The 144,179-nt window shown below is 41.3% G+C and overlaps 1 protein-coding gene and 1 pseudogene across 3 annotated transcripts; one reads left to right on the plus strand and one right to left on the minus strand.

Moving 5' to 3' along the window:
- The first annotated feature begins 11,367 nt into the window (after positions 1-11,367).
- ST6GAL2 (ST6 beta-galactoside alpha-2,6-sialyltransferase 2) lies at positions 11,368-113,016 on the plus strand. 3 transcript variants are annotated; one of them, XM_007534770.3, is made up of 7 exons: positions 11,368-11,758; positions 68,736-69,713; positions 84,657-84,754; positions 88,171-88,272; positions 92,385-92,559; positions 108,622-108,925; positions 110,919-113,016. In XM_007534770.3, the coding sequence occupies exons 2-6, from the start codon at positions 68,792-68,794 to the stop codon at positions 108,891-108,893; spliced, it is 1,569 nt and encodes a 522-aa protein (XP_007534832.1). In that variant the 5' UTR covers positions 11,368-11,758; positions 68,736-68,791; the 3' UTR covers positions 108,894-108,925; positions 110,919-113,016. The 3 variants fall into 3 exon arrangements, with proteins under 3 accessions (XP_007534832.1, XP_060043586.1, XP_060043587.1); XM_060187603.1 differs by lacking the exon at positions 88,171-88,272; XM_060187604.1 differs by lacking the exons at positions 108,622-108,925; positions 110,919-113,016 and adding an exon at positions 96,696-97,038.
- LOC103124081 (large ribosomal subunit protein eL36-like) lies at positions 25,034-25,741 on the minus strand (annotated as a pseudogene).
- Positions 113,017-144,179: the final 31,163 nt, after the last annotated feature.

Consider the following 144,179-nt stretch of genomic DNA (forward strand, 5'->3'; position numbering starts at 1 on the left):
AAGAAAAAAACGAGGTAGGAAAAAAGAAAAAGTTTGAAGAAATCAAAACCCGAAAGCACCTAGTAGCTGGTTTATGTTCTAGAAGGCAGATGCTAAGTGGTTTCAAGAACACCCACGTATAGCTTGCTGTCAATTTGCTGCAAACTTCTAGAAATGAAGGTCATGCCACCAATTTTAGATTATCATGGTTGGAGGAGGGGCTGTTTCTTTTTTTTTTTTTTACCCTAGAATATATTCAACAGTGATAGAAGTATTTTACTAGGTTTTTGTGAAGTCAAAATGCCATAGACCCATGTCTGGTGAATTAATATAATAGATGTTCTTAAAAACTGTTTTCTTTCAAATCCTCTCAAAAAAAGACTTCTGTGTAAGAAGATGTAACTAAAGTGAAAATAGCAGAAGAGCTACCTATAAGAGTGAGAAACCACAGTTTTTTCATACCCTTGAGATGATAGGTGCAGTGAGTAGAATTATATAATATAACTAAGCTGAGAGGACGCCAAACTAGATGATCCATCAGGAAAATTAAGGATACTGAGACATAAATCACAGTGATGGCAATTTTGTTTCCTGGACTGCACTGGGGAAGGGTTGCATTAGTAAACCATGTTTCTTTCAAACAGAAGTAATCGGACCCTTAAAATGTTGAAGAACATCTCTTTCCCACCACTTTTTTCTTTTTTAATCAATCATGGGACCAGAGAAGCAGGATTCAGCTGTAATGCATGTCTTATGATATTTTCTAAGAATGAGAGTTCATTATAATTTAAATGACAAGTGATTTGGGTTATTTCAAGGATGCATTATTTTATTTATTTACTTATTGCCATGACCAGGGACTCATCCCTCTAGTCTGAGTTTTTCCAATAGGAGAGAAATAGCAATAGAAAATGGGAAGACAGATCACCACAGTACTAAATCTTCCTCCAATGATGCAGAGATTGGTCTCAGATTTGGGTCATATGTCTGCCACATCAGACTGACAACTGAAGTGAGCTATTTTGTTGAACAAGTATACTACATTTTAAATTACTGCATTCACAGTATTATCCAAAACTTATTAGAATTCAGGAATTTCATGTAAGTTTTAGAAATCTATAACATACTTGTATAAATAAAACATTAAAACTTTTTTATTTGAAATATATTTCCATATAGCTTAAGCAAGCCTTGTTAATTTAATAAATTTATTTTTTCTATGAAAAGAAAACAATCTTTGGAAACTGTACAAAAGACTATTATAGGATCATAAATCATTATAATATTCAATATGTGCTTATTTAATTATGAAATAAACTATTTTGTAGAGGTTTGAGTGGTGATGCACTTGGTTAAGTACACACAGTATTAAGTGCAAGAACCCACACAAGGACAAAGGAAGCTTCAAAAGTAGTAAAGCAGGTTTACAGGTGTTTATCTTTCTCTCTTCCTCTCTATCTACCCCCTTTCAATTTCTCTCTTTCCTATCTAATAAAATGAGAAAAAAAATAGCCACCAAGAGCAGTGGATTTGTAGTGCCGGCACTGAGCCCCAGTAATGGCCCCAGAGGCAAAATAATAATAAAAAAAAATATTTTAAAGTCAGTAGAGAAGGTTATATAGCTTTGAACAAAGTATTGAGCCTAGTATTGAGAAGACTAGATATACCTAAATAATCTGAGACCTGTTAAAGGGAGGAATAGAAACTTCAGTGTGCCAGATGCTACCATGATGCCAACAGGACATCCCAGGGCAGATGACCCCACCAAACTGTTCTGGAGCCCCACCTCCCCAGAAACCTGCACCACTAGGGAAAGAGAGAGACAAGCTGGAAGTATAGATCGACCTGTCAATGCCCATGTTCATCGAGGAAGCAATTACAGAAGCCAGACCTTCCACCTTCTGCATCCCATAATGATTCCCAGAGGGATAAAGAATAGAAAAGCTATCAGGGGAGGGAATGAGATATGGGATTCCAGTAGTGGGAATTGTATGGAAGTATACCCCTCTTATTCTATAGTCTTTTATAGAAAAAAAAACTTAAAAAATAAAAAAAAACTTCAGTGTATAGAAACTCAGAGGACAAAACCTTAACCAAGAAGTAAAAACTAAGCTAACAAATATTGTAATACATACAATGTATAGTTTAAGGTTTTTTTTAATATTTTATTTATTTATTAATGAGAAAGATAGGAGGATAGAGAAAGAACCAGACATTACTCTGGCACATGTGCTGCCAGGAATCCAACTCAGGACCTTCTGCTTGAGAGTCCAAAGCTTTATCATTGTGCCACTTCACAGACCAATTAATTTTTTAATTTTTTGTTATTTATTTTAAAAAGGAGACACTAACAAAACCATAGGATAAGAGGGGTACAACTTCACACAGTTCCCACCACCAGACTTCCGTATCCCATCCCATCCCCTGATAGCTTTCCTATTCCTTATCCCTCTGGGAGTATGGACCCAAGGTCATGTGGAGTACAGAAGGTGGAAGGTCTGACTTCTGTAATTGCTTCCCTGCTTAACACAGGCATTGACTGGTCAATCCATACTCCCAGCATGCCTTTCTCTTTCCCCAGTAGGGTGGGGTTCTGCGGAAGTGGAAGTCCAGGACACATTGGTGGGGTTGTCTGTCCAGGGAAGTCTGGTCGGCATCATGCTGGCATCTGGAACCTGGTAGCTGAAAAGAGCTAACATACAAAGCCAAACAAATTGTTGAACAGTTACGGGCCTAAAGGCTGGAATAGTGCAGATGAAGTGTTAGGGGGTACTCACTGCAGACTATTGTGTACTTTTGCTTTCAAGTATATATTTTGCCCTAGTTTATGGATATGTGTGAACATATGCTCTATCTCTCGGGACCTGGTCTATATCTAGGTTTTGGGACTTTGTTAGGAGGTGAACCGCCTGGAATGGAACTAGAGAATACAATGAAAGGAAATGTCTCACCCGACTAATGAAGCTGAAGGGTTGTCATTCCACACCTGAAGTCTCCGAAGTCAAGCATGTTGAGGTGGTAATCTTTGCATTGACTAAGTTGTGATCAGCGGATGCAGTATTATTTGGTGTGAATTGAGAGAAGCATGCAGGAAAGTGCGTCCCACCCTAAGGTTCCAGGACTGGGGGAAATATAGGCTCTATAGTGGAAATGTGAGGTTCCTGCTGACTTAGGGTTCAAGAAGACAATACATAGTTATTGTTATAATCACATTATTTGGTAATTGGGTTAACTTTAAAAAAATCCCTTTGTTAGCATTTGCTGTATAGCACCCAACATCTTGTATATAGCTGTGCCATCCTTTGCTTCATTCTCCCTGCTTTTGAGAGAATCAACATATCAAAGACTCAGCCTATATATTAAAAAGATTTAGTCTGTGCTTTAAAAAGTTTGAGACATACAATCAATCTTTCCCCTCTCATATTAATTTAATAGTGATTTATATGACTACAAATTGATAGGAGTGTACATAAACACCATTCCCACCATCAAGAGAATTTTTTTTAATTGAAGCAATGTTGCATTAAAAATCTGTTGTTGGGAGTTGGGAGGTAACACAGCCGCTTAAGCATAACAAAAATAACTACAACAATAAAAGCAACAAGGGCAGCAAAAGGGAAAATAAATAAATAAAATTTAAAAAATAAAATAAAATAATAAAAGACTGTTGTTATCTCAGGGGCAAATTTCACACCTCCCTATAGTATGGAGGAGCCCATCTCAGCCAGCATCAATATGATGTTTTGCCCAAAAACAAGACATTTCCATGATCTCCTTTTCCATGATCTGCACCAGTGTTATTTCTGGGACTCAGTGTCTGCAGGGGGTTCAGTTCAGTACTGTTCCTGGTGTCCATTTTTACTTTCTTTTTAATAGAAAATGTGAGACAGAGAGATAGAGTAAGAGAAAGGGAGACAGAAAGAGGAGAGACTCCTGCACGAGTGTTCCACCATTTGTGACCTATCCCTCCTACCTCCAGCCCCTGCATGTAGAAACTGAGGATTTAAACCTGGGTCCTCATATATTAGGTAGTATGTGTATTCTACTGGATGCACCACCATTCATTGACCTCAATTTCAGCTATTATTAAAGACGAGTATAGCCGGTGGTGTTCATAAACCACACCTTACTTACACTTGGGTTGTTTCCACATCTGTAAACACCATTGTGTACATATATCTTTCTGAATTAGTGTGTTTGCATTCTTTGAATATATACCCAAAAGAGAAAATGCTGATCAAACTATATATTTCTCCCTCTCTCTCTCTCTCTCTCTCTCCCTCTCCCTCTCCCTCTCTCTCAGAAACAGGCATGCTGTTTTCCATAGAGGTTGCACCAGCTTACATTCCCAACAACAGTGTATCAGGGTTTCCTTCTTCCACATCCTCACCAACACTAGTCATTTCCTGTTTTATTGATGTGAGCTATTCTCACAGGTGTGAAATATCTCAATATTGTCTTGCTTTGCATTTCCTCGATAATAAGGTACGATGAATATTTTTTTATCTTCCTATTATCCATTTGTGTGTCATCTTTGATAAAGTGTCTGTTCATTTCTTCTCCCCATTTTTGAAGGGATCATTTTGTTGTCATTGTTGCTGAATTTAGTAAGCTTTTGTCTATTTTGAATATTACACCCTTACCCAATACATGTTGTGTGAACATTTTCTCACATTTGGTAGGATGTCTTTTAGTTTTGATATTAGTTTCCTTCCTGTGCAGAAGGTAATTAGTTTGATGTAATCCCATCTGTTCATTTTTGCTTTGCTTCTTTTCCTGTTGGAGTTAAGTCTCTGGATATATCTTTGAACATAGTATTATGAAAGAGCAGGGCTGATGACACAGTGGTAGAACACTGGACTTTCATTCAGGAGGCCTAAAAAGTCACAGGTTCAGTACTCTAAGATCACCATATGCCAGAGCTGAACAATGGTCTGGTTTCCCTTTTTGTCATATGAAAATAAATAAATATACCCTTTTTGAAAAAGATCATGGCATGGTTTGCATACTTCCCTTCAATGTATGTTATCATTTTGGGTCTTACCTCCAAGTCTTTATTTTATTTTATTTATTTATTTTCCCTTTTGTTGCCCTTGTTGTTTTTACTGTTGTAGTTATTATTGTTGTTATTGGTGTCACTGTAGTTGGATAGGACAGAGAGAAATAGAGAGAGGAGGGGAAGACAGAGAGGGGGAGAGAAAGATAGACACCTGCAGAACTGCTTCACCACTTGTGAAGCAACTCCCCTGCAGGTGGGGAGCCAGGGGCTTGAACCAGGATCCTTACACTGGTCCTTGTGCTTTGCGCCACGTGTGCTTAACCTGCAGTGCTACCGCCTCCTCCAAGTCTTTGATCCATTGTGAGTTAACTTTAATGCATGGTAAAAGACAGTCATCCAGTTTCATCTTTTTGGCATGTGCCTGTCCAGATTTCCCAACTCCATTTGTTAAAGAGATTCTTCTTTCTGGAAGCTGGGTGGTGGCACAGCTGATTGAGTGCACATGGTACAATACATAAGGACTGAGATTCGAGCCCCCAGTTCCCACCTGTAGGGGGAAAGCATCACAAGTGGTGAAGCTGGTCTACAGGTATCTCTCTATCTTTCTCCTCTCTATCTTTCCCTTCCTTCTCAATTTCTAATTTCTGAATGTCTCTATCCAATAAATAAGTGAAAATAACTGTAAGCCAGGTGGTAACACACCTGGTTGAGTGAACAAGTTAAAATGCGCAAGGACCTGAGTTCAAGTCCCCGGCCTCAATCTGTGGGGGTAAGCTTTACAAGTGGTGAAGCAGTCCTGCAGGTGTCTGTCTCTTTGTCTCTCTCCCTCTCTATCTCCCCTTCCTCTCAATTTCTGGCTATCTCTATTCAGTAAATGAATAAAAAGGTAATAAAATTTTTTAATGAATATAATTTAAATTTTCTATAATACATAATTTCGAAAGGATGTTCTGAGGAGAGCACAACTCTGATATTCCTAGTCAACAGGAAAAAAACACAAAAATCAACCTGAATATAATTGTGAGGAAACAAACGATCAGCCCAAATTGAGGGCACTGAGAAAAGTAGGCTGAAATATGCAATATATCCAGATTAAAGAAAACTCTGAGGGGTCGTCCTACATTAAGGAAGAAAGAGACAAAAAACAAACAAAAAACAACAAGAAAAAACCTAAACTTAATATAAGAGATGATTCAGAATAGGACCCTGGAGCCCCACTATCAGTATTACCACATTAGGTCACTTAGTGAAATCTGAATAGATTCCAAGGTGAAGGAATAACATGACCAATGTTTTCTTCATTGTGATTGTTGTATTCTGGTTATGTAATGCCCTTGATTGTACAAAAACAAAAGAAGTATTTGTGGGGAGAAAAAGCATCACTATACAAATTATTCTCTAGTATTTCAGGAAAATGCATTAATAGAAAATAAAAGAAAGATAAAGCAAATTCAGCCATGTGTTAATATTTGAGACATCTGGGGGGAATGTATTACTGATTCAGTTTTTCTGTATGCCTGAAACTATTTCAAAGTATTAGGTCAAAACTTTTAAGACTTTGTAAAGACATTTTTTTAATTTATTTAAAAAATATTTTTTAGTGAGAGGGAGATTTTTTTTTTACACCCTCAGAAGCTTTTTCTTTGCTCTGTCTGAAAAGTGATGGTTGTCCACTGGGCTTCCACTTATCCTGTGGGCATTGGACAGCCCAACTGACCAGCTTCCACAGTAGGGATGGAAGTGTTGCCTCTAGAAATGGTGACCACAACCCTAAAGCCACTGATGGCATTTCAGCCTCTTATTTTCCCTTTTTGAAAAGGTATATTATATGTAAAATGAAAAAAAAAGTTTTTTTTCTTCCTTCTGAAAAATATCAAAGGAATGATGAAAGGGAGGCTCCTGTGGATCTGTGGTACCAACCCTTATACACATTAAAAACCTTGAACAGTTTCTCTCTTAATAGTGATTCACAACATCTCCCAAAGCTAAATGAACTAAATTAAAAATGTACATAATCAGGTTAGCCAGGAAACCAATATTTCTTCTTGAAATAAATGGACTCTGAACAGGTGAATATCCAGAATTCTTTTTTTTTTACATGAACCACATATACGTTACTTTTCTATAGTTCTCCCTATGACTCTCCTGCTTTTTTTTTTTTCTCCCTGTAGCATTAATTTCATTCCCAAAGTGAACTATCACAGTGAATCAAAACCACAAGATGTTAGACTTGGAGGAAATCATTTAAAACCCTCTTATTCCCCCCCTGTAAATTCAACTATGTGTTCATTGTGAGAGCTGAATGGTCTAGCATAAGAGAAGGAAATACTTTCCATGAGCAGTAGAAGTGAAAAATCTCCCAGGTTCAGCAATGGTACCTTTAGAAAATATTTATTCCTCACCTGCTACCTAAATCCAAATACTTCTCTACTGGGAGACTCACCCAGCTCCATACCTTGACAGATGAACAGTGATACATCTCTGAGAATGGAACAGGTCTTCCCTGCAAAACAGTCCATTTGTCAACACTAGATGTGAAAAAGAAGAGGAGACAGTCTGACTTCACAAAGAGGAAAGGAAATACAAGCTACTGTGGACACATAAGTAATATCAAGTGGGTTTTCATGTTTTCTCTTGGCATGAAAGAAAATATTAAATTGTGAAGAATCCAGTTTTTTTTTTTTTGTAAATCTGTGAACTGATTAAAAACTTAAATAATCAGCTTTTATCCGGCGTGCGTCTAAGACAGTGAAGTTCAAGACTGTAGGAGTATGGTGTTTGCCATCACATTCTCCTGAAACAAGCAAGGGGGTAGCTTGATGTAAATCCTCTATCTGCCTGGTGTCTTTTGGAAGTCATTCTAGGCCCAGTTCATTCACATTCCCCAACCATACATAAGGAGAGCTCAATCTACTTAAAAGTCTACAACAAGGATTAGCATATTTGCCCTATGGTGATAATTTTTCTACACACAGGAAGCTAATTGTTATTTGGCCCTACTTATTCAACTTCTCATTAAAATCTTTTTCTTTTTTCAACTTCAATATCACTTTATTGAGGAATGTTCATCTACAGAGTTATTGTTGTCACCAGGACACATTACCCCCATCATGTAGATGTCAGTACTCACCCTCCACTAAGTCCTCATCCTCTTCCACCAGAGGGACTTAAGGTCACCAGCCTCCCTTCAGTACTGCTGCCTTCCTCCCTAAATCTGTTGTGATAGACTACAGATCATTCAGAATTCAGCCTGTATTGTGATTTGCTTTGTTTCTTAAATCTCATTTGTGAATGAGATCATCTGGCATTCATCTTTCTTGTCCTTATCCTTCTGGCTTATTTCATTCAATGTGACTGAATTTCACTAACATTCTTTTATCTTAGTGAAGAAATCAACATCTGCAGTATACATACTTGCTCAGCCACTCATCTGTTGTTGGACACCTGGGTTGCTTCCAGGTTTTGGCTATTACAAATTGGCTATTACAAATTGCTGCTAAGAACATATGTGTACATGGATCTTTTTGGATGGCTGTGTTGGGATATATATATATATATATATATATATATATATATATATATATATCCCAGGAGAGGAATTGCAGGATCATAGGGTAGGTCCATTTCTAGCCTTCTGAGAGTTCTCCAGACTGTTCTGCACAGGGGTTGGACCAATTTACATTCCCACCAGCAGTTCAGGAGGGTTCCTTTGACCCCACAACTTCTCCAGCATTTGCTGCTGTTACATTTCTGATGTATAACATTCTCACAGGAATGAAGTGATATCTCACTGTTGTCTTTATTTGCATATCTCTGACAATCAAAGACTTGGAGCATTTTTTCATGTGTTTCTCAGCCTTTGGGATCTCTTCTGTGGTGAATATTCTGCCCATGTCCTCCCATCATTTTTTGATGGGGTTATTTGTTTTCTTGTTGTTGAGTTTGGCAAGTTCTTTATATATTTTGGTTATTAGCCTCTTGTCTGATGTATGACATGTAAAGATCTCCCATTCTGTGAGGGGTGAGACATTTTTTTTTGACACTTGCTCTCTTGTTTCTTAGAACAAATCTTGAAGATAGATATGATTACCTCTCCTCTATAGAGGAGGGAAAAAAAGAATCAAAGTTTAGGACAAGATAAGGAGAGACACCTGCAGCACTGCTCCACTATTCCTGAAACTTCCCCAGTGGAGGTGGAGACTGGGGGCTTGAATCTGGTTCCTAGAGCAAAGTAAAAATGTGCATTCTACCTGGTGAGTCACCATTAATTCCCTCATGTCACTTTTTTTCTTCTTCTTTTGCCTCCAGGGTTATCCCTGGTGCTCTGTGCCTACACTATGAATCCACTGCTCCAACAGGCCATTTTCTCCATTTTGTTGCGGTGTTGTTAGTGTTATCGTTGCCATTGGATAGGACAGAGAGAAATCGAGAGAGGAGGGGAGAAAGACAAACACCTGTCACTTGTGAAGCAAAGAATCTACAGGTGGGGCGTGGGGGCTTGAACCAGGATCCTTGCTTGGATCCTTGAGTTTTCTACTATGTGTGCTTAACCCTCTGCACTACCGCCCAGCTCCCCTCATGTCACTTTTTAAAACTATTGGCCACACTTTATTTCATTTGTAGAAATCATTATTGTTATCTCTTTTTATTTGTTTACTTAATTTATTTGGCACATTATCCCTTCATCCAATTCAACAGAATTCCAGGAGTCTGAAACGTGAACATAATTGGGGAAATACTGAGTGAACATATTTCACCCCTAGCTTTTATTTAGTACAGACTTGTGCTCCATAGGATTTAGTCAAACCCCTATTTTTTTTTTAATTTCTGCAAATTTGAGAGGAAGAAAGATATTTTACTCATCTTTGTGTGTCTCCTGTAGGACCCAGAATCCAGTATATAGAAAGCACATAAATACTAAGTGCATTGGATATTCTGACAACTGGGCATTTTGCTTGTTTCTAAAGGGCTTCCATCAGTTCAATAGGCTTATATTCAAAATTTAAGACCATACATTTTGTGAGGCATTTGCGTCTTTAAAAATGTCAGATTCTGCAAGGCAAGGAACAGCAGACAACTTGGAGATGAGCAGTACAGGGCTGTTAATCATCCGTCTCAACCGTGTCCCACCTGGGGGAACCCCCTTTTCACCCATGGTTTTCCTGGTCCTCCAGAGAAGTATCCTATGGGGGACCTGGTTCTGCCCCCCCCCCCGTCACCCCCCCCTCCCGCTTCACCAGGGGAGCCACTTTTAAGTTCAGAATAGCCTGTTTGTAAACAAAGGGCGCCTAGATCTCTGACCTAGACCTGGGCGGCCGCCTGGGGACAGCTGCAGTGACACATGGACATTGCCCAGAGCGAAGACAGACACCGGACATTGGCTCCCAGCTGCGCGCGGTGGGTGGTTGGAGGGGAGGTTTACAGCTGCTCTGCCTGCAGCAGCCTCTCTGCTCTGGCAGGGTCCCCGGAACTCTGCGGTGCCTCGAGGGGCTGGGGGCAGGGACAGGCGAGGGTCTTCAGACACACCCCCCCCAGCCCACTTGGCATGTGGCCCTTCCTAAGTGAGACTGCCTGGCCCCCAGGTCGCAGGAGATGGAGGCTGGCGGCGCTGCCTGAAGGAACAAAGGGGCCCACGGCCCGGGGGTGTTGCGCCCCCAGGTGGCCCGGCCGCGGCGGAGGGCAGGGTAGCTGGAGAGTGAGTGAGGGGCTGGGGGACACGGAGACCGGTGTCCTGCTCCCCATCCACCACTGGACCCTCAGTGCCTGCCTGATGCTGGCCGCATGGAGCTGGGCGGGGTGGAGGGGGTGCAGGTGACCTGGGCGGGGACAGCGGGGATATAGACTGGGCCGGTGTGGGGGGGGGGGGGAGACGGAGCAGGTGACCTGGTCTTGGACAGCGGGGTTCAGGGAGGGGCCCGGGAGCAGGTGACCTGGGAGGAAGTGGAGGGTGCAGGTGTTCTCGGGGGCGGGTGACCTGGTCGGGGACAGTGGGGTTCAGGAGGGGCTGGGGGCAGGCAGCTCGGGGGCCCGGGAGTCCGGAGGCGGAGGAAAGCTCTCCTTTTTCGGCAGCTGTGCAGCCCGCGGTTCGGGTGTGCATTCACCATCTACAGGCAGCCCGGATCTCCGCCGCGTGGAGGCAGCGCGAGGTAACTGGGGGGCGCGGGGGCCTCGGGGACAAGCTGAACAACTTCGTAGAGCTGGGCGCAGGGCGAGCGGGGCCGGGAGGGGCAGGAGGGACGGGCGGGGCCGATGCCCAGGAGGCGGAGCGCGGGGCGGGGCACCGTGTCTGGGAGCCGCCCAGGCAGGGTTCTGGTCCGCGGAGCCTTGGCATCTCCTGTGCAGGCGCGGCCGCAGGCGCGCTGCCGGTAACAATGAGGCCGGCGGCGCGGGGTTGAGCGCGGGGCTGAGCCAGACCACGCCGCCTGCCCGCTGCCCGGAGCCCAGCAGCTCGCACCGGGGTGGTGAGCCCGCAGGCACCCACAGGCAGGCGCGTGTCGCCCCCATCTCCCAAGGTGGCCCCGAAAGGCTGCTGGGCGGTGATAGGGGCGGCCTCCAGCGGGGGCTCAGAGCAGCGCTCCGGGCCACCTCGGCTCCTTGCTCCCCGGGGCGCCTGTCTGCCCGCCGGGGCCCCTTTCCTGGGTGGGTGTGAGTGGGGATCTGCTCGCCCCGCCCGGCCCCGCACCCCAGCGTGGGGGTGAGTGTAGGGGCGCAACTGCAGCCTTGCAAGTGACCGCACTGCTCCTGCCCTAGACCCAGCCCTGCTGCGCTCGGAGAAGGCAGGTGAGCAAGGGCTTCTGGGCGCACAGTGCAACCCCTTTCCCAAGACTTGCCTGGAACCGAGCCGCTCTGCCTGGAGTTGGACTTCGGACTGGGACCCAGACCTGCTCTTGGAGGGGCTTGGGGGTGGTGATGTCTTGGGGGGGGGGGTGTTGCGAGAAGCAGGACATTCCAGAGAATGCGAGCAACAGAGGGCGTGCATGTTGGGCACAAGCACGCAGATTTGTGCCCCAGTGATTCAGGCACCAAGATCTTTCTTTTGCGCTTTGGAAATGAAACTGGTCTTGCCTGACCCCCACCCCCCATGCAAAGCTGCACTTCTTACATTGCTTTTTCCACATGGCTGGTTTTCCAGAGCTTTCGTGTACAAGGTTAGACTGGAGCTTCCGAGTCCTAGACCTAAGGTGTTAATTCGAAATGCGCTTGCAAGTGGGATGCTGAGGACAGGGAATCGAAAGGCAAAGAGTAGGGGCGGGGGAGAGGCAGCCCCCCTCCCCCTGCTTTGGGGTTGTTTTACTTTCTGCCAAGTGCAGAAGGGCTCCATGAAGCAATTCTTCTGAGCCTCCATCTCGCTGGGATTTGATGGGATGGGTTCCAGTGAAGTTGAACTCCTGGCTGGTTGCAAGGGATGCTCTTCCAAAGACAGCTAAAGAACACTGTTGTGAAAGGTTGTGCTTTCCAGGGATTTAAATGAGACTTAGCCTTCCAGGGCTCTGCTCCTCCTACCATATTTACTTTATCAGGCTGAACTTTCAAAGCTGTGTTATAACCAAAAAAGCCCTGTGGGAGAAAAATAAATCCTTTGCAGTGTGTGTGTGTGTGTGTGTGTGTGTGTGTGTGTGTGCTCGAGCCTTTTTTTTTTCCTGGTCGTGTTGAAAATTTGGCGACAGTCAGTCAGGCAGTAGTATTTGGTATCAATCTTTGTCTACCATGCAGTTGGCATTCTGTGTTTGATATCCACCGTGAAGAGGCTTCCTGGTCTTCCCGGGAGGGCTTGGGTGAGGGTATTGTTGATTACAATACATCTTGCTTTTGAAGTAATTTCTGCAATTGTAAAAATGCTTCCTAAGGGTTCCGTAGTATTACATTTTAAATTTGACCAACACATTTTGCCATTTTAAAAGTAAAATGTGTGCCTAATGAAGAGTTCCACGAAACTGAAATGTTGTCTTACCATTTTGCTTTTGCAAAGTTGGGCGGCAAAGATTTCTTTTAGAAGGAAAACAAAAACACTTGTGTGGCCTTGAACCTATCCTTACCTGGTTATTTTTCTGAAACTGACTACTGACGGATTTTTTTTTTTTTTTACAGTTTTAAAGGTTTGAATTTTAGACTAGTGGAATAGGAAAAAAAAATGTTGACTGGTCAAAGCCTAACATAATATATGACTTGTCTCTCTTGAATTTTATAGCGTGTTAAAGTAGAAGGCAAACAGTGGGATTCTTGATTCAGTTTTAATTGCAATTGATATTAATTGTATTATCACTTTTTTTTTTCCTTTTGGCTTAGTGCTTTGAAATTACTGTAGCTTGAGCCTAGGTTCTTAGTGGAATTCTATCAAAATTTATTTATTTATTTATTTATTTATTTATTTATTTATGATAGAGATGGAAGAGAGAGAGCCATACCATCACTCAGGCACATGGGATGTCTGAGGTGGAGCTTAGGATATCAGGCTGGTAAACGCAGCAGTTTAGCCACTGAGCTACCCACCACTTCTGAGCTTTACAATTCAGAGAAAAGATAACTTGGAGAGTTCAGAGCAGAGATCAGCATTTGGTGAGTGTATTCTGTGGCACACAGTGATGCAGGAACTAAAGAGAAAGAAATGTGGCTATTGAGACAGAAGGCTCAGATAACTTATTTGAAGATATGTGATTGGGTTTTTTTTAATGCCAAGGAGGGCAATTAAATCTGCTCAGCCACTGATGAGGATAATGAAGAGGGGAAGGATTTATTCTGTGGACTGAAGACAGGGCTCAGGAAAGACTGGTGGTCCAGCTGGTATTGGTTAAATAGTTAAGTGATTGTAAGTAAGTACTGAGAAGTACTGGAGGATGCTTGCTTTTGGAGAATTCCTTTTGAGATTCTGTTCTTTTTTTACATGATATAAGTCAAAGTTTCTGACCTACTGATAGATTAAATTTCTCTTCTACCGAGAATTGATTCCAGCATTTCTCTGTACTTACGTTTTCTCTAAAATGACTAACTCATTTCTAGGTCTCTGCACCTACTACTTCACTAAATAGGTGAAAAATGGTTTCATTCCGAACAAACTGAGACATAGATCCTTTGAAAAATGCTGAGCTGATCTACAGATTTGGTGCTTTGTTCCTGATACTTTGAATGAAGTAGTTTTACATGTGAAAAAAGGGCAGCCATTCTAATATGCATATTTTCTTTAAGTTGACTGCGTTTTTCCCCTTCTGGGATCTTCTGTTTATGATACTAACTTCAAATTGTTAAAGTGAAAAAGAAATGCTGGATTCAACTTGCTTAAATATCTATTTCAAAGGCCACAATCTCATGATATATGTACATACTTTTAAGTTTTGAGGTTTTAGCATCAAAGCTCTTCCTTAAAAAGAACTATGGAGTGAAAGTCACACTATGAGAGAAATAATTAGTTAGAATCAGATACTAATTTTGGAATCAGGAAAGAATAGGTGTATATAAGATCGTGATGTCTTATGATGTCTTAAATAGGTTGCTGTCAAGGCCAAGGACTAAATGCACCATAGGTGATCAGCAACTGTTACTAAATACACAACATACTTTCATTTTAGTATATTTGCTGGTTGTTGCTTTTTTTTTTTTTTGTAAGTCATCATGTCTTCTTTTGAGAAACTTGCTTGTGAACATTGTCAATCACAAGGCATAGATAGAAGTACGTTGAGACATGTTGGGTTTATTATATCCCTTAACATAGCCAATCCTCATCTGAAATTCCAAGGTCTTCCCCCAGAGGGGGAGAATTGATGACAAGTGGTTGCAATTCAACCTAGCTTGTGGGTAAAAAAAAAGAGGAACATGTGTTTAAAAAGCTGGGTAGTGTGAATCACTGCAGACAACCTTAGTTAGATCTAACACTAGTTTAGTGCTTTATCTATTACCTGGTTAAAAAAAAAAAAAAAACACTAGGTCCTAGCACTTTCCAGATAAGTGCCTTCCTGCAGACATTTGGCAGTCTGTGACACCAGATTCCTCCCGCTTTGGGGGAGAAATTGTTCTGTGTATGGAAATGACATTGCAGAAGACTTCCTATTTTCAGGAAGTCTGTTCTGTGCCCATTCTCATTTCTGAAGCTTTCTGTGAGAAAATTCTAATACAGGGCAGAAACTCATTGGTTTATGGGGTTGGGTTTGCAGTTTTTCATGGGATTGTGTCAGAAAGCAACCTAGCAGGAAAGGAAATGGGATTAAATCTGAACCTTCCCTGTGCTTTCTTTCCAGAATTATAAAATGAGGCATTAGATGAAATCTTATGTAAAATGTTATTTGATGCTAGGATTCCATGAAGTTGGTGAGTGGATAGCCTAGCATAATTAAAATGTCCTTCTCATGCTCAGAAGAGAAATCACTTTTACTTTATTTTATTATTTTTTGCCTCCAGGGTTATCACTGGGGCTCAGTGCTGGCACTACAAATCCACTGCTCCTGGTGGCCTTTTTCTTTTCCCATTTTACTGGGTAGGGCAGAGATAAATTGAGAAAGGGTTGGCAGATAGAGAGGAAGAGAGAAAGACAGACACCTGCAGACCTGTTCCACAGCATGTGGAAAGCCAAGGGCTCGAACCTGGATCCTTGTGCAAGTGCTAGGGCTTAGTACTACGTGCGCTTAACTGGGTGTGCCATCACCTGGCCCCAATAACTCACCTTTAGCTAGCCTGCTGGACATTGATTCAGACTCCATGTAGCCCCCAGAGAGAATGATAACTGAAAAAAATAACAACTGACTATGCACCAAATCTTGCAATTTGATTTGTAGATTCTCATAAGATACTTTTGCCACAACCCTGGGCTCTATTTTTCTATTTCTGTTTTCATTTTATAAGTGAGGAAACAGAGATGAAGTGCCATCTTCAAAAAAAACCCTCTAGTGATAAAGAGGCAGAGATAGGTTTTGAACCCAGGTGACCATGTCTTCAAGTTCATTCTTCTAGACTGAGATCAGCTCTGCAGAGTAACTGGAATGATTCCAGTTGTGCTGGGTTCAGGGAATACCCCAATGTGTGTCCTCGAAGCACAGCCAAAGGAAGTGTATAAATGGGTAACACTTGTAGACAGTAAATTCATTCACTAGAACCTGGAAACAGAAAGAGACCTAAGCTATAACTTAAATTTGGTTCCTGAAATACTGACTATCCAGGCCATCAGAACAAGAGTGAAATTCAACTGTAATTTCCAAAGAAAAAATTAAGCTAAGATTTGAATTTGTTGGGATTGTGAATAGAGCACATTCAGAAAGTAGTCTCTTGGGACATTTAGAAATATATTGCCTTGAGCATTAGAGAATACACTGTAAAGGAAAAAAAAAATCTTGCAACATCTTGATTATAAGTTTTTGATTGTTGAAGGTTGTAATTCACCCATTAAATTATATTCTAAGCTGTTTAAAGCACTTGAGCCCAAGAATAAGATACTTTATTACATTTAAAACAGTTGGTTTTCCTTGTTCAAATCATATAAATTTTCCAAGTAGGAGCTCTTGCACACCGGACACTAGTGGTTTTAAAAGGACTTAGCTTTGAAATTTAATTTGGTGATTTTTTTCCTTTCTGCTTTATTTTTGTTTAACAAGACAGAGATAAATTGAGAGGGGAAGGGAGATAAGAAGGGAGACCTGCTTCACCACTCATGAAGCAGCACCTCTGCAGTTGGAGAGGGCTCGAATCCAGATCCTTGCAGGTGGTAATATGTGTGCTTAACTGAATGCGCCACTTCTCAGTCCTCTTTAATTAAATTTGGAAAAGGGCAAACCTCTTAGAAAATTCAGTAGCTTTTAGAAAAAAGTACAGCTCAAGTAGGATTTGTTTTCTAAACAATGCAGTTGACTTAACTCAGTGTGGAACAATAGGTGACTGCTTAAGTGGATGAGTTTGCCTTTGTGATTAGAGCAGTCATGTTAGCTGAATCATGTATAAATCTGGAAAAGTTATACCCCAGGAGAAAACCCACTTGCAAGGAAAAAATAAAAAGAACAGAGAAAGAAAGAAAGGAAAAGAAAAAGAAAGGAAGAAAAAAAATGTGGTTTTGAAAAGAATATACACATCTGTACTCATCCTCACAAATACAGACAGACTGATTCCCCTCATTAATATATTTTCACATTAGTGGTTTAGAGTGAGATCTTGAATAAGGCTACTTAAACATTAGTTGTTATTTCACAATTGTTAAGTTAAAAGATGGGGACTTGCAACCCCAACTTCCGAGTCAGTAAAGAGTGCATTTTTGGTCTTGTGTGACTTATCTCAAGGAGAGCTGCATAATCCAAATCATATGTGGCTTGTGAGAACATATCAAAATGTCCAGGGCTCAGACTTTATTATTACAACCTAGAAGGTGTCAAGGTGAATAAGGTCTTGAGTTTCATCTCTGATACCACTTTGCCAGAGTGAAACTCTGGATCTCATATTCTCCTCACCCCATAACTCATTAAATAAATAAAATAAATCTTTAAAAACTAAAATATTAATGTATTACAGCTAAAATATACATATATGGATATGTCTGGAAAAGAGTGAGTGTGTACATTTGTAACTATTCTTCAGGGCACATTCAGTGGCATGCTTTTGGCAGATGAGCTGAGTCCAGAGGGAGACTTATCAGAGGGAGACTTCTCAGTCATTTGGGGGTTTTCCTGGGGAACTAATTAGGACTGATGGCAGGACCCCTGAGCATCAGTCAGCTGTTTGTAGAGGGTGAGGGAGATTGAGCCATTTTTTGGTGCTTGCAGTCAGCCTGAAGTTGAGCAAACAGTGTAGTGACTCAGTCTCTCTGCCCAGGGATAGATTACTCTGAAGCTGCCCTGAATGGTTAGAGCCTCTAATTACGTTAGACTTAGGTAAAAAAAATTAAGCAGAAAGTTCAATAGTTTTTTTTTTAACTAAAAAAGAAAAGAAAGAAAAAATGCTATCTTCTCTAGTGCCCAAGCTTTATTTTAGGCAGTTTTGAATGAATAGGAAACTGACAATTGCAGCAGGATTTACTGTTACCTTAATACATGTGCCTATCGGGATGTAGTCTGGATATGTAGACAGTTCACCCTCTTTGAGTCACAGTATAATTACACACTGTATCCCTCTGCTTTGTGTTCAAAATTAGTAACTGGGAGAGGTGAGCTAATTAAATAATTTGCCTGACTCAATACTGGGGACTTTGTAATAGCATTCAACAAGAGCCATTAAATAGATTACTTATTCATTGTTTGAGGTGGGTGCGTAGCCTAAACTGGGAAATATCCATACAATGCAACTGCAGTATAAAGTAGTGTGGCGATATCTAAGTTAAACTCAAGCATTTGCATACTTGCCACACACTATACTTTACACACATCAGATACAGTGTGTATAGTAAGATGCACTAGACTCCTACCCCAACAGTATCCCATAGACCATTGTTTCACATACACAGAAGCATCAAGGTTAATTTTTTTAAAAAAAGTGAAAAACAAATAAAACCAGAGATTGGCTCTGGTTTATGGTAGTGCTGGGGGCTTGGATCTGGGACCTCAGAACCTCAGGCATGAGAGTCTGTTGCAGGAAACCCTGTGATATCTCCCTACCAGGATTAATTAATTAATTTGTATTAGTTATTTAACAATGATCAACAAGATTGTGGGATTAGAGGGGTCCAATTCCATACAGTTCCCACCACCAGAGTTCTGTACCCCCTCCCCTCCACTGGAAGCTTCCCTATTTTCTATCCCTCTGGGAGTATGGACCAAAGATCCTTATGGGGTGCAATAGGTGGGAGGTCTGGCTTCTGTAGTTGCTTCTCCAGTGGACATGGGCAGGATTAATTTTTATAGTTTAAAATTTGAAAAAAAAATCATAACTGACTTTTTTTTTTTTAACCTGTGCATCACAGAGCTCTGGTTTATGGTGGTGCGGGGAATTGAATCTGGGACCTAGGAGCCTCAGGCATGAGAGTGTGTTTGCATAACCATTATGATATTTCCCCTGCCCATGACTGAAAAATGACATCAGATATAAAATTAGGAATGGGTAAAAGAGAGGTGAGAAGAAAACTCACCTGGGAGGAAGCCTGCTTTGTCATGTGTCTGACCTAGGTTTAAACCACCCTGACATACCACATGTGAGCACCATGGCACCAGGAGGTAAGTTCTGCTGCTGTGATATCTCTCTCTCTCTCTCTGCCTCTCTGCTTCTCTTTTTATCTGATATAACTTAACCAGATGCCATGTGACGAGCCTTAATGATGTTAGGGTCTTTAAGGTCCCTGAAAGTGGCTATATAAAATTTTAATAAAAGGAAAAAATAAAAGAAAAGAAAAAGAGATGCAACCAGAGACTAGTGGTTCAATATACTAGTTCTCAGGTGTGAGCTTCTACACTCTCCATTTCGTCATCTCCATTTCTCTCTATCCTATCCAACAACAACAATAACAACAACTACTACAACAATAAAAAATGGAACAAAAGGGAATAAATAATAAATTTAAAAAAACTTAACCAGAGTGGTAAGGTCCATCTCCCCCCCCTGCCCCCTGCCCCTTGAGGCCAAACATCCACCATTACCCTTACCCTCAACCCCAGTTTTTTTGCTTTGGTGCTCTTGGATCCACCTGCATATCAGATTTCAGGCTCAGGGAAAAAAAAAAAAAAGCTAGTATATCCACAGGTCCTTTGGAATATAACTAAAATATGCCTACTATCTATCTACAAAACGGAGCTGACCCCCTCGCCCCCTAACTCTTCATCTGTACTATTCCAGCCTTTGGGTCCATGATTGGTCAACAGTTCATTTGGCTTTATATGTTAACTATCTTTTCAGCCACCAGGTTCCAGATGCTACCATGATGCCAAACAGACTTCCCTGGACAGTCAACCCCACCAATGTGTCCTGGAGCTCCAATTCCCCAGAACCCTTCCCCACTAGGGAAAGAGAAAGCCAAGCTAGGAGTATGGATTGACCTGTCAACGCCCATGTTCAGTGGGGAAGCAATTACAGAAGTCAGACCTTCCACCTTCTGTCTCCCACAATGACCTTGGGTCCATACTCCCAGAGGGTTAAAGAGTAGGAAAGCTATCAGGAGAGTGAAGGGAATACGGAGTTTTGGTGGTGGGAACTGTGTGGAGTTATACCCCTCTTATCCTATGGTTTTTTCAGTGTTTCCTTTTTATACATAAAAAAAAAGAAAGTGTTGGTCTCTAAGCATGAAGTCCTGATCTGATCCCACATTTTATGTATCAGAGTGATGCTCTGGTGCTTCCTTTGTCTCTCTCTCATCAATCAATAAATCTAAAAAAAAAGTGATATTCCAGAGAATATTCCATATTCCTTAAAGGAAGTCTAAGAGGTGTGTGTGTGTGTGTGTGTATGTGTGTGTGCACATGCACACGTGCACGCAGGGAGGGTAATGCTGCATACTAACTTGAGCACACACCTGGGTTTAAGCCCCTGTCTCCACCTTCATGGGGAAGCTTTGAAAGCAATGAAGCAGGTTGCCAGAGGTCCCTCTTTCTCTCTCCCTCTCTATCTCCTCTTCCCCTCTCAATTTCTCTCTATCCTGTCAAATAAAAAAAAAAAAAGAAAAAAAAATGGCTAGCATCGGTGCATCCATCATGCTGGCATTGAACAACAGCAATAACCCTTGTGGCAGTGAAGATAGATAGATAGATAGATAGATAGATAGATAGATAGATAGATAGATAGATAGATAGATAGTCCAAGGGTGATGGGGAGATAGCTCACCCTGTTAAGAGCACCAGTTTATATTCTTGAGGCCCCAGAGACCTCCATTTCTATCTAAGGTACCCCCCAATGGTACAGTTGAGCAATGCTCTGGTCCTTTATCTTTTGCCTCATGTGTCATTCACTTCTAATCAAGCAAGGTAACATCAAGTAGTAAAACGGTAATATATTTGTTAAAAGTCCAAAGGGCTTTTGTTGCTTCTAGATAATATATACTATTCAATTCTAATATGAAACTCTTAGAATAATCAGTGCATGATGGGCATTAAAAGTGACAGTTGGCTTTGTAATGTAGAACTACATAGAGCTATCCGGCCTGTCCATGTGGTACTTAGTACTGATCCTAATATTCGGTTTGATGATGGCAGCCATGTGCCAGGGTGGAGCTGTTCAGTCAGTCCTTGCTCAGAAAGGACAAAGCAGCTTGGTGCACGGGCCATCTTTAGAATGCTTCCATACTAAATTGGAATGCCTGCATTGCTTAGTTTGCTTCTCGGGCATATCTTTCCCACAAAGACATGAAGCCTCTCTCTCAAGTAAATGTTCAAGTTTCATGTGTGGGCCAAGGTAGAGGTACAGCGTAAGGTGATAGGAAAAATGTGTGTTTATTTGTTAACTTTGTATTGTTCTTTGTATTGTAGGTGGAAAATAAGTGGATTGCTCATTGCAGTTAGGCATTTCAACTTTCCTCAGATGGTGGTGTAGTGGATAAAGCACTGGACTTTTCAAGCATGAGGTCCTGAGTTTGAGCTGCCAGCAGTGCATCTGTCAAAGTGATGCTCTGGTTCGTTTTCTCTCTCTCTCTCTCTCTCTCTTTCTCTCTCTCTCTCCCTCTCTCTCTCATAAATAAATAAATCTGGAAGGAGCACTTTTTGTTTACCCTTTGTAGTTGCTAAGCAATTTTTTTTCTTTTCCTTCTTTTTTTTTTTTTTTTTTTAGAGAAAACGACAAAATGCATTGGAATGTTCATCTGTGTACCTTATTAAAAAAAAAAGACATTTTCTTTACTTGGCACTAAAGGTTTTCATGTTGGAGGAAAGTGGCTGAGTCATAAATTTCATTGTTTGTATTGGTGGCATGGAGTGAGAGATTCATCTTGCTGGAGGAACCTCACAGCACACATTCTCAAAACTCTAGTCATTTTGAAGATACACCTTGTTAAACAAATCAGGGCTGAAGCTTACCTTTCTTTTGGGCTCTATTTTCTTTTAGTCTCCAGCACAATATTCATTTTCCTGTCTTTGGATTATTCTTAGTTACTTACATGCCAGCATACAAGATTTTCTCGGCTGCCTAGGTGGCAGCACACCCAGTAGAGTGCACATATGTGTGAGGAGCAAGGTTCAAACCTCCATTGCTCACTTGCAGAGGGAAAGCATCACAAGTGATTGGCACAGTGTTGTAGGTGTCTCTCTTCTTTGTTACTCTTACCCCTTTTGCTCTCTTTCTCTCCCCTCTATCTCCTCCCTCATCTCATCAACTCAGATATATTAGAGAATGGTGGAGTCACTCCCCCAAACCACTTTCTGGGATCTCAGAGGGATGAAAAGCAGCTGTCTTGAACTTGCAAATCAGATAGACCTTAAGAATGTGTGCTAATTACAGAAGTCAGACCTCCTATCTTCTGCTCCCCATAAAGATCTATGGTCCATAATCACAGAGGGATAAAGAATAAGGAAACTTCCCATAAAGACCCTGGGTCCATACTCCCAAAGGGTTAAAGAATAGGAAAGCTATCAGGGGAGGGGATGGGATACGGAGTTCTGGTGGTGGGAATTTTGTGGAATTGTACCCCTCTTATCCTATTGTCTTTTCAGTGTTTCCATTTTATAAATAAAAATGAAAAAAATCATAGTATGGAAAGAAGACATTTTCTGAAGGACATTGACAGAAGAACCAGAGTCAAGTACACACGTAGACTTAGTAATAGGATGAAAATAGAATGTGATATCTTGCAATCACAATAGTTAACAGCTTCTGAAAAGTATAGTATTTTTAAAATAAACAAAGTATTTATTCCATTATAAAAAAAAAAACCAAGAAAAAAAAAGAATAGGGGAACTTCTAAGGGGGTGAGTGGATATGGAATTCTAGTGGTGGGAATAATTGAATTGTATGGAATTATATCCCTCTTATCCCACAATCTTGTTAATCATTATTATATCACTAATAATAATTTTAAAAAAGGATGTGTGCTAAAACTTTCAGAGTACTAGGCAGTACTAACTGGTTCCTGTCATGCCTCTTGCCCTGATAGTTATCAAACCAGGAATGGATGAAGCCAGTGACCTACGAGGTGATACAATGGATAAATTCTTGGACTTCAGATGTGAGGTCCTGAGTTCTTTTTTAAAAATTTTTATTTATAAAATGGAAATATTGACAAGACTATAGGATAAGAGGGGTATATTTCCACACAATGCCCGCCCCCAGAGTTTCATATCCTATCCACTCCCTTGACAGCTTCCTTATTCTTTATCCCTATGGGAGTATGGACTCAGAATCATTGTGGGGTACAGACTTTCTGCACCCCACAGTGAGGTCCAGTTCTAATGCTGGCATTACATGTGCCAGAGTGATGCTTTGGTCCTCTCTCTCTCTCTCTCTCTCTCTCTCTCTCTCTGAATAAATATATATTTTTAAAAAGAAATGGATGTATCACACATTTGGGGAAAAGAAGTGTTTCCCCCTCACCACTCCCCTCGACTGTCCCTTGTATTTTTTTCTCCATTGAATTTAGAGCTTCCTCACCCTTCTATGTCTGTATGAGTCAAGTTCCTGTTTCTATGTATGTAGGAAGAAAATGACATTTTCCACCCTAATCTTCAGTTTTACTCTGATTTAGGGCACTTTTACACATCTTTTTTTATTTAACTGTATTTCTAAACTTGAAGACTGCTACTTAGCAAGTTAATTATGAAATCCCTTGCCAATCCTGTGTACAGATCTAGTGTAAAGTCTAGTGAGTTGCTATGAATTGAATATAGCTGTGTAACCAGCTAGATTATGGAACATATTACCTGCATCCCTGAAATCTGGAAATTCTTCTAGTAAATATCCCTAAAAGGTGAACCTTCATCCTTTCCTTAACAGAATATATTGTTTTTGTAGTACCTGCTTACGTTAAACAGAATAAAATTTAAAGAAAGATTTATCGTGTGTGTGTGTGTGTGTGTGTGTGTGTGTGTGTGTAGAGAGAGAGAGAGAGAGAGAACCAGAGCACCACTCTAGCACATGCAATACTGGGAATTGAACTTGGGATATCATACTTGAGAGTCTAGCACTTCATCCACTGTACCACTCCCAGCCACATAAGCAGAATTGCTTTTTTTTCTTTAAAAAAATTGTACTTACTTATGAAAAAGAGAACCAAGACATCCCTCATCATATGTGCTGCAAAGTTTCAAATTTAAGATGACAGGCTGGCATATCTCACTATCTGCACTTTACCTACTGCATCACCCCCAAAGGTACCCAAATAATAGTGAAAATAAAATGTAACAGACCCAGAGAAATAGCTCACTTTAGTAGTGTGATGCTTTGCCATGTCTTTGACTGAGGTTCCAGTCTAGCCCTCACTGTATTGAAGGAAACTTTTGTGCTATGTTCTCTCTCTCTCTCCCTTCTATGTTCTTTGACTCTATCTAAAAACCAAATAGTAATAGTTTAGCAATTCAAGAGGTGGCACACTACAGTACACCCTGAGGCCCCATATTGATGCTTTGCATGTGCCAGAGTAATTCTCCCATTCTCACTCCATTTCTCTCTCATAAGTAAATCTTTTAAAAAATAATTTTATATATTCTTCAACAGTTAATGTCAAGTTTGCCAAGGAAGGAAGTATAAGTCATAGTATTCCATGAGAAATGTTTGGTAGTTGTTCATCATTGAACTTTACATGCTATCTGAAGTGTATTATTATTGCTAACAACCTTGGTTGTTAATAGTTTTTTGCAGTTCGTTGGATGCTGTAGAATTTCCTTTTTGTTCACCACAGCCTCAGGGTCTATGCTCTAATGTAGAAGCCATACATTAATGTATTTCAGTTTATTAAAACTGAAGCTGAAATAGGGCATTTATATTGAAAAGAACTTATAATGAAAATTTGATCCCTAGTTAGATTTAATGTCACTTGGCAACTTATAGCCACTGACCTGTGAATTTTGAATATTTTACTATTGCAGGGGACAGTGATAGATGGATACTTCTATGATGTATTTTTCACAATAAAGCTAGAAGCACTCACATGTTGTTTATAAGGAACTGGTTTGTAGAAAAACTCACCAGGATGTGGAAGATTAGAGTTATAGATACATGAGAGTTTTTGTTCACGTAGACAAACTATGCAATTTGAAAATCAGAAATAAAAATTTAAAACCAACCAAAGATCAGAGATCATGCCATTCCTTATCTGGCCTGTACTTGGGGAATATAGACCATATTGTGAGTGGTTTACACTAGTCTCATAACTAAAGTTCACTGGACTATAAAAGGCAAAGTGATAATTTATTATTTAGTAAAAATAAGATAAAAATGGAAATTTGATTTTAAAAGTCAAAAGGGTGGTAGGTAGAATGCTTAATAAAGATCTTATATACTCAAATTGACTATAAATTTGGACTCTCTTTTTTGCTGTTTTCTTTTTTAATGTTTTATTTACGACTGACATTTATTTACTTATTTATTTTATTTATTTGAGACTTGTGCAGCACGTTTATTGGAGGGGGAACGACAGGGCTCAGTCCTTCTGGTCTTCTGCATGGCAGCCAGCACGTTGCTCAGCATCTTGACCTTCCTCTTGGCGAGGATGTGGGTCCCCAAGCTTCTTGATGAACTTGAGCTTGCGCTTGTCCTTGGAGACCTTGAGCCACTCCATGGTGCGGCCCTCACTTCACAGCACACTTCACAGCACACTTCACAGATCATGTCCTGCACGAACTTGGTGTGTTTGGTGAAGCGCCCTGGGTGGCGGCTGTGCCTCAGCTGGCTCACATTCTTGGTAACCCTGTGGCCCTTGTGGAGGCCGACAGCCATCAGGTAGCACACGGCCATGGCTGCTGCTGTGTCCGGGCTGCAGGGAAGGAAGGATGACTGATTTTTATAAACTGGATAGAGACAGAGCGAAATCAACAGGGAAGGGGGAGATGGTAGAGTGAGAAAGGGAGATGCCTGCAGCAACACTTCACCATTTGTGAAGCTTCCGCCTACAGAGAGGGGCTGGGGGCTTGAACCCCGGTCCTTGCACATTGTAACATGTACACTCAACTGAGTGCAACACTGCTTAGCCCTAAATTTGGGCTTTTCCTAAAGCTGAAGTGATCTACTTCAAGCCAAAGGCAGACACCGATGGAATTAATTGGTATGGAGGAAGTGATTTGGTCTGTTGGAGCTAGCACAGCTTTTAAGAGGCTAGTCTCTGTGTTTCCTAAAGAGAAACCAGTATCTTACCTGCTTAGGAAAATGCTGGTGTTTCTACCACATGCCTTGTGGTTTAAGTGGCTTGGAAATATGTGATTATGCTTTATATCTAGTTTCTTTCCTAATGGAGATGATGACACCTACACTTTCTACTAGCCTGGAGTCCAGGATGTCTCTTGTGCTTCAGCTTCTGGTATTTATCATCTTCTTTACAGGAAGTGTGAAGTGAAGCCCCACATCCTTAGCAGCAAAAGGCACATTCATGGTGTACAGAAGTCTCTGTGCTCCGGAGAGTCATCCTACACCCCAGCCATCTCCGTATTGGCAGAGTCATTTTTCCAAATCCTAAGCTTGATCATGTGACAGTCTCCTCTTTTTGAATAATCTGCACTTGATGTCACCGTCTGGGACTTTCAGAAGAGCATTATGTTTCTGCATTGGGGCCCAATGTATTGTCTTTACATGCCCACTTTCAGACTGTCTTCTTTGACCATTTTTTAAAGCTGAACCTAAGACTGCATCTGACTCTTTCTCCCTCTCAAAGCAGTCAGAGAGAGAGAGAGAGAGAGAGCAAGAGAAAGCCCTTTCTGTGCTGTGGTATCATTCTTCATTGCTGTTCCTTATTACCTGTACTACAGTGGACATTCACATATTACATCTCTGCTTAACTGAAAAGACCCTGCAGGCAGCTGGACTCTGCCTCAGCTACGTAGCACATCTTACCATACTGGGTTCAGTACCTCATAATTTGAGTAGTATTAGATGAATGGTATGAGGCATCCTACCAGATTGAAATAATCACTTTCTATGATTTCTAAAGAAAAATAAAGAAGGAAAGCCATCGTGCACCCCCCCCCCCGCGATTCTAAGACCCATTTGTAAACAAGGCATTCCTGCCAACAAGGGACCCAAGACCAGATGGAAAGTTCTATACATATATGATCTGTGGAATAACAGTTAATCACTTCAGAGAAACATTCACCAGCAGCATTTGGAGATCATAGCTGAAAAATTGAACCTGATGAGCATAACGACCCCTTGTGAATCTCACAGAGAAAACCTGAAATTCACATTTTTTAGCATAATTATCACGGATGTGGCTGAGCAGCCTTCCCTTAGCAAAGCAGTCAGAAGTGAGGGACAGGCTTAATTGGCAAGTAATTAGTAAACAATTTCGGTAGGAGCTGTCCGGGGAGGTTTTAGAAAAACACACTGTCTGGAATTCATAAATGTTGGATCAAATTCTAACAGTTCAAGCTCCATTCATTATCTTGACCTGGTGTGATAGTGAAGACTGCTCCCAGGTGGGCTCTGCAGGATTTTTTACTGTTATGGTACCTGCTTTCCTACCTGCCCACTGAACCATCTATGAGTAGATACTAAAACTTGGAAACGGTTCCTGCAAGAGTATAAAACATTGGCTCCCTGTGAATAATCAAACATACCATCTCTTGACCATGAGTTCAGTTTGCGTGGAGGGGGGAATACGAAGACATACCCTTAGCTTAAAATTGTGTTTGTCAAACTGGTGGCCTTTCCAAATTCTGCAAGGACTTCCCAAAGGAGATGCACAGCAGGATCGAGGGACACTGTCCAGGGACAGAGGCCAGTGTCCTGGGAGTGTATGTGGAACTTTGTATACTTTCAAAATCTCTTCCAGTGTTACTTCCTCTGAGTGCTAAACACTATGCATTTCTCTAACTCTCTGTAAGAGAGTTTAAACTGAAACACTGCAGCTTTAGAAAATGTCAGGTTAGAGCTGGGGCCATGTCTGGGATAAATCATTCAAAGAACTTTTTCTCCTATTCACAATCCATACTAGAATTAAAAGAAGTGTAACCAGTAGTTGGAGTTGGAGGCCTTTATTGATTCCTGACTGTGAACACAATATTGAAGAAAGTTAAAGGACGCATACAGGGATTTTTTTCTTTCTCCAGGGTTATCACTGGGGCTCAGTGCCTGCACTACGAATACACTGCTCCCAGAGGCCATTTTTTGCATTTTGTTGCCCTTGTTATTGTTATTGCTATTGTTATGGTTGGATAGGACAGAGAGAAGTTGAAAGAGGAGGGGAGGACAGAGAAGGGTAGAGAAAGATAGACACCTGCAAAGCTGCTTTACCACTTGTGAAGTGACACTCCTGCAGGTGGGGAGCCAAGTAGGAGCATTACGCTGGTCCTTGTAATTCAGGCCATGTGCACTTAACCCACTACACTACTGCTGGTCCCCACAATGGATTTTTTAATGTTTATTTATTTATTTTATTTGATAGGACAGAGAGAAACTTTAGAGGAAAAGGGGATAGAAAAAGAGAAAGACACTTGCAGCCCTGCTTCACAGCTTGTGAAGCTTTCCCCCTGTAGGTGGGGACTGGGAACCCCCCCCCTAGTCCTTATGCATTGTAATGTGCATACTGAACCAGGTACACCACCGCCCAGCCCCACAAGGGATTTAAAAGCCAAAAAAACCCAAGAGCATTTGAATCAAGTACTCCATTGCTTATTTCAGTATCAGATACAAGGGACCCCTGGTGAGCAAAGAGAACTGAAGAGTAGATTTCCTCCCACCACTGGAAATGATTTTAAATTGCTTTAATAATCAAGATAAGTGGGTCTTAATGACTATATATGTGTTAGCTATTAGCAATTGTCCCTGGTGATGGAGGTACTCTGGCAGTCCTTTTGGTAGCACACACACCCCCCTCCAGACACCCTGGACTGGGGGCAGTCTCCACTGAATGGGCACTGAGGGAGCTTCATCCCTGGATTCATACATTAGGTGGTAGCATCTCTGAGTGAGAAAACTCCACTACTGTCAGAATTCTGGCTTAAATCTCAAAGCATCACAGTATTACTGTTATTTAAAATCCCATATTAACATTTGAGAACCTGTGAAAAGTGTTTCATTTTTCACAGTGACCTCAGCTCTCTACACAACCTCAGGCCCTTTTAATTTTCCTTATGAGTCAATCTCACAGGCTTAATAAGGTTTGCCTTGCCCGTTGGTTGCTTTGCACTTTTTAATTATGTTGTTGCCCTAAATAAGGATGTGGAAAGCTGGATGTGGTAAGAAAATTCTATTATCCTATAATAGAATTCTGGAACCAGTCAGAAAGGCCTGGCCTGGTGTAAAAAAATCTGCCTTCTGCCCAGCTCCAGTGTATGTTATACTCTTTGGGGAATCTCAAAATCACTAGAGACTGTTTTATTATTATTATTAGTGATTTAATAATTATTGACAAGATTGTGGAATAAAAGGGGTACAACTTGACACAATTCAATTCCCACCACCAGAGTTTCATATAGTTTTTTAATTTCTTTATTGGGGAATTAATGTTTTACATTCAACAGTAAATACAATAGTTTGTACATCCATAACATTTCCCAGTTTTCCGTATAACAATACAACCCCCCACTAGGTCTTCTGTCATCCTTCTTGGATCTGTATTCTCCTTACCCACCCACCCCAGAGTCTTTTACTTTGGTGTAATACACTAACTCCAGGTTCTACTTGTATTTCTTTTCTGACCTTGTTTTTCAACTTCTGCCTAAGAGTGAGATCATCCCATACTCATCATTCTGTTTCTGACTTATTTCACTTAATATGAATTTTTCAAGGTCCATCCAAGATCGGCTGAAAACGGTGAAGTCACCATTTTTTATAGCTGAGTAGTATTCTATTATGTAAATATACCACAACTGGCTCAGCCACTCATCTGTTGTTGGACACCTGGGTTGCTTCCAGGTTTTGGCTATTACAAATTGTGCTGCCAAGAACATATGTGTACACAGATCTTTTTGAATGGGTGTGTTGGGTCCCTTAGGATATATCCCCAGGAGAGGAATTGCAGGATCATAGGGTAGGTCCATTTCTAGCCTTTTCAGAATTCTCCAGACTGTTCTCCACAGAGGTTGGACCAATTTACATTCCCATAAATTTTAAAGACATCTTCAATGAAACAAATCCAATTACAAAGAAGACCAAGACAAGCATAAACCTATGGGACTACATAAAATTAAAAAGCTTCTGCACAGCTAAAGAAACCACTACCCAAACCAAGAGACCCCTCACAGAATGGGAAAAGATCTTTACATGCCATACATCAGACAAGAGGCTAATAAACAGAATATATAAAGAACTTACAAATCTCAACAACAAGACAACAAATAACCCCATCCAAAATGGGGAGAGGACATGGACAGAATATTCACCACAGAAGAGATCCACAAGGCCGAAAAACATATGAAAAATGCTCCAATTATCTGACCATCAGAGAAATGCAAATAAAGACAACAATGAGATACCACTTCACTCCTATGATAATGTCATACATCAGAAAAGGTAACAGCAGCAAATGCTGGAGAGAGTTTCGTATCTTATCTCCCTCCCCTCTGCATTAGAAGTTTCCCTCTTCTTTGTCCCTCTGGGAATATTGACCAAAAACCTTTATGGGGTGCAGAAAGTGGGAGGTCTGCTTTTGTAATTGCTTCTCTGCTGGAAACGGACATTGGCAGGTGGATCCATACTCCCAGCACAATTCCTTCTTTCCCTAGTTGGGTAGGGGTCAGGGGAGGTGAGGTTCCAGGACACGTTGGTGAGGTCGTCTGCCCAGGAAAGTCAGGTTGGTGTGACGGTAGCATCTGTAACTTGGTGGCTGAAAAGCATTAAGTTGTAAACCATAACAAATCCTTTAATAGTCTGTAATCTAAGAGTAATAGGTAAGAGTACAGTAGATCAAATTTGGGGTCTTGATGTTGGAAGAAGCTAGAAATTCTATTTTAGGTGTATTCCAAGGGCCTATGACTTCACTAATTTTTTATCGATCCCAACAGCTAACATGCAGGTGGGCTATGAGTATTGTCTGAGAAGATGGTGTCAAAGTTGAGAACAGGACTAGAAAGCTGCATCAGGGCAGAGAGTAACTCTGAGATATGGGAAAAGTATATGAATACCATTAACTATAAACCCTACCCGACCCATGCCTATTCATATTTAGCATAGGAGCTATGTAACCTTTGCATCCCTGTCAGTCTGAGCTCACATTCCATGGTCATAGCTGGGAACATTCTAAGCTACACTCATTTCAGGCCCTGTCTTCCTCTAGTGGCAATGTATTGGCCCAGTCTCCCTTCAGAAAGTGGGGAAATTTCTACCACTGTTGTTCTACATTGAGGGCAAGGTCATGTAGAGGCCCATAAGAGGCTTTATGATGCTGTTCCTGATGGAAGTGACCAGTGATAGTGTAGAGAGGGATCTGTTAGAGGTCTAGGCCCATCATATCTCTGTGGGAATCCAAGGATTCCCTGAGTAGGGCACTGGATGATGGGGTGGCTTGGTAGTGACCAAAAGGGCCATCATTAAATTGTCAGTCCCTTGCCCTTATCCAGCTTTTGTATTCCTTATTTTGTCTGACAAGGTTAGACTTACAGTGATTGAGGGAAGTGAAATAGGAAGTAGGAAGCAATTACAGAAGCCAGACCTTCCACCTTCTACATCCCACAATGTCCTTGGGTCCATACTCCCAGAGGGTTAAAGAATAGGAAAGCTATCAGGGGAGGGGATGGGATACAGAGATCTGGTGATGGGAATTGTGTGGAGTTGTACCCCTTTTATCCTATGGTTTTTGTCAGTGTTTCTATCTTCATAAATAAAATAAAGAAAGAAGGAAGGAAAGAAAGAAAGAAAGAGAAGAAAGAAAGAAAGAAAGAAAGAAAGAAAGAAAGAAAGAAAGAAAGAGGAAATAGGAACTAGGTAAGGAGGACATCTAGGTCTAAGTAGAAAATATTTGATAAAGTACTTTATGGTGTCTTTTTTTTTTTTCTTTTTAGGTCTTTCTACCTGCTTGCTGCACCTATTCAGTCACTGTAGACTATTGTGCACTTTTACTTTAAGGTATATATTTCCCCCCCTAACCTTTAGATGCATGTGCACTATCTCATGGGCCCTGGTCTATATCTAGGTTTAGTAACTTTGTTAGGAGGTGTGTCATCCAAAATGGAACTAAGGAGTCCTATGAGCTAAGAAAGACCTCACTAGAGTATTGGAACTGGAGGACTGACATCCCAGTTCTGACAAAGAGACTGGTTTAAAATTAGAGGTTTGGGCGCCGGACCGTGGCGCAGCGGGTTAAGCACACATGGTGTGAATGCAGAGACCGGCCTAAGGATCCTAGTTCAAGCCCCTGGCTCCCCACCTGCGGGACGAGGGGGGAGGGGCCCCTTCACAGGCAGTGAAGCAGGTCTGCAGGTGTCTATCTTTCTCTACCTCTCTGTGTCTCTGCCCCTCTCTATCTTCCCCTCCTCTCTCCATTTCTCTCTGTCCTATCCAACAACAACAATAATAATACTACTAACAACAATAATGATAACAGCAATAATAAACAACAAAGACAACAGAAGGGGGGAAAAATAGCTTCCAGAAGCAGTGAATTCATCATGCAAGCATCGTGCTTTAGAGATAGCCCTGGAGGAAAATAAAATAAAATAAAATTAGGGTCTCATTGGGCTGGGCTGAGACACACCAGGTAGAGTACACATGCTACCCTGTCTGAGGACCAGGCTTCAAGCCTCTAATCTGCGGATATGGAAGGGCAGGAAGCTTCATAAGTGGCGGAGCACTGCTACAGATATTTCTCCTTCTGTACCCCACCCCCAAAGTTCTCTCTGGCTATACTAAAAAGGGAAAAAAGTGATGACTAGGAGCTATGGACTCATACAGGCACTGAGCCCCAATGATAATTGGTGACAATAAAAATAACTAAAGTAGGTCTCAAGCTTTTGGAAGAGAATGCACTTGACTTGGACCTTCAGGAATAAAATTATGTTTTGCTTTCCCATTTGGGTTTCTTCCTTTGTTTTTCCATCTATTTTAGAATGCTTGAGAAGGTGTAATCTTAGGCCTCAAAGTAAACAGAATTTTTTGGCTTCCTAGAAACTGGAAATAAGTCATAGAATACTCATAAAAACTCTTAAATGTATCTTGTTGGTATTTTATGAATATCAGGAAGTTTTAGAGGGACAGGGTCATGGTGAATCTGGTGAAGCCTACATAATACTATGTGCAAGGACCCACACAAAGACCTGGGTTTGAGGCCCATCCCTCCCCCTGCTCCCCACCTGCAGCAGGAACAATTCATAAGTGGTAAAGCATCTCTGCAAATGTCTGTCTTTCTCTTTCCCTCTCTACCTCCCCCTCCCCTCTCAGTTCCTTTCTGTCCTAGCCAATAAAATAGGAAAAGGAAAAAATGTCCACTGGGAGTGGTGGCTTCATAGTGCTAGCACCAAGCCCTAGTGATAACCTTGGGGGCAAAAAGGAAGCTTCAGCTGCCCAAGTCCTCTTGGTAGACAAACATTCAGCATTCTGTTTGCACACCCAAATAAATGTCCTTATGGTTTGGAAAGCATGTCCTCTGCCTGGTGCCCCTGAGAAGGAATGACTGTTCTCTTGCAGAGTAACTTGTGTGAGACCTTCTGCTTGTTCTGCCAAGTGAAAGGTGGGTAAGCTGTGTGGTAGTTGTGGTGACTGGAAGAATCTTTTGTCTACACAGTAATTGAGTACAGATCTGCTTCCTGCTATCTCTACAGAGACAGTTCTCTAAGCCCTCCCTGCTGGCCATTGTGCAGAAGAACCTCATCACAAGGTGGCCTTGTCAAAATTGGGAGATGGTGGCCCACATGGAAGAGTGCACACATTGCCATACTCAAGGACCTGGGTTCAAACCCCTGTTCCCCAACTTCAGGGGAGAAGCTTTATGAGCAGTGAAGCAGTGCTGCAGGTATCTCTTCTCACCCTCTATATTTCTCATCATATATATATATATATATATATATATATATATATATATCCACTGGAAACCTATAAAAACATGGCTACCAGAAATAGTGGAACATGTATCTAGGCCCAGTAATAACCCTAGTGGCAATGGGGAAAAAAAAGAAAAGAAAAAGTGAGAGGTTGCTGAACAGACAACTCTATTATACTCCAGTCTTCAGAAATTAAGGATATTGTCTTCCTGGTACAAAAGCCCGGTTCTTCCAACTCTGTTGTCTTCCTTATCATGTAGGGGGAGACACAAGTCTGAAGAGAGGAATCTCTCAGAGTTCAAGGGAATTTCTACTTTAGCCTCAGGCTGCCTGTAGTCTAAGACATGGTTATCAGTCAAGCTAATGACAAGGCTATAAAAAGCAAACAAGTCCTTTCTTCATCCTCAAGACTCTTCAGCCTTTCTTACAGCTGTGAAATCCCTGCATTGCCCAGTGAGTTGAGGTGGTGGCCTTAGTAAACTCAGCCACTTCCCTTGCAGGCTAGACAGCAGGCAGGAAACTGGACTCCCCTCCTCACTGTTTCCCCCAATCTCTAGCAGGCACCCAGAACAGGGATAGTTATCACTAGAAACTGATGGCTGTTTGAGGCTTCTGTAGAAAAAGATGATTGGCATTGTAGGGATACATGAATAAATTAGTCTGGGTTTAGATTTTTCTTCACTATTCCGGACTTGCGTGTAAAGGGCAGATGTCAGACGTCTAGACACCCTTCTGCCATGCCAGATGGTGTTCTTCCCTAGGACTTGCTCATTACTGTTCAGAGCTCCTGGAGATGCATTTTGTGTTCTTGGATAGTCTAGTCACCAACCCCAAATCCTTTCTAATACTCTTCAGCTTTAACAATGAGAGCTTATCTAGTGTACCTCATGTTTATGGGGCCTAGAAAGTTCCTTCCTAGATATTTGTTGAATCAGATGGCAGACCTTGGATTGTTGCAGTCTGATAGTGTGTCATTGTGCCAAACTGTTCATCTTGCTACTAATTTATCAAAAACTGTAATATCTTTCCTTCTATGACTAGCATGTTCAGTAGGTGCTTCTTGCTCTGCCTGATCCATGCTGTCCAACTATGCTTTGCGTATGTAGGAACAGAATGGCATAGAGGAAAAGAGCTTTCTGAAGGTAGAAATGCCATTCTCAAAAAGAGAAAGGGATCGACAAAAGAGCTCCCTTGGATAGTGTCCCACTTTTCTATGTGAAAGACCCCAGGTTCAGTGTGAAAGGCCCCTTGCTGCATTGGAAGAAGGATTTCTGTTTTTATTTTTGTCTTGTTTTAACAGAGTACTGCTCAGCTTTGGTTTATGGTGGTGTGGGGGACTGAACCTGGGACTTCAGAGACTCAAGCACAGGAGTCTTTTTACTTAAGCATTATGTCATTATGCTATCTCCCCACCTTGGAAGAACCTTTAGTGCCATGATCTCTCTCTCTCTCTCTCACACACACGCACACGCACACGCACACGCACACGCACACACACACACACACACACACACACACCTTTCTGTGTTACACTTTCTATTTGAAAAATTCCTGAGCAGAGATGATCAAAAGAAGAGAAGCTAGTTGGATTATCCCTTAAGCTTCCTGACTCTTCACTGATGACATACACACACACACACACACACACACCCTTGCTTTTCTTCTCCTTCTTCTTCTTCGTCTTCCTCTTCTTTCTCCTTCTTTTTTAATTTCTTATTTTTTCTAGAATTCCTCTTAGCTCTAGTTTAAGGTAGTTTGAGGGACTGAATCTTGGACCTCAGAGCCTCAAGCATAGAGTTTTTTTGAATAACCATTATGCTGTCTCCTGAGCCCCTCTACTTCCCCTTCCTCAGCTTCTGGCCTCACCAGTGTGTCTCTAGCCCACCCTGTCAGTGTGTTAGCACTAACAGCAAGCTCCACTGAAGATGTGTTCATGTTTTTCCATCCTTAATCTTTGCTTGGGGACTTGTACACAGATATCTAGTTTATTATGAACTGTTCTAAAAATTTATGACCTATGGAAAGTTTATTTTCTGTAGTGCTGAGGTCATAATTGGATATTTAATCTGCAATCCATATGACCCAGAGTTTTTCAGTATGGATGTGAATGTTCTTTAAAAACTGTAGAGGGCAACCAGATGAGAAAGAGAGAGAGAGAGAGAGAGAGAGAGAGAGAGAGAGATTCTGTAATGAGCACAGCTTAGATTCCCAGGGCCTCCACTTAGAGAAGATACTTGTAAGTTTTCCTTTTTCCTTTCCTTTCCTTTCCTTTCCTTTCCTTTCCTTTCCTTTCCTTTCCTTTCCTTTCCTTTCCTTTCCTTTCCTTTCCTTTCCTTTCCTTTCCTTTCCTTTCCCTTCCCTTCCCTTCCCTTCCCTTCCCTTCCCTTCCCCTTCCCCCTCCCCCTTCCCCCTTCCCCCTTCCCCCTTCCCCCTTCCCCCTTCCCCCTTCCCCCTTCCCCCTTCCCCCTTCCCCCTTCCCCCTTCCCCCTTCCCCCTTCCCCCTTCCCCCTTCCCCTTCCCCCTTCCCTTCCCTTTCCCTTCCCTTCCCCTTCCCTTCCCCTTTTGTTGTTTTCCCTAGACTAGCTTCACGGGCGGGTAACAGACGACCAGGGACTCATGGTTGAGCTGTAGGCAGTATCTCTTTATTCATGCAGGACGCAGCACAATCTAAGACGAGCTAAGCTAAACTCAAGTTACCCTAAAACTCACAATGCTGTCTTTATATATACTTGCCAAGTAGGGTGGAAACAGGATGTGACATAGAGAGGGTGGAGAGAAAAGTGACTGGTGAAAATCAGAGTGTGACAAGGAGGGGGCAGAGCAGGCGAGAATCCTATCACTGAACCACCAATGCCCTGGAGTGCTTTATGTAAATGTAAAAGTGATTTATGTAAATAGACCAAAGCTTTGAATGGGATTAAATCTATCCCTATATAGGCATATGGTTAAGCAGAAGCCAGGGGGAGCTGGCATACTATCCAACACCCTTCCCCTTCCCCCTTCCCTTCCCCTTCCCCCTTCCCTTTCCCTTTCCCTTCCTTTTTCCTTTCCTTCCCCTTTCCTTCATTTTCTTTCCTATACTTTCTTTATCCCACTAATACATAAAGAACAGTGTTCAGAGGAGCAACATTTAGTGGGAGGTGCATATATTTCTCATGATTCCTGTCTTCACACACATAGACTCTCACCTACTGTCAAAATAGCCCACTCACTCCTAAAGTGGAATACTACTATCAAGAAGCCTATATTAACACAGCATTGGGTGGAATAGACAGCATAGTGGTTATACAAAAGGCCTTTTATGCTTTAGGCCCCAAAGGTTGCAGGTTCAATACCCAACACTACCACAAGTCAGAGCTGGACAGTGCTTTGGTAAAAGCAAACATATCGTTGCTACCCACCCAAAGCACAGCCCTTAGGATCCATTCTTTGTATTGTATATACTGTGGGTATGGACAAGTAGATAAAGATGTGATCTGTCATGTTATGAAAGTTGAAGGGCCTTTCTTCCTCAGACCAGCAAGCTTTCTTGCCAGGGAAGGCAGGTTCTTGGGTAGCTAAGTAGACAATAAACATGTTCTATGGCCTTGGGGTCATGCCTGATATTGCATATGCCAGTAGTTCACTTCTTTTTTATTTTTTATTAGTGATTTAATAATGACTTAAGTATAGTAAGATAACAGTACAATTCCACACAGTTCCCACTAACAGAGTTCTGTGTCACCCTCTCCAGTGGAAGATTTCCTATTCTTTATCCCTCTGGGAGTATGAACTAAAATTATTTATGGGATGCAGAAGATGTAAGGTCTGGCTTCTGTAGTTGCTTCTCCACTGGACCTGGGCATTGGCAGGTCAATCCATACCTCCAGAATGTTTCTATCTTTCCCTAGTTGGGTAGGGCTCTGGAGAGGTGAGGTTCCAGGACACATTGGTAGGGTCCTCTGCCCAGGGAAGTCAGGATGGAATCATGATGGCATCTGCAACTTGGTGGCTGAAAGGCAGTAAGATATAAAGGAAATTGTTAAATAAACAGGAACTCAAAAGTAGGAATAGAGTAAATGAGCTGGATCTTTCTGACAGTGTTTTTAAGCAGTCAAGGTTCATAGGTGGCATTCACAACTCTTTAAAGAGGACTTAACCAACCCAAGGAAATGAAATCAGCTGCAAATGCAGCAAAGTGGTGTGTGGGTCGGTGGGGGAGTGTCCACACTTTTTATTTTTTATTAATGGCAGATTACAAGATTGTAAGATCGCAGTGTGTATTTTTCTTTTTTTTTTTTGCCTTCAGGGTTATCGCTAGGACTCGGTGCCTACACTATGAATCCACTGCTCCTGGAGGCTGTTTTTTCCCTTTTGTTGCCCTTGTTGTTTATCATTGTTCTTGTTATTGCTGTCATTGTTGTTGGATAGGACAGAGAGAACTTGAGAGAGGAGAGGAAGACAGGGGGAGAAAAAGATGGACAGAGAGAACTTGAGAGAGGAGAGGAAGACAGAGGGGAAGAAAAAGGTAGACACCTACAGACCTGCTTCACCACTTATGAAGTGACCCCTCTGCAGGTGGGAAGCCAGGGTTCAAACTGGGATCCTTGCTAGTTCTTGCATGCCATGTATGTAACCCACTGCGCTACCACCCAGCTCCTCCCTACAGTATATATATTTCTACACCACACCCATCACCAAAGTTCTGTGTCCCCCAACCTTGGGGAGGGAGAGGTTAAGCAGCACACCTAAAGATTATTTTGCTGCTGTTGTCATTTTACTGTTGGAGCATCTTCCTGTACCATATTCTTTGAAATAATGTATGACTGAGGAACCTTACAATTCTGGGAGCTGAGAAGATGCAGAAAGGTCAGCAAGAGTGGGAGGCAGATCCCTGACTTAGAATCAGTTCTCTGTGGGGCTGTAGCTCCCAGAACATTAGCCTGCTGCTTCTGGTCCACATGTAATGTCCACCGAAAGAAGCCTTTCTTTGAAACAAGAGCCTGCTTAGTAGCCAAGAGCCTGTTTCAGTGCCTCCTCCTAACTAGCCCTGATATTAATGTACAGTTCCTACCTGCCATAAAACACAGCCTCTGGTTCTAGAGATAAGCAGTGATGGAGGGGGAAGGAGAAGCAGAAGGACTGTGACACCATATAAAGCATTAGCTGGGAGTTGGGCCGTAGCACAGCAGGTTAAGTGCACGTGGTGCAAAGAGCGCAAAGACTGGCATAAGGATGCTGGTTCAAGCCCCCAGCTCCCCACCTGTAGGGGAGTTGCTTCACAGCTAGTGAAGCAGGTCTTCAGGTGTCTTTCTCTACCCCTCTCTGTCTTCCCCTCCTCTCACCATTTCTCTCTGTCCTATCCAACAATGATGACATCAATAACAGTAACAATAATAACTACAACAGTAAAACAAGGGCAACAAAAGGGAATAAACAAATAAATAAATATTTTTAAAATTGTTTTAAAATAAATAAATAAAGCATCAGCTATGTGTTTTTTATTAAGGTTCTTTGAAATGATTTAGTCATCCAAACTCCCTTGGATAACTCCCTTGTTCCTAACAAAGTGGATACCTGATAAGTGAATGGAGAAGGTATCATTTCAGTGATTCAGAGAACACATGAAAAAATCAAAGAAAGTAAGTAAACCGTTGTCAGGGTCTACACTGGTAACTGGGAAACAAAGCATGACCAAGTTTTTCTGAAGCTTTACAAATCCTCTACTCTTTTCTTTCATTTCTTTCTCTTCTTCCTTCATTTTTTTTTTAAATAGAGACAGAGAAGGAGATAGTGAAAGAGGCCACAGAACTGAGGTTTGTTTTTTTTTTTTCTGTGCTGTGGGAACCAAGCTCAAGCCTGGGTCACACACATGGCAAAGCAGTGCACTATCCAAGTGACCTATTTCTCCTGCCCTGAGTGCTCTTGCTTTCCGCAGGAGACTTGATAGATGGTGGTACAGCAAAAGGGCTTGAGTCAGCCTCTGTGTTCAGATCCTGACACTGCTACTGAGAAGCAATGTAACATCAGGCTAGCTGGAGAATTCCTGTAAAATTTAATTTAATTTTTTTTTGTTAAAAAAAAATCAGGAGAAAAAAAATGCTTTAATGTTTTTTTTCCTTCCCTTTTGTACCTGTCTTGACTTGCCATGCATTTTCAATGCTCTTCCTTTTTTATATATTTATTTTTTTAGCTTATTTTATGAGAAAGAGAGAGAACCAGAACATTACTCTGTCATGCACACATGATGCTGGGAATCAAATTCTGGTCATCCCAAATGACAGTCCAGGGCTTTATCCACTGCCCCACCTCCCGGGGTGACAGTTGGCAAGAATTCGATGGTTCATTTTAACTTTGTGTGGCACCGGCTCTAGATGTAAACATGAGACCATTTAACTCCTATGAAGAATCACTGAAATGACATAGTTAGTGCTTGGTAACTGACACATACATATGTATTTTGTTTTTTGCCAGAACAGTGGAAACGGTCCTCAAAACTAACTCAGCAGCTTTTATTTCACTTCACAACACATGCACAGTCTGCCAGCTTTCTCTGAGCAATTTTATGATATGGGAGGAGAAGCTTTCCCTGTCTGTCATCATTTTCAGCTCATTGGGAGAGTCAGTATGGGATATAATAAAGGGTATGATACAGGTCCTCAGCCAATTGTGTGTATTTTTTAATGTATAATTAATAAATAATAACAAATAGATATTTACTTATTATTGGAGACAGAAATTGAGAGGGGGAGATATAAAGAGGGAGAGAAAAAGAGATACACCTGCAGCCCTACTTCACCACTCTCAAAGCTGTACCCCTACAAGTGAGGACCAGAGGCTTGAACCCAGATCCTCATACACTGTAATTTGTGTGCTTAACCAAGTACGCCACCCAACCATATGTCTTGAAATCTATCCTTTTACTTTAAGTCCTGCTTGTAGCAGAAAACCTTGCCTTCCTGGGCTTTTGGGTTCCCAAACTTGGCCACTGAGCTAACATACTGCTTGTGTGCTTACACTGAGTCCTGCTGAAGTCTCCTTTGTTCCTAGAGCAGTGGATGCTGTATGTTGATGGAGAGACCATAGATCTCTCTTCTCTTCTCCTCTTCTCTTCTCTTCTCTTCTCTTCTCTTCTCTTCTCTTCTCTTCTCTTCTCTTCTCTCTCTCTCTTTCTCAATCTGCTTTGAGCCAGGGTCAAACCTGGTTGGGCACATGGCATTTTTTAAGTCACTTTATTGGGTAAATGTTGATGTACAGGAGTGGTATTGTCACAGGGGCACAGTTCCACATCTCTCCAATATGGATGTCAGCATACCTCACCCTCCACCAAGCTGTCATCTTTCTCCACCACATGGCACAGAATCTGCACCCCCACCCCTGCCCTCCATTTTACCTCAAGGAACCTGTTCCTCATCTTGAAATTGACACAATAACCTTAAGTTCTTCATAGGTTATTCTCAGGCTTAACACAAGGTAAGCTCTGTTTATAGGCCATATAATCACATTTGGAACATGGTAACCCTAACTAAAAGTGGTTTTCCTTTTTTTAACTATTTCTAGCTGCAAGTTTTCTTGATAGTAATATTCTGTCAACACTATAAAAAAAAACTTTCAGAAAATGAAGTCATAGTCATTAAATATCACTTTGGTGTTCAGCAGCCTGTCAAACATGACTTTGTTTCTGCAGAGCTTTCTTCTTTTATTATTTATTTATTTATTTACTTATTTATTTATGTAGAGACAGAAATAGAGAGGGAAGTAGAAATGGCGAGACACCTGCAGCACTGCTTCATGGCTCAAGAAGCTTCCTCCCTGCAGGTGGGGACTGAAGGCTTGAACTCAGTTCCTTACAGTTCCTTACACACCTGACTGTCCCTGGTGTTTTTATAAGTCACAAACACAAGTCTCTCTCTTCCTTGCAAATTTATTTTTTTATGGGGGCGGAGGGAAAGGTGCTTCTTGTTCTCAAATTCTGCAATATTCTGGTCAGCTTTGGAATTTTTAAATCCTTTAAAAGTAAAATCCATAATTGTGTCTGTTTGGTGTCATTAGATGACAAGGAGTATCTCTCTTAAAGTGAGTCAGTGTGCAAATGATAATCTATATGTGTGTATGTGTGTGTGTGTGTGTGTGTGTGTGTGTGTGTGTGTCTGTGTGTGTGTTGCCTAAAGGGTTTAGCAGAGTATGGTAGTTTTTTTAAAGATATAAGACATGAATTTTGGTGGTGGCTCAGGTATGGGACTATAGTTTTATGATCTTAGAGCCATTATTAAATTACTAATACAAATTAAAAATATATATGACATGGATTTCAGTCCCACATTTTTTTTCCTCTGTAGATAACTTGTCTTCCTCCTATGTGACTTAGTTTCCTCATGTGCAAGAGAAAATGTCACATGCCTGACTTGGACACTAAAATGACGACTTCCTATATCTGTTCAAGGAAGCCTGCATGAGTAAGGCCCTCAAGATAGACTGGCAAACCTAGTGTCTGGAATAACTGCCCTTGCCTGGTTAATGATGTTTTTTTTTTCAACTCATTATTAACATACTGTAAAAACAAGGGTCACAGGTACTCAAGACTATTTATTTCCTGATTTACTTCCCAATTATTTCAGTATCCCACTTAGACAGGACACTGCCTGCACTCATGAATATGTTTTGAACACTGCTGAAATAAGTCTAGACTTTACCGTGTAAGAACAGCAGTATAGCTCCTTGGATAGTGTGTTGCTTTGCCATGTGTGCAGCCCAGCTTCAAGCCCAGCCCCCACTACATTGAAGTAAGCTTTGGTGCCATGGTCTCTTCCATCCCCCATCTCTCTCTCAATCTCTCTCTCTCTCTCTCTCTGCCTTGCAAATAAAATTTTTATACAAATAGAATAGATTTCTGAAGGTTTGGGGTATTGTCTTTTTCTTGAGACTGTGTACATATGTTCTGTTTGCAGGCTGTGAGATTTTGTATGTCTCTTCCTAGCTATGTCCACTGATGTCACATGGGTAATTTAATACTGACCACAGTGGAAGTACTTCATCAAAGCACATGCTAAAAGTCAGGTTGTACCTAGCCTCTTGCCTCCATAAGAGCAGACTAAAAGCCATTTCTCAGCACATGGTGGAGCAGAAACAAAATGTAGTGTGTAAGTTCCTTCTGGAAGATTTATAACATGTTGTAGCTATTGTAGCCCATTACAAAACCCATTAGGAAGTATGAAAGATGAAAAAAGCAAAAGAACATTCCTTCAACATCTGTGCTGGCAGTCCATTAGTTGACTTTCATAGGAAGGTCAGTTAAAATCCTCTTAAAAGTTGATTGAGCTATGTGTTACTACCTCAGTCTTGCAGTTGAAGAAACTGATCTTGGTATAATGACTTGCCAGCATTGATGCAACTAGTAAGTGGAGAAGCTGGCATTGGAAATGTATTTTCATGTAGGTGTTTGTGATTCAACTCCCTGAAGAGTACAAATTTGAATCCATTTTGAAAAGGAAATGATATGCCGTGTTAAGATAAAAAAAAAAAATTCTGTGAGTGTAATTAGTACTCAGGTTTTTTTTTTTCTTTCACTCATTTCTTTGAGCATTAAGATTTAAAAACAAATCTATGCCAGCTACTGGTTATTTAAGGTTTCTGCCTGAAGGGAAAGTGAAATAACTCACTTGGACAGTCAGGTTCAGGCCTGCCTTCACTACACTGAAGGAAGCTTAGTTGCTGTGATATCTCTATCTCTCTGTGTGTATACATGTCTCTCTCCCCTCTCTGTCTCTGAAAAAAAATCCAGTGGCTTGTGTTGCTGAGGAGTTATTCTGATGCAGTCTCCGCCCCCAGGTTTTACTATGCCTCGGGAAACCCTAGCATTGCCCCCTTCAACCAATCCTGGCCCTACACGGCACCCCTGGTTGTCGCCCAATAAAAAGCCCCCTCACCCCCCCCCCCTTGCTCTCTCTGGGCTCTCAGCTCTCCCTCTCTGAGGTCTCGCTCCCTGCTCTCCCCCCATGGTCGGCCATTGCTGGCTGGCTCCACGTGGTCTGAACCAAACCCCCCCCATCCTATAATAAAGATTTGTGTACCCCTTTGCTCTGGACGTCCACTCTCTTCTCCGCGGTGCAGCCCGACACCAGACCACCTCAACAACAGGCTTGGGAGGTGGCACAGTTGATAACCTTAGACCCTCAAGCATGAGGTCCCAAGGTTTATCCCTAGCATCACAAAACGTGATGCACAGTTTTCTCTTTCCCATAAATAAATACACTAAAGAATGACAAACATGTTAGGGAAGAATATCGACACTGGTTCTCTGAAGGTGACAACTCCAGTTTCCAAGTGTGTGGAGAGGCTCTTTGGAAAAAGGAAAATGTTTATGTGCTGGCATCATATGTGGTTTCCAGGGTTGGATGTGGTAGTAGACCTTGGTTTGGGCATAGGTGGTATGAATGATGCGGTTGTGGTCAGGCAGGCCACTCTGGGGGATTTGGGACTTCTGCCAAACAACTCCCTAAGGCTCTTTTGGGATGCATTTGCCCAAATCTTAGCAGCTCCTTTAGTTTTCACTTGTTCAGCCATAGTCCTGTCCTAGGCTGCAATTCAAGAGAGGATCTTGGTTCTGTCTATTGGTGTGGGTCTATGGGAGAACTGCAGAGTTTCCTTTTGTACATCCATTTCTAGGGATTCTGAAGCAGCATCAGGTACCACACAGTGAGAAATCTTGTTTTTCTGTAGTTCTGTCCTGCCTTCACAACTTCACCATCCCTGTTCTCATCGTCAAAGCTCTTCATGCCTTACAACTTGTGTCTTTACACCTAGTCTCTGTCTATTCCCTCCACTCCTGATACACAAGATGTCATCATGAGTGTGAGAGTAATATAATCTCATGGACACGTCACACTGAAATGTTTATCTTCCATGTGCAAATAGTGGGCCTTGGTGCTACTGAGTTAACCTTTGCCATCTTCCATTCTTCCAATTGTAAAATAAGAGGAGTGATTGCCTGCCCTGGACATTTCCCTTGGGGCCATCTTGTAGTGATGTGTATTAAGACCATCCTTACAAATAGACAGGGCACCACTTTCACTCACCACAATGTTTTAAACACCACTGAAATGAGCCTCGACTTTATAGTGTAGTGAGTTTTTTGTCTTTAAAGTTTCTTGTTTTCAAATTATGCAACATTTTGTTTAGCTTTGGAACATCCAAATACTCTAGAAATGAAATCCATTAGATGGCAAGTAATGTATTGCAAGTAGAGTAGACCTGTGCAGGTTTTAAGTATTCCAGTCTCTCATCATTTGATGGCAGGCCACAAGAGAGAGAATGGGAGCAAATATTTTTATTCACTATTCACCTCCAATTGGCTTTGTTACCACAGGTTACTTGCTTCATTTCTCCAGACTTGGGGTTCCTCATTTGGAAAAGAGAAAACTGGAATCCTTGTCAGGGCTGCTCCGAATTTTATCATCTCTAGTTGAAAAACAAGATCAGAAGGGAAAACACTAAGCAGAACTTGGACTGGATTTGGTGTATTGCACCAAAGTAAAAGACTCTGGGATGGGGGTTGGGGGGCTTCAGGTCCCGCAACATGATGGCAGAGGACCTAGTGGGAGTTGTATTGTTATGTGGAAATGTTATGCATGTGCAAACTATTGTATTTTATTGGTGACTGTAATCTATTAATGCACCAATAGAGAAATTAAAAAAAAAAGAAAGAAAGAAAATGTCATCCCTGATTTCATACTTCTTTACTTTCCCAAGACAGATAAGGCATTTATTGTAAACAATTGGACTCATGATTCTGTCAATGTATTAATTTGGTTTGGAATTGTGAAATTTTGGAATGTCTTTTATCTAATTAATTAGATTTAAAATATCCCGTCATTTATTTTCTCTAGTGGTGTCCCTTTTTTTTTACTCTGCTGCCTTGCCTTCATTAGAAATATATATATTTTTTAGTATGACCTGTACCTGTTTAGTTCCCTGGTCATAAAACAAAGCACAACAGAATTATACTTAATAGTTTTCATTCAGTCTTATTATGTAGACTTATTATGTAGTTGGAACTTTACCCCAGTAAGAAGACAACTGGTTTTTTTGGCACATAGTGCTATATGGGCCCTTAGTAGCTACACACAGCTAAACTTTAAGTTTCTATTTTGAGAGTGTTAGAACTTATTTTAGGGGCATATCCCCTAAAATTGAATTGAAAATAATAACTCTACACTACTTATACATGAATTCCAAAAATTCTTAATTTTTTTTCATTAAGCTTGCCTGACATTTTAAATAAATTTTATCCTGATGAATTCAGTGTTTCTATGATAGAGATCATAAACATTTTCCTTTTACCAAAGAGCAATCTGGGGAGTGTCTATTTGTACTGTAGTTAATGCTGTGTTAAGTCAGTGTAATATAGCTGCTGCAAACGTTTGGAGAGCACGGGGGTGGGGGGGATTCTTTTATTTAAATCTTGCCAAGAGCAGAAAGAAAGAAAATGAGCAAATGCACACTGGAGTGAGAGGCAGCATAATGAAGACTGGTATTGTGTTATTACTGTGGTGCAGGGGTGTTATCATCTCATTTAAGTTACATGGGATATGTGGCATGATTGCCAATGTTTTATGACCCAGTATGTGCCTCACAGATGTTTGTTGAGTGAATAAATGTTGGTTATGCGATTTTTTTTTCTTTCTACAGAACTTAACATTTACACAGTATGGAAATTAGATACAGACTCACTGATATGCGCATGTATATTTACATAAGAATAGGAATTAAGAACAAAGACACCAGGGACATTTATTAAATAGGCCTTCTTCTTCTCCTCCTCCTCCTTCTTTTTTGATATATATACAGAAGCCACAGCAACAAAGCCTACTTCAGTGTGGATGGGGCTAGGCTCAAAACTGGGTCCTGCACATGAAAGAGCAATACACTGTCCAAGTGAGCTATTTTGCAGGCCCACAGTAAGACATTCTTGAAAACCACTCAGTAGAGTTTTCCAGGAAGCTACAGAACAAGACTGTTGCAGAGGGCTGGCAAAATAGCTCATTTGGATAGTGTGCTGCTTTGCCATATACATGACCCAGGTTCAGGTCCAGCTTCCCTTGAATTGGAAGAAGCTTTAGTGTTGTGGCTTTACTCAATCTTTATTTCTGTTTATGTCTTTGTCTCTATAAAATTTTCTTAAAAAATTAAAAAGAGCGGGAGTCGGGCTGTAGCACAGTGGGTTAAGCACAGGTGGCGCAAAGCACAAAGACTGGCATAAGGATCCCGGTTCAAACCCCGGCTCCCCACCTGCAGGGGAGTCGCTTCACAGGCGGTGAAGCAGGTCTGCAGGTGTCTATCTTTCTCTCCTCCTCTCTGTATTCCCCTCCTCTCTCCATTTCTCTCTGTCTTATCCAACAACGACAACAACAATAATAACTACAACAATAAAACAACAAGGGCAACAAAAGGGAATAAATAAATTAAATAAATATATATAAAAAAATTAAAGACTGTCATAGTGCCTATTTAATTCGTACCATTCATCTAGCACAAGCCTAGATATATAGTGAATATTTACTACAAATGTGTGTGTGTGTGTGCGCGCCTATCCAGGGTAAATAGCCACAATGTCATATGATTTATAAATTCCAAGAAAGGTAGTTTTTGTAGGCATAAGAGAAATTACAGAAATAAGGGCAAGGCTTGGATTTATCCAGATGGAAGATGATCTGGTTGCATGTCCAGTGTAGAGACTGAGGCAGAATTCATCAAAGATTCACAATTCGTGGTATCATCAGAGACATAATTTTCAGGCAGCACCCTTTATTCCTTTTGGTATGCTTCCTGTGTCATCTCTGTTAGCTTCAGGCTCATGTTTTGATGACTTAGCAGCCAAAGTGACAGTAGGTTCATGGCTTCCCCCTCCTTGAACTCTTCTCCTTGAGCTAAATTGAGCTGAGCCCTCTCTAGAGCAGGTCTGGGTGCCAGCATTTGGTAATGATGTCTTCTCCTCGTGTTAGGACTACAAAACTTTGATCCAGCTGAGAGGACCAGGGCTTGTTGGTATGTTCCCTTCCCTCCGACCTCTGAGAAGAATTGGTTTGCCCCTTGCTAGTTTCGAGCCCACTTTCTCCCCGCCCCCTATGCTAAGGACGGGCAGAGTCCCAGCAGCAGCGTGAGAGAGGATGATGGAGAAAAGCACATGGTGTGGTGATTTGCCCGTTGGTGAATAAAGATTAAACTGCGTTCTCAGCCCAGCCGTGTGTCTCTGGTCGTCTCTGTTACCCGCCCGTGAAACAAGCCCGGATAAAACAACAAGGGCTGGTTGGAGGGAGGGGAGTGTGAATGTAGTGACAACATTTGCACTTTTATTTTGTCTTCCTGGTATCCTGTGTTGCACCAGAAGCTGTCAGAGGCTGCTAAGATCTCCACTGCACGTGGCTGAATGTTAGCTAAAACCGTGACATTAACTGTGATAAGGACATTAAAAGTGGACTCTTAGGGTCAGGTAGAAGGTCATCCAGTAGAGCACACACTTTACTATATGAGAGTTTTTAAACCCCTGGTCCCTACTTGCAGGGGGAAAGCTTCATGAACAGAGGAGCAGTGCTGCAGGTATCTCCCTTCTCTCTCTTATCTCTCACCCTCTATCAGAAAAAGAAACAAGGGAGGGAGGAAATGGGTGGGGGAGGGCAAGGGTCAATAGGAATGGTGGAGTCATTCAAGCATCAAGTTCCAGAGATAACTAGTGGTTAAAATAAAGTAGGGATGCTTTTGCCTGGGCTATTATTTTAAATCTTTTTATTTATTTGTTATTGGATAGAAACAAAGATAAATTGACATGGGAGGGGGGATAGAGACAGGGAAAGAGACAGAGAGGCACCTGTAGCATTGCTTCAACACTAGGGAAGCTTCCCCCTTGCAGGTGGGGGGCAGGGGATTGAACACTGGTCCTTGGTGCACTATAATGTGAGCACTTAACCAAGTGAGCCACCTCCTGGCCCCGTTGCCCAGGCTTTTACCATGTGTATTTTCTAGAAGCCTGTGGCCCCATATCAGTGTCTTTTTAGATTAGCTTACATGTGGCTAGGTCTTTATTCTAAAGACCAGATTCAAATTATGATTACCCAAGTTTAGAACCCAGGCTATGTACAGATTCCAGTCTGTCCTTCACAGCTCTTGTTTTGTTTGTTTTCCATTTGAAGTACAACATGGAAAACAAACAAGTACCTTACCCTTCACTATCCAATTTTTCTCAGCCTAGATTCCACACACAAACCTCCCCGCCCCCAAGTGTTCCTAATCTAACTCATGCCCTGGTGTCCTCTATCTTACAAACCCTTCTTTCCTGAAGGAGCCAAACACTGGCAGTGAACCAGGCACACTGTTCCGGACACTCAGGGTGCCTTGGCCAATGAAAGAGGCCTGGGACTCTCCATGGAGCTTACCAATTGTTGGGGAAGAAAGACAGTAAACAGAGAGACACATTCAGTGCTGCTGCTCAGTATGAAAAATGAAAGCAGAGCTAGCTAAAGGGGAAATTGAGGGTGAGAGCATGAGGCAGGGAAAGCCATTCCAAAGAGAAGCAAGACTCCCATAAAGCCAGGAGGAATCAACTTTCCCCAAGATGCTTATTCCAGGTAGAAATAGGACCCTGGCCCAGGTGGTGGTGCACCTGATTGAGTGCACATGTTACAGTGCACAAGGACCCAGGTTTGAGCCCCTGGTCCCCATCTGCAGAGGGAAAGCTTCACAAGTGGTGAAGCAGTGCTGCAGATGTCTCTCTGTCTCTCTCCCTCTCTATCACCCACTTCTCTCTTAATTTCTGTCTCCAACAAATAAAGATTTTTAAAAAACTTAATAAAAAAATAAAAAATAAAGAAGTAGGACCCTGGTAAAAGTTACTCAGCAGGTGGGAGATCTGTAGATTTCAGAAATCAAGGACCAGAAAGTGAGATCAGAACTAAGTAGGGGCACACCGTGGCCAGTCTTGAAAACTCAAATCCGCATCTGTCTTCCATGAGGGAGGGAGGAAGGAGGACTGAAAGCAGGCACATCTGCAGAAAAGAGCCAGGGTGGAAGCAGGGCACAGTCCAAGGCCATTACACCATTGCAAGTGACAGGTAGCAAGGGCCATGCTGGGCAGTGGTGAGGATGGCAAGCCTGTCATATGAGTATAGACCTGTTTTAGAGTTAGGACTTGCTAGACTTGCTGCTAGTGGGGATTAAGCATGAGTTTAAGTAGAAGAATCACAAATGTTAGCCGAGGACCTGAGAGATAATTGGCCGGGTAGGGCATGTGCTTTGCCCTGTGTGGCACTGCACTAGATCACACCACAGCCCTGGGGAAAGCTCCAGTGTTGTGATTTCCATCTTTCTGTCTTGTCTTTTTTTTTCTAAAATAAAGCAAATGAAAAAGGTAAACTATGAGTAGTAAAATCATACATTTTCTAAGTCTCAGCAAATGATAGATTATAGATAGATAGATAGATAGATAGATAGATAGATAGATAGATAGATAGATACAGACAGACAGACAGACAGACATGCAAAGTCTTAAGCAGACTGGTGAATGACCATGTCATTTACTTAATGATGAACATTGAGGAAGGAAACAATAGCAAATGTTTTGAGAGTTTTGTTTAGACATATGAGGTTTACAACACCCAGATCTCTACTTCTTAACCTCTGGGTAATAATTCCTGCTAATTCATTATAAGTCTCCAGGTTAGGAGAAGACTTACACATCATAGTGCACACCCCATCATGCATGACTTTTCTTGGTTGGTCTCTCTCTCTCTCTTTCTGAAAGAAGAATGGAATGCTAAGTGATGGAAGCTACTCATCATCAGTATTGTACATATGTGCTGCCTAGATTCATACCCTAGTGCCACATTCTACTTTCCCTACCACACCCCTCCTCTTTCTCTCTCTGTATCCATTCAATTGCATCCTTGATTAAATTTTTCCTGTGGGTGTCAGCATGGCCCCTTCCAACCTGATGGGCAAAGTAGGTGGAACATGCAAAAACTGGGTTCTCCTGTCTTAGGCCATACCACCCTGAAGGCACCCAATCTCATCTATAAGGTGTTCTTCTAAGTAACCCTTCTTCTCTGACATCATTGTCTATATTAAAGAGAGATTTGAGAATTTAAATCTAACGTGTATACTTCTTTCTTTCTCTCTTTTTTTCTTTCTTTCTCTCTTTTCTAAAAAAGTGTGCTTTTTGCTAGAACAGAGGCCTTCTTGTAAGAACCACCTCCTTGAAACCAAAAGCCCAATTACATGTAAGGAGTTGGAGTAAGAATTTCAAATCTCCAGGGCAGCTCTGCACTCTTCCATCTTTGTGTCTACTAAACACCAGTGCTGAAAATAATTTATAGCTTCGGCCACAAGCCTTGGCACGTTATAGGTACAGAGTGCAAATATTTGAATACTAGTTACGGTAAGACAAATGGGCCATCCTAGATATGTCTCTCAAATGACTCTTCCCTTTACTCGTAAATTTCAATCATAGGACCTCTTAATACTAGTTCTCCAAAGGCTAAACATTGTGTGATACATAGTAGTCAGTGCCACTGGAGTCTGTTGACTACACCAGCATTGATAACTACTGGCTGATGAAGACACTGAGGCCATTAGAAGACTTCTTAGGCATCCAGTCCTAAAACACAGAAAAGAAGTCTTTCCTTTTTTGACTAAAACATAAAAGGGAAGTCTTTCTTTTTATGGCGAAAACATAGAAGGGAGGTCTTTCTTCAGCTAGGATTTATGACTAAAACATAGAAGGGAGGTCTGTATCTGACTAAAACATAGAAGGGAGGCCTTTCTTCACCTAGGATTTGTCTAGTGATTATTAGTTTGATTCAGCTGCCAGGGCACATCAGCTGGGTTATTTAAGCGAGAGAGAGGTGCCGTGTAGGAAATTGTCACATGCACACACACCGTACCAGTACTCACCCTTTGAAGTCCACAACTATTGTACGCCCCTCACCCTCCCCCCCTTTTTTTTTCCTTTTAAAGAGTTTCACAAACTCTTTAAAAGAAGAACTATTATTTTCTTGGCTCTCTCTTTGAGCCAGACACTGCACAAAGCATGCCATATGCAATGTCATATTCATTCATCACAAGGGGCCGTGGAAACACAGGTTGTGTTAGGACTCAGGTTGAACTGAGGATACTGAGACATACTGGATTCATCCAAAATAGTACAGCCAACTAGAATCAGAAATGATATCTTACCACAGGGCTTTTAAGTCAACCACAGGGTGCTCCACTCCTCCTAATATGTAGAGTCCTCTGTCTTACTCTATGGCACCCAACATGCAAACCAGAGATGGTAGCTTTCACTTGCCACTGAAGACTGGCAGCTTCAGTGATACTCTGGATACATTCTTGGGCTAGATACAGAACACACTTTTTCTAAGAAAGGCCTCCTTGTAACAGCCACTTAATGGACACCAGAGACCCATTTACATTTGAGGAATTAAAGTAAGACTTTCCCATCTCCAGGGCAGGTCTACAGTTGTCCATCTTCATGTCTGTTAAGCACCAATGCTGGAACTAATTGACAGCTTCAGCCATGAGCCTTGGCACACTGTTGGTGTAGGGTATAAATATTTGAATGCTAATTATGGTAAAAACAAATAGGCCACCATGTCTAAAACAGATGAGTGCAGTTTCAGGAAGCCAGCAGAACCCATCTAGTAGGCAGCTTGTGTTGTTTCTGCACAACCACTAATAGATGTCTGGAACCATTTCCACCTTTCCCTCCTCCAGCAGCACCTGCCACCTCATTACAGAAAGTTCTGAAAGCTAAATGCTGCCCAGAGTGACTCACATATGGGAGACTTTGCCTTTTAAACTATTTCCTATTTCCCATCTGCCCTACCACTCAGGGAAAAAAAAAAAAAAAAAAAGAACTTGTACTGTTGAATCCAGTTGCCCAGAAAGATAATGCAGTTATCTTTGTAAGAGATTCATGTATAAATGAGGAAGGGAAGGAGGGAGAGCAAGAGAGAAAACCAGGGCATCACTCTGGTACGTGCCCATGCTGGGGACTGAATTAGGGAACTCATGCTTGAGAAGCCAGTACTTAATCCACAGCTCTCAACCATGATAATACCATTCTAATAAGAATGGCCCATCCTATTTTTAGACAAAATCTATCCCCCCCACACACTGCTTGCCATTCTCACACCTGGCATATTCTGTGTTCTCACCCCAGGACATTTGGTGGCCCACTGACTTGAATGACTGTGTCTCACCCATGCCTCTGAGTCCTTCAATGACCAACTCTCCTCTCCAACTGTCTTCATCTTCCCTGGAGTACTTTAATCTACATCCCTCTCTATGCTCACTCTTCTAGGGATAGAGAGGAACAAACATTTATTTAATTTTATTTATTTATTTATTTTTCCCAGAGAGCAAACTCATTGAAGTCACAGGCCTCAGCATCCACAGTCTGTGTGGAAATGTTAGTGAAATGGTGGTGCTAATTCACAGGACTTGACAGCATCTACTCAGCTGGTGTATGTGTGCCAAGGCTGAGCTCTTTGGGGATGGGCCCAACTTGGGCGTTGTGGGTGCGAAGGGTAACTGGAAGTTCATTCTCTCATCCAGACAGAAGCAGGTATGTAAGAGGGAACAGGCTGTTATTGGATCATTTGGTCCTGCAGATGTAAAGACCTTGCCTGATACATGCCATAGTACATTGTGGCAGAAAGAAAACAGCTCAGCATTTTAAACTTCTGCAACTCATCTTGGCTTCCTGATATGTATAGAAAGGGTGGCGGGAGGGGTAGTGTTTGGGAATGAGGTAAAAGAAGGGGGCCACTTGGTGCTGCAGTTTCTTTTAAGATACTAGGAGTGTAATTCCATACAGTTACCACCACCAGAGTTCTATGTCCCATCCCCTCCACTGGAAACTGCAGTAATTCTTCCAAGGTCATCAATATAGGCTGATTCTATCTCTCTGTCTTCTATCTCTGTCTCTGTATCTATCTAATCTATATATTTCCCCATTTTTTAATGGCCCTGCCTTCACTTTCTTTCTAGCCTGCCTCTACATCTATTACTACTTCCAAGGGTCTCTCCTTTCTTCCTCTTTCTCTTTCAGATAAACAAAACAGTGCCTGGATTCCTCTGGTGTTTTCCAGATTTGATTCCCTTTCAATGATGATATAAAAACAAGATTCCTGATGACCAATGCTTCTAGCCTTAGTCGAATGGGTAGAGCCCTCTGGTTTGTAGCCCTTATTCTGTGAATATGGACCAAACTTCTTTTAGGGGTTCAGAAGGTGGGAAGTCTGGCTTCTGTTATTGCACTAAACAAAGATGTTGGTAGGTGGATTCATACCCCCAGCCAGGTTCTATCTTTCCCTAGTGGGGTATAGGGCTCTGGAGAAGTGAGGGTCCAGGAAGCATTAGTGAAGCCATCTGCCCCGGGAAGTCAGAATGGAATCATAGTAGCATCTGGAATCTGATGGCTAAAATACAGTAAGATAGAAAGCAGGACAAAAATTTAATAAACAGGAACTATAAAAGAGGAATAGAGCAGATGAAAGTAGAGACCTTATGGTGAAGGAAACAAGGAAGTCTATCTTATGAATGTTCCTAGGAGTCTGTGTCTTAATAATCTTTTCTTGAGCTTAATAGTGAACAAAGAGATAGACCTAGAAATATTGTCTGGGATGGTGGTGTCAGAGCTGAGAGTAGAACTAGAAAGCAGGATTAGGGCAGAGAGTTGCTCGAAAACTTGAATAAAATTAATAAATACAATTAACTATTTACCGCAGTGATCTAACCCAATGCCTATATATCTATTCATATTTGGTGCTATGGTTTTTTTTGGATGATAGTATAGTGGTTGGTTATGTAAAACAACTTTCATGCCTGAGGCTCTGAGTTCACAGGTTTAATCCCAGGTACCAAGAGCTGAGCAGTGCTCTAGTTAATAATGATGGTGATGTTGATGATGTTAAACTAAGAATGAAGCAGTAGAACAAGACAGTATGTGCCAGGTACTCAGTATAGTATTTGGCACATTGTAAGTATCTGGCACATGACAATCTCTGATCACCACTGCCCTGTCACTGGTGTTCAGAATACTACCTTCGCCATATGACAGCTGGTTATATTGGCTTGGAGCCACCCAGACTCTGGATGTCCTTGGAAAAGACAACTTGCAGTATGTTTCTTCCCTCCTCACCTAGCCAAAAGCCCCAACTCAAGCAAATTCATTTCATTCATGCCATTCATTCCAGACATACTTTTGATTTATTTCACTGTATTTCTTGTCACTAGGGTTCTTGCTCAGACTCAGTATCTACATAGCTCCACTACTTCTACTAGCAATAATCTTACCTCTGGATAGAGGTGAGAGATAGAAAGAGAGAAAGACAGGGGCCAGATGGTGGTGTACCCAGTTGAGTGCATATGTTACAATGCATAAGGACCATGGTTCAAGCCCCCGGTCCCCACCTGCAGTGGGAAAGCTTTGAGAGTGGAAAGCAGTGCTGTAGGTGTATCTCTGTATCTATCTCCCCTCTCCTTGATTTCTGACTGTCTCTATCCAATAAATAAAGATAATAAAAAAGCATTGTTATTTCCCCTGCCATTATTACAAAAGAGAGAGAAAGACAGTGAAGGGAAGGCATTACCTAGTGGTTTGCTAGCAGCTCATTCTTCCTAATATCCCTGCCTTTGCTTGGAGGAAAAATTAACCTTTTTTTTTTCTTTCCTCTAAATAGAGCCTAAGAGGCAGAGATATAAGAGAGGGGAACAGAAGAAAAGACACCACAGCACAGATTAGCTGTTGGTGAAGATTCCCTCAAGCAATTACTCCCATGTAGTGGTCAGAATCTTGACCACACAATAAGGTGTTAGTCACCTGTGCATCCCCTCATCTATTTTATAAGGATCTATTAAGACACCCCCCGACCCATGAAACAATGCACTGAGCTGGGAAAGAAAGACTGATTAAGACATTGTTGCTACCATGATGCACACCTGACTTTCCTGGGCAGATAACCTCACCATTGAGTCCTGGAACCACAACCTCCCCAGAGCCCTGCCCCACTAGGGAAAGATAGAACCAGGCTGGGGGTATGGATTGACCTGCCAATACTCTTGTCCAGCAGAGAAGCAATTACAGAAGCCAGAACTCCCACCTTCTGCACCCCATAAAGAATTTTGGTCCATACTTCCAGAGGAATAAAGAATAGTGAAGATTCCAGTGGAGGGAGATGGGATATAGGACACTAGTGGTGGGAATTGTATGGAATTGTACCCCTCTTATCCCACAATCTTGTCAATCATTAAATTACTAAAAAAAAAAAAAAAAAAGTAGTCTAAGGGGCTGGGAAGTGCATGCCTTTAAAAAAAAGTTTTTAAAATCTGTTAAAAAACTATAATATTCTTCTTATAATGAAATTGCAGGCTGGTTTTATGTTTTACCTCTAATTTGCTAAATCTTGATCACATACTAAGTTACTTTAAGCTCAGATTTTTCCATATAAGTTTATATTTATTATAGCCTTTCTAGTACTTTATATATATTCTTGTAAAAGACTACTATCTGACATATTTTAACATTAGCCCAATCAAGCCAACACACAGAAGCAACATGGGGAATTATACATTATATGGAATACATTTTAAAAATATTTTATTTATGGTATATTACTGAGAGGACTACAGAAAGAAAAACACAGAGCTAGAACAGGGCACTGGCTCATTTCTGGTTTATGGTGGTGCTGGGGAATTAAACCTAGGATTTCAGAGCCTCAGACATAAAAATCTTTGCATAACCATTATGCTGTTCCAGCCCTAGCACACCTGGTTGAGCACATACATTACCATGCACAAAGACCCAGGTTCAAGCTCCTAGTCCCCACCTGCAGGGGGGAAGCTTCATGAGCAGTGAAACAGCATTGTAGGTGTCTCTCTTTCTCCCACTCTGTCTTTCCCCTCCCCTCTCTGCCCTGTCAAAGAAAAAAAAAAAAGTCCACTAGAAGCACTGGATTCATCATGCAAGGATTGAGCCCCAATAATAACCCTCTTAGAAAAAAAAAGTTGTATTACTCCTTGAAGGCAAGTTTCATTCTCTCCCATTGAGATTGCTCAAGAATCCAAGTTTCAACTAACTAGAAACCCTGGTACTAGCATTTTAAACACATGCCCATGTAAGCAAGCTCATTTGAGCCTACCGGTCTAAGCAGTATCCCTCCTGGATTGTGGGAGTCTTAACAGCTCCAGATCACAAGTCACCTCTCCCTGTACCTGGAGGCTTCACCTTGCCTTCTGATCACCCACCTCTGCCTGGCACCACCAGACAGGCCCTAGGCATCTCTGTCCCCTTCCTTCCTACTATGGACTGAATAGCCCAGTCTGCCAGGATACACTCTCACTGCCAAGCTCTGTTCAACCTGGGTGGCCTTTTACTTCTGTCTAAATTCTAGACACTAAGTGATGATTGGAATGGATCTGAGAGGAAGTGAACCCTCAACTTGCCCAGCTAGCAGTAGGCTGGGGAAAGAGCGATGGATTGTTTGTGCTTAATTAAAAAAGGGAAAGAAAGGTTAAGGTAAGATAGGCAGATTGGAAGGAAGAAAAGTGGGAAAGAAGGAAAAAGAATAAAAGGGAAGAAAGAGAAGGAAGAAGAGAAGGGAACAAAAGGGTCATTTTTAAAAGAAGCCCACAAGATTGTGAAGAGATAAAAATAAATAAACAAACCAATTGGGGTGGCATTGCCTTCTTTTCTGCAGACTCAGTCTTTTCTTTGGTATATAATAAGAGCTAATTTTAGAAGAAAATTCTTGAAAGAAAATTACTTGTGAAGGCTATTAAGATCCACAGAGAGGGAGTTGGACGGTAGTGCAGTGGGTTAAGCGCACATGGTACAAAGCACAAGTACCGCCGTAAGGATCCAGGTTCGAGCCCCCAGCTCCCCACCTGCAGGGGAGTTGCTTCACAGGCGGTGAAGCAGGTCTGCAGGTGTCGGTCTTTCTCTCCCCCTTTCTGTCTTCCCCTCCTTTCGCCATTTCTCTCTGTCCTACCTAAAAATAAAAATAAAAATCCACAGATAAGCTCACACACTAACTCCCCCTTATTATTTCACTGTTAACACAAATATGTAGATGAAGAGCAATTCTAACTCAAAAAAAAAAGTAGAAAAAGGTCTTAGTGCTTCTCACATCAATGGAAAATGTCGAGACCAGATGAACAAATGTAACAGACACATCAATCAAATTGTGTTAGAAAAAAGTCTTTCTATTCACAAAAACTAGTGATCAAGCTTCTCAGTCTCAGAGCTTAAGAGGGACATCATTGGAAGTTAACATCTCTTTACCCTTGAACAAAAGGAGGTACCTGCTTTGCCTAAGCTGCATCCCACTGTTTGTCTGTAGTGACAATTACATTTCATGTTTAACCTGACAACTTGTATTCAGTTGTGCCTTCTGGAAAATGTGTGATTTCCTGTTGAGTGATCTGGAAGGAGAATTTAAACTATCCTGTGCACTATTTTAAATACCCATGCAGTCAACTGATTGAGAAGTAATATCAAAGATACAGGCCTAACATTTCAGAGCAAGTGGAATAATCAAAACAGTTTCTCCAAAGCAGTAAGTCACTTTTTAAAGGTCTTGCCCACAGTTGTTGCCTTTGTGTGACCATCTGCTCTTTTATGGTCAAAAACAATTTGTTCAGTCTATTAGCAGATGATACTTAATGTACTCAGCAGTGGGGAAAATAGAATTTTGTTTATTTATTTTTTTATAGACAATAGGGTTATGTAGCTGGGGCTTGGTTCCTGCACAATTAATCCACTGACCATTTGTGATCCAGTGGTCCTTTTTTCCTTTACTTTTTATAGAAACAGAGAATTGAGAAGGGAAAGAAAGACACCTGCAGCACTGTTTCACCACTCATTACTCCTGTAGCCTTCCATCTGTAGATGGGGAGTCAGGGGTTTGAACTCTGCTGTTCATACATGGTAATGTGTGTACTCCACTGGGTATGCCAGTACCCAGACCCTAATTCTTCCCTCTTTGGCATGAGTTTAAAGTTCCATAATGAGATTCAAAGTAGGTTCTCAGAATTTGCATGCTTTGTTAATAAGACAGCATCATGCAGTTAACTTAACAATAGGGTATTTTATTTTAGCATTTACTGGGCCAATCGCTACAGGAGAGAGATCAGGAAAACGTAAGAGACATCTAATAGGAGCCACCTGCATGCCCATCAGATTGCTCTCTGCAACTACCCTTTTTTTGTGCATTCCTGGAGGCTTGATTAGAAAGGCATCAGAAAGTGAAAGAAAGGTGGGAATGAAGAAAAGTAAAGTATTTCAGATGGGGAAGAAAACATCCTCTTGGAGTAGCCTGTAAAGTAGCCCACTTGGATAGTGTGCTGCTTTGCCATGTGCAAAATCCTTAGTACTGTGGTTTCTTTTTCTATCTGCTTGTCTGTCTGTTTGCCTATCTCTCTCTGTCCCTCATCTCTATCTGGAAAAGTCTTTCTGGAGCACTGAAGCCCCAGAGATGGCCGAAAAGAAAACAAGAAAAGAAAAGGGAGGAAAGAAGAAAGGAAGGAAAAAGGGAGAAAAGAAGGTTTGTTTTTTTTTTTGGAGTAAAACCTTAGGGAGTCATAGTGTCAGAATTACTATGGAAATCAAGATAAAATTATAGCATACAGACCTTGTTTAGAATCTTATCTGTTCTCCTCCTATGGGAGACTGGCAAAAAAAGTCAAAAACCTGTCACTTAACCCATACTGCCAAAGCTTCCAAGTGATTAGGAAGCACTTTGTTATTGATTTCTAGGGGCACATACCCTGATGGATTTGGAATTTCTTCCAGATGCAATTTTTATCACACTAATTAATGATAGGCTGTATCAGTGATTAATACAGAACAACTTTGTTGGGCCTGTGTAATACAGTTGTAGTATTTCAGATAGTCTCTGACAGAAAAAAAAACGTATGTGTATATGTATGTATTTCTCTTGCTTAGCCAACCATTTCCTCCTTCTTAGACTGGATAGCCACATTCAGGAAAAAAAAAAAAAATACTCTGCACTTCTCACATTTGAGCTATTCTACTCCCTGTAAACTGGACTGGCATAAGTGTACTGATAACTGTGGCCTGTTATATTCATGAGAATCTCTGTAGCATTCCACTAGAAGAGGATTTGCCCTTATCTTATGTCTTAGTCATTCTGAAGAATGTCCCCTTAATTGGCAATATAAGATTTGCAGCTACAGAAGTTACAGGAAAGACTTGGATCATTACAAGTTGAAGCCCAGGGCTTGAGTTGAGGCAGGCTCCCACTTGTTTCTATTAATACTGTGCTATTGGAGTTGCCTCATTCTCACCTAATGCAAACGCAAATTCACCTTGTCTGCATTGTGAGAAATAATCCTTCCTCTATACTCAGGGGGCTGCACCATTCCTACCTTTTCTACCTCTCAGCACGTGGGTGGAGAGATTGGGGCCTTTCCAGGGGTTCTGTCTCTACAGCAAATCCCCCCCCCCTGCCCATCCTGTAAGGCTTTTATTTTTCTTTGTGTCCCAGATTCTTTCTCATTATTTCTCCTCCCCTTGAATGACTGTTTTAATCCCCATTGGGGAGAAAAAGACTTCACGCATCTCCTGTTGCAAAGAAAACATTTGTTTCTGTATTATTATAATGCCTTCCTGATTCTTGTGATGAGACTTTTGAAATGATCTAATTAGCTGGAGACAGAGAACAGGAGCATCAGTCTGTGCATTTGCTACCAGGGATAGAACTCAGGACTACAGGCTCATAGTCTAATGCTTCATCTTCTGTACCACTTCTAAGGCAGCTTTGTGATTAAATTTAGTAGCTTCAGTTCTGCCAGCTTCTTGACCCCACTGAAGCAATTTGGGGTCCTCTACCTTAGCTCCCAGGATTAAGGGCAGAGGTTTCTTGTTTTTCCCCAACCAATCAAGTCTTTATTATTTTTTTTTCTCGTTGTACAATTCTATGTACATGTTTCACCTTTTGTCATGGTGTTTTAGAAGTTTCTCAAACAATTATTAAAAAGTAGAACAAAAACCCTCCTTTCCCAGTTCTTTAATAATCTGCCAGGGTAAGTCTCTCAGAACCAATGCTCAATGCAAGAAACCTAAGTAATGAAGACTTCAAGCAGAAGCAGGAAGACTGCTTTATTTATTTATTTTTCAATGATCTCCTGCAGTCTAGTTGTGATGTTACAATGTGTCTGATCTTTCTTTGCCCTAGGCTCTTGGCAGGGAGCTTCTCAAAGCCTTGGAATTTCCTGAATGCTAGGAATGACTTTGCTTTGCTGAAAAGAGAGGGTTTGCTGGTCCCTTCTCTTCAGCAACAGAGGCTGGTCACCAGTAAGCCTAACCAGTGAAATGAGAGGGTGAGGGATAGCAGGCCAGCTTGGCTTTAGGAGGTAACATTGTTGACATCAGAAAAAGACAGGGTGGGGCTAGACAGCATAACGGTTATGCAAAGAGAAAAAGGAAGTATCAGGGGGATCACAAACACTGCTACACCACCAGAACACAAGCTCCCCAAGGAAATGGCTGCATAGGAAATGGAAGTGGTGGGGGTTTGGGCAGGCAGCGGGTTAAGTGCATGTGGCAGAAATGGGAGTGGTAACAGGTGTGGGTGTGGCTTAGAAAGGAAGTGAAGGTGGGACTTGGATGTTTATAAATTAGATTTATGGGTGTGGCTGGCTCTCTGACTAGGTGAGCCTGCCATGTTGTGAATAAGGGCTCTTTCCTTCTCTTTCCAAAATGTGGGTGTTACCAATTTTCATGAATATAGTTTAAAATTCCTGAAATGCTTTCTTCTCAATTCTTTCTTGGGATTGTGTATGATGAATTTTTAAACGGAACAGACTTGCTCCAACCCCCCTGCCCCTATTTAACATGGGAGGATTGGAGAGTCCTATCGTATGGCCAGTGGTTCAGTATGCAGAAACCCAAATTACAGTTCTGGGTGTGGAGACTCAGTGGAGCTTTGCACTTTGTGCCCCCAAAGGTGACATTCCTGGACACCACAGGGAGAGGACATGGGATGTCAACATTTAAGGCCACTATATATTCCTAAACCTGAGATTATGTGTGTCCCTAAAAGTCACAGTCATCATTGGTACTGCGCTTTCCTAAGTTCCACTAGTCATTCTAGCAAATTATCCAACCTAAGGAGTGCTATTGGAACCTCCCAAATTGGTAGCCCCATAGTCAGAAGCGTAAGTGACTTGGGACCCCACTTAAGGTTGGTATCTGCACTGGGGGCAGTTTTGTGGAGTTGACAACTTACTTCACTGTCATTGCCCCACAGGGTACTCAGCCAGAGAAAAAGCAGAGAGACAGTTATAAAGGCAGATGTTCTAATTTCTTATCAAAATGTTGAAATACTGGCAAGTATCTAGTCTTTAGGTTGTGTAAGAGGAGGTGAGAGGCTAAGTTCCCTTTCCTCAGGTCCATCATGAAATTCTCTTGAAAGAATTACAAGGGAACATTCATGATAGGTATGTAATTTCTAAATCCTCCTTTATTAAGTTATGAGGTGGATTTTGTGCAGAAGTGAAATTAGTGAGAAGAGGAAACTTGAAGACAGTTACCCAAGGGCCCTGGAGAAGTTCCCAGAAAACTCATGTGTAAGCCCCCTTCTCTTAAACCTTGGGCTTCACCCACTGCACTACTGCCTGACTCCCCTTTCTCTTAAACTTAACACACATTACCCCTAGGCCAGCCTCCTTTGGCCAGCTGGAAGTGCCAGGTGTAGTTCCATACCCAAACTCCTCCCACAGTGTGCACATTTCTGTGCTCAAGTTCCTGTTTTCCGTGAGCTCAGGCAATATCCTTGCACCCCAATTCCCATGGTGCCTGTGTGCAAAGGCAGTACAACAAAGTGTCTGTGCTCTCCAGGGTCTCACTGTACCTCTGTGTGTCCCAAACAGTTGGGCATGAAACTATAAAGGACTCTGTCCTGAATGAACAGCTTTAGAACAAACATTTAGTGGACTCAAAGACTGTATACTCATTACATTTCCTGATGGTGCAGCTACAGAGATTGGTAACACCTGACTGAGAATGTGGAGAACTGGGGCCAGCAGGAGACTTGCTCAGTGGAGAGTACATGCTGCCTCTCAAAAAACTAACTCTGGCGGGGCTCAACAAATGATACTCAATGCCTAAAAACTGAGAGAAAAATCTAAGATCATCAGTTAAAGAGAGGACTACAAAAGTTGGATAAAGGCAAGAGAATGGCCCACTTAATAATGGCCCCTTTGGTCCATCACACCAGCTCATCATCTGGGGCCCTAGTTAGGGAATCCTTGGATTCCTGTACACATATGTTGTTCCTAATGAAGATGACCAGTGACAGTGGAGAGAGGGATCTATTAAAGGTCAAAGCCCATAATGTCTGTGTGGGAACCCCAGGGTTCCCTGACTAGGGAGGGCCCTGGGAGATGAAGTGGCCTGGGAGTAAGCCAAAGAGCCATTGTTAAAGTATGAGAGTCTCTTGCCCTTATCCAGCTTTCATAGTCCTTACTTTGTCTGAAAAGGCCAGCCCCAGTGTAGTTGAGGGAAGTGAAATAGGAGGCAGGTAAGGAGAGTATCCAGATCTACATTGAAACTATTTAAGTCCATTATGTTGTCTTTTTTAGGTCTTCCTACTTCCTTGCTGCACTTATTGAGTCATTGAAAACTATTTTGTATTTTTGTTGTAAGGAATAGATTTTCCCCCTAACTTATGGATACATGTGTACATGTGCTCTGTCTCTTGGGCCCTGGTTCATATCTAAGTGTTGGGGCTTTGTTAGGAAGTGCTATACCTGAAATGGAATTAAGGAGTCCTATGAGCTAGGAATGGTCTCATCAGATTACTAGATCTGAAGGGCTGACATCACACGCCCGTCATCTGTGGACACAGTCCAAAGTGAAACATGTAGAGGTGGTATTGGTTGCACTGATTAGGCTGAGATCAGCAGATGAAGTATCAATTTGTATAGGTTGAGAGAAGCCTGTTGAAAACAAGCCATGCCCCAGAGGACTGGGAGAAATATGGGTTTTATAGAGGATGGGGAGAGTTCCTGCTGTCTTGGGGTTTAAGAAAGCAATAGGTAGTTATTATTATAACCAAGTTATTTGGAAATTTGGTTGACTTTGAAAGTCCCATTGTTGGGATTTTCTGTATCACATAAAACCTCACCATGATTTATGTCATTTAATGCTATTTACATACAGCTCTATCTAATATAGTGACTCAGCTAGTTGCATTTGGCCTCTCTGGTCTACGATCATAGTAGATTTAATATTTTGGGGAAAAAAAGGTCATTATTGGAAATATATTAACACTTAAAGCCCACAGTTAAAATTCAATCAGATTACCAATTTGAAGCCTTAAGTGCTTAAAGAAATATATACTCAGAACTGGGGTCTATGCATCTAAAAGTTTGAGATATTGTATTCCCCCTTTACATTGGCTAAATAGTGAATTATGAGACTACAAGTTAATACGAGTGTGCATTAACACCATTCTGCCAAGGTCTGTGTCCCTACCCCCAACTCCCTCTAGTGAAGCTGAAAATCTACCCCCTCCCCTGCCAGTTTTTTACTTAGGTGCAATACTCCAAACTCAGTCAAACTGTGCTTTGCATTCCCTTTCTTTTCTTCTTTCTCAGATTTTGTTTATTAGTAGGATCATCTTTGTCTTTCAGACTGATCTCACTTAACATAATTCCTTCTAGCTCCATCCAAGATAGGTCAGAGAAGGTGGGTTCATTATTCTTAACAGCAAAGTAGTATTCCATTGTGTATAACACAACTTTCTCAGCCACTCATCTGTTTTTGGGCACCTGGATTGCTTCCAAGTTTTGGTTGTTATGAATTGTGCTGCTATGAACATAGGTGTACATATGACCAGCTAGGACACATAAGGGAATGCCTCAAACACAGGGCCAAGTTGACTACTGGTGTTATTTCTTCTATGCTCATTTTTGGCATCAATATTTCTTTTTTTTTTTTTTTAAATATTTATTTTATTTATTTATTCTCTTTTGTTGCCCTTGTTGTTTTATTGTTGTAGTTATTATTGTTGTTGTCATTGTTGGATAGGACAGAGAGAAATGGAGAGAGGAGGGGAAGACAGAGAGGAGGAGAGAAAGATAGACACCTGCAGACCTGCTTCACCGCCTGTGAAGCGACTCCCCTGCAGGTGGGGAGCCGGGGTTCGAACCGGGATCCTTATGCCGATCCTTGTGCTTTGCGCCACCTGCGCTTAACCCGCTGCGCTACAGCCCGACTCCCCCGGCATCAATATTTCTGAGTCAGTGAAAGTATGCTGTTGTATGTGAGTCTGATTTATGACTGTCAATAAAATCTACAGCCTTGCTTTCACATCAGTCCCTGGTAAAGCAAATCCTTTTTGAAAATCTAGAATTTGCACAAAATCTAGATGAATGTGACATTTCACAGCATCCCTCTGGACCTTTATTTCAAGGATGACACAATTGTTAGTAGCACCTGAAGAACTTGTCATTGATATTTTTATTAGAATCCATTCTAATGATAAGTTCTCAAATCACCTCAAAACCTAATGGCTTAGAACAACAATCTAGCAGTATTTTTCCTGGTGGTGTGAGCTGACTGGGCTTAACTGGGTTCTCACTATCTTTAGCCAGGATGGATCTGAGCTGGAATTTCAAGTTGAATGGTTTCTTCATGACGGACATTTAGTGCCTGGGCTGAGGAGTCTGGAATACATTGTGGTTGGTCATGTGCCTGCCTTTCTGTCAATATAGTCTTTCCACAGGACTAACATAGTCATTCTTACTGCATGGTGGACTCAGCTTGGAGTGACAGTTTTGTTGGTGGTTTGCTTCTCCCGGGGTGGACATTTTAAGGGTTGGGAAGTGGAAGAGGCTGGTATAAACCTAGTTGCAGGTTCCTCTTCTTATCCAAGTGAAGGAGATATATTTCCCACCTCTCCATGAGAAAATGGACAAGGAGTATGTGTCCATCTTTAATTGTTACAGAGGCAAAAGACAAAATGTTATTTTCTTCATTGGCATATTGAAATACTTAAGGTATTGAAATTGTGACATTTCAGCCCTTTGTGTAAAGGAAAAGCTTAATTTCATGATACTATGAATGATTGAAAAAATCACAAAGCATTAATACATTTCCTGTTGCATAACTGCTTTGGAAATCTCCAAGTACAAGGCAGGGTTGAAAATCTGGGGGCCTGGATTTATTTCTTCTTGTGATTTTTTTTTTTTTTATTGCCACCAGGGTTATTACTGGGCTCAGTACCAGCACTATGAATCCACTGCTCCTGGTGACAATTTTTTCCTTTTTTTTTCTTTCTTTCTATTTTATTAGATAGGATAGGATAAGCTGAGAGGGTAGGGAGGGGAGATAGAGAGGAAGAGAGAAAGAGAGAGACCTGAAGACCTGCTTTGCTACTCTTGAAACTTAGCTGTTGCAGAACTAGAGCCCACATCCTTGTACATGGTAATATGTGCATTCAACTGGGTGTGCTGCCACCTGGTCCCCTCTTCTCCTGATGATTTCTGCCCTTCCCACCAGCTAAAGGAAGATGAGTGGTGGGAAAGGAGGAAGGGGAATTTTATCCAGCCTTAGCTCATCCAAAAAATTAAATCCTTTGGCTGATATTCAGTTTCAATATTTTTTTCTCATCTTCAAAAACAGCATATATCTTCCAAGGTGATGCTGATGGAAGTATTGCTTTTTGTTGCTGTTGTTGTTCAGAATCTGAGCATGAGCACCAGTGGTTGTATTCTGACCACGGCTCATGTGCTTATGTGTTAGTAACAGTCAGCTTCTGCCATGGAAGCCCTCACCGAGTGACTGGAAGGTTTTCTGTCTGATCTCTTCCCATCAGACTCTCTCTGAGGCTCTGGTTTCTGCTAACCGACTCCCCTCACCCAGTGTTGCTTATACCCACTCTCCTTGTCCCTGCCTGAGAGACTACAGGATAATCTCTATTAGCTCCAGCCAGCTTGCTGATTATGCCACAAAGATGGCTCTGTTTTTCATTTTCTGGGACTAGACTTATGTTCCTGTGAACTTCTTATTACTGCTTTGTTGTTTCCCTTCATATTAAGCAGTTCACTACCCACTATGAAAGAGGACTTCCTTCTCTTTAGCATCTGGTACCTTCCATCTCCACCTCCTCTTACCCTTTCTCTACTGGAGGCTCATCTAGAACAAGCAGTCACTCCCATCTCCTTTATTTAAAGTTGCATGATACTGCAGCCCAAATGCTGGTGCAGTGGGTGAAACACTGGCCTCTCAGACATGAACTCCCGAGTTCAGTCTCTGGCATCTCATATTCTCATATGCCAGAGTGATGCTCTTGTTCTGTTTCTCATAAATAAATCTTTTTATTTAATGTCAACATCTGTTCTTTTATTTTTTAGTAGTGATTTAATAATGATAAACAAGATTGTAAGGTAACAGGGGTACAATTCCATACAATTCCCACCACCAGAGTTCCAGCCCCTCCATTGGAAGCTTCCCTATTCTTTATTCCTCTGATGGCATGGACCAAAATTCTTTATGGGGTGCAGACAGTAGTAGGTCTGGCTTCTGTAGTTGCTTCTCTACTGAACATGGATTTTGGCAGGTGGATCCATACCCCCAGCCTATCTCTATCTTTCTCCTAGTGAGGTAGGACTCTGTAGAAGTGGGGTTCCAAGACATATTGGTGAGGTCATCTGCCCTGAAAGTCAGGCTGGGATCATAGCAGTATTTGCAACTTAGTATCTGAACGGTGGTAAGATATAAAGCAGGACAAATTGTTTAAGAAACAGGAACCCAAAGGTAGGAATAAAGCAGATGAAACTAAGAGTCTTCAGGTGGGAAGAAGCTAGGAAGTCTATTTTAGGTATATTCCTACAATATAATGTTAGGTATGACTTTAATTTTTGCCTGAGCCTGACAGCTAAAATGAAGGTGGGCTAAAGGTATTGTCTGGGGAGACGATGTCAGAGTTGAGAATAGGACTAGAAAGCTAGAAAGGGCAGAAATGGGAAAGCTAGAAAGGGCAGAAATAAGGAAAGTATATAAATACCATTAATGTTTCACCCCATTAATCTGAGCTAGAGCCGTATCTATTCATATTCAGCACAGGAGCCTTTGTAACCTCTGGACAACATCCTTTCTCTTTTATTCCATCAGAGAGTCAAGTGAGGGTGAAGCAAGAGGGGCATTATTTAGGGTTTGGTTGAAGTTCAGAGAGTACCTGGCATACTATTTGCCCGCTGTAGTCACTGACACATGAGCCATGTCAGACTATAGAATTTCTGGAGTGCTCCAGGCAGCCTCTTCAGTCTGGGGAGGGACTGTGAACAGTCACTCTAACCACCTGACTGTTGTCACCCCTTGGACACTGCACAGTCATGTGACTACAGTGAAGTGAGCTTTGTTCCTCTGTTGGTCTGATCAGAGGGAAAACTGTTGAACTCTTGTTTTACTTCTACCAAATGGGAATTGTATAAATCCAATTGCAGGTAGAAGTTATAGGAATGGCCCCAATTAGGCAGTGTCAAGGTGGGGAGACATGTACTCCTGAGATAGCCTGAGAGTGTTTCTAAACATATACCACTTTACTCTTTCCTGAATCTCTCAGCCGAGAGGTGACAAGACCCCTTGTCTTTGCAGGGGGTAGGGTTGGAGGTAGAGGGAGATGTTTGACACCTGAATTTAATCTCAGCTCCTCCCAGCCTCTGATGCCTTTCCATCCATCTCTGCAGAAGTGCTTGGGCATCTGTTGTCAACAGCAGAGTCTGAGCAGGTGTCTTCCTTTGGCTAACTCTAGCACCTGACTGTTTTTCAGGTTTGATCCACCTCACATTGCCATAGGACACAAGGTGCTGACCCCAGGGACCTGCCATGAAACCTCACTTGAAACAATGGAGACAAGGAATGCTGTGCGGAGTTTTTGCTTGGGGGCTCCTCTTTGTGGTGATTTTCATCTACTTCACTGAAAGCAACCCTGCTGAGCCTGTGCCCAGTTCCTTCTCCTTCCTGGAGACCAGGAGACTCTTGCCCATAATGGGAAAGCAGAGAGCCATCATGGGCGCCATGCAGGCACCCTCCCTACCCGAAAGCCTGGACTCCAACAAGGGCTTGCTCAGTGGGTCCCGTCCTGGCCCCTTCCACACCGGGTGGAGTGAATTACAGAAATGGGCACAGGTGCCAGATGGGTTCGAAAGTGAAGAAGAATTCTTCTCCTCCCAGATGAGGAGGAAATCTCAAAGTGCTTTCTACCCAGAGGACGACAACTACTTGTTCGCTGCTGCTCAGCCCAGGTCTCTTGGCCACACGCAGGGAGCCTTAGGGCCCCTTTCCCCTAGGGGCCCAGGTCTTCAGGAGCAGAGACGGAGAGTGAAGAAAAAGCCTCCAAGAATAGGAAGGAGCCCTGCGCTGGAGGAGGGCGATGGTGATGACCAGCTGTACCCTTCCATGTCCAGGGCCTTCCTGCACCGGCTGTGGAAGGGGAACGTGTCCTCCAGAATGCTGGCGCCCCGCCTGCAGAAGGCTATGAGGGACTACCTCCGCGCCAACAAGCACGGTGTGCGCTTCCGGGGCCGGCGGGCAGTGGCGCGCAGCCGGGCCGAGCTCCTATGCCAGCTGCGGGCCCGCGTGCAACTGCGCACCCTGGATGGCACCGAGCTGCCCTTCTCCGCCCTTGGCTGGCGCAGGCTGGTCCCCAGGGCGCCTCTCAGCCAGCTGCCCCTGCAGAGCCTCCGCAGCTGCGCTGTGGTCATGTCCGCAGGTGCTATCCTCAACTCCTCCCTAGGGGAGGAGATTGGTGAGTGTCCCGTTCTCCATCTGCCCAGGTCTTCAGCCTTGTTGTCAGGGACCTGGATAAAGAGGTGGTTGATTGTTTTATTTATTTGACTTTTTTTTTTTTTACCTCTAGATGAGGGGTTGGGTGGGGGCGGAGAGAGAGAGAAGGAGGGACAGCACCACTCTGCCCCACTTCTGGTGAAGCTTTCCCCCTGCAGGCTGCCACTATATGGTGACAGGAGGCTCCAACTCTGGCCCTTGCACATGCTAATGTGTGTGCTAAAGGTGTGTTCCCTACCTCAGATCCAATCTGCTCAAGCTAATTGCAAGGCTGTGCCAGTGAGCAGGCAATTCAGCTCTCTGCACTCATTGATCCATTCAGCAAACATGTATTTGACTGCTTCTACATGCTTAACTTCTGTACAAGGTGCTAAGAATGCTGATGGGACTGGCTCACACACTTGACCTCAAGGGCAGCATCTAGTATAGACTCACAGTAGCCTGTGTTGGTTTTTTCTTTTTTTTTTTTCAATCATCTTTATTTATCTACTGGATAGAGACAGCCAGAAATTGAGAGGGAAAGGAGTGATAAGAGAGGAAGGGAGACAGAGAAACACCTGCAGCACTGCTTCACCACTTGTAAAGCTTTCCCCCAGCATGTGGGGACTGGAGGCTCAAACCTGGATCCTTGTGCACTGTAACATGTGTGCTCAACCAGGTGCACCACCAACCAGCCCCCCACTTATTGGTTGGTTTCTAACTCCTCCAGATGTGATGTTCAAGGGTGCTTCCCATTTGTTAGAAAGGACTAGTTACCACTCACTGTTTTAGCACCTAGAGCAGAGGCTGATATTCCAGAATTTTTTAAAATAATTATGTCCCATTGTAATCAGGCTCCACAACCCAGACCTCATGTTGTTCTTGAGAATATAGTTGAATGTATAAATGTTTAAAAATAATAAGTAAAAGCAAGACACACATCTGGCCTTGAGGTCTGGGGTCTCTGCATCCCCAGGCTTGCATTCTAGTGGGCTTATAGTAACCCTGTGTGTGACATGTGCTTATAGCCAAACCTGAGGCAGCTGCCTGCACTTTATTAGCAAGAAAGAGTGGTGGTTTAAGGGGCTTTGGGGTAAAGGAACCTCACAGTTCTTTGTCATTTCTCGAGAGCTGTTATTAGTAAGGTAAGATAGGATTCAAGTCATACTTGAAAGCAAGCAGTAACTTGCTTCTGGTTTTGTTTGTTTGAAACACCTTTACATCATCCTTGAATATCTGGGTTGCTCTTGTATGTCAAGGAGGATTCCCCTGTTCTTTTACTGTGGCATACAAATCTTTGACCAGAGTCATGTAAACTCAGTTTGGTTGGTTCAGAATTTGAAGTGCACTGGGAAATACATATTTCTAGGGAAACGTGAAATGTCAGTTGTGTCTTTGTTGTCCCTAGTCTCCAAATTTGTGGTGTGGGCATGCAGTATGAAGCTTTGTGGTTAGAATTGTCAAATTGTATTGTGGTAAATAGTGCAAAGCACACTATTTCTATGCCTTAAAATAGGACTGAGAACTTAGAGTCATGAGCAAAGCAAAAATTTTACATATATATTATATATATGGGTGCAAGGGTATAAACCAGCAAGCACGCCAAAGGCAATCTTCAGAGCTTTTTTATACATTATTGGACATGAGAACAACCTATCCTGTTCCCCTTTGACAAGAGGGAGTTGGTTCACAATCTAACCACCTTCAGGAAAAGGGGGTGGGGGCAGATATTAAGAGGGACTATAGTGAGAAAGGAAGTGTAAGGAAGGGGATTTTGGCCAGGACAATGTGGCTATACTGAGAAAGACAGATTGGGGAAGGGTCTTTTGGCCAGGAAGTCTGAATTTACAATGTGGCTATAATGGGAATAGGAGATTTAGGAAGGGGCTGGGAAGTCTAAGCTAATTTTGAAGAAAAACAAGGCATGGTTGTAGTCACATAGACATGTCTGTAGTCAGACACTGATGTCAGATAGACATCAATGAAAAGGCTACAACCAACAGGGCTATTTTTCACAGTATCTGAAAAAGATGCTTGATTTTTCTTTTTCTTTCTTTTTTGCTACCAGGTTTATCACTGGGGCTTGGTGTCCACATGACTCCACCACTCTTGGTTTGGTGACCTCCTCCCCCCACACACCCACACTCTAGATTATTGAAGGGATATATATATATATATATATATATATATATATAGAGTGAGAGAGAGAGAGAGAGAGAGAGAGAGAGAGAGAGAGACACCACAGCTCTGCTCCACCACTTCCCTTTATGCAGGCTCTCCTGTGTGGTGGCCAGGGACTTGAACCTAGACCCTCCTGAATGGCAATGGTGCACTCTACCAGGTCACCCATCTGCCAGCCTCCCGAGAAATTTGTAGAAGGTTTTTTTTTTTTTTGGCTTACCTCAGACCCTTTGAAATAAGCTTTGTGTGTCTAAAGTGTTAAGACTGTGTAACTGGCATGATTCAATTAGTAGTATCCAAGTCTTTCATTTTAAGAAGCTAATAGCTCTGGTGTAACCTCAACACTTGGCTTGTGGCAGCTGCTGACATTTTTGCTTCCTTCTCAATGGATCTCAGATGAATCTATTAATACCTAGTTGCTAATGGCTTTCAACAAATTGGAAAATTGGGTCAGGCTCTACCATTTAGCAAAATTCTTAGTTACTAAATATGTCTACTTGTAAAGTAAGTGAAGATCCAAAAACTTGCTTGCAAAAGGCTGTGGATGGTCTTACAGAATCTGAGGGTAGAGCTAGAAAATTATGTGGAGTTAGCTCCAGGTCAACCCTAATGGTGGCGCCCGGCAGGTGTACACTATCCCTGAAAGCAATGGATGCTTCTGGCTCTGGAGGGAAATCTGTTGAGGCCAGGAGCTACTGATTGCCCTCTTGCTCCCCCTACTGGTTGCTCAGGTGGGCAGTGCACTCCTATTTCCTCCCTTCTGTTACCCTGAGTCACTGCTGCAGTTGTCTCCAAGAACAGTGTAGCAGTTTGTAAACACCTCCACTTTTGACTGTCTTACTGAAAAGTAAGCTGAAGTGTTTTGGAAACAAGGAACATTCTTTGATTGAGTCATGAGCTGATCTTCTTTCTCCCAGAGGTATAAGTAAGAATAATTTGACAGTGAGCAGTCCTGTGGGAACACAGGAGAGAATGGACAGACAGTTGCCTCCATAGAGGAGAGCAAGAGTTTTTGGAGTTGAAATGCACATTCGAGGAAGTAGGGGGGGGGGGAGTGGGTGTGTGGTCTTGTGGGAATTGGGGCATAATTAGTTCTTTATGGCAAGTGTTGAGGATGACTTCAAACAAACAAGTACGACAGGTGGTGCCACACCTGGTTGAGCACAGATGTTACAAAGTGCAAGGACCCAGGTTCGAGCCCCCAGTCCCCACCTGCAAGGGGAAAACTTTGCGAGTGGTGAAGCAGGACTGCAGGTGTCTCTCTGTCTCTCTCCCTTTCTATCACCCCTCCCTCCTGGCTATCTCTATCAAATAAAGATTTTAAAAAATTAAGAAACATCAAAAAAGAGCAAACTGCTGGGGCAGTGTGCGAGGGGCTGGAGAAATAGATCATCCACTAGTGAGAGCATGCTCTTCACAATGCACTACAACCTGGATTCGAAACCCTGGCAACCGCACCAGAGCACCATGCCAAGGAGAAGCAATACAGTGGGGCCTTTTCTCTCTGCCTCCCTTCTTCTCTGTCTTTTACCTACTATCTGGAGAAAAAAAAAAAAGGATAGAACCTTCTGGGGATAGTGGAATCATGCAGGCATGAAGTCCCAGCAAAGCCCTCGTGGCTAGAGGAAAAAAATGCCAGAAAGCAGATCATATAATTATCCAACAAGTGTGGATTATTTATTGACCCCCAGATATTAGACTGTTCATCACAAGTGCTACAAAACTGATAAGGCACAGGCTGAAATCTCAAATCCTTTGTGGTCTACAGGTGAAGACAGACAATTCTAATCTCCTGGTTAGGATCAAAAGATGTATAGAACAGGCCAAGGTACAGTAATAAAGTATTGGACTCTCAAGCATGAAGTCCAGATTTCTATCCCCAGCATCACATGGGCCAGAATGACGCTCTATCTCTCACTGTGTTTAATTAATAAATAAATCTCTTAAAATAGACATGTTCTGGGGGAAAAAATGCCAACAGGATCCTAGCACAGCAGGGAGACAGCTGGCATGTGTGAGCAAGAGATCACTCAATGAAAGGCCACGTGTCACTCACAGACATCAAACCCTCTGTTCGTAGCTATCAGATGCCACATATAGAGTGCTTGTTGCAGACAAGGCTTTGTTCTTATGGGTTAGCTCTTGACTGCCTTACAATCCTAAGTGATAGTGCTTCCTTCCTACAGAGAATGAAGTGCAGGCCCAGAAATGTTTGAATGGAATTCAGGCCCCAGTTTCTGGTCTCCAGATCTTCCAGCTCTGATCTCTGGATCCAAAGAGATCTCTGAAGCAGGGGAAGCAGTGGGCCAGTTTGTCATTGTAGGTCATTCTAGAGCCTAGATCTGAGAACCTAGGTGGAATGCTTTGGATTGCAGGACTTTTGGAGAGAAGAGAGGTGAAGTAATGTAAAGAAAGGCATGCTGGTTATCTAGACACTGGAGGCTCTTCTTCCTTGCTGTGGTGTGTTTTGTGTTGTGAGCAATGGAGTAATGGAAACAGAACAGGAAGAAAACACAGAAATAGTAGCCAAGGAAGGACAGTGACTTCGTTTTGTGTGTATCTCCTGGTTGGCTGCCCCTTGAGGTTATTTTTATTGCCTTGTTTAAATTTATTCATCAGAAAAAGATAACCAGAGGACCACTTTGACACATGTGGTGCCAGGGATCAAGCTCAGAACCTTACAACTGAGCATCTAATGCTGTATCCACAGTGCCACCTCCCAGACCATACCTTGAAGGATTTTAATTTTCCTTCCCTGAATGTACTTGGCCTGGCTCTGCTCTCAAAGTCAGTGTGAAAGGACTCCAGGCTGAAACTGTTGTCTCGCAAAGTGATGTTTCACTTGATTCCCTCTCTGACAGTTGTCTGATCTCTGCCCACCTTGCTAAATAGAGATGGACAGCTTCCTTTCCTAGGCATATTGTTATGAAGAGGAGCAGGCCTGCAAGCATTTACAAAACTTGTCTGCATGCCTCTTTTCCCAGCTGTGTCCTCTATCATGATCCCACTCTGTTCATAGCCAAGTTTAAGGCCAGTGAAGTCAACACTGCCCCTCTCCAGAGACATTAAGCTAGATGGCATCTCTGTCCTCTGTGCATGGTGGAGATAAAGAACACTTTTGACTCACCTCAACGGAAGGGCAGTGGCATCTAAGTGTTTCTTATGTTTTCATTTTAAGGAGTGATGTGGTTGATTTTCTGCCTTCAAAACATACCCACTCCTGTACTCATAATGCTTCTTCTTCTTCTTCTAGCATTTGCCCTTCTTCCATAGCCAGTCAACAGCATCAGGTTGAGCCTGATGTAAAGTTTCAAGACCTCCTTTGAATCTGGAGAGGTGGCAGTCGTTGACTATGTGGGTCATAATGCTCAAACACAGAATCATAAGATGAAAATCCTTTTTCTTTCTTTTTCTTTTTCATTTTCTCCTTTTCTTTTTGCAGCCAGAACTTTCCTGAGGCCTTGTACTTACACAATTCTACCACTCTTAACAGAACGCCTTGTTTTCTTTTTCTTTTTTTCCAGATAGAAAGTGAAAGACAGAGAGGGAGAAAGAATAAAGAAAGGAGGAGAGACTCCACCACCTGTGAAGTTTCTCTTGTAGTGATCCCAGTTGGTGGCCAGGACCTCCAATCTGGGTCCTCAGACATGGTAAAGTGTGTGGTTTACCCCCAACACCCATGTCTTCCTATTTTAAATTGGCTTAGCATCAGCTTCCTTTTTTCTTTTATTTTCTTCTCATTCTCCTCCTCCTCCTTCCCTCTCCCCTTCTTCCTCCTCTTCCCCTCCCCTTACCTCCCCTTCCCCCTTTCTCCTCCACCTCCTCCTTTTTCCCAGAGCACTGCTCAACTCTGGGTTATGGTGATGGTGGCAATTAAACTTGGGGCCTTTAGAACCTCAGGCATCAAAATCTTTTTGCATACCCATTAAACAATGTTCCCAACCCTTGGTTTCTAATACAAGATTTTAGGAATGTAGTGTCTTTCTCCTCCCTTTCAGTAGCCACTCTAGAAAACTAAACCTAGCTCTTGTTTAACTGTTGACATTGGTCCTGATGATATTTGCCCAGATTAGTAATGGTTAAACTACTTTTTCACAAACTTTCAACAAATCCAGACCCAATGGTCATAGTTTTCATGGTATGTCTCCCTTCCAACTAAGAAGTAAAAGAAGTGTGTCTATGGGAGCCAGGCGGTGGCTCAGTGGGTTAAGCGCACGTGGCACAAAGCGCAAGGACCAGCATAAGGATCCCAGTTTGAGCCCCCAGCTCCCCACCTGCAAGGGAGTCGCTTCACAGGCAGTGAAGAAGGTCTGCAGGTGTCTATCTTTCTCTCCCCCCTCTGTCTTCCCCTCCTCTCTCCATTTCTCTCTGTCCTATCCACCAACAATGACATCAATAACCACAATAATGTTAAACAACAAGGGCAACAAAAGGGAAAATAAATAAATCAATATAAAAAAATTTTTAAAAGAAGTGTGTCTGTTTCACTATGGGTGACCATGATGAAGCTGTAAAAATTGTTAGTTGTTTGTTTGTTTTACTTTTGTTTGTTTTTTATCAGAGCATTACTCAGCTTTGGCTTATGGTGATGTGGGGGATAAAACCTAGGACTTCAGAGTTTCATACATGAGTTTCTTTGCATTACCATTATGCTATCTACCCCCACCCAAATATTGTTAGCTTTATAGCATCCCATTGTTTTAGAGAGTGTGTGTGTGTGTGTGTGTGTGTGTGTGTGTGTGTGTGTGTGTGTGTGGTTTTTGGTTGGTTTGTTTGTTTTGTCACCAAGGTTATCAGTGGGGCTTGGTACCTAAATGACTCCACTGCTTCTGGTGGCCTTTTCTTTCTTCCTTTTTCCCCCATTTAGATAGAAGGTGAGAGACAGAGAGGGCATGGAGGGAGTAATAGAGAAGTAAGGAGAGACATCACAGAGTAAGTAGTTCCAAATTTCCTGACCCTTCCCCTCTGCGGGCACTCTTACTTGGTGGCCTGGGACTGGAACCTGGAACCTCATGATGATTAACTGTTCATTCTACTGAGTGAGCTGCCTGCCATTCCCAACTACATGTGCTTGTTAAGACCAAGAGGGAAATAATGTGAAACACCAGTATGTGTATCACTGTACCACAGAGATAAGCACTTTTGTAATATGAAACAGAATTTTCACTTGAAATCAATGACTGACAGACCTCATTTAGTCATGGCTATTTGGCAGGTTTTCTTTTGTTTTTTTCCTCACAGAGGAATTAAGTGAGCCTGCTACTTCTAAGGAAACAACTGACAGTATTTGTAAAAACTCAAACTTTCGGGAGTTGTGCTAAGTACACTTGGCACAAAGCGCAAAGAACTGGGGTAAGGATCCCAGTTTGAGCCCCCAGCTCTTCACCTGCAGGGGAGTCACTTCACAGTTGGTGAAGCAGGTCTGCAAGTGTCTATGTTTCTCTCCCCCTCTGTCTTCCCTCCTCTCTCCATTTATCTCTGTCCTATCCTACAACAATGACATCAAAAACAACAATAATAACTACAACAATGAAATAACAAAGGCAACAAGAGGAAAAATAAATAAATTAAAAAAAAAAACCTCAAACTTTCAACCCTAAGCTTCTAGAGGCATCTTAAAGTTAAAAAAAAAAAAAAACTACAAGATTCATGATAATGTAAAGTAATTGATTCTTTTGAAGACTTTATAATGAAATGAGTAAGTATTGGGAGATCTGGGTAAACTTAGTTGAAGTCTCCAAATGACCATTGCACAATGTCCCAAAATTGCGTATGGGCGTGTTGTCTATTTTGAGAGGGAGGGAAGAAGTGGGTTTTAGTGTAACAGTGTATAAATTCTCTGATACTGTTTTATATCCACAGTGTAACTACCTTAAAGAGGCTAGCACCTGTCAAGTATTGAACTCTAAAAGAAGGATATCCCCAGTAACCTAGAGACTTGAAATACTTCTTTTTAAAAGAGAAAAGTAACAGTTGTATAGGCAATTTGTATAGCTTTAAATTCTGAAGTATAGGATTTACATTCTATGTTAAAGGATTGGGAGGATTGAGGGGGATGGGGGGAGAGAAGAGGGTTTCATATGACTTCACACGACAAAAATCTTGCTTCTAGATGTCTTCCCTGCCTTCAGATGGTTTCTCTGATAAAACTGTTATTTCTGGGAATATCCTTAAAACTAAGTAATCTCTATTCCTTTTTAAAAATATTGATTTTTATAATTTTATTATGGAGTTAGTGACTTTACAATACAGTTATTGAGACATGGATACAGTTTCTCATCTCTGCATAATGGGTGTGTGCAAAACACTCTCACTCCATCTTAAGTCCTTTTCTGTCATCATGCACCACCACCCCAAAAAATGTCCTCCAGTCCTCTTCCTGCCCTCCTTCCCCAGAGTCCTATGCTTTGGTGCAGTCTACCAAACCCAATCCATGTTTGAGTTTATGTTTTTTTTTTCTTTTCTTGTGTCTGAATTTTAGCCTATGACTGAGATCACTCAGTATGTATCCTTCTCTTTTTATCTTCTCTCACTTAGCATAATTCCTTCAAGTTTCATCCAAGATGAAGCAAAGATGACTTCAGCATTTTTAACAACTGAATAGTATTTCGTTGTGTATTTATACCACTTTATTAGCCACTCATCTGTTTCTGGGCATCTGGATTGCTTCCAAATTTGGGCTATTACAAATCGTGCTGCTATGAACATAGGAGTATACATCTCTTCAGATAGGTGTATTTGCTTCTTTTGAATATATCTCTAAGAGTAGAGATATATTCAGGTGATGAGGTGGGTCCATTTCTGGAGTTCTGAGAAGTCTCCAGGCTGCTGCCATGGAAAATGGGCAAACTTGCATTTCCAACTAGATTATAAAGAGGTTTCTTTTTCCTCACATCCTTGCCAACACTTGATAATTCTGTCATTTGCCATGTCTGACATCCTCACAGGTACAAATTAGTATTTCATTGTAGTCTTAATTATTTTTTAGAAACAATTATTTACTAATGAGAGGGAGAAAACTAGAACATCACTTGCCTATTCTATTCCAGAATAGAATATGCAAGTACTCAAACTTGAAATTGCATACTTGAGAGTCCAGTCAACACCACCATACTTATAACTTTTTTTTTAAGTAAAGTAAATTTATTTTTTATCAAAATGGAAGTGAACAGAAGGAGAGAGTTTCTTTCTTTAAGTTTATTAATGATATAACATTTATTTACAAATTTACATGTCAACAGGGGTATAAATCTACACTACTACCTCTATATGTCCCTCTCCTTTTCCTCCTCTCTCTCTGGGTGCTGATGGAGCTGGAGTTCAGAGCCCTCTTACCTTCTTCCTCTTGTCACTTCTCCCTGCTGGGAGTATGGATCGAGGTTGTTTTGGGTGTACAGAAGATAGGAGTTCTTACTTCTTTGATAACTATTCCACTGCACATGGGCATCTTACAATACTTTCTTTTTATTACTTTCTTTATTGGGGAATTAATGTTTTACATTCAACAGTAAATACAATAGTTTGTATATGCATAACATTTCCCAGTTTTCTATATAGCGAAACAACACCCACTAGGTCCTCTGTTATCCTTTTTGGACCTGTTTTCTTCTGCTGCCCCACCCACACCAGAGTCTTTTACTTTGGTGCAATACACCAATTCCAGTTCAGGTTCTACTTGTGTTTTCTCTTCTGATCTTGTTTTTCAACTTCTGCCTGAGAGTGAGATCATCTCATATTCATCCTTCTGTTTCTGACTTATTTCACTTAACATGAGTTTTTCAAGATCCATCCAAGATCGGCTGAAAACGGTGAAGTCACCATTTTTTATAGCTGAGTATTCCGTTGTGTATATAGACCACAACTTGCTCAGCCACTCATCTGTTGTTGGACACCTGTGTTGCTTCCAGGTTTTGGCTATTACAAATTGTGCTGCTAAGAACATATATGTACACAGATATTTTTGGATGGGTGTGTTGGGTTCCTTAGGATAGATCCCCAGGAGAGCAATTGCAGGATCATAGGGCATGTCCATTTCTAGCCTTCTGAGAGTTTTTCAGACAGTTCTCCACAGATGTTGAGCCAATTTACATTCCCACCAGCAGTGCAGGAGGGTTCCTTTGACCCCACACCCTCTCCAGCATTTGTTGCTGCTACCTTTTCTGATGTATAACATTCTCACAGGAGTGAAGTGGTATCTCATTGTTGTCTTTATTTGCATTTCTTTGACAAAGACTTGGAGCATTTTTTCATGTGTTTCTCGGCCTTTTGGATCTCTTCTGTGGTGAATATTCTGCCCATGTCCTCTCCCCATTTTTGGATGGGGTTATTTGTTTTCTTGTTGTTGAGTTTGGCAAGTTCTTAATGTATTTTGGTTATTAGCCTCTTGTCTGATGTATGGCATGTAAAGATCTTCTCCCATTCTGTGAGGGGTCTCTTGGTTTGGGTAGTGGTTTCTTTAGCTGTGCAGAAGTTTTTTAATTTGATGTAGTCCCATAGGTTTATGCTTGTCTTAGTCTTCTCTGTAATTGGATTTATTTGACTGAAGATGTCTTTAAAATTTATGCAGAAAAGAGTTCTGCCAATATTTCCCTCTAAGTATCTGATAGTTTCTGGTCTAACATCCAAGTCCTTGATCCACTTGGAATTTACTTTTGTATTTGGTGAAATATAGTGGGTCAGTTTCATTCCTTTGCATATTTAAACCCATTTTTCCAATACCATTTGTTGAAGAGACTCTGCTTTCCCTACTTAATAGTCTGGGTACCTTTGTCAAAGATTAGATGTCAATAGGTGTGGGGGCTTACTTCTGGGCTCTCAATTCTATTCCACTGGTCAGTGTGTCTGTTCATGTTCTAGTGCCAAGCAGGTTTGATGACAATGGCCCTAATACAATTTGAGATTTGGCAATATGATGCCTCCAGTTCTGTTCTTTCTTCTCAAGATTGTTTTGGCAATTCTAGGTCTTTTCTGGTGCCAGACAAACATTTGTAGCATTTGTTCTATTCTAAAAATATGGTTGGGATCTTGATGGAGATAGCATTAACTTTGTAGATGGTTCTGGGTAGTATATTCATTTTGATGATGTTAATTCTGCCAATCCATGAACATGGAGTATCTTTCCACTTCTTTGTGTCTTTTTCAATTTCCTTGAGAAGTGACTCAATATTTTCAGTATACAAGTGTTTCACTTCTTTGGTTAGGTTTATGCCTAGATATTTTATTGTTTTTGTTGCTATAGTAAAAAGAATTGATTTCTGGATTTTATGTTCTTCTAACTTAGTGTTTGCATAGATGAATGCCACTGATTTATATATGTTAATTTTGTAGCCTGACACGTTAATGTATTGCAATATTTTCTTAATTTTCAGTTATTTACCTGACTTTTCATAAACTTCAACTAAAGATATTGCAGTTGATTTGAAATTTTCCATTTTCCTTTTAATGTGGGAACATATTGATGGATAAGATCCCAGTTAAGAAACTATGTGGAAGTTGTCACAGGTTTTCAAACGTATAGAGGGGTTCTGAGACTGTAAAGAGAGCACCACTGCTTTGGATAAGTCTAATTTGCCTAGTTCAAATGTCATTTGAATTATTATAATAGGGGTCGGGTGGTGTCACGAAGATCTGGATTTGACCCCAGGCTCTCCACCTGCAGGGAGGTTGCTTCACAAGTGATGAAGTAGGTCTGCCGATGTCTCTTTTTCTCTTTCCCTCTCTATCTCCCCCTCCTCTCTCAATTTTCTCTCTGTCCTGCCCAATAAAATGGAAAAATTGACTGCCAGTATCAGTGGATTTGTAGTGCTGGCACTGAACCCCAGCGATAACCCTGGAGACAAAAGGAGGAAAAAGATTATGATAAAGCACTCTTAGTAAAAGGAAAAAAGATAATGGGGGCTCTATGCCTACACAATGCCTCCACTTCCAACAGTTTCTTCAAAATAAATTGTTTTAGAGAATGAGAGTTAGAGAGAGAAAGAGATAGACAGACAGACAGAGAAGGAAAGGCACTGCAGCACTGTTCCCTCATTGTGAAGTTTCCCCCCATAGGTACTCTTCATGCAAATGGTGACCAGGGAAAGAGTTCATTGAGTAGAGCCCAAGACTTTACTGCTTGAGGCTCCTGGTTCAACCCCTGGATGGCACCCCACAGATCATAGTGGTGTTCTGACTTCCCTCTTGCAGGACTCTCTGTCTCACAGGACATAAAGTGAAGCTTGAAAAAAAAATGCAAACAAATGCCTAAACTGTAAGGAAAATTGGAAGTGTTCACATGTTTTGACATCACTTATGCAAGGCATGAAGTACCCAGAGTCTAGAGATTGGCAATTTATTTTTTAGACTGGGTCATAAATATTTTAGGCTTTTTGAGCCATAGGATCTCAGTCATAATTCAGCTTTCATTACAGTCAATGGATAAACAAGTAGGCACATGTGTGTTACAGTGAAGCTATTCACTACTTAACTTGACAACTTCTGCAAAATGTTGCCTAACAGGATATTGTATGTAGGGTTTTTTTTTTAATGTCATGGCCTTTTTATATTAGTTTTTTCCCCCCGAATGTGTTGGATTTGGTGTTTAAGATTGGAATTTGAATTCTCCTGGACTCTGGGATTGTCAAGAAAGACACTTTTGAAAATAACTTCCTGAGGTCTGAGGGATAGTTCCCCCAGTAGAGTTCACAAGTTAACAAGTGTAAGGACTTGGGTTCAATCCCACAGCCACCACATGGGAGTACCTGCATAGGTGAAGCTTTACACTCAGTGGAGCACTGCTGTGGTTTCTCTCCTCTTTTTGTCTCTTTCTACCTCTCTTCCTAACTGACTCTCAACTTCTACATCAAGCAATAACAATGTAAAAAAAAAAATACTCCAAGAGTGGAATAATTATGCAGTCCTGAAGCACAAGAAAAAACATTCTTTTATTACCTATTTTTTTCACCACCATTATCACTCTGGCTCTGTGCCTTGATGATTCCACCACTCACAGTGGACTTTTTTTTTTTTTTGGCTTATTTATTTTTAGGTAGAGGATGACTGAAAGAGAGGGAGAGAGAGGCACAGATAAGGAGATACACCACAGCACTGTTCCACCACTCTTGAAGCTTCCCTTATTGTGTAGTGGCTGGGGGCTCAAACCCTGCATTTCTCACATGAAAAAGTGAACACTCTACAAATGTGCTATCTCCCCACCCCATAAAATATTGATTTATTAGTAGAGTTCATGCTCACTTTCTGCTTCTAGGGTGAATAGGGGGACCTCTCCAAGGGCACAAAACAGTTAGGGATGGAATGGGAGGACTCACTTTCTGAGGACACACTGCTCTGGCGACTTGTGTGGGGTCCCACCACTGCAACATACCATGACATCAGCCTCTTTGGCAGATCAGACCATCATTTTTTTTCCTGCACAAACTAATACTATTTCTGCGGGTTTAGCTTGAATTTTTTCAAGCCAAAGATAGATGGTAGACCCCCTGCAACCCCCTACCCACCCATGCAAACATATGCACACACTGCTGATTAACTCTCGTGGAAGACTGGTTTCTGGGAAACAGGTTAGCCAGCTCAGGGAATTTCAAGATATGTGTGTGTGTGTGTGTGTGTGTGTGTGTGTGTGTGTGTGTGTGTGCGCGCGCGCGTGCGCGCGTGCGCGCGCATCTAGCCTCCTTTGTGGTAGAAACTAAAATGTCCTACAGCCCTGTCCCTCAATAAAGTGATCAACTTACTATATCTCTCTCTCTTTTTTTTAATATCTATATTTATTTATTGGATGGAGACAGCCAGAAATCAAATGAGATGGGGAAATAGAGATGGAGAGAGACAGAGAAGCACCTGCAACACTGCTTCACCACTCAAAAAGCTTTCTCCCCGCAGGTGTGGACTAGGGGCTTGGACCCAGGTCCTTGTGCATTATAACATGTGCACTCAGCCAAGTGCACCACCACCCAGCTCCCTCTACCTCTTTATCTTCATCTCTCAGTTATCCTCCATGATATAGGAGCCTGTTCACACCTGAGCATCAGAGAACTTGGGAAAGTCTGACTGTCAAGTTGAGGGAAGGCAAATTTATGTTGTAGGTGAAGCTTCCCATGCACAGAGGTGGTCACTGTGAACTGCTCATCAACAGATGACTGGACAGAAAAGTTCTGGGACAGACACTTAATGGAGTATTATTTGGTAATTAATCAAAATAATATTCTTTGGGGAAAAAAATGGACAGAACTGAAGGTGTTTATGCCTAGTGAAGTAAGGAAGGAAGTAAAGGACAACTACGGGATATTTCACTCATGTGTGGAAGCTAGAGGACTGAAACATAGAAACTTGCAAAGAAAAAACCATGTAGTCTATCTGAAAGACCTCAGGTTATCTGCTATGGTGGTGAGTGTGGTGTGGAACTATACTCTTGTTCTCTTAAGATCTTATAAATCATGATTAGATGACTAGTAGAATGTAGCTTTTTAAAAGATAATACATAGACAATACTGATATTAAAAAAGAATAATGAGACAAATGAATATAATCCAGATGATGTCAGAGAGAGGAGGTGTCAGGACCTCATCTAAAATAAAGAATACACTGAAAATATATGCATACAAGTGTCTCAGCTCTTTAGTTGTGTTTAATTAGCTTCAGATACTGGATTTTTTTTTTTTTGCTTAATGCTTTTTACTTTTTTTTTCTTTTTTTCATTGAATACCCAGAGGAAAAAAAATCAGTACGTTTGTCACTTATGTGCCCTCAGATTCTCATGATGCAGTTTTGAGGTTCAACTCAGCTCCTACACGAGGCTATGAGAGAGATGTTGGCAGCAAGACCACCCTGCGGATCATTAATTCCCAGGTAAGTCAAGTGGAGTGTTTCATGGATGCACATTTTACAGAGAAATAGTTCAGCTGGGTGAGTGAATAGAAGTGCCCTAGTTATATAGGCGGGGGTATGGATCCACCTGCCAATGCACATGTCCAGCAGAGAAACAATTACAGAAGCAAGACCTCCCACCTTCTATACACTCAAAAGAAAAGAATTCTGGTCCATACTCCTAGAGGGAGGAAAGGACAAAGAGAGATGACCAGAGATCTCTAGGCCCCAATTCCACCAGGATGAAAAACATTTGTCACCAGGAATTTTTGTTTCTATACTATCACTGAAAGGAATGTGAATCTGTAAAACACCAGTGGAAGACAGCACTGTTTTGCTTATCTGACAGAAAAGAGGAAAAGATATACTCAGAAGTAGCAATAGGTGTAGATGTGCCTTAGAATGGAAGTGAAGGCAGGACCTTAGAAAAAACATATATATTTATTTATATTTAATTATAATATATAATATATAGTCAACTATTATCTATGACTTTAGGAAAACTATTGCAGTTTCCACTGGAGGGATACAGGGACACAGAATTCTAGTAGTGAGAATGGTGTGGCATTATACCCCTATTATATTGTAATTTTGTAAATCACTATTAAATCATTAATAAAAAAATTACCAAGGCAGGGTGGTAGCATAATGGTTATGCAAAGAAACCCTTATGCCTGAGGCTTCAAAAGTCCCAGGTTCAATCTCTATAGCACCATAAACTAGAGAGAAAAAAAAAAAAACTAGTTACACAAGACAAGACCATGAGCTTGCTTAGTTCTATGGATCTTGTAAAGGATAAGTGAGCAAACAGTGAGGGTAAACTAGAATTCTTGTGTTACATGAATGGGGGGGGGGGGGAAATGAGTGAATAAGATCAAAAAGAAAGATCAGAGTAGAGATGGAAATGTGTTCTTGTGGGATATGTGTAATTATAGACTTAGCTATTTATCTTTGGAAATGAGTCTGACAAAGAAGGAGTCATGGGAACCAACAGGTGGCTCACCTGGTGGAGAGTACATGCTACCATGTGCAAGGGTCTGAGATCAAGCCCTGAGCTTGCAGATGGGAGTACACACAGGCAGAAAACCTCATTAACAGTAGGACAGTGTTGCTGTCTTCTCCTCTGTCTTTCCTTCTCTACTTCTCACTCTCCATCTAAACAACAAAAAAAAAATTTTTAAAGGCCACTGGTAGAATTGTGCAAGCTCTGAACCCCAGCAATACCCCTGGTTTGGGGGTTGGGGAGGGAAGGAGAAGAAGAAATTGATTTTAATGCAAAGACAAAAGGTAAAGAGGAGAAAATCAAAACTACAAAATGTGAGGGCAACAAATAGAGCTTGGAAACTATTCTGCTATTAGAAATTCTGGGGGGGGGGGGGAAGGATTGTGTAATTGGTCATGAAAATGTCTCTTGGGGGTCGGGCGGTGGCGCAGTGGGTTAAGCGCATGTGGCGCAAAGCGCAGGGACCGGCATAAGGATCCCGGTTGAGCCCCCGGCTCCCCACCTGCAGGGGAGTCGCTTCACAGGCGGTGAAGCAGGTCTGCAGGTGTCTATCTTTCTCTCCCCTTCTCTGTCTTCCCCTCCTCTCTCCATTTCTCTCTGTCCTATCCAACAACGAATTGCGTCAACAAGGGCAATAATAATAACCACAACGAAGCTACAACAAGGGCAACAAAAGGGGGAAAAAAAAATGGCCTCCAGGAGCGGTGGATCCATGGTGCAGGCACCGCTCCAGCAATAACCCTGGAGGAGGAAAAAAAAAAGAAAAAAGAAAATGTCTCTTTCGTTCGTCATCCTGATAAGAATATTCTTCAAAATTTTATAGCAAATTTGCCCTCAGAACAAAGCAGAGCAATTTCTAGAGTTTCAAAATGTATTTAAAATGTGGGGTGATGAGTGATTTATGAGTTGCTTGCAGAACAAAAGATACATTAGCTTTCTGCAGAGTGCCTTGAGCCAGGCAGCCTGCAGCAAGGTGAGAAACAATTACCATGCTTCCTTAATTCATAGATATCCTGGATTGTAAGATTCACTATTCTTCTTTTTTTCTTTTTTTTTTGTATCAGTGTTATTGCTGAGACTCAGTGCTTATGCAATAAATCTTCCATCATGACCAGTGATCATTTTTCTCTTATTTTATTTTATTTGATAGTGACTAAGAGAAATAAAGCAAGAGAGAGAGAGGGAGACAGAGAAAAAGAGACAGCTGTTGCACTGCTCCATCACTCTGAAGCTTTGCTCCTAGAGGATCGTACCAGGAGCTTGAACCTTGGTTTTTGTGCATGGTAATTTGCACAATCTAGTAGCTGCATCAGCACCAAACCATGGTTTATCATTCAGGTAATAACAACCTTCTGGAGAGGGAGAATTGACACTTGCTGAATTAACTACATCTCCTCTGCAACATAGTAACTCCTAACTTCCAAAGCATTAGAATGCATTTTTTATTGTGAAAATTGAAAAGATGTACTTTAATTTAAGGACAATCAATGCACTACCTCCCTTCCCCTGAAAGTGTAGTTTTTAAACAAGATGGCAGGGATTGACAAAGTAGCTCACCTAGATTGTGTACCTACTTTCTCTTGCACAACACCCTGGTTGGAACCCTGCTTTCACTGCACTAGGAAAAGCTTAGGTGCTATGACATGTTTCCCCCTTCTTGTCTCTGTCTCTCTACATATGAAAAAAGTCAGCCTGGACTGGTGAAGTCCCTGTAATGACAAACAAAGAGCTCATATAGGGCCACAGAAAGCAGAGTCACATCAGATCACTCAAATCTGCTAAATTCACTAGTTCTACCTTGTACCTTTAGTCTGGAGATGCCTCAGTAACTCATTTCAGGCTGAAATAGGCAGCATAAAGAGACTCTCATGCCTAAGGCTCCAAAGCCCCATGTTCAATCCCCTATGCCACCATAAGCCAGATCTGAGTAGTACTCTGGTAACAAACAAACAAATAAAAAACAAAACAAACAAAAAAAGGAAACCGTACTAGATCTGCCTTCCAGATCTAGTATCAAATAACTCATATCATCCACAATTTTCTCTCCAAATTGCCTCGCATGCAATTGCAGAAGAGAGATGGGGCAGCTTGAGATAAAAGGCAATTTCTTCTTTCAGGAGCTGATCTGATGTCATCTGATGTGACTACAGTATTAGTGATAACCTAAGAACTTTGTTCTTTGTTGTTGTTTTTTTTTAATTCATGTTCCCTAACAGTTAAATGCTTTAGCATGCAATGCCAGCCTCATTCCTTCCCCCTTCCCAGCAAAATATGAAGTCTGTGGGATGTTGTTTTTTTGTTATTCTGATACTTAAAATTTTTTTCCAACACTTGATAAAGTATTCTTTTGTAAAGCAAGCACTTGTTTTGAAATGATATTTCTATGGATTTTCAGATTCTGACCAACCCCAACCATCACTTCATTGACAGTTCATTGTATAAAGATGTTATTTTGGTGGCCTGGGACCCTGCTCCTTATTCCGCAAATCTTAATCTCGTAAGTGTTGCCTTTGTTTTCTTTTTCCTTACTAATCAGACAGTGCCTTAGGCTAATGGGAGCAAGACAAATCAAGGAACATGCTCTCATTAACAGATAAATTACATTAGTCATCTGCTGTCACCATTTTTATACCCAGCACTAGTACGATAGTAGGTGAGCAGTATTCACCTAATGATAAAGTGTTTCTGTTCTGGAATTTTATGCTTTCAAAGGGGCTGAGTAGTGTGCCTGGTATAGCACACATGTTATTACATGCAAAGACCCACGTTCAAGGCACCTACGGGGGAAAACTTCACAAGTTGTGCAACAGTGCTGCAAATTTCCCCCTTTCTCTCATTCCTCTCTCTCTCTAATTCCTCTGTCTCTATCAAAAAAAAAAAGAAAGAAAGAAAACAAATTCATATCATCTAAATGTTTGTGAATACCTAGTTGCACTGGAGGTTGAATCCAAATTTGCTCATTGTGACAGTCCTATCACTTTCTAAGTATTATAGTACCAAGACCTTCTAAAATGGATAGGAAGCTCTTGACAAGCATATACACACTGTGTGTATCAGCAAATCACTATTTGTTTGTTTTTCCACCAGGGTTATCACTGGGACTCAGTTCTTGTACAGCTTCACCATTCTCAGTGGCCTTTTTTTTCTTTCTTTTTTTTTTCTTGTTAGTAGAGTGTGAGAGGCAGAGACACACACACACACACAGAGAGAAAGAGAGAATAAGGGAGAGATCTGCAGCACTGTACCACTATTAGTGAAGTTTCCTTCCTACAGGTGGGGACCAGGAATTTGAACCCAGTTCTTCTTGCATGGTAACATGTGCTGTATTGAGTCAGTCACTACCCAGCCCCAGCCTCATTATTATTTAAATGAGATGTGTGATAGATTTTTCTTGAGTGTGTCTTTCTTTGGCTTCTGTCTCTAAACCTGTTTAATCATAGGTGATGAAGCATAAGGGAGAGTATTTCTGGATATAAAAATATAAGTAAGCTATATTCATGACAATCTGACAGATTGTTGCCTATCAAGACAAGCAACTAACTGCTTATGGTGAAAACTCACAAGAAAAGCCATTTTATTTGTTTTTACAAGCCTGGGAAAGATGAATGGTCATTTAACCTTGTAAAAGCTGCTGTCAGCTGTCTCAATGAATATGCTTCACTTTTTACACCAAGACTGGAAAGGATATAGTCTCCTGAAAATGAATTTGGTGTTATATGGGAAGTGGTATAGTGGATAAGACACTGGAAACTCAAACTCAAGGTTCTAGATTCTTTCCATTCACATCTGCCAGAATGATGCTCTGGTATTCTCTCTGTCCCTCTCCCTCCCCAAATAAATAAATAAATAAAATCTTTTTTTAAATAACAAGTGACTTAGTAGGTGACACAGTGGTAAAACTATGGGCTTGCAAAACTAAGGTTCTGAGGTTGGTCTTCTCAGAAACACATATGCCAGAGTAATGCTCTGATTAGATTCTCTCTCTCTCTCTCTCTCTCTCACACACACACACACACACACACTCTCTCTCTCTCTCTCTCTCTCTCTCCTCATTTGTGAAATAAAATAAATCTATTAAAGAACAAAAAAAAATGTGATTTGGGGTTTACGGATCTTGTCTCTACCTTTGGGCACCTTTCTATTCCAGGCCAGCGAAGTCCTTCTGAAGGGAGCATTCTGTCTGTGTTCCTCCTGATAGTCAGGTGAGATACTGATATAGCTTGACTGCTGATTCTTCACCAGAGGTACAAATCAAGAGTTTCCTAGAGAGTATTTTTCAAGAAACAACTGTCAGTGCCCTATTTCTAAAAGTGTTACACACAACCTTGATGTATGTGCATTGTTGGGAAAAAACCCATTTAACTCTCACGTGGACCATCTGTGGAGAATCAAGCTTCCAGTGACTGACTGAACTTTGAGGCCTCTTTATCCTAGCCAGCAGCACTGACAGTTCTGTCTGTGAATATGGTGAGGGCTTCCAGCTGTTAGGCCTTATTTCTTTCTATTTTGGAAGCTTCAAGCTCAAGGCACAGAGCTATCTAGTTCAGTGATTATGGAAAGTGACAGGACTGGAATCCAAGGGACAGTACTGTTGTCTCAGACACAGCCCTGTGATGGCTGGGAGGCAGAAGGGCAGAGGAATCAGTCCAGTCCCAGGCTGCTTTCTACATTGATTCATAGCCAGGGCCACGGCTTATTGAAGATGATCCAACCAGTGCTGCCCAGAATTTTCTAAGCCCTAGAACTCATTCAGCCTTAGAATACTTCTTGGATTTATATTAAGTTAGTTTTAAAGATACATTCATTAATGATACAGAGAGAAAAAGAGGGGAGGAAGAGCATCACTCGGACACATGTGAGACTGGAGACCAAATTCAGGACATCATGCTCAAGGTTCCAATGCTTTATCTACTACACCATCCCTGAGGCTACTATTTACATGGAATTGTAACTATACCCTCACTTACTGAGAGAGTAAGAATACTCTGAATCCTCTGGAGTTAAGGGTCTCCCTTTACCCCACCAACCTCCCCTAGTCCTTATCTAGTGCCATTCTATGGTAGCCTCTGAAACACTTTCCCACACATTTTATAAAAGTCAGCTCCTTTTTTTTCTTTTTCTCTTCTTTTTCCTCCTCTTCCTCCTACACCCCCCCCATCTTCTTAATTATTTACCAGGGTTATCACTGGGGCTCGGTGCCTACACAACAAATCCATCACTTCTGGTAGCCATTTTTTCCCTTTTATTTATCTGTTTTAAATTTTCATTTTATGTAATAGGACAAAGAGAAATTGAGAAGGGGGGAAGATAGAGAAGGAGAGAGAAAGAGAGACACCTGTAGCCCAGCTTCACTGTTTATAAAGCTTCCTCCCTACAGGTAAAGATGGGGGGATTGAAGCTGGGTCCTGGTGTATTGTAATGTAAGTCTAGGGCTAGGTTAAATAGAGCCATAGGCCATAGCTGGCTCTGTTTTTGTCAGTAGAGTTACAGAAAATAAGCTACATCCCTTTGTGTCAATGGCTGCTTCCAGAGAGCTTTAGCTGAAGCAGAGTATGTACAGTAGAAGCTACAGAACCTGGCAAGCCTGGTGTGTGCTCATTGGCCTGTTTAGAGATCCTGCAGCATGTGTGTGTGTGTGTGTGTGTGTGTGTGTGTGTGTGTGTGTGTGTGTGTATACAATTCCCAGACTTTCAGACTCTTGCAGGGTGTTCAGGAGTTTAACTTAATTTTGACATTCTTGACCCAGGAATCATATCAGGTGATGTATCCCAAGACCACCCTTCACTTTCCCTGTGCTTCCCACCAACCAACCAGCTACAGACTGGAGGTGCTTACTGCTATCTTATCATGTTGTCATTAGCTCTGATTTGCCAGTGTCTCCCAGACTCAAGAACCCTGTGTATTCACTAGACCACTTTCTGAGTTACTGCAAAAACAGTAGTCAAATGGAAGAGATGCAGAGGACAAGCTGTGGGAATGGGTGTGGGGTTTCTGTAGCCTTTGCTGGGCTACCACTCTCCCAAATTGTCCTGCAATTATAAGTTCAGAAACTCCTAAGTCCCTCCTTACTGAGTGTTTTTATGAAGGCTTTACTAAGTAGAAACCAATGATGAATCATTGACTTTAGGAAGCTGAACTCAATCTCTACCTCTCAGTCTCTTTCGAAAGACCATGGGGGTGTGGCTCTAAGTTTCATCTTTTGATGCATTGGTTCTCCCGCCCCTCTAGGTGTTTTCCAAAAGTTCTTTTCTACAACATAAGGAAACACCTTTAACATTTTTAACATTCAGGAAGTTTCTAGGGTTTGGGCAGGAAGAGGGGAGCTTGTGAGGGACTGTGGATGACAATGAAATAAGTAACAACGGGGTATATATTTATCATTTGAATGATGATGCTATGATATAATCCTTTGCAGAAAGCTGACTGAGTCCAACTCCAGCCTACCTCCCTCATTTATTGAAAATCAGAGCATCAGTCCTCACTAGAACTAGAACACTGGTCTGTCATCCACTGAGGAAATGCCTGGGCTTCTCTGTCTCCTCTGCTGCTCTGATTTCCTTTTACCATGTGGACCTCTGTACTTGACTATGTTTATTTTCTTTCTCTTAGTGGTACAAGAAACCAGACTACAACCTTTTCACTCCATATGTCCAGCATCGTCAGAGATACCCAAATCAACCATTTTACATTCTCCATCCTAAATTTATATGGCAGCTTTGGGACATTATCCAGGAGAACACAAAGGAGAAGATTCAGCCCAACCCACCATCTTCTGGCTTCATTGGTAGGTTTAGATTAAAGATGGGTGTGGTCAGGTGGGCAGGTTAGTGTCATGCCAAATAATCCATTGCATACACAGGCATGCTATAGCATAGGAGCTGTTCACTGGTGGGTCTAGTAGGAAAATAAATCAAGCACAGAAAAGGGAGTTGTTCTGTTAATATCTTCTGTTGCTGCATAAGAAAATACTCCAGTATTGGTGGGTTAACAGCACATTTAAGTCCCCAGGCTACCACCTGTGGGAAGAAGCTTCATGAGCAGTGGGGAAGTGCCTCTCTCGTTCTCTCTCTTCCTCTCTGTCTGTCACACTCTGTGTAGAGGAAATTTAAAAAATGGCTGATGAGAGTGGTGGAGTCTTGCAGGCAGTGTGCCTCAGTGATAATCCTGGTGGCAATAAATAAATACCCCAACATTTTGAGGTGTCAAGAACTAGCTATTTTATTTTTTTTCTCTTCTGATTTTGTGGGTCTGGATGTTCTTGGTTTGATGTTACATCTCTTTCACAGAGGAAATAGGAGAATGAGGATCTCTTAGTGGTCTTTGGTTGGTTTGTGGGATGACTTTCTGTTATCTAATAACTGGGGCCATTCAGGGTATGCCTATTTGTTCATATTCTCTCTCTCTCTCTCTCTCTCTCTCTCTCTCTCTCTCTCTCTCTCCCTTTCCAATATAGCTTTGAGGTATCACAGACTGTTGCAGTCAGTACATTTTTACCTCCAACTAAACTGCCATTGTATTCCACCACAGAGACTTAGATCCCAGCCTCCCCATGGAAACCTTCTCTTTCCCCTTCTGACCACCCCCCACACACACACCTGAGTCTACTGCAATAAGCTATAAGTTGATTGAGGATTCATTGCTCTTGGCATCATGACTGGTGTTCTTAAAGTAACTAGGCTTCTTCAGTGGAATCTCAGGGTTTCCAGCAAGTGTTGCAAAAGACATAAAAATCAACCTGCCTGTTTCCTAAAGCTGAGGCCTACCTAGCTCTGCATGGACTAAATTCTGTGGGTCAGAGCAGTCACAGGCCCTCCAGGTGTGTGAATATCAAATAGGCCCCTCTCACTGGTCACAATTGACCTTCCTACTCACTCCCAGGCTACTGTGGAGCCTCACCCAGGAGCTGAATTTGATACTATGATGTAGTACCATATCTTGCAAGACTTGGTGTAGTTCTGGGTTTTGATGATCTCAATTTCAGGACCTTGTACAGTTCTGATCACCAGAATCTACTGACTCTGATACAGAAAAGTGCATTTCACTAAACAAGTATATTACATTTGCTTGATTATATTTTTGTATCCTGGCTTTGACAAGACTGTGACCACACCCCATTTCTTTACCTGTGCTTTAGTGTATTGCTCCGTTAGTTCTTTGATTTTCACCAGGCTAGGGCCATATTAAAAACTATGTGACAACTCCTTATCAATATGAAACTTATAATAGAATTAAGGGATATTGGTTTTGTGCACTGCAGTGTTCTGAACCCTTCTTGTTTCAATGAATTCACAACCTGGACTCTAGCTTAGGCAGCACAGTGTGTGTTCATGGATGGAGGGGAGTCTTACAGAAGAAATATTGGTTTGATCACAAACACAGGGAACATGGTCTGCACCAATGCTTCCAGATTTTGTAGGAGGCTTTGGTATTGTAATAATACGAATGATTTCATGCATAATTCAAGTCAAAATATAGAATACGACTCTGAATTTTTTCCTTAAACCAGGTCTCTTATTTTTTTTATATTGTCATTATAGATGCTTATTTCATGCCTTTAGTTGGTACTCTCAGAACACAGGTTTGAACCAAACTTTCAATTATTTGGCTATTTTTCTTTGCAAGTTCATGTGTATTAATTCCACATATAAACAAAACTATCTGGAGGTTGTCCTTAACCTCCTTCCTCATTCACTAATCACGGTCACTTCCAGTTCCATCCGTTTTGTCCTGAAAGATATGATAGCATCCTTTTTGATTGTAGAGTAATATTTCACTGAGAATATATTTTTAAAGTTTATATATATATTTATTTATTTATTCCCTTTTGTTGCCCTTTTTATTGTTGTAGTTATTATTGTTGTTGTTGTTGGATAGGACAGAGAGAAATGGAGAGAGGTGGGGAGACAGAAAGAGGGAGAGAAAGATAGACACCTGCAGACCTGCTTCACCACTTGTGAAGCGACTCCCCTGCAGGTGGGGAGCCGGAGGCTCTAACCGGGATCTTTACACCGGTCCTTGCGCTTTGTGCCACCTGTGCTTAACCTACTGTGCTACCACCTGACTCCCGAGAATATATTTTATATCTTCTTTTTCTAATCACCTACTGCTGAGAATTTAGGTTACTTCTACTCCTTGGCTATTGTGAATAATGCAGATATGAACATAGAGTAGATATGTCCCTTTGAAATAATGCCTTGGTACCCTTTGAGTATAAGCCTAAAAGTAGCACTGCTTGAGCTTAGTATTTTCTTTATTTTTAATTTTATTAACAATAAACCATGCAGTTTTAAAAATATCTTTATTTATTATTTGATAGAGACAGAAATCGAAGAGAAAGGGGGAAATAGAGATAGAAAGAGACAGAGATACACCGATAGCCCTGCTTTACCACTTGTTAAACTTTCCCCCTGCAGGTGGGGACTGGAGGCTTGAACCTGGGTCCTTGCTCAGTTAACCCGGTGTGCCACCACCTGGCCCCAGTATTTTCTTTTAAGGTCATGTCCTTAACATTCTTTGTTTTCAAATTACTTAATTTGAAATCGTCACTGCTTCTTTATCTTCTGTGTAACCTCATAGCATCCTGTTGGTTAGGAAAGAAAGTATGATCGAGTTTGTCTGCAAGAGGAAACAGGGTAGAAGAGAGCTTAGACAGCATAATATGATGTGGCAGAAGTTTAATAATGTGTTTTTCATAATGCTGCCTTCTCCTGAATCCACCTTGCTAATACTCAATTAGAGCAAAGCTGTAGAGCATTGAGAAGTGCTGTCAGATCAGCTTATTGTTGCCATGGCATTTCAAAGCTCCAACTTAAATAGTCATTGCTCAAGAAAAATAGCATCCCCATCAGGACCCATACAATCACTTTCCTCTTTTCAGCTACTTCCTGAGACTCCAATCTCCCAGAGCTGGTTTTTTGCCTATAAAGTTTCTTTTGCAGTGTTGGAGTTTAATGTCCACGCAGGGGGCTGGGTTGAGTTGGACAGAGTGGATTCTCTGCTCCCGTCTTTGGACTTCCTAGTGTGGAGCAAATCATTTCATTCTGTGAGCCTTGGTGTGTTCATCAGAGAAATGCAAATAATCACACTAAGCCTGCCTAAAGATTGAGTCAATGAGTCAGTGGACAGATTTGCCGTTTCTGTTGCTTTCCAGCACTGTCTGCTCCAGTATGGCAGTGTTTCACCACACACAGCCATTTACATTTAAATCCCAAGAAGAAACTTCCGTTACTAGGTCAAGTTCTCAGTAACCAGGTGTCCCTGCTGATGACTACTGCCTGAGGTGGCGCACACAGAGGGGCTTTGTTGTGCTGCTCATCTGTTAAGGTGCTTTTATTTTTTTCCTTCCAGAGGCTCAGTGCCTGCAGTCTGCATCCTGGTGGCCATTTTCTCCATTTTATTTCACAGGACAGAGAGAAATTGAGAGAGGAGGTGGAGATAGAGAGGAAGAGAGAAAGATAAATACCTGCTTCACTTCTTGTGAAATGTTCCCCTGCAGAAGGGGAGCCAAGGGCTTGAACTCAGATCCTTGTGCGGGTCCTAGCTCTTTGCACTATGTGTGCTTAACCAAGTGTCACTGCCCGGTCTCCCTTATGGTGCTCTTTATTCTCTCTCTCTCTCTCTCTCTGTCATACACACACACCTCAGCTCTAGTGATGCTAGGGATTAAACCTGAGACCTTTGGTGCTTCAGACTTAAAAGTCTTTTTACGTAACTGTTACTGTGTCTTCCAGATATAATCTGTTCTGTTTTATCAGTCACTAAAGAGTGGGGGGAAAAAACAGAGCAAAGTCTTATTTGTAAGGAAATCTTATGTTCCCACTGGTCAGGCCTGTGCCCCAGTGGTAGAAATGCAGATGTAATAAAAGACAAGGCTTGGCATGGTTAAATTCCACTACTGTCTATGTCCCTGTTTTATTTCAGTGTAAACCCTGTCCCTGAGGGTGGACACAGTGATGGCTTGGGGCTAACTGTGCCCAGAGGTATATCATCTGCCAACCTCAAACTGCCATGCTGATATTCTGATATTGTTGCGATGATGATGATGATGATGATGATGATGATGATGATGATGATGATGATGATGATGATGATCTTTTTTGGAGAAAGGAACCAGAGCACCACTCTTCCCTTTTATCTGATGCCCTAGATCAAACCCAGAGTCAGGCACAATGCTGGTTCCATCCCCTACCTGCTGAGCCACCACTCTGGACGCTGACATCTTTAAGCCCCATCTCTTATCCTGGTCAGAAATGTGTTGAGAACAAGAGGTTTGTTCTCTCATTCAGTGGATGCTTCTTTAATATAAGAAAAATGATGCTACTCAGCTCTCAATCTATCCTGCTTTAAGAGTTGCAAAAGGAAATTAAAAAAAAATCAATGAGTGTTTATTTTCTTCTGTCAAAAACTCTTCTCTGAGTGCCCCTTGGTGCTCTACAGTCATGGTGAAAGTTGCTGACTTGACAGCTTGCCACCTAATTATTCCCAAACACTTTTCCTTCTACTGTCAGTCACTGAACAAAGGTGCCTAACCTGGAGGGCTACCTTCATCCAGATTAACAGTTTCAGTGGCCCAGGCAGGGGCAGTGGGACATTCCTCAGAAGGGAGGCGTAGCAGAGTACTTCCTGGCCTTCTGACCTTCTTTCTGCTTAGTACAGGGCCCCAATTGGAGGTGTAGTGGGTGAACACTTTGTCTTTACTAATGGGCTCATGTCTCTGTGTGAGAGTCTCATGTGGAATGTCTTCCACTTTCTTTTTTAAAAAATATTTATTCCCTTTTGTTGCTCTTGTTGTTTTATTGTTGTTGTTACTGATGTCACTGTTGTTGGATAGGACAGAGAGAAATGGAGAGAGGAGGGGAAGACAGAGAGGGGGAGAGAAAGATAGACACCTGCAGACCTGCTTCACCACTTGTGAAGTGACTCCCCTGCAGGTGGGGAGCCGGGGACTTGAACCGGGATCCTTAAGCCGGTCGTTGTACTTTGCACCATGTGTGCTTAACCCACTGTGCTACCGCCCGACTCCCTGTCTTCCATTTTCTAAACACAGTGAGTGTGTGCATTTTGTGTGTATGTGTGTGTGTGGTTACAAATCTGCCTGTGTTGAGTAGAAGGCTTCTAGAATTGGCTGTTTCCAACACAGAAGGCTTCTTATTTTTCCTTTTCTTTTTGATTAGTGATTTAACAGATTTTTACAAAATATCCACACATGATATGTGTAAATCACTAGATCCTCCATCAGAGTTTTGTACCCTATCCTCCACTACCACCAGCCACTACCACCACCGTCACCGTAGTTCTCACAAAGTCTAAGAGACAGTTTGGTTACTTTTTTTTTTTCCTTTACAAGTTCACAAGTTTGTTTCTTCATAGTCATCTATATTCCACATCAGAGCAAAACCATCTTGAAGTTGTCTTTTACCTCTTTACTTATTTCGCTAAGCATCATCACCTCTAGTTCTATCCATTTTGTCCCAGATAAGAAAAACCTCATCTTTTTTTGATGCAGAGTAGCATTCCATTGGGGATATACCCGATAACCCTAGAGTCAGGCATCTGTCATTGGATATCCAAGCTACTTTCATATTTTGAGCTATTGAGAATAATGCAGCTATGAACAGAAATGCACAGGCCCTTTCAAGCTAGTGATTCTGTGTCCACAAAAAATACATATTCTATGGAGAAACTGGCAATGGCAGTAAGGTTCCCAGAGGAACTCACCTGCACCCCTTGAGTGGATTGTCACTGATGCTATTCAAAGGCCTGTCTCTGCATCCCGGGGGAGAAAAGTGGTGATGATGGAAATCCAAAATCCCCACCCAGTGGATATTAATTGATCACCCTGGGGAGCCAAGGTGAATACTAGGCACAAGTTCTTCCTGTTTGGCACTCAGCACAGGAGAGTTCAGTCACAACATAGATGTATACAATGCGGGGTCAGGCGGTGGCGCAGTGGATTAAGCGCATGTGGCGCAAAGCACAGGGACCGGCGTAAGGATCCCGGTTTGAGCCCCCAGCTCCCCACCTGCAGGGGAGTCGCTTCACAGGTGGTGAAGCAGGTCTGCAGGTGTCTGTCTTTCTCTCCCTCTCTCTGTCTTCCCCTCCTCTCTCCATTTCTCTCTGTCCTATCCAACAACAAACAGCATCAACAATGACAATAATAATGACCACAACAAGACTGCAACAACAAGGACAACAAAAAGGGGGGGAAAATGGCCTCCAGGAGCGGTGGATTCATGGTGCAGGCACCGAGCCCAGCAATAACCCTGGAGGGGAAAAAATAATAATAATTTTAAAAAATTTTTAAAAAGATGTATACAATGCAGATAAAGTACAACTCCAACAGATAGGGTGAAGGGAGAGAAAGGGATGCAGAGAGGGCTAAGAAGTCTCTGTTTTGCCCATCAAGTTGCCTTCCTGTTCTTAGCCTGGTACAGTGAAAGAAAAACACATAATCGGCCAGCATATGAATGAACATTCCACTTCACTGGTTCTTAAAGTTCAGCACTCATCAGAATGACCCAGAGGACTTGAATTCCACTTATCGCATAATGTAAGGTCAATTGCCCCAAAGTTAGATACTGTAAGAATAATAAGTCTTAATGCCTCACCTGGTTTCTGTGGGTCTGAAATCTGGGAGTTGACTGACTGGATCTCTCTGCCTCTGTGTCTGTCAGGAGGCTGCCTTGAGCTCTGTAGACCCAGTGTGCTCTGTCTACTTCCGAGGTGGCTAACCTAACACTTAATGAGGACCTCTCTGTGGGGTTATTAAAGTGTCTTCCAAACATGGTAGAGTAGAGGATTGGGGGAGGGGGTAGAGAGAGAATACACATGCAAGGAAGAAGCCACAGTCCTTAAGGTGTCAGAAGCTATCCTCCTACTGCCTGCATTTTGTTTGTTTATATAAGTTAGATCTAGGCTGGAAGTATGGATCGACCTGCCAATGCCCATGTTCAGTGAGGAAGCAATTACAGAAGCCAGACCTTCCATGTTCTGCATCCCATAATGACCCTGGGTCCATACTCCCAGAGGGATAAAGAATAGGACAACTATCAGGGGATGGGATGGGATACGGAGTTCTGGTGGTGAGAATTGTGTGGAATTGTACCCTTCTTATCCTATGTCAGTGTTTCCATTTTATAAATAAAAATTTTAAAAAATAAAATAAAATTATACATACATATATATATTAGACCTGGGTCCAGTCACTGGGACTTTATGTTCTGTGTCCCTCTCTCCCTCTCTCCCTTCCTCTTTCCTTCTCTTCCCTCTCTCCCTCTCTTCCTTTCCTCTCTTTCCTCTTTTCTCTCTCTTTTTTGCAGTACCATTAAAAATGTTCAATTAAAGCTTTAGAAAACCACAAAAAGAAAAAGAGGGAAAATTGTACATATGGAGAAAAGCATTTGGTCTTGTAATAAAGAAAACAAATTCTAAAATGCTCTTCAATCAATCTTATTATTGTAATCTTATTGTAAAAAGCATCTTATTTTCAAGGTTTACAGTTTCCATCAATGATTTAGCAAAATTAGTAAGTCGTTATTGCTTATTGTGTAATAAACTGGATTAATCAACATGTGAATAATATTGACACTGCACGCATACATTTTAATATTCAGTGATTTAAACTATACTTTCATTATAAATTAGTAAGATGCATTGTAACATTTTAATATTGATCCTGGATACTAAAGTTAATTTTCTCAGATTTCTAAATGAATATTTTTAAACCATTTATTTTTTTACTTTTATTTATTAGTATCAAATACTTACTATTAGCAAATGGTATTTGCCAAATAAAATATTTTTCACTGAGACCTCAAGCATGTGTGATTTCACCACTGCTGAACTGACTTTCTTTCTTCCCTCCCTCCTCTCTGTCTCTCTCTCACCATTCATTCTTTCCTACCTCTCTTCCTCCTTCCTTCCTTCCTCTCTCCCCCTTCCCTTTTTCTCCTTCCTTTCTTTCTCCCTTCCTTCCTTCCTTCCTTCTTTCCTTCCTTTCTTTTCACCAAAATACTGCTCAACTCTGGCTGATGGTGGTGCTAGAGATTAAACCTGGAACTTTGAGCCTCAGGCATGAAAGTCTTTTGCAGAACCACTGTGCTATCTCTCTAGGCCCCAATTCTTCATTCCATTTATTTCTAATGGAGAAGAAACACCATAGCACCAAATTTCCCCCAGTGTCCTATAACTCCCATGTGGTTTTGGGACTTGGATACAGGCTGTGTGCATCACAAGGCATGCACCCTAATGGGTGAGCTATCTTCTAACTCCTGAATCATGATTAGAGAGATGACTATTCACTGCACATGAAACCTAATTCAGTGTTTCACAATTATTTACTGGTAATTGCTTTTCAAAATTTTTATTATAGCTGCAAATATATTTTAACTTTTGGCAACAAAGTAATTATGTAAAACTCAGTGACAACTTGGCTAACATATTAGATAATCTCTTTTCAGTAACAGAAATTTAGAGAGACAGTGTATCCTGACACATATCTTATTCCAGAACTTTCCCCAAATCCTGTGTAAGACAACAATTCTATCTTGCTGAACAATATTTTTTTTGCAACTTAATTGTTGTTGTTTGGAAGAATCTCCTTTGAAGACCATATAAAAGCACCAGCAGAGGAAAGACTATAACTAAATACTAAAACTTTTTAAAAATCATATCTTAGCTCCACTGGTTAACTAAATAAGTGACCTGGTACACACTTTTTAATGTCTCCAGATCTCTGTCAACTAAAAAAAAAAAAAAAAAAATGAAGATAAGTGTCTTCGACTTTGAATTGAACTATTATGCACCAGGTACAAGAACTAATATTTGGGAATCAGGCAGTAGCGCAGCGGGTTAAACACAGGTGGCAAAAGCACAAGGACCGCCATAAGGATCCTGGTTCGAGCCCCCAGCTCCACACCTGCAGGGGAGTCGCTTCACAAACAGTGAAGCAGGTCTACAGGTGTCTATCTTTCTCTCCCCCTCTCTTTCTTCCCTTCCTCTCTCCATTTCTCTCTGTCCTATCCAACAATGACAACAATAAAACAACAAGGGCAACAAAAGGTAATAAATAAATAAATAAATATTAAAAAGAACTAATATTTACTGTTAAATATTATTACAGTGTGTCACACCTAAGACCTTACCTTAGGTCAAATACAACTATATTCCACAGTATTAAAAGGTCATCCTTTCATCTGAAATATGACACATATTATCAAGGTAAAAATAGATATCTAATAAATATCGTAATTTATGTCTTTGATTTTGATATGGTTGTTCCACATTTTGATTTAATCAAAATTCTGCTGAAGAGTTTTTGTTTTGTTTTTAGTTTCTGCAGGAATATCACTGGAGCTCAGTGTGTGCACAACAAATCCACTGCTGTGGTAGTTTTTTTTCTATTATTATTATCATTATTACAGAGATAAGTAGAATGAGAGAGGGAGAGAGAAAGGGAGACACCTACAGTACTGCTTTCCCTCCTGCATGTGGGGACCAGAGGCTCAAACCTGGGTCCTCCCACATGGTAGCTGGTATACTTTACTTGTTGTACCAATGCCTGGCCCATGATCCTGCATTTTTACTACTTCCACATATTATGGTTTATTTTGTATAGGAAGATAGACATGTTCAGTATAAACAGTGAGAGTCAGAGAGAAGAGAGACACTTGTGGTAGTACCCCACCACTGATGAAATTTCCTTCCTGCAGTTAGGGACCTAGGACTTGAACCTGAGTAAAATATATAGTAATATATATATATATATATATATATATATATATATATATATATATATATATATAATATATATACTAATAAAATATATATTAGTATATATATATTACTATATATATTAGAATATATATAGTAAAATATATATTCTACCAGTGGGCCACCACCTGACCCCTAAATAAATAAATCTTGTTATTATTATTATTTTTTTTAACCAGAGCACTGCACAGTTCAGGCTTATGGTGGTGCAGGAGGATGAACCTTGGACTTTGGAACTAGAGTTAGTTAAGCACTAAAGTCTCTGTATACCTACAAACACTGTACTATCTATACTCACAATAAGTAAATCTTAGAAAAAATGATAAATAATAAGCAAACTATTTCCTTAAGATATATTCTCTAGCATGTCAGTGCTCAATGATAGCATGACATTTAAATGACTGGTAGTAAATGTTGAAGTTTGTTGGCTCATTTAATTTCTATGTAGTCCGTGTTTGTCCTGACAGTTTATGGAAAGAGGCACATTGGTAGAGTCATCAGAAACAAGTGACATGTATTACTCCTTCCTCCAGAGAAGCAATCAAGGGATTCTTTATATGTTTTTAAATGCTCACATATGTATTTTTAATTAAGTGGAAAAAACATGGATAAGCATGATTTACTTGATTCCAGAAGGACATATTTCTTTGGAACAACTCTTGAATCTCCTTAGGTCCTCATTGGGAAGTGGCTTGCTCATGTCTAACTAACTTGCCTCTCTTTAATTCTTACATCAGTATTGGAGGGGTGCTTTTTTTTTTTTTGTCACCAGGTTATCTCAAGGGTTCAGTGTCTGCCTTGCTTCATTGTTTCTGGAAGTCATTTTGAGGGGGAGAGAGGGAGAGAGAAAGAGAAGGAGAGGTGCTTGCAGCATGACTTCCTCCCTACAGGTGGGAACCAGGGCCTTGAACCAGGTCCTCATGCATGGAGATGTGTGTGTTTTACTGAGTTCACCACCACTGGGCCTCAGATAGTAGAGACTTCTCCACATTACTTACTTGTACTGTGTGTTAGTTTTGACTGTGCCATAGACTGACTGGGGAGAAGTCCTCATTGACTTGGAATCCCACAGCTCCCATTTGCTCTCAAAAAGACATATATTTGCATGAGTCCTAAATCCTGGTTGGATTGTTTTGGCTCCTGCAAAGGGAGGGCATCTAGGCACTCAGCTTCCTGAGTGTCCTCAAGGATGTGGACCAGGCTCCCAAGCAGCAACTCAGGTTTGCTTATCTTCTGTCCCTGACAATATTTTTAATAGCAAAAACCACTAACAAATACTTCTCCCCCATAATTATTAAAGGCAGCCAATACTGCTGCTCATATTAGTAGAAATATTTCTGGAATTCATAGGTATAAACACTATAATTTCAGGCTATTTAATACATGCACAAGGACAATATTTTTTTAAAAGTCATGACTTCTCTTTTCCACTCTATATTTATTGCATTTAGAGCTCTAATTTTCTGATATATCCTCCAAACTCAGATGGATAAAACAAAATAATAGCACAATAACCCAAGATAATAAACCACTTAACACCTCTATTTATGGTTATGTAAAACATGTCATAATTATGGTGATTAGGGACAACTTTTCTACATTCCCCTATAAACAGTGAATCTTGAATGTGTATTACCATTGAGTAATAACAATATAAAAAAACTGACTTTCAAGTATTATTCTTGTAGTGCATGTTTGAAGATAGTAAGTGCTTGTTTAATATTTTATCACATCAAGTTCAAATTTCCAAACTACTTGTTAAGTACAGATTTTCCATAAATCTCATTTGGAAAGTCACTTTTGTTTCTTTTTTTTAAAATTTCTTTATTGGGGGATTCACTTTTGCTCCTTAAGTATCATTTGCTTTGTTTCCTTTTTTCTATTTTTTAAAATTTCTATTTATAAAAAGGAAACACTGACAAGAGGGGTACAACCCCACACAGTTCCCACCACGAGAACTCCCTATCCTATCCCCTCCCCTGATAACTTTCCTATTCTTTAACCCTCTGGGAGTATGGACCCAGGGTCATTGTGGGTTGTAGAAAGTGGAAGGTCTGGCTTCTGTAATTGCTTCCCCGCTGAACATGGGTGTTGACAGGTCAATCAATACTCCCAGCCTATCTCTCTGTCTTTCCCTTGTGGGGCAGGGTTCTGGGGAAGCAGAGCTCCAGGACACATTGGTGGGGTCATCTGCCCAAGGTGGTCCAGTTGGCATCATGGTAGCATCTGGAACCTGGTGGCTGACAAATGAGTCAACATATAAAGCCAAACAAATTGTTGACTAATCATGAACCTGATGACTAGAATATTGCAGATGAATATTTCCTTTTTTTAATGAATTTATAGGGAAGCCACTAAACTATTGAATAATGACTTACTTCTTATTAGTCTGGAATTATTCAGTCCAGTTATATTTTTATCACCACAGGTCATTCAGAGTTGTTTTATATTATTCTACTGGTCATTCTTCGAAGTGCCTAACTTAACTCACCTACGTTCAGATGTTAGCTGGAACTAATATAAACCAGTTTTTTCCGTTGCTTTTATTATGCTATTTGCATTACCGCTTGTTCTACCACATGTTGAAAAGATATATTCACCAAGGAGGCAATGCTATCATTATTAACAATTTGGCATGCTACCTTAAGTATTTTGCCAGGTAAAAACATACAAGTTTTATTATAGTTGCAATTAAGGTAAACTCATCAAACATTTTTTTCCATCAGGACTACCAGTAAGACTCAGTGCCACCCTGACTCTACCACTCCCCGTGGCCTTTTTTCTTTTCCTTAGATAGAAGGGGAGAGAGGGGTAGTGAGAGGGAGAGAAAAGGAAGAGGAAAAGGAGACACTACTCATGAAGCTTCCTGTGGGTGCTGCCATGTGGTGGCCTATTGCTCAAACCCAGGCCCTTAAACAAGGTGATATGTGCCTCTACCTAGTGAGCCCCATGCTGGCCCCTCATCATGCATATAGAAGAGAGTTTTAGAGAGGAAGCTTCATTCATTCAGAATTTGGGATAACATAAGCATGGGTTAAAGTTTACTCTTTACCCAGAGTTTAAAGAAAGTGATTAGTGTACATATTGCCTAATATCCTGAGTCATATAATGTGACATTTCATTAAGACCAGATGGAATACTTTTTAATTGGTTTGATAATTACATTGCATTGTATAATATTTTTAAATGTACAATTTGGCAAATATGACTGCTGAGTCATAATTGCCTGGAATAATTAACCTTTTTTTTTTCTTCTTCTTCTTCAAATGAATTCTTTGTAAAGGATGTCACTCATTTGTGAATACTTGCACACAACTTGGGCCCTTTCCCACCATCATGCTCCCCAAGCCCCCAAGGCCTTCTCTACCCCTCCCCTTTTCCTCCTTCTCCCAGGGTCCTTTACTTTGGTGCAATACACCTCATCTAGTCCTGAGTTTCACTTTGTGTTTTTCCTTTATCTCCTTGTTTCTTAAGTTCCCCCTATAAGATAGATCCCAGATGTCCAAACAGATGAATACAAAGAAAGTTGTGGTATGTATACACATTAGAATACTACCTGTGTTTTAAGAATAATGAGGTCAGCTTCTTTGCCTCATCTTAGATGGAGCTTAGAGGAATGTGTTCAGTAATAAGGTCATTTTCACTTGTTAGCTGGCCGGTAGGTCAGCCATGGAGAGGGAATGTGGCTGGGAGATAAGGGATCTATCAGTAACATGAAGCTTTGACCAATGCTCTGTAGAATTAAAACAGAATGATCTCCTCCATTTTTTCCATTTTTCATTTGGGATTAATCGTATGTTACAAGATTGTAAGATTACAGTGTATAGTTCCACACCACACCCACCACCAGAGTTCTGTGACCCCCACCCTCCCACTTCCCAAAGATAACCTCCGGAGTTCTTACAAGTCTCAGAAAGTTTGCTTGCTTCTGCTTCTTTTTTTTATTTGTTTTGTTTTGTTATGTTTGTAAGTTCATGTGTATCAGTTCTCTAGATTCCAAATGTGAGTAAAACCATCTGGTCTTCCATCTCTTTACTTATTTCACTAAGCACAATCACCTCCAATTTCATCCATTTTTATCTCAGAAGACACAGCATCATCTTTTCTGATTGCAGAGTGGTATTCCGTGGAGTATTTATCCCACATCCTACTCTCATAGGAAAGGGTTTTAGCCTCACCCACAATATTAAATGATGGATCCAAGGCCACATCTTCAGAGTCTTCTAAGCAGAATCTATGCATACTTCTGGAGTTTTATCTTTCTTGTTTCCTTCTACCCCTCCACTTGACCACCTTTCTGGATCCCTCAGATCAAAACTGGTCCCTTTTCTCCATTTATCTTTTCTTTCTTTCTTTCTCTCTTTCTTTTCTTTTTTTCTTTCTTTCAACAGTGTACTGCTCAACTCTGGCTTATGGTGGTACCTGGGATTGAATCTAGACCTGGGAGCATGACAATCTTTTCCACAGTCACTAAGCTACTTCCCCAATCTACCTTTTCCCTTCTTATACAGAACTTCCTTTGGTGGGAGTGGATTTTTCATGCTGTGAATGGGAATGGTCAATTAGAAAATAGGACCGTTCTTTGCAGGTAACTATTTTCTTGAAGTGGGAGAAGCTGTGTGGCTTTGCATTTCTTCATAATAAGAAATCTCACTTCTAAAAGAGAAATGAGTCTTTTCTTTACAAGGTGCAAATGACATTAACAAAGGTGCCAGGAAAAGAAAGCCTTTTATCCTACCTCAAGAATTAGATTTTCCTAGCAATGATTGGAGCTTATAAGCTGTCTATTTGAACCATTTTCAAAAGGAGTAACATAAACCCATTCTGATGCTGCTAGTCCTGGGAAGAAAGATAATTTTGTTATAAGAAGTCTTTAACAGGGTCCCCAACTCCTTTTCTTCCCATCTCAGCAATTATTTTATAATCCAGTCATAATCAAGGAACTGTTTTAGAATCAGTTTTTATAGCATGTAATTCTTTGGAACATAATGGTCCTGCACATGCAAATCAGATGAGCTCTGTGTGCAGAATTTGCTGCATGATATTCTAACTTGGGAGATGCAAATCTGCTGCTCAGTAGATATGGGCTCCTGGAGCTTAATTGCTTGTCTGTCTTTTCTTTTAATATACATTATATACTTTTATCTATACCTGCATCTATTTTACCACTGGGAGTATCGCTGAAGCTTAGTGCCCTCTTAACTCTACTGCTCATGGAAACCATTTTTCTTTCCTTGAGATCAGGATGGAGGGGCCCTTTTTCTCTTCCAAGGGCCATTTAGATACCTATCACATCATTCATATGCCATACAAACTTATCAACTCAAAAATCACCCCTTCGTGTGGCTGTGAAGAAAGCTGCAGGGGGCCAGCAGTGTCACACCCAGTTAAGCTCACATAGTACAAAGTGCAAGGACCCTCTCGAGAAGATCTGGGTTTGAGCCCCCAGCTCCCCACCTGTAGGGGGGGATGCTTCACAAGCAATAAAGTAGGTCTACATGTGTCTCTCTTTCTCCCTCTCTATCTCTCCACTTCTCTGTCCTATCCAATAAAATGGAGGGACAAATGGCCTCCAGGAGCAGGTGGATTTATAGTGCCAGCACTGAGCCCCAGCAATAACCCTGGAGGCAAAAAAAGAAAAAAGAAAGCTGCAGTTGCAATGGAAGGGTCAGACAAAATGATTGGGGGGGTTCCCCACCCCTGCTCTAGGCAGAGGGTGAGAGACAGAGGAGATACACTGAGACACTGCAGCATTCCTGGTATTCCTATGTGTGGCCAGGAAGGCTTGAGCCTGATTCAGGAGTCCTCAGGCCTGGTAATGTGTGCATTCTGCCAGGTGAGCCACCTGCCAGCCCCTTGGCTTTATCTTTTCATTTCTTACTGAGATCAGCAGCAATAGAGCAAGAGCATATACAACAGCATGCCCCCGACATCCTGAGAACATACCAGACGTTGTAATTCTGCAGTGGTAATAATTACCAGAAAGCAAGCACAAGAGCTCACTACTACCAGTTCTAAAAACCACTGGGCTTCCATTTGGAGTTGTCCCTTGGGTGCTAACTGTCTTTTCCATCAGGAATCCTCCTCATGATGTCCCTGTGTGGAGAGGTGCATGTGTATGAGTATCTCCCATCGGTGAGGCAGACAGAACGATGCCACTACCACGAGCTGTACTATGACGCTGCCTGCACGCTGGGCGCCTACCACCCGCTGCTCTATGAGAAACTTCTGGTGCAACGCCTCAACACTGGTACCCCAGGGGACCTGCACCACAAGGGGAAGGTGGTCCTCCCTGGACTGCGGATGGTGCACTGCCCTTCACCTGACCCCACTGACCCCCAGTCTTGAAGAGGGACTCTGAGGGGTTCTTGTGCAATAAGGTACTACTACAGTTGCACTCGAAGTCACAAATACACAAATATGTCAGGCAAGGTAGTTCTTAAGTCTTTCAACTGGAATTTCCTAAGCCATTATTTATTACTGCTCTCTTTGTAAACATGGTGTTGAGAGAAATAAAAAGCCCGGGAAAGATGCAAAAAAAAAAAAAAAAAAAAAAAAAGCTAACTAGACAAATAGTTGTATATCAAGTGAAAGTGGATGCTATACCTCCAAACATGTTGACATTTTCTTAAGTCATGGACACCCCAGTACCAGGGTGGGTCCCAGATACAAGTTTCTTCAAGACACTTGATATTATGGGATGTTTTATTACCAGAAACACTCACATTGAGGTATAGCATATCATGTGTCATTTGTTCATGTAATTACCACTAAGTCCCCAAGTTGTATGATGCATATTCAGATAATGTTTCTTTTAGCAGCAACAATCCCCCTGTATATCTCTTTCTTCCTTCCTTTCATTCTTTCTATTTTTCTCTCTCCTCTTCCTCCTCTTTTTCCTCCCCCTCCTCCCCCTCCTCCTTTTTCTTTTATTAGAACACTCAACTCTGGCTTCTAGTGGGGCTGGGGATTGAACCTGGGAGATGTGAGTCTCAGGCACTAATGTCACTTTGTGTAATCATTATCCAATCCCCTCTCTAAGTATATCTTATGAAGTGTGTGATCCCAAGCCGTTTCAGCCTTCATCTCTACTTGCTGGTGCCTGCTGAATGTGTTCTGATGTGTGGGGGTGAGGACAAAACTCTAAAATCCTAGATTTTCCATACTGAGCAGTCCAAGAGTCAGCTCAGTTTTAGGACCCCCAAGGAGAGTCTTCTGTTACTTGAGATTTTGAGGAATTCTGCATGACAGAATTCATATTCCTGCAGGACTTCCTTCTTGGACCAGAAGGTAGCCTCATCCTGATGGAGAGGAACACCATTGCAAGTAAACAGTGCAGGAGCTGGGTGGTGGCTTAACTAGTTAGGCACATGTCACCATGCCTGAGCACCTGCTTTCTAGCCCTAGTCTGCACTTGAGTGGGAGAAACTTCATTAGCTGTGGAGCAGTACTACAGGTGTTTCCTCTCTCTCTCTCTCTCTCCCCCCTTCCTCTCCCTCTCCCTCTCCCCACCTCTAGATCTCTGTCTCTCATTTTCAATAGAAAGGGAAATAGACACTAAGAATGGTGAAGTTACATAGGCACCGTGCCCCAGTACTACTCTTGATGGAAAAAAAAAATATTAAAGATATGGGACGCACACTTAGTGTGAATCACAAAGATAACAGTTTGAGCCCCTGGCTTCCCATCTGCAAGGGAGTTACTTTGCAAGTTATGAAGCAGGTCTGCAGGTGTCTATCTTTCTCTCCCCCTCTCTGTCTTCCCCTCTTCTCTTGATTTCTCTCTGTCCTATCCAACAGCAGCAGCAGCAACAATAATAATAGCAACTACAACAATGGGGGAAAATGACCACCAGAAGCAGTGGATTCACAGCGCAGGCACTGAGTTCCACCAATAACCCTGGTGGCAAAAAATAGTTAATTGATTGATTAATTAATTAATTAATTAAAGCATGGAGCTAGAGAGCCAGGAGACTTCAGCTGCTTTGCACTACATTATTTGCTATTCAACCCACAATCCTTAGTTTCCCTGACAGTTAGGACATACCAGGGGTCACAGTCTAGAAGGGAGATTTGGGGAATGGTCACATGTACTTTTAGGGAGTCACATCTCTCTTTATAAAGGCTTTCTTATAAACTGTTAGGGAATCCAAATTCTCAGTATTTTTTTTTCCTATACAGAGTCATGCAGAAATGGTATCCTTGCTTTCACCTTCTTATTTGATGTTGGTCCTACCTTATTACAAAGCCATATCACTATATAAAATCCTGTGAAAAACATTGCCTTTTAACAACAAGGTGTCAGAAGGAAATGCCATCCTAGTATGTTATCTGTATTCAGTTTGACTTACTTAGTCTTTATTTTTGCCACTAGAACAATCACTGGGACTCCATGCCTGCACAGTTCCACCACTCCTGCTGGTCATTCTTCTGTGTTGTTTTCCACATAACAGTTAAACCCCCACCAGGTCCTCCTCTAAAAGTGGGCATCTTCCGGAGATAAGTGGCAATGTACCTAGTAGAGCACACACATGACCAGGTTCAAGCCCCTGGTCCCCACCTACAAGAGGAAATTTTTCCCAAGCAGTGGATCAGTGTTGCATGTTTCTCTCTGCCTCTCCCTACCACTACCCCCCACCCCCCAGTCAAAGAAAAAGGAAAAAAAGAATGGCCATTGGCAGAGGTGAAGTCATGAGAATGGCCACTGGGAGAGGTGAAGTTATGTAGGAACTGTGCTCCAGCAATAACCCTGGTGGCAAAACAAAAATGCCTCTGCTTGGCTGATCTGTGCTATAAGAGTAAGCAAGAGAAACAGGCCTCTCCTGTGATTTATAACTGTGAGATAAGAGTGACTGCAATGTTTTAATCATGAGATTTCCACTCAATTTCCATATTGAGAGCTTTCCTTCTACATTCATGAAGGAGGAGTAATTTTGCCTTCCAATGCCACTTACCTCTGAGAAGACATTCAAACTACTTCTCTCTCATCCCTCTAAAAGCTTACTTTGTCCCTGTGTACAGTGAGCACTGAGCTCAGGTACTGACGAGGAAAGTTACCTTCTACAGGTCTTGGTTCTGCTTTGACTTGCCAGACTCTGCCTTCAAAGGTCCCTTCACAGTCTTCCCAGTGTGGGCTTTCCTCACTGACACATTTCTTATTCAGGACAACCCTTTGGGGGGATTTGAGGACTTAGAGGAAAACCTGTTGGTTCATTGTCAATATCCAAGTTCAAAGAGACTAGAAAACACTTTGAAAAAAAAAAACTTTTAAACAGTGCTTTATGATGACATTTTTTCTTTTCTATCCCATTCTTTCTTTCATTGTTTTTACAATTCTTTTTGCCTCCAGGGTTATTTCTGGGGCTTGGTGCCTGTGCAATAAATCCTCTACTCCCAGAGGCCATTTTTCCCATTTTTGTTGCCCTTGTTGTTGTTTTTGTTGTTATCGTTGTTATAGCTGTTGTTGTTGGACAAGACAGAGAAATCGAGAAAGGAGGGGAAGACAGAGAGAGGGAGAGATAGACACCTGCAGACCTGCTTCACTACTTGTGAAGTAACCCCCCCACCCCTGCAGGTGGGGAGCCAGGGGCTTAAACCAGAATCTTACTCAGTCCTCGCACTTTGCACCATGTATGCTTAACTCATTGCGCTACCACCCAGCCCCCTCTTTCTTTTTTTTTTTTTTTTACCAGAGTTTCACTTAGTTCTGGCCTATGGTGGTGCTGGGGGTTAAACCTGGGACTTTAGAGCCTCAGACATGAAGATCTTTTTGCAGAATCATTATGCTGTCTCCCCCAGTCCAGCGACATACTTCTTAAATGTGCTTCCAGTCTCTCTGGGTTTATGAGGAGGATTTTTAGGACAGCAAAGAAATGATTCAGAAATTTGAATTTCTTCTAGGCCTTAAAAACCCTAGGGTCTCAGGGTCTGTTAAACATTCAGAAAATGTGGTACAAGCATTAGTATGTGTGGGCTGTGGGTTTTTTTTATTTAAAAGTTTCAATGGTTTAGCCTCTCAAGAAACCTTATTAAGTTCTAATATTAGCCATATTGATCCTAAGAGGCCAGACACTGGGTAACTCCTTACATGCCACATTTATAGCACTGCAATAAGCACAATACTTAGCATATAGTAAACACAAAGTGCCCTCCTGCTTCTCCCACCCCACCTTATGAAAAGAGACTAATAAAATCCTCACCTGAAACCAGTAGGTGACTCTTCTTACTTTACAAGTAGCAGTGCTGTTCCCCACCTGCAGGGGAGTCATTTGCAGGTCTGCAGGTGTCTCTCTTTCTCTCTCCCCTATATCCCCTCCTCTCTCAATTTCTCTCTGTCCTGTCCAATAAAATGGGGGGAAAATGTCTGCTGGGAGCAGTGGGTTCATAGTGCCAACACTGATCCCCAGCCACAACCCTGGAGACAAAAAAAAAAAAAAATTCTTTGTCCAATCACAAAAAAAAAAAAAGAAAAAGTAGCAGTGCTCAACATTCTTTTACATTTCAAGATAATCTCACTTGATTGCCTTTTTTCTTTCTTTCTTTCTTTTTTTTTGTAGTTGTTACCACAGAGACACACAATATTGACTGGGAATGACAATTCACCTTTCTCTGTCCCTCTGACAGGTAGGTGGGGAGGGCTTGACAGAATTACACTGTCCCTCAGGGTTATGAATGCTGGCTTGATGGACTGCCTGTCTCCCACTAAGTCCTTGTGGACCTGGTTTTATCAGCATTGTGCCCAGGACCAAGAGTTTGTCATCTTAACAGTCACATGTAAGCATTGTCAGAGGGGGTCAAGCGAGGGGCTTTTGCTCAGCTCTCAGATGCTGGGTCTTTGTGTACCTGGATCCAGATCCAAGGAACTACTTTTTAGCTACAGAATTCTCCCATGTTTTTGGGTTCTCCTCTCTCTCTCTCTCCACAATTCTGGAGAAGTATTCTCTCCAGTATTCTGCCTTTGTAGCCAAACTAGCATCTGGACAAGGTAATATGGAAGCCATCATTGGTAGCACTCTCAGAACTGGGAAATAGCAGTTGAGAGCTATCCCAGTCTTGCTCTGTTCCATGTGGAATCCATTCATTCTGGCAGAACGGATGAATATCTTATGCGATTGGCTGACCTAGCTAAGTAGGAGCACTTCCATTCCTTCACTGAGTTAATTGGGCCCAGTTTGGCTGCATTAAGTAGATAGGACCAGTCTACATAGGTAATGGCATGGGATGGAAGAATCCTGTCTCTGAAAGAACTTGATTCAAATCCCCTCTGCAGCCTTCTTTAGAGATCAATGTACAGTTCATGTCTGAGGCAGGTGACCAGAGTAACCTGATCCATTTCTTGCTAACCAAAGGTGAGAGAGGGAGAGAGAGAGAGAGAGAGAGAGAGAGAGAGAGAGAGAGAGAGAGGGAGGGAGAAAATGACCTAAAAATACTTTGTAGGTCAGTCTCTGAAAATAGCCTGTCGTAATTGTGTCAGCTTCCCACTAGCATACAGTGTAGGACTCTTCCCCAGCAGTTGCATAACTGATGGAGTCTGCCATGTTTAGGAAATCAAGTGCTTAGGTAAAAGGTTCCTGGGTTTTCAGTTGCTTTTTATACTTTGGCTTTTTCCATTGTGAAATATTTCTGCATGCTCTGGTCACTGGACTGTTATTTACACAACCAGTGATATTTCTCTGCCAGTTCAAGGAACAAGATTTAGTTCTTATCTGTGTTCCATGAAATGACTGAGACCTTCTTAGTCAGAAAGTATAATGCAGCCTACCCCTCTACAGACTTGGACTAATGAACTTTGAAGAATTGAAGACACTGATATAGTTCTTACTATTGTTATAAAAAATATGCATGTAGATATAGCTATAATTGTATATATACATATCTACATGCATGGTTGATTTGTGCTGTCTTTTGACATCTTTTCTGAAATTTTTACAAGTATTTTAATTTAGCAAGCACCAGTTATTTTCATGAGGAAGCAAGTATTATTTTTTCTGTTTAAAAAAATCAGTCTTCCAGTTCTATCTGTCATAACTCTCTTAAAATGTATGGCAGAAATATCAAATAAATGGCACTATGAAGGTAAAACTGTCACCTGGAGAAATTGTTTCCTGGTCAAAAGCCTAATTTATATTTGAATTTTCATGAGAAGTTTCTCCATAGCTTATGGCCTTGACATGATTTGAAAAAGAAACACTTATTACTTGGATGAGAAATAATCCTAGCATATAGGCTCTGAACAAATTAACTAGCGTTTATAATATCACCTATCCTGTTTTACTCTAAATAAAATACTGACAAAAAAATTTCTGGTGGAAACCAGCAAGCTTTTTTAACAGCTCTGGGGATTTTCTTTTTGTATGATAATTTTTAAAATAAAATGTGTACTCGTCAAACTGATTATGAAGGCTTGGGATTTTCAGGGTTCAAATTTTAAAAAGTGTTTGTATACCTTTTAATGCTTTGATATTTTCTATTTTGGTTTTGTATATTTTTATGTATACACAGTGTACAGTTTTTTTCCTGTAAATAAAATGTTTTCATTTGTCTAGAAGTTCTGTCTGCTTTGATTTGTAGCTGTTGTGTATAAAGATAAGTGAGAGACAGAATTATAAACCATCCCCAAAAAGTGTACAGAACCAAGATCTAGTTAGAAGGCTGCAATAGAAATAATGACCACAGGCCTCTCTCAGTTCTGGGTCTGGGCATAGCCTGGACCTAAAGCCAGAGATGGGGTCTCTTTTCTTCTTCTTCTAGGGGTTGGTTAAGAAAGCGCCCCACCCTACTAGGGAAAGAGAGAGGCAGACTAGGAGTATGGATCAACCAGTCAACGCCCATGTTCAGCAGGGAAGCAATTACAGAAGCCAGACCTTCTACCTTCTGCAACCCACAACAACCCTGGGTCCATGCTCCCAGAGGGATAGAGAATGGGAAAGCTATCAGGGGAGGGGATGGGATATGAAGATTGGGTGGTGGGAATTGTGTGGAAAGGTATCCCTCTTATCCTATAGTTTTGTTAATGTCTCCTCTCTTAAATTAAAAAAAAAAAGTTTTCAAACCCCCCCCCAAAAAAAAAGTGGCAGTAAAATAAAAAGAGAGAGAGAGAGAAAGTGGCAGTCACGGAATCCAGCAGAAAATGAATATTTATATTTACTACCCCATTTTTTTTACTTAATGGCTAGCATTTTGATTCTTTTTTTTTTTTTCCCAATTTATAGAGTCAGGTGGTGGTGCACCAGTTTAATCACACATAGTATGAAGCTCAAAGATCCCAGTGCTTCAGAAGCAGTGAAGCAGGCCTGCAAGTGTCTTTCTCTCTCCCTCTCTGTCTTTCCCTCCCCTCTCAATTTCTCTCTATCCTATCAAAAAAAATTGAAAAAGTGGCCACAGGGTCAGTAGATTCATAGTGCAGACACTGAGCGTCAATGATAACTCTGGAGGCAAAAAAAATAATAACTTAATGGACGAAATGTCAGTTTACAAGGACTTGCTCTCACAGGAGTGCAGTTCCACATCTCCACAAGCTGGATATCAGGTGGTGGTGCACTTAGAAGAGTATAGATGTTATCATACATGGACTCAAGCGTGTGCTCCTCAAGTTTGGGGGAGAGATGGAACTTCAAAAGCAGTGGAGCAGTGCTGCAGGTGTCTCTCTCTTCTCTCTCTCTCTCTCTCTTTTAATTTATTTATAAAATAGAAACATTGACAAGACCATAATATAAGAGGAGTACAATTCCCACCACCAGAGCTCTGTATCCCATCCCCTCCCCTGATAGCTCTTCTATTCTTTTTTTTTTAAAGGATTAATTAACAAAACCATAGGGTAGGAGGGGTACAACTCCACACAATTCCCACCACCCAATCTCCATATCCCACCCCCTCCCCTGATAGCTTTTCCACTCTCCCTCTGGGAGCATGGACCCAGGGTCATTGTGGGTTGTAGAAGGTAGAAGGTCTGGCTTCTGTAATTGCTTCCCTGCTGAACACGGGTGTTGACTGGTCGGTCCATGCTCTCAGTCTGCCTCTCTCTTTCCCTAGTAGGGTGGGTCTTTGGGGAAGCGGAGCTCCAAGACACATCGGTGGGGTCTTCAGTCCAGGGAAGCCTGGCCGGCATCCTGATGACATCTGGAACCTGGTGGCTGAAAAGAGAGGTAACATACAAAGCCAAACAAATTGTTGAGCAATCATGGATCCAAAGCTTGGAATAGTGGAGAGGAAGTGTTAGGGGGGTACTCACTGCAAACTCTAGTGTACTTCTGCTTTCAGGTATATATTTTGCAGTAGTTTATGGATACGTGTGAACATATGCTCTCTCTCACAGAAACTGGTTGTATATCTAAGCTCTCCTATTCTTTAACCCTCTGGGAATGTGGGCCCAGGGTCACCATGGTGTGCTGAAGGTGGAAGGTATGACTTCTGTAATTGCTTCCCTGCTGAACATTGGTTTTAGTGGGTTGATCCATACTCCCAGCCTGTCTCTCTTTCCCTAGTGGGATGCGGTTCTGGGGAGGTGGGGCTCCAGGACACATTGGTAGAGTCATCTGTTTAGGCATCTGGTGGCTGAAAAAGAATTAACATATAAAGCCAAACAAATTGTTGATTAATCATGAACTTTTTCTCCATCTCTATCTCTGTCTTTCACTTCTGAAAAACATCATGGGGAAAGTGGAGTTTTACAGGCACTGGACCTGAGTGATTGCCCTAGTGACAAAAGAAAAATCAATAAATAAAACATGGGTGGTAACACACTTTATGTTTTATCAAAATGTCTTCTCCCCCACCATAAGACACTGAGTCCCCCTTGCCTCGTAGGCCTTCCCCAAGCCCCTTGTGCCTCAATTAAGTCTTTTTAAAATATTTATTTATTGGCTAGAGATAGAAACAGAGGGAATGGAGATAAAGAGGGGGAGAGAGAAAGAGAGACACCTGTAGAACTGCTTCACAGTTCACAAAGCTTCCCCCTTGCAGGTGGTGACTGAAGACTAGAACCTAGGAATTTGCACAAAGTAACATGTGCTCAATAGGCTGCACCATGATTAATTTTCTTTTTTTTTAATTTTTTTTAAATCTTTATTTTGGATAATGACAGCCAGAAATCAAGAGGGAAGGGGGTGATAGAGAGCAAGAGAGACAGAGACACACCTGCAGCACTGCTTCACCACTCACAAAGCTTTCCTCCTTCAGGTGGGGACCCAGGGCTCCAACCCGCATCCTTGTGCATTGTAATACATGCACTCAACCAGGTATGCCACCACCCGGCCCCTAATTAATTTTCTTAGGAGGTTTTCTCAGCTTTGTAGGGCTTCAACTTCTTAGAAAATATAAAGTAGATATTCAAAGATGGTGGTGGTAGAGTATGCTGATGACCAGAGTTTAAGCTCTTGGTACCCACCTGCATCGGTGTGTGTGTGTGTGGGGGGGAGTTCACAAGCAGAGCAGTGCAGCATATATCCTCTCTCCACCCTCTTCTATTTCTCTGTATCAAAATAATGCAATCAAAAAGACTTCCAGGAGTGGTTAATTTGTCATGCAGATACCCTGGTGACAAAAGGAAAAAGTTGTTATTAGAAGAAAGCTTAGAAGGGGCCGGGCAGTAACATGGTGGGGTAAGCACACATGGCAAGAAGCACAAGGACCGGCATTAAGGATCCCGGTTCGAGTACCCAGATCTCACCTGCAGGAGGGTCGCTTCACAAGTGGTGAAGCAAGTCTGCAGGTGTCTATCTTTCTCTTCCCCTCTCTGTCTTCCCCTTCTCTCTCCATTTCTCTCTGTCCTATCCAACAACAATAACAACAATAACAAAAATAATAACAAGGTCAACAAAAGGGAAAAAAAATAGCCTCCAGGAGCAGTGGATTTGTGATGCAGGCACAGAGCCCCAGCAATAACCCTGGAGGCAAAAAGGAGGAGGAGGAGGAGGAGGAGGAGGAGGAGGAGGAGGAGGAGGAGGAGGAGGAGGAGGAGGAGGAGGAGAAGGAGAAGAAGAAGAAGAAGAAGAAGAAGAAGAAGAAGAAGAAGAAGAAGAAGAAGAAGAAGAAGAAGAAGAAGAAGAGGAAGAAGAAGAAGAAGAAGAAAGCCTAGAGATAGCAAAGTGACCTTTGGCCCATTACAATGTCCTATTATCCTACATGCTACAGGGAGAAGAAGTCTATTCATAAGCTTTTCCGGAAAAAAAAATTCTGACCATTTATTTTCTGGTTAGCAGGTGAAAAAAATCCAGGAGGGAAACCTGCAGGAAGTTTGACCTGAGGACAAATGTGAGTGCTGGAGTCTGTGCAGATAAGAATCATTTGTGTGACCGTTGTGCTGATGCAGAGAGGACTCCCACCTCCTCTGCCTCAGCATCATTGCTCTTTTCCCTCCAGATAGCTAGACTGTGGACCTGGCCCTGCAGACCTTGGTTAGGAAGGACCAAAAAGGGAACAATAAGAACACTTTCCCAGGGTGACATCACCTGGGGCTGAGCCATCCCTCATCTGGAACATGGAGGAGATTCTGCCGCCTAGTAATTTGGAATGTTTTAGCATGACAGCTAAGGAGAACAAGTGGGATTTCTCCAGCTTGGACCCAAAGAAATAAGGGGGGAGTTACAGGGAGGATGTGGGAGTGAGGAACAGCGTAGAAGAAAGACTGGAAATAAGAGTAAGGGGTGGGGTGCAGAAGGTAGCGCACATAGTACAAAGTGCAAAACCTATGCTGTCCAAGTCCCCCAGGCTCCCCACCTGAAGGGGGATTGCTTCACAAGTGGTAAAGTAGGTCTGCAGGTGTCTATCATTTTCTTCTCCTATTTCCCCCTCCTCTATCAATTTCTCTCTGTTCTATCCAACAAAAAGGGAGGGCAGGCAGTGGCACTCCTAGTTAAGCACTCACACTACAATGTACAAGGACCCTGGTTCCCACCTGCAGGGGGAAAGCTTCACAAGTGGTGAAGCAGGGCTGCAGGTGTCTCTCTGTTTCTCTTCATTTATATTTCCCCTCCCCTCAATTTCTCTCTGTCTCTATCCAATAATAAATAAATAAATAAAGTTTAAAATAAATGGCTATTAGGAGCAATGAATTCATACTACCAACACCAAGACCCAGCAATAACCCTGGAGGCCAAAAAAAAAAAGAGTAAAGGGCCAGGTAGTGGTGTGCCCAAGTCCCAGTTCCATGTATGCCTAACCCCACTGCACTACCACCCACCCCCCTTTTTTCTTTCTTTCCTTATTTTTTTTATTGTATTGCCACAAGGGTTATCACTGGGGCTAGATGCCAACACTTCGAATCATGGCTCCTGGAGACCATTTTTTCTAGTTTTTTTATTCTGATCTATTGTTATTTGACAAGACAGAAATTGAGAGGGAAGGGGAGACAGGAAGAAAGATAGATACCTGAGAACCTGCTTCACCACTCATGAAGCATCCCCCATGCAGGTGGGGACAAGGGACTTGAGCCTGGGTTCTTGCACATGGCAATGTGTACATACTACTGACTGAGTCACCATTCTGTCCCCTTAAAATGTTCAAATAAATGTCTTATCAATATGAGACCTGGTAGTACACTAGTATATGGGATATTTAAATATAGGACTAATATTTTAAAACCACAGTGGAATGATTTTAACATTTCCAGCATCAAGGTTTGCAGCTTGAGCTTTGAAGTCAGACAAGGGTGCAGTTCTTGCTCTGTCATTTCTATCTCTCTGTGGCTGCAGGCTGATGGACTGATCTCTCTGCTCCTTACTGTCTTGGGATGAATACTGAATCTACCTGAGTAGGAACTTTAGTGAGTCTCACTAGCACATCATGCACGAAGGCTTGCAAAAATCTTTAAGTTGTATTTAAAACCAAGGGGTGGCAACCCTTTTAAGGCAATAAATACCTTAATCTTGGAAGGACTTGGTTAGGAAAGATAAGAGAAGGACCATTCTGAAATCCTTTTCCATGCTCATAGCAGTATGTAAACTCTCTCTTGCAACAAATAAATTCTGCCTTTCTATGTTGTAGCGACAGAACATATGGAAACAAGTGAGCATGCCTTGGCCAGGTGCCAGTAAACTTTATTGAGGGGAAAAAAATGGCTGTGGGCTGTATTCCAGCCTCTACTGAAAGCACTCGAGGGTTAGCAGGTTTAAGACAGGAAGGCTTGGCAATGGTCAGATTACTGTGCACCAGCGTTTTCTGTATTCAACAGCTCAGTCCACAACTGTGTCACTTTGCTGAGCTTTCAGTCTTGAGCTTTAGCTGTTTCTGAGTTAGTGACTTTGACTTGCAAACAACATTACAAATCCTAGTACTTATTTTTCTAATCTCTCACTTTACTATTTTATTTTTTTTGCTACCAGGGATTTTGCTGGGACTCAGTGTCTACACAACTCCATTGTTTTTGATGTCCGCCCCCCTTTTTAACAGAGAGTAGAAGAGAGGGGGAAACAAAGTGGAAAGACACCTGTTGTACTGCTCCACCACTTGTGAAATTCCCCACTTTAGGGAACTTCCCTGCATCATGAAGCTCAAGGACCAGTTCAAGGATGCCGGTTGGAGCCCCCAACTCCCCACATACAGGGGGTGGATTGCTTTGTAAGCGGTAAAGATCTATCTGCAGGTATCTGTCTTTCTCTACCCCTCTGTGTCTTCTCCTCTTCTCTTGATTTCTCTCTGTCCTATCCAGCAACAGCAATAATAACAATAACAATAATAACAACAACAAGGGCAACAAAAATGGGGGGTAAAATGGCCTCCAGGAACAGAAGATTAGAAGTGCAAGCACTGAGCCCCAGTGATAACCCTGGAGACAAAAAAAAAAAAGGAAAGAAGGAAGGAAGGAAGGAAGGAAGGAAGGAAGAGAGGAAGGGAGGGAGGGAGGAAGGGAGGAAAGAAGGAAGAGAGAGAAAGAGAGAGTAAAAGAAAGGAAGAAATGAAATGATGCATCATGCAGGTACCAAGCCATCATGATAACACTGGTGGAAAATTTTTTTTTTTCTCTAAGACTGTGGGTTGATCCAAAATAAAACTAAATCAAAACTCTGTATTTATTTATAAATGAGTTCAAGTTGAATAGAAATTAACTACTATGTGATTTCAATCCTTGTTCATGATTAGCATCTGGGCTACAGATAACATTGGCATTCTTGAAGCTTGATCCCATGAATACATAATAAACAAGTGTGGCCCAGAGTTCTTTTTTAGTCTCAGATATATCCTGTCCCACTCCTGACACCTTCTTCTGGGTGAAGTTTATTTGTATAGCATTTTTGCATTATCTTGGCATCAAAGTTGTGTCCTTGTCCCAATAATTCAAATTTAAAGCAGCACCCCATGGGAGTTCTTGATCTAAAAACCATGGTCTGCATTTAAGTCTAGCTCATTGTTTTGGGAAATACTTTCTTTTTTTGTTTCATCTTATTATTTTTATTTTATTTTATTTATTAAAAGGAATACTGACAAAACCATAGGATAAGAGGGGTACAACTCCACACAGTTCCCACCACCAGAACTCTGTATCCCATCCCCTCCCCTGTTAGCTTTCCTATTCTTTATCCCTCTGGGAGTATGGACCGAAGGTCATTGTGGGATGTAGAGGGTGGAAGGTCTGGCTTCTGTAATTGTTTTCCTGCTGAACATAGGCATTGACAGATCGATCCATACTCCCAGCCTGCCTCTCTCTTTCCCTAGTGGGGTGGGGTTCTGGGGAATCGGAGCTCTAGGACACATTTTTGGGGTCGTCTGTCCAGTGAAGTCTGGTTGGCGTCATGGTAGCATCTGGAACCTGGTGGCTGAAAAGTGAGTTAACATATAAAGCCAAACAAGTTGTTGATTAATCATGAACCTAAAGGCTAGAATAGTACAGGTGAAGAGTTGGGGGGTCTCCGTTTTATAGCTAGTTTGTAGGCATATTTTGATTATATTCCAAAGGGGCTGTGGCGATACTAGTTTGTTTGTTTTGTTTTTTTTCCTGAGCCTGAAATGTGATATGCAAGAGGATCCAACTTATTGTCTGGGGAGACGATGTCATGGCTGATAAATACTTTCTTACTAGTACAGAGTTGGGCTCAATCATTTACATGTTGTCTAGAGTCACTTTCCTATTGCAACTCGAATGTCTATTTACTTCCAACACACCTGCTGTATTTTTCTCAGAAGCTGAAATAGTCAGCCCTGAGATGTTCATGCATCTTCTCCTTATAAGTAATAATACATTCCTACTAAGGGTTTAAGAATTAAAATTCAGACTGATAATTAACAATGCAACAAAGATAAGTTGAATTGTTAACACTTCTTAACCAATAGCCAAGCAGAAAAAACCAGAAAGTTTTCTGTGTTCTGCTCTTCTAATCAAGCGGAGACTTAGGCTCTGAGTGAATGAGAAAAGGAAGCTGTGGAGAATAAGAAGGCCTCTACCCACTGTTTATTCTGGCACATTCTGGGGGCTGCTCAGAGAACAGGGTTCATGGAGACCCCAGCAAAGAGAGCATTTATACAACACTTCATTTTCATTTCCTGTTATAATTGGAGCATATGTACTAGCTTATTTAATCCTATAGAAGAGTTTCCATTGGTTTCTTCATAATAAAGTTGGAAAAGATCATAAAAATCTGAAGGTAGGTAACTGGCATGAGTAGGACCCAATCCAGAGTGGGTTGAATAGTCATCATTCACTTTATTGTATTGCTGCTGCATTATTGGCTATTTTATTAGACCCTGCCAGCAGAATAGCTCACTTGCATAGTGCCCTGCTTTACCATGTGTATGAACCATGTTAAAGCCCAGCCTCCACTGCATTGAGGGAAGCTTTGGTGCTTGACAAGTCAGTCATATTTAATAGACATATGAGAAATAGTAAGTATCTGGGACACAGCCACTTTCTCTGAGGAAAATTAATATGGAAATAAAAATAAATAAATGTGAATAATGATAACAACTCCTGATATAGAAAATTCCACAGCAACATTAACCCATTAATTCTTTTTTTTTCTAAGGCCTATGAGATAGGTCTTAGAGTTATTCACATTTTACAATTATGATATGAAGGCACAGGGAACTCAAATAACTTTACCAAGGTCATAGAGTTGAACACTATAACTGTGAGTATACAGTTCACATTATTATTTTTTATCATTATTTATTTGATATAGACAGCCAGAAATCTAGAGGGAAAAAGGAGATAGAGAGGAAGAGAGAGATCTAAAGCACCACTTAATGACTCGCAAAGCTTCCCCCCTGCAGGTGGGGACCAGGGGTTTGAACCCAGACCCTTGCACATTATAATGTGCACCTGACCCCTAGCCCATTAATTCTTATAACACTCTTGAATTTAGGTTTCTTTTTAATTTCTATTTTATTAGTGATTCAATAATGATTAACAAGATTATAAGATAACAGTTCCCACCACCAGAGTTCTGTGTCCCATCCCTGCCATTGGAAGCTTCCCTGTTCTTTATCCCTCTGGGTGTATTGAACAAAATTCTTTATGGGGTGCAAAAGGTGGACTACCTGGCTACTTTAACTGCTTTTCCTTTGGACATGGCTGGTGGATCCATGCCCCCAGCATGTTTCTATCTTTCCCTAGTGGGATTGGGCTCTGAGAAGTGGGGTTCTAGGACACATTGGTGATGTCATCTGCCCAGGGGAAGTCAGGGTGACATCATGGTAATGTCTGCAACTTAGTGGCAAGATACAGAACAAGACAAATTGTTTAATAGATGAGAACCCAAAGTAGGAATAGAGCAGATAAAATTAGGGGTCTTTGTGTGGGAAGAAGCTAAAAAGTCTATTTTAGGTATGTTTCAAGAAGCCCATGACTTTAGTAGATTTTTTTTGTATTTTTTTAATTATTTATTTATTGATTTATTCCCTTTTGTTGCCCTTGTTTTATTATTGTAGTGATTATTGTTGTCATTATTGGATAAGACAGAGAGAAATGGAGAGAGGAGGGGAAGACAGAGAGGGGGAGAGAAAGACAGACACCTACAGAACTGCTTCACCGCTTGTGAAGCAACTCCCCTGCAGGTGGGGAGCCAGGGCCTCGAACCGGGATCCTTCACCGGTCCCAGCACTTTGCGCCACATGTGCTTAACGCGCTGCGCTGCCGCCCAACCCCCACTTTAATAGATTTCTTAAACACCTGTTTGAAATATAAAGAAAGTAAGGCACCAGGAGACCTGTACTTGAGCAAGGTCATTGTTACAAAGCAGGATTTGAACTCAGGTCTTCAGTGAAAATCTGTTAATTATTTCACTCAGCTTTCCTGCCTAAGGAACAAAAGGAACACAAGAATTAACACTGGTACTTAGTCCATTTCAAAACTATGGGGCACTAGCATGAATTGATAGCACTTTCAAAAAACGATTGTCCTAGGTTCCTCTTTTGTTTTTTGGTTTTTGTTTATGCCTCCAGGGTTATTGATGGGGCTCCATGCTGCCACTTCTCCTGGAGGACATTTTTTTTGTTTGTTTTATTGGATAATACAGAGAGAAATTGAGAGAGGAGGGGAAGATAGAGAGAGGGAGAGAGAGACAGACACCTGCAGACCTGCTTCACCACTTGTGAAGAGTCCTCCTCCTGCAGGTGGAGAACCCGGGACTCAAACCAGGATTCTTGAGCAGGTCCTTGTGCTTTTTATTAGATGTGTTTAACCCAGTGCACCACCACCCAACTTCTGATTCCTCTTTGTTTTAACTTTGTTGAACAACATATATTGAATCAAACCCAGTTCCACACAGTCCTGAAATCCAGTAGCCAGTTTTGATGAAGTTAGTGAGATGGTGAAAATTCATGAAACACAATATTAAGGGAAACAAATGCAAAAGAAAAAAATTATCAACATTGTGACCTGTTTCTTATATAGGTAATTTGTAGGTATGCTAGTAGCAGCCAATCTTGTGCATCATTTAAAACACCGAAGTGCATTGGAGAGGAGGGAATGTTGTACGAGATTGAGTGCATGCATTGCCATGCACAAAGTTTCTACCTGCAGGGGTAAGCTTCAGGAGCAGTGAAGCAGTGCTGCAGGTGTCTCTCTCCCTCTATGTCTCCTCCTTCTCTCTCAGTTTCTCTGTCTCTATCAACAAAAATATTTTTCAGCCAGAGTAGGGGAATAAAATTTAAAAATAAGAAGAAAAATAAACCAAGTCAATGGGGCTGGATGGCGGTGTACCCAGTTGAGTGCACACATTACAGTGTGCAAGGACCCAGGCTCAAACTCCAGTCAACAGAGAAACTTCATGAGGAGATTGGGTGGTGGGAATTGTGTGGAATTGTACCCCTCCTACCCTATGGTTTTTTTAATTAATCCTTTCTTAAATAAAAAATAAATTAAAAAAAAAACACTGCTGCAGGTATTTCTCTCTCTCTCTTCTCTTCTCTTCTCTTCTCTTCTCTTCTCTTCTCTTCTTCTATCTTCCACTCTCAATTTCTCTCTGTCCTATAAGAGAGAAAGGAAAAATGGCTACTAGGAGCAGTAGATTCATCATGTAGGCACTAAGCCCCAGTGATAATCTTGGTAGCAATAGATTCAAAATAAAAGAAAACAAACAAACAAAAAATCTTTACAATACTAAAAAGAAAAAAATCAGAACAATAGAGACTATCTCTGGATAGGAGAAAACCCTAGCATTTATATCACACAATAATATAATCCTCTAAAACAGACTTTAAAATATTTAAGATGCTTTGTAGTCTAGAAAAAATATGCATAATCACAGAAGAAAATCCACATTCTGCTTTTTAATTATTTATTTGACCTAGTATGATAAAGATGAAAGCTTTGATCTTTATTTTAATTTATTTATTTATTTATTTATTTTTACCAGAACACTAATCAGCTCTGGCTTATAGTGGTTGGTGGTGGGGCAAGGGGTTAACTTGGAACTTCAGAGCCTCAGGCATGAGAGTCTCTTTGCATAACCATTGTGCTCTAAAACTCCCCACCCTGGATGAAAGCTTTCAAATGCCCTTATAGGTACAGATTAGCACAGCAGCCATCTCCCCAGTGGTCATGGCCAGCAATATGCTGACCCATGGGCTAACCGCTGGAATCATTTCATTGATCAAAGAGGCATAGTTGAGTCCCTGCCTCCTAAACTAACCATGTGGTCTTTGATAAATTGCCTGCTCTCTATGGAATTCAGTTTCCCCATGTGTAAAATAGAGATAATAACAGCACCTACTCATTGAATTATTGCAATGACTAATTTAAGCAGTGTCTGTAAATAATTTAGTATTGTGGCTGACACATAGGGACTGTGATTTATCAGTGGGATCATCATTATTATGTCTTGATCTCCCCAACTTAATAAATATGAATAATTAATAGAAGAGAACACAGACACTAAATAAGCAATGGTTGTTTTCTTTTCCCAGAGAATCCATCTGCTCAAATGGCATAAGTAGGACCCAATCCTGAGCTAGTTGTACAGCCATCATTCATTTTATTGTGTTGCTGCTGTGTTAATTATTTTGTAAGTGACTTCCAGGAGAGGTTGAGTCATAGTGTAGATACTGAGTATCCACAGTATCCCTGATGGCAAAAGAAAGGCAGGAAGGGAGAAATGCAGAAAGGAAAGAAGGAAGGAGGGAAGGGAGGAAGGAAGGAAAGGAAGAAGGAAGGAAGAAAGGAAGGAAGGGAAGAAAACTGTCCTTATTCATAAATAGCATGATCAATTATGTAAAACAAATTCAAAAGAATAAACAAAAATCTTGGAAGAAATGATAATTATATCAAGATACAAGGATAGTATACAAACAATAACCATTTTCTTTTTTTTTTTTACTCTGATTTTTTTTTTATTGGGGAATTAATGTTTTACATTCAACAGTAAGTACAAGAGTTTGTACATGCATAACATTCCCCAGTTTTCCATGTAACAATACAACCCCCACTAGGTCCTCTGAATCCTTCTTAGACCTGTATTCTCCCCACCCACCCACCCACCCCAGAGTCTTTTACTTTGGTAAAAGTAGAACCAGTTCAGGTTCTACTTCTGTTTTCTTTTCTGAACTTGTTTTTCAACTTCTGCCTGAGAGTGAGATCACCCCATATTCATCCTTCCATTTCTGACTTATTTCACTTAACATGAATTTTTCAAGGTCCATCCAAGATCGGCTGAAAACAGTGAAGTCACCGTTTTTTACAGCTGAGTAGTATTCCATTGTGTATATATACCACAACTTTCTCAGCCACTTGTCTGTTGTTGGACACCTGTGTTGCTTCCAGGTTTTGGCTATTACAAATTGTGCTGCTAAGAACATATGTGTACACAGATCTTTTTGGATGGATGTGTTGGGTTCCTTAGGATATATCCCCAGGAGAGGAATTGCAGGATAGTAGGGTAGGTCCATTTCTAGCCTTCTGAGAGTTCTCCAGACTGTTCTCCACATTGGCTGGACCAATTGATATTCCTACCAGCAGTGTAGGAGGGTTCCTTTGACCCCACACCCTCTCCAGCGTTTGCTGCTGTTACCTTTTCTGATGTATGACATTCTCACAGGAGTGAAGTGGTATCTCGTTGTTGTCTTTATTTGCATTTCTCTGGCAATCAGAGACTTGGAGCATTTTTTCATGTGTTTCTCGGCCTTTTGGATCTCTTCTGTGGTGAATATTCTGTCCATGTCCTCCCCCCATTTTTGGATGGGGTTATTTGTTGTCTTGTTGTTGAGTTTGGCAAGTTATTTATATATGTTGGTTATTAAACTCTTGTCTGACGTATGGCATGTAAAGAAAAGATCTTCTCCCATTCTGTGAGGGGTCTTTTGGTTTGGGTAGTGGTTTCCTTTGCTGTGAAGAAGCTTTTTAATTTGATGTAGTCCCATAGGTTTATACTTGTCTTAGTCTTCTTTGTAATTGGATTCGTTTCATTGAAGATGTCTTTGAAATTTATGCGGAAAAGAGTTCTGCCAATATTGTCTTCTAAGTATCTGATAGTTTCTGGTCTAACATCCAAGTCCTTGATCCACTTGGAATTTACTTTTGTATTTGGTGAAATACAGTGGTTCAGCTTCATTCTTCTGCATGTTTCAACCCATTGTTTCCAACCCCATTTGTTGAAGAGACTCTGCTTTCCCCATTTAATAGTCTGGGCACCTTTGTCAATGATTAGATATCCATAGGTGTGGGGGCTCACTTCTGGGCTCTCAATTCTGTTCCACTGGTCAGTGTGTCTATTCATGTTCCACTACCAAGCAGTTTTGATGACAATGGCCCAATAATACAATTTGAGATCTGGGAGTGTGATGCCTCCAATTCTGTTCTTTTTTCTCAAGATTGTTTTGACAATTCTAGGTCTTTTCTGGTTCCAGACAAACATTTGTAGCATTTGTTCTATTTTCCTAAAAAAAATGTGCTTGAGATCTTGATGGGGATAGCATTAACTTTGTAGATGGCTCTGGGTAGTATATTCATTTTGATGATGTTAATTCTTCCAACCCATGAACATGGAATATCTTTCCACTTCTTTTTCAATTTCATTGAGTAGTGACTCATAATTTTCAGTTTATAAGTCTTTCACTTCTTTGGTTAGGTTTACTCCTAGATATTTTATTGTTTTAGTTGCTATAGTAAAAGGAATTGATTTCTGGATCTCAATTTCTTCTTAGTGTTTGCATAGAGGAATGCCACTGACTTTTGAATGTTAATTTTGTAGCCTGACACCTTACTGTATTGCCTGATGATTTCCAAAAGCTTCTTGCTGGATTCCTTAGGTTTTTGCATGTATACTATCATGTCATCTGCAAATAGGGAGAGTTAGACTTTTTCTCTTCCTATCTGTATCCCTTTAATTCCTTGCTCCTGCCTTATTGCAAGAACTGCCTTATGGTAAGAACTTCCAACACTATGTTGAATAGTAATGGTGATAGTGGGCAGCCCTGTCTAGTACCTGATCTGAGTGAAAATGCTTCCAGTTTTTCACCATTATGATGTTGGCTATAGGTTTGCTATATATAGACTCCATTATCTTCAGGAATTTTCCATCTATTCCCATTTTTTGTAGTGTTTTGATCATAAAGGGATGTTGTATTTTATCAAAGGCTTTCGCTACATCTATTGATATGACCATGTGGTTTTTTTTCTTGTTTGCTTTTGTTGATGTGGTGGATCACAGTGACTGATTTACGTATGTTAAACCAACCTTGCCTGCCTGGGATAAACCCCACTTGGTCATGATGAACAATCTTTTTAATATACTGTTGTATCCGGTTGTCTAGAATTTTGTTCAGTATTTTAGCATCTATATTCATCAGAGATATTGGTCGTAAGTATTCTTTTTTGGTTGTGTCCCTGTCTGATTTTGGTATCAGAGTGATGTTGGCTTCATAGAAGATGGAAGGGAGTATTCCAGTGTCTTCAATCTTCTGGAAGACTTTTAAAAGTAGAGGTATTAGTTCTTCTTTGAAGGTTTTGTAGAATTCGTTTGTAAAACCATCTGGTCCAGGACTTTTATTTTTGGGAAGATTTTGATAACTGTTTCAATTTCATTAGCTGTGATGGGCCTGTTCATGTAATCTACTTCCTCTTTACTTAGTTTTGGAAGTTGGTAGGTATCTAGGAAATCGTCCATTTGTTCCAGGTTCTCTAGCTTGGTGGCATATAGTTGTTCATAGAAGCCTCGCATGATATGCTGAATTTCTGTGGTGTCTGTTGTGATATCTCCTCTTTCATTTAGTATCCAATTTATTTGGGTCTTCTCCCTTTTTTGTTTTGTGAGTCTGGCTAAAGGTTTGTCGATTTTGTTCACTCTTTTGAAGAACCAACATTTCCTTTCATTGATCTTTTGTATGGTTTCTTATTCTCAATGTTATTTATTTCTGCCCTAACTTTAGTAATTTCTGTCCTTCCGGTCGCTTTAGGGTTCCTTTGTTGTTCTTCTTCTAGGTCTTTAAGATGTGCAATCAGGCTGTTTATTTGTGCTTTTTCTTGTTTCCTAATGTGTGCTTGTATAGCTATGAACTTCCCACTCATTACTGCCTTAGCTGTTTCCCAAATATTTTGATAGCTTGTGTCTTCATTTTCATTGAAGTCTCGAAACATTTTGATTTCTTCCTTGATTTCCTCTTTGACCCAGGAGTTGTTAAGAAGTGTACTGTTGAGCTTCCACATTTTGGAACTATTACTAATCTTTTGTTGACTATTACGTGTTAGTTTAGTTCCACTGTGGTCTGAGAAGATGCTTGGGATGATTTCAATGCTCTTGAATTGGTTGATGCTGTCTTTGTGGCCTAACATATGGTCTATCCTTGAGAATGACCCATGTGGATTTGAGTAAAATGTGTATTCCAGTTTCTTGGAATGAATGACTCTGAAAATGTCCAATAGTTCTAGTTTATCTATCTCTTCATTTAGTTCCCTTATGTCGTTATTGATTTTCTGCCTGGATGATCTGTCAAGTTGAGAGAGTGGGGTGTTCAAGTACCCTACTATGACTGTATTGCTGTAGCTCTTTCAGTAGATGTTTGATGTATTTAGATGGCTTCTCATTTGGGTGCATAGATGTTAATAATTGTTAAGTCCTCTTCATTGACTGATCCTCTGAATATTAAGTAGTGTCTATTCCTATCTTTTTTAATCTAATCTATTTTAAAGTCTATTGTGTCAGATATGAGAATAGCTGTTCCTGCCCTTTTTTGTGGGCCATTGGCTTGTACGATAGTTTTCCATCCTTTCACTTTAAGTCTGTGTTTGTCTTGTTGAGTTAGTTTTCCTGTAGACGGCATATTGTTGGGTTGTATTTTCTGATCCATCTTCCTACTCTGTGTCTTTTAATAGGTGAATTCAGGCCATTAACATTTATTGATATCAAAGATTGAAGATATTTTAATGCCATTCTTGTAGAGTTTTAGAGTGTTCTGATATTTGTGCTATTTATGATGGTCTGACTGTTTATAGAAGAGCTTTCAGAACTTCTTTCAGGACAGGCTTGGTGATAGTTGATTCCTTCAACTGTTGTTTGTCTGAGAAGGTTTTGATGCCTCCATCTAGTCTGAATGACAGACTGTCTAGCAGGATACAGTAGTCTTGGTTGAAAGCCTTTCTCATTGAGCACTCCATAGATATCTTGCCATTCTCTTCTGGCCTGTAGTGTTTGTGTGGAGAAGTCTGCTGCTAATCTTATGGGTTTTCCTCTCTAGGTGACTCTTTGTTTTTCTCTTGCAGACTTCAGGATCCTTTCTTTATCCTTATTCCTTTCCATTCTAAATATGATGTGCCTTGGTGTCTTTAAGTCTGGGTTAATTCTGTTTGGGACCCTCAGGGCTTCTTGATTCTTTATGTCTTTGATGTTGTCTAGACTAGAGAAGTTTTCAGCTATTATGGTCTGAAGAATGCTTTCTTCCTCTCCCTCTCTTTCTTCCTCTGGTAAGCCAATAGTGTGTATATTGTTTCTTTTGAAGTCATCCCATAGGTCTCTGTGGTTGTTTTCAGCATCTCTTAATCTCTTTTTGAGATCTCTTACTTCTTTTTTAGTTGTCTCTAATTCATCCTCGATCTTGCTAATTCTGTTTTCAGCCTCATTGATTCTATTCTCTCTGCCCTCTACTGTTTTCTGGAGTTCATCTATTTTGTTTCCCTGTTCTGATACTGTTTTAGCTTGTGCAGCTAGTTGTGTTCTTAGCTCAGCTATTTCAGTTTTCAGCTCTCTGATAACCTTGAGATAGTTAGTGTTTTCTTCCAGAGTCTCATTTGTTGTTCCTTTATGTATGATTACAATTCTTTCAACCTCTTTACTCACTCCTGTGATTATTTCTTTAGCTAATGTTTGGATGTTGACCTCATTATTTTGTGCTTTACCCTTTGGGGGGCTTTTAGTTGGACTGTTGTCCTGGTTCATTTCTCCAATATTTCTTCTTCTTGTTGATTTACCCATTTTATATATTATATTGAGTTCCCTCTCTTAGTACTTTTCAAATTACTGATCACTATTTCCTGGATTGACTTATGTCTAAGTAAGGTAATTAAAGGGTTCACAGTGGTGGAAGTTAACCGTTGTTTCAATAGTATTTTAATCCCTGAGTTGGGGGCTCAGTGATTTAAAAGCCTCTTTTTTTTTTCTTCTCTGTAGACTATGAGAGCCTGAGGGCTTCTAAACTATAAGTAGGCTTCTTAGCTTAAACTGACTCCTGACTAAGAGATAAGGCAGGGTGTGGCAGAGATAGTCCAGTGGTTATGCAAAGAGACTTTCATAGCCCCAAAGCTATGCCACCAAGGTATAGGTCTTTTCCTGAGTTTCCTGGTTAGATCTTTGTCCCCCAGTGTCCCTCCCTGCTGCTGCTCCAGATTCTGAGGGCAGTATCAATAGAGACTCAGAGTTGCACTTGGTGAGTCTCCAGGGAGTCCTCTCCTCCCTTCAGCTGTCCCCTTGTTGATGGAACAGACTGGAGGTGGTGTCTCAACTGATAAACCACCAGACTGTTACCAGCCACTTAGTCTCTCCCTAGGCTCCTCTATGTCACCAGCCACATGTGTTTGCACTCACCAGTGATTTGGTGGGTTCCTATAGTTGTTCTAGTCCTGTCTTGTTTCGGTCCCAGGTGGTCTCCTTTGGTATTACTAGTTGATCCGGGAGAGGAGAGGAGAGGAGAGGGGAGGAGAGAAACAGATCTGCTGCTGCTTGTAGCCCCCAAAAACCACTTTCAATGTAATTAACAAGTGGCATATGAAATTAAAAATTCAATACATTTTAGATGACTTAGATGTAAATCTAATGAAGGCTATATGAGAAGAACTGAAAAGCTCAGATAAATGAAACCAAATAACAAGTGGAGCACTGTTTCATTCATAGATGAGAACAATTAACTTGGGGACTAGGCAGTGGGGCTTAGTTAAGCATACATAGCCCCTGATCCCCACCTGCAGGGAGGATGCTTCATGAGCGGTGAAGCAGGTCTGCAGGTGTCTGTCTTGTTCCCTCTGTCTCCCCTTCCCTCTCAATTTCTATCTGCCCTGTCAAATAAAAATAAAATAGAAAAAATGTCCTCCAGGAGCAATGGATTCCTAGTGCCAGCATGAAGCCCCAGAAATAACCCTGGAGGCATTAAAATAATTAGAAGAGAGAGACTTCTGGAGGCAAGGCTACAGAGTAGTGGCAGCTGCATCTCTCTCTTATGCCTGGTCAACTAAGAATAACAAAGAATACCACCTGAGTACACAACAAGACAAGACTTGGAATACTTTGGGAGCCCACCAAGTCATGGGTGAGTGCAAACATGTGTGGCTCATGGACAGAGAGGGGGCAAAGGAGGGACTGCTGGGACTTAAAGCCCATATCTGCTCAACAATAACTGGTAACAGTGTGGAAGTTTGCCAGTTGATGCACCACCTCTGGTCTGAGTTTTATCAACAAATAAACTGCTGATGGGAGGAGGGGATCCTCTAAGACTCACCAGATGAAACTGTCCCTTGCTGTTCCATTGCTACTGTCCCTTGGAGGCTGGAGCAGCAGTGGGGAGGCCCTGTGCCGACATTGGGACCAGAGACCTGACCAGGCAACTCCGGAGAAGATATACACTCCTCGTAGCCTGGAAGTGGGACTGGATAGTGGCAGCCTTTCGATATTGTTTTCCTAATAAATTTTGAGACATGTTGAATAATTGCCTTAGAACCCACAGAGTATAAACAGGATTTGTTTAGAAACTGACAGGTCCAAGGACTACTGCCCTTCTTGGCTCTGACTATTGTCAGAGAAGCTTAGAGCCTGGGGCTTTGGAGCCTTGGGGTGTGGGAGTCTCTTTGTATAACCACAGTGCTATCTCCCCACCCACCCCCCCATTTTATCTCTAGGCAAGGGGTGAGTAATTCAGCCAAAAACCCCACAAACTGCCATAGTCAGCAGGGAAGATAAAGAACATAAGTGGGTTTAACAGCCATCATGCTTCACCTCAAGGATTGAGACAACATAGAAACAACTTAGTTTCCATAACTATTAACTCTTTAAGTACCTTACTTAGACACAACTCAATCCAGGCAAGTGTGATCAGTGGATTGAATAGTACTGAGAGAGGAATCTTATAACACACTATATACAATGGTAAACCAAGAAAAAAACATTGGAGAAATGAACCAGGACAAGAGCCCAGATAAACCACCCCCAAATGTAGAAGCACATCAGTATGAAGACAAGATCCAAACACTAACTTAACTATTTGTCACAGGAGTGAGGAAAGAGTTTTAATGTAATATCATCAGAAATGGGGAAAGAGAAAATGAGACTCCAAAAGAAAACACTAACTATATCAAGATAATTAGGGAGCTGAAAGCTGAAGGAGCTGAGCTAAGAACACAGCTAGCTGAACAAGCTAATATAGTATCAGAATAGGGTAACAAAATAGCTGAATTAGAGGAAAGAGAATAGAATAAGTAAGGCAGAAAACAGAATTAGCAATATTAAGGATGAATTAGAGAAAACTAAGAAAAAAGTAGGATATCTCAAAAAGAGATTAAGAGATACTGAAAACAACAACAGAGACATATGGGGTGACCTCAAAAGAGACATATGGGGTGACCTCATTATTGGATTGCCAGAGGAAGAAAAGGGCAGGGAGGATGGGGAATGAAAGCATTCTACTGGACATAATAACTGAGAACTTCCCTACTCTAGACAAGATAAAAGACACAAAGATTCAAGAAGCTCAGAGGGTCACAAACAGAATTAACACAGACTTAAAGGCACCAAGACACATCATATTTAGAATAAAAAGGAACAAGGATGAAGAAAGGATCTTGAACACTGCAAGAGAAAAACAAAGAATTACCTACAAAGGAAAACCCATAAGATTAGTAGATTTCTCTACACAAACATTAAAGTCCAGAAGAGAGTGGCAAGATATATGTTGAACTCTCAATGAAAAAGGCTTTCAACCAAGACTATTATATCCTGCTAGACTGTCATTCAAACTAAATGGAAGCATATAAACCTTCTCAGACAAGCAAAAGTTGAAGGAATCAACTATCAGCAAGCCTGCCCTACAAGAAGTTCTGAAAAGTCTCTTATAAACAATCACATCATCATAAACATGCCATATATCAGAACACTCTAAAATTTTAGAATAATTGAATTAAAATATCTTCATTCTAAAATATCAATAAATGTCAATGGCCTGAATTCACCTATTAAAAGGCACAGAGTAGGAAGATGGATCAGAAAACACAACACAACCATATGTTGTCTGCAGGAATCTCACCTAAGTCAGAAATATAAACACAGACTCAAAGTGAAAGAATAGAAAACTACCATACAAGCCAATGGACCACAAAAAAGGGCAGGAGCAGTTATTTTCAATCTGACATGATAGACCTTAAAATAAATTCTTAAAAAAAGATAGATATGGACAATACTAAATGCTCAGAAGATCAGTCAATCAAGAGGTCTTAAAGATTATTAACATCTATGCAACCAATAAGAGGCCATCTAGATACATCAAACATCTACTGAAAGGGCTACAGAAACATATTAACAGTAACAAATAACAGTAGGGGATTTCAACACCTCTTGAATGTTAGACCAGAAACTATCAAATACTTAGAGGAAAATAGTGGCAGAACTCTTTTCCATCTAAATTTTATTTATTTAGTTAGTTAGTCAGTTAGTTTCCCTTTGTTGCCCTGTTTTTTACTGTTGTTGTATTTATTATTGTTTTTGTTATTGATGTTATCATTGTTATATAGGACAGAGAGAAATGGAGAGAGGAGGGCATCTTCAATCCAGTTACCAAAAAAAAGTTGAACAATAAGCACAAAGTAGAACTTGGACTAGATATACCTGGTGCATTACACCAAAGTAAAGGACTCTGGTGTAGGGGGAAGAGGGTTTAGGTCCTGGAACATAATGGCAGAGTCGGACCTACAGGGGCATTGAATTGTTATGTGGAAAACTGAGAAATGTGGACAAGGATAGTTATGCAAAGAGACTCTTATTCCTGAGGCTCCACAGCCTGAGGTTCATGATGAATTCATCTTCTTTACACCATCTTGGATAGAGCTCAAAATATATCATGCTAAGTGAGATAAGTCAGAAACAGAAGGATGAATATGGGATGATCTCACTCATAAGCAGAAGTTGAAAACAAGATCAAAAGGGAAAACTCTAAGCAGAACTTGGACTGGAGTTGGTGTATTGCACCAAAGTAAAAGACTCTGGGGTGGTGGGGGAGGGTTCAGGTCCTGAAACATTATGGCAGAGGAGGACCTAGTAGGGGTTGTATTGTTATGTGGAAATGTTATGCATGAACAAACTATTGTATTTTACTGTTGACTGTAAGCCATTAATCCCCCAGTAAAGAAAATTTAAAAAATAATAATTAGAAGAAGAATCAAATTTTCAAGATCATATTTCTTTCCAGCATAGTATGTAGATTCAATGCAATCCAAATCAAATGTCCAACAAATTATTTTATGAATATTTATAAACAGACTCTAAAATATATAGAGAGAGATGCAAAAGTCCCACAATAGTATACAAAATATGGAAGAAGAATAAGAAAAGTTGAAGACCAATTTTACTCAGCATTGAGATTTACTATAAGGATACACTAGTCATCATAGTGTTGCATTAGTGTAAGATAACAGATTAATGGAACAGAACAGAGAGCCCAAATTAGACTCAAGTAAATATAGTCAACTCAATTTTACAATTAAGCAAAAGACAGTTTTCCATAAGTAGTTCTGTAAACACACCAAAAAAAAAAATCTAAGCATGGAAAATAATTTCAAAAAATTAATTCAAATGAAGGCTAATAACTAAAATATGTAAAGAGCTCACCAAATTGCAACAACAACAGACAACCCCATCCAAAAAAGTGGAGAGTGGATATGGGCAAAATATTCACCAAAGAAGAGATCCAAAAGGCCAACAGTTATGAAAAAATGCTCCAAGTCATTGATTGTCAGAGAAATGCAATTAAAGAAAACAATGAGATACCACCTCTACCCTGTGAGAATGCCATACATCAGAAAGAACAGTAACAACAAATGCTGTTGTGGGGACAAAGAAAGCCTTCTGCACCACTGGTGGGAATGTAAATCGATTCAACCCCTGTGGAGAGCAGTCTGGAAAATTCTCAGAAGGCTAAAAGTGGGCCTACACTGTGGCCCTGCAATGGATTATAGGACCCATAAGAAATGGACTTCCCCCACTTCCCCAGAGCCTCACCCCACCAGGGAAAGAAAGAGACAGGCTGGGAGTATGGATTGACCTTCCAAAGCCCATGTTTGGCAGGGAAGCAATTATAGAAGCCAGACCTTCCAACTTCAGCACCCCATAATGTCCCTTGGTCCATGCTCCCAGAAGGTTAAAGAAAAGGAAAGCTATCAGGGGAGGGAATGGGATAGTGAGTTCTGGTGGTGGGAATTGTGTGGAATTGTACCCCTCTTATCCTATGGTTTTTGTCAGTGTTTCCTTTTTATAAATAAAAATTATTTAAAAAAAGAAATAGACTTACTCTATGACTGCAATTCTCCTCATGAGAATATATTCTAAGACAACAAACATACACATTCAAAGAAATTTGTGTGCACCTATGTTCATAGAAGCACAATTTGTAATAACCAAAACCTAGATGTCCAACAACAGATGAGTGGCTGAGAAAGTTTGTGGTATATAAACATAATGGAATACTATTCGGCTATTAAGAAAGATGAGTTCACCTTCTTCACTTCATCTTGGGTGGAGCTTGAAAGAATCATGTTAAGTGAAATCAGCCAGAGGGAGAAGGATGAACGTGGATGATGCCACTTATGGGCCTAACTTAAGAATCAAGAACAGAAAGGAGAAACACAAAGTAAAAAGGGGTTTTTGGGAGGAGGGTTTCAGGTTCTTGTATATAATGATGGACATAATTTGGAACTGAGAATGTATTGCAGATGCATAGCTTGGTGAGGTGAGAAATTGTACCAATGTGCCAACAACTGTGCTGTAAATTATAAACTCCCAGTAAAATAATTTTAAAAAATACAAGTGTATTCATAAGATTGCTATGATTTTGAAAATCCCATACTATAGCAATTTTCTCTTAACAGAATAAGTAGCCCATCCTCTCCTTCCATGAAAACCACAGATAACCTCACAGGTGCTTGTTACCTTGTGGGAGAATTCTGATCCTTATACAGACACACACAATCTCTCTCTCTCTCTCTCTCTCTCTCTCTCTCTCTCTCTCCTCTCTCTCCCTCTCTCTCTCTCTCTCTCTTTCAGCTTTCAATGTCACCACACTCGTAGTTAGAGTCCAGTAACAGTAAAGAATTCACTGCAGAATACAAGGGAATAAGTGTAACATTCCATATCAAAGGCATTTACATACCAAAATAATTGCAAATTTTTGCTGATTCATTGAGTGACACCTATGAAATATGTGTGGAAATGGGACTCCAGCAAGTTCTGATGCACAAGAATGTCACTTGGATTCCTGTGAATTTTTTCCTGAATGAACACCTTTCGTTCACTCCATACCAGTGGCTCACTGGTGGTGGTGGTGAGGGGACCAAAGACCAGTTAACTGAGGTAAGATATATATATATATATATCACATTTTCAGGGAATTCCACATGTTATGCTAACATAGTTAAAAATCTGACAGGACTGCAATCCCTTGCAGTTGTGAACTTAAAGGCAGGAGGGAAGTAGATATTCCCACATTTGTTTACTTTGCCTACAAGGACAGCTATCTGAAGGTCAGAATTATACTGATGGACAGGTCATGGCTTACGGTTTCACATCATGTTCAGGGAATTGGAAGGAACAATAATAATAATAATAATAAATAAAAAAGGGACCAAGTGGTAGTGCACGTGGCTAAGCCTCTGGTCCCCTCCTGCAGGGGGAAAACTGAGAGTGGTGAAGCAGTGTTGCAGGTGTCTTACTGTGTCTCTCCCATTCTATCATCCCCTTCCCTCTTGACTTTTTACAGTCTCTAGCCAATAAATAAAGATTGTAAAAAAAAATAATAATAACAATAATTCAATGACAAAACACTGGGGAGAGATGAGATTTGGAAATGCTTGCATAAACATTTTGGAATCCACATAATATGAGGATAACCATCCTTAGGAATTATCTCCAAGCAGTAGTTATTGTAGATGTGACTGTCACTGAATAGCAGGATAGAAGAACCTGGTTTATGACTATCAGTCACTTCCTTTGTAGTGTTCTGAAACTTTCTCCCAAACCTTGTGAGTGAATAAAGTCTAACACCAGTGTGTCTGAGAGTTATGCATGAACCCTACAACATGGTTCCCACGTCAAGGATTACCTCCTCTGGGAATACTTAGCTTTCCAGCAAACTAGTCACCAACATGTTAATGACATTCTCCTCAGCAGTCAAGCAGTAACCTAGTTTAATGCATTGGACAGCCTCCTCAGAGATAGAGAGAAGGGATTTACTGTTTTTCACTGGAATTGTCACTTACATTGAGTATAAATTATCTACCTGAAAGACTTCTGCCATTATTATTATTATTATTCTTTTCTTTTTGCTTTTAATTTATTTTATTTCATTTAGTTTCTATAGTGGCTTACAAGATTACAGGAGTATAGTTGCACACTGACCCCACCTCCAAAGTTCTGTGCCCTCCAATAAGAAAAAAACCTTTGAGAATTGTTCTCTTCTGCTTTGTTTTCTTCTTCTCTTCCCACTCCTCATTTTTTTCATTTTTCTTTTCCTTTTCATCTTCTTCCCCTTCCCCCTCCTTTCCACAAGTCTGTATGTCAATTTTCAATATTCCACATATAAGTGAAATCATTCACCACCCTTATTTTCATTAACTTTTGAAGACTTCATTCATTATCACCCTGTCCCATAGGACAAGACTTCTGGCCAGGGTGCTCATTTTAGATTACAGGAAGCATGGCAGTGACCACATACTCATAGGACCCCCTATTTTAATCACCATCACTGCACATTACAGCATCAGCAGGGAACAATAACTTGGCCTAAATTCTGAACAGCAACTCATAAATGCTATCAATTTTCCCCTACCTTTACATATGGGGGCAAAGAACCTTTCACGAACTACTTTCTAAATATTGAATTGCTTTCTATTTCATTGACTTTCTAAATATTGAATTGCTTTCTATTTCATTGACTTTCTATTTCATTGGCTCATGTGACTTAGCCAGCCCAAAAGGTCACGAATACACATAAACATACCCAAGAGGGGCATTTTTCTACACCTAGGTGGTGATGCATCTGGTTGAGTGCACATGTTACAATGTGTAAGGACCAGGGTTCAAGCCCCTGGTCCCCACCTGCAGAAGGAAAGTTTTTTTAAGTGCTGAAGCAGGGCTGCAGGTGTCTCTCTGTCTCTCTCCCTATCTGCCACTTTCCTCTTGATTTCTGGCTGTATCTGTCCAATGAATAAATAAAGATAATATTTTTTTAATAAAGAGAGGCATTTTCCCCAAATGCATACCTTTATGGATTAAAACAGTCCTGTAAATGGGGACATCAAGATTAAAATTCCTATTACCAAAAAGTTGTTCTACTTCCAAGGAAGCCTTAATGATTCATCAGAGTCTGCTTTTGAATTTGATCTGTCTGCCTAGATACGAGTCCTAGGATATCATTGAGAAATGACTGCAAATTCCTCAAGACTGTTAACCAAGCCAGTGACTTGTTTGTGTTCCTTCTCTCTTCAGAGAGTTTACAGGAGCACCCCCCCCCCCAGTGCACAACCTGCCACAATACAGTACTGAAAACATTTACTTTGCTCAATTAAGTGCTTGTGAAGAATGATGGCAGTGCTAATGGGTGTGCATGGGGGGCCTAGCCCTGACATTTTGATTTATTTGTTACTTCACTAGGACAGTGGAGGCTAGCCCTAGGGAGGTGGGAGGGCTCAGTCTGCTGTCACAGCTCCCAGAGTGATGTGCCAGCTGACCACAAAGTTTCCAAAAGGCAGTAGCTGGGTTCTTAAAAATGACTGAACCCAGATGTCAAGTGTATGATTTCTTCCCCAAAGGACTGAACCAATAACTTACTCAGTGCTCCTAGCATCAACTGCAGACAGTGCTACACTGGTGTGAAAGAACTTTCTGAGCATATTTGAGAAAGGCTCTAACAGAGCCTTCTTCCAGTCCAGGGGAATAATGTTGAAACCAAAACCTGAAAATCCAGAGAACTCAAAATCTCCTCCAATCCATCTAAAACTTGTAAAACCAAGGTTCTCTTTCCTAACTGAAACAGTTAGGATGTTGAGGCCAGATAGGGGCACACCTGGTAGAGCACACACATCATCATGCATGAGGACACAAGCTCAAGCCCCCAGTCCCCACCTGCAGGGCAAAAGCTTCAGAAAGAATGACACAGTGTTAAAGTTTCTTTCTTTCTTCCCTGTCTCTCCCTACAGTTTCCTATGGCTCTATGAGAAGAGAGAGACAGAGAGAGAGAAAAAGAAAAATTGTGGACCCTAGGAATGGTGGGGTCACTGTGCAGGCACCAAGCCTCAGTGACAAGCCTGGTGGATAAAAAAAAATTAAATAAGCAAACAATAAATGAGTGTAAAATAAAATTTTAAAAAATGGGAAATAAATAATTCAGGCTAGGGAGATAGCATCATTAGATGCTAATTAGATGCCCATAGGTTAGGGACTTATTTCTGGGCTATTAATTCTTTTTTATTTATTTAATATATTTTATTAGTGGTTTAATATTGATTTACAAAATTACCTGATAACAGGAGTATAATTCCTCACCATTTTCACTACCAGAGATCTATGTCCTCATTCACTCCATTAGAAACTGCAATATTCTCCCAAGGTCACAGATATGGATTGACTGCTATTTCTTTTTTTAATTAGTGATTTAATAATGATTAACAAGATTTTAGGGTAAGAGGGGTACAATTCCATACAGTTCCCATCACAAGAATACTACATCCTATCCCCTCCATTGGAAGATTCCTTATTCTTTATCCCTCTAGGAGTATGGACCAAAGATCTCTTTGGGGTGCAAAATATGGGAGTTCTGGCTTCTGTCATTGCTTCTCCACTGAACATGGGCATTGACAGGTCGATCCATAACCCCAACCTGTTTCTGTCTTTCCCTAGTGGGATAGGGCTCTCTGGTGAGGTGGGATTCCAGGACACATTGGTGAGGTTATCTTCCCAGGGAAGTCAAGTTGGCATCATGGTAGCATTTGCGACTTGGTAGCTGAAATAGCATTAAGATAGATTACCTAGCTTCTTCTAACATGAAGACCCCAAATCTCATCTGCTATATTCTTACCTTTTGGTTCCTCATTATTAAACAATTTGCCCTGATTTGTGTCTGCCCCTGATTTATATCTAGGGAAACTGAGGTACAGAGAACCCTACATTGGCTCAAGGGCACAGGAGGCAGCTGGCTCCAAGTCTGAGAGTCCACAACTCATGCAGAAGGTTAGAGTAAGAAGTCCTGAGGTGAGGGTGCTCCCATCCTAGGGGCTCTGAGGTTTCTGCTGGGACCATCCTCTGCTGATTTACTTCTTTTTAATTTTTTAACTTATTTATTATTAGATAGAGATAGAGAAATTGAGAGGAGAGTGGGAGAGAGAGAGAGAGAGAGAGAGAGAGAGAGAAAAGGCAGAGAAATACCTGCAGTCCTGCTTCACTACTTGTGAAGCTTCCTTCCTGCAGGTAGGGGACAAGGGCTTGAACCCAGGTCCTTGCATACTATAATGTGTGCACTTAACCAGGTGCATCACCACTTGGCCCTCTTCATGGAGGAATTTCCCCCAACTCTCCTACACCAGAAGAATAACCATCAACTCGAAAGACAGAACACTGGTGCTGAATTAACTCTATTTAACAAAATTACTTGTGAGAGTCTCCAATGCACTGTAAGGTCAGAACTGCAGTAACAGAACCACTAATGGCACTATGAGCAACGAATAACATGACATCTAGCGTACAGGAACACCCCCACCATAGTTGATCCTTTTCATTTGTTTTTTTCTTGCCCTTCATGGATATTTATCAGATTCAGATTCATTTTTAATTTAGGTAGAGACAGAAATTCAGAGAGAGCATGAAGGAGACCACAGCATCAGAGTTTCCTTTCAGTGCAGTGGTGGTAAGACTAGCACCTGGGTCGTGCACCTGGCAAAGCAGCACACTAATCCAAGTGAACCATTTTCAAGCCATCTTCCTCATTATTTTAAAGAACACTTGAAAACAATCCTTGGATCTGGAAAATGATCTTTCCACTCCTACAATGCGGTATATCAAAAAGAAATTAAAATTGATTGTTTGGGGGGAGCACACAAATACTACTGCGCTGGTTGCATTTTAAGAAATCGATATTCAAGCAGTTATCTCTTTGCATAGGTCCAGTATGTAAATGGTCTTGGAAATTCTAAGATCTTGACACCCTGGGGTTGTTATTCATGTGTGTACACATATTTTATTGATGGCATCTTCAATACCCAGCATGGGCAAGTCTTACAATGGGTGATGATTGCAGTGTATTGCATTTTAAAATGAGATTCAAACTCAAATCATTGCTAAGTGAATTCTATTCACTCATGCAAGGATCTAGAGAAAAGTGCGGCAATCTTAATTTTCTATTGTGAAGTTGCATTGTTCTTGGTGTCCTTCCCATGCATTTCATTAATTACCATGACTCAGTAATATATAATCACAAGGCCAAGTTTTGAATTCATAAGTGCCCTATGCAGATACATGTCTGTTTATTAAGAAATTAC

Source organism: Erinaceus europaeus, chromosome 3, assembly GCF_950295315.1.
Source record: "Erinaceus europaeus chromosome 3, mEriEur2.1, whole genome shotgun sequence".
Taxonomy (NCBI): domain Eukaryota; kingdom Metazoa; phylum Chordata; class Mammalia; order Eulipotyphla; family Erinaceidae; genus Erinaceus; species Erinaceus europaeus.

What these genes read in the sequence shown, in the direction of transcription:
- ST6GAL2 (XM_007534770.3), top strand. Translation starts at nt 68,792, where the DNA reads ATGAAACCTCACTTGAAACAATGGAGACAAGGAATGCTGTGCGGAGTT. An exon ending in CTCCCTAGGGGAGGAGATTG is followed by an intron (nt 69,714 to 84,656) that starts GTGAGTGTCCCG and finishes ATGTGCCCTCAG; the next exon opens with ATTCTCATGATGCAGTTTTG. An exon ending in TGCGGATCATTAATTCCCAG is followed by an intron (nt 84,755 to 88,170) that starts GTAAGTCAAGTG and finishes ATGGATTTTCAG; the next exon opens with ATTCTGACCAACCCCAACCA.